We start from the raw sequence: 130,299 nt of genomic DNA, 5'->3' as shown, positions 1-130,299 counted from the left end.
TCACGTGACTATGGCTAATGGGTCCTGCACACTGTGCGACTTTTTTATAATCTTCTGACACTGCCAGAATTTCGTCCGAATTTGATCGCAGCGCTCATTAATCGGCTGCCGGTGAACATGTCAAACTAACGACCAAAGACGTCAGATTTTAGCCTAGGATCAGAGGAATCTTTTAGGATTTGCTAAATTTGTCTCAGACGGCCAAACCGTGGCTAAAATCGCACAGTGTGCACCTGGCTTAAATGAAGCGCCGAAGTGTTTCATCAGGTGAGCCTGTCGAAACTGCTTTGATTAAAAGGGTGGGAACAAACCACACAGTCACACATCTGAATGAAACTCACTCCCCACAGTTAAATGCTGCATTTACAATGCAGGTCTTGATGCACAATTCCGATTTGGTGACTATATCTGATTTTTTTGACGACCCGCTTACATCATCTTTTCAAAGGCGACCCGTATCCGATATTTGCATTTACACTGTAGGCCCTACACTGGGAAAACAGCCCAAGACGTTCTTAACCGGTGAAAAGAAGTAAAACAGCGCGATATGCAGTGGACGCAGACAAAATTGCACAATTTTTTGCTGTCTGCACTGTTCCACACATCTTTAAAGTTAGCAAAACATTTCTCTCTTAAGGCGGAGAAAAAGAGGAGAGCCCTTTACGGGGTTTTCACAATAAAACCCACTGTGTTAAAGTAGCTCAATTCCACATGAAAACCCCAGACTTGGCAACACTGGATCACAGTTTGTGTCCACCTGAGTTAACATTCACCTCCGTCCTTTTTTCAATGACGCACGACTCGCATTTACTGGGGAATATCCGATTTGACCGCTTACATGGCAGACGCTAATGCACGCATCCGAATCATATCGGATTTATTACCACATATGAGTGAGGCCTGAATCCGTTCTGAGGATATGATATCGGAATTAATGCGTTTTTTTTCTGCTTACACGTTCACATGTCATATCTGATCTGTGCCACATGAGAGGAAAAAATCAGAATTGGGTCTCTTGAACCATGCAGTGTTAGCCCCCATTTACATGAATAGTAAAAAAAACGCATGAATTCCGATATCCTCAGATCGGATTCAGGCCTCACTCATATGTGGTAATAAATCCGATATGATTCGGATGCGTGCATTAGCGTCTGCCATGTAAGCAGTCAAATCGGATATCGCCCAGTAAATGCGAGTCATGCGTCGTTGAAAAAAGGATGGAGGTAAATGACGTCAACTCAGGTGGACACAAACTGCGATCCAGTGTTGCCAAGTCCGGGGTTTTCATGCGGAATTTGGCTACTTTAACACGGTTCTGAGTTGCAATTGGACGGGTTTTGTTGTGAAAACCTGGCAACCCCGTCAAGGGCTCTCCTCTTTTTCTCCGGCTTAAAGGGGAGGTGAAACACTCAGTTTCAGTCAATCTCATGTCAATCTTGAGTACCTATAGAGTAGTATTGCATCCGTCATATCTCCGAAAAATCTTTAGTTTAATTATATGTATAAAATAAATATAGGCTGTACCGAGTCTTTCCGGAAAAACCGAGCGCCTGGAGGCGTATCGTGTGGGCGGAGCTAAAGAATGACGAGTGCGCAAAGCGGTGACGTCCTCAAGCGTGGAGAAACCCATGGCTATCGATCAGATTCAGCTAATACAGATATGATCCAGAATCAGATTCGGAGGCTGAAATAAATTGAACAGAAGAAACTGCAACAACAGCAGGACGTCCGTCTCTGTGGTATGTACTGTATTTAGTGGCCTGTCAACATTTGTGTTTACTCGCAGTTTATGAGGACATGATTCGGTTTATGGACTATTGTATGCGACTAAACCTTAGCAGTAGCAAGCAAAACGGTTTTGCATGTCAGACTAGTGTAACGTTATACAGAGAACAACAAATTGAGTAAGTTAACCGTTAGCTCATTTGAATGACAAAGCACGCGATCGTGTCGTTTACTGATGTTTACTCACGCGAGGATAGCCAACAGCACAGACATTTGAAGCAGTTTTACTCACCGGCTGCTTCCAAAGCAGGACCGAAACCTTTATCGCTGGGACCGCTCCGTCAAAAACCCACTTTGGTATGATTTGGTGAAGTCCTGTGACAGCAGTGACCGTGGAGATCCACTTTGCGGCGCGACTGAAGCAATGTTGTGAAGCTTCCCGTCATTTCTGAGTTCAAATCGGTTCAAATGCAGCGCTTCCAAGTCGCTTGATGTCACCCATAGGAATAAAGTGGAGCACGGCGCGGACTATAACGACATAAGTGTTCACGGACGAGTGGATCTGCAGCTGAGCGAGTGTTTATGGGCGTGCATTTCCTCTCTCGCTCTAGTCACGCGCGCACGCACACCCTACCGGGAGAAGAGCCCGTACGGCCCATACAAGGACCTTCCGCTCTATCAACGTCAAGCCGAGCCATACTCGAAAAAAACTCTCCGAAACTTGTGAGAAACCAGAAGGAGTATTTTTGACACAGAAATACTCCATCAAACGTCCAACATTATTTTTTGAAATTTTGTCTATGTTTAGGATGGGAATCCAAGTCTTTAACAGTGTAAAAAGCTCAGTACGCATCAAACAGCATTTCACCCCCCCTTTAAGAGAGAAATATTTTGCCAACTTTAAAGATGTGTGGAACAGTGCAGACAGCAAAACATTGAGCAATCATTTTGTCTGCGTCCACTGCATATCAAGCTGTTTTACTTCCTTTCCCCGGTTAAGAACGTCTTGGGCTGTTTGTACAGTGTAAATGCAAATATCGGATACGGGTCGCTTTTGAAAAAAGGATGTAAGCGGGTCGTCAAAAAAATCGGATATAGTCACCAGATCGGAATTGTGCATCAAGAACTGCAGTGTAAATGCAGCCTTTATGGGGCCTAAAAGTGACGTTAATCCATCTTTACCTCTTGGGTTTTGTGAGAGGAGATTTTGTGATATAAGTGAGATTTATAGTGCGCTTTGGTTAGTTACATTGAGGCTAAATTTAAATGAGATATATTGACTGATAGGTATAGACAACGACAGATAGTTAGGATAGATATAGGCTAGTGACACATTCATATAGGCTAAGTTAGAATCATAGTTATAGAATATATAGGCTATAGAATGATATAGATATAGAAGATATTCATAAGTGATAGCCTATAGATAGATATCTAATGGAGGCTCCACATAAGAGATGTCATGGCTACTACATGCGTAGCATTTCCATTTGGAAACACCACATAAAGTGAGATGTGTGTATTGTATTGGCCCAGAATGCATGATCCATTAACTTAATTTTCAGTAATTTTCCCTCATTTGTATGTAGGCCTATTTGCTAAAAAATATTTGTGCATCCCAGCAACAAGTGTCCCGCCATGTGAGAGAATTTTTTCAAAGGCTGAAGAAATTATAATTAAAAAAAATAAACAGGTTAGTAGTTGTCAGACAGATGTTAAAAACGTGTTTTTGTTGTATTTGTTTTACACACAGTAGATCACTGTCAAGGTTATTTCAGATCAATACACGCAAGTGTCCACTAGATGGCGTCATGGAGACTCTTGGAAGAAAAGGTTCTATACCTTAAAAGGTTCTATCGGTGCTACATATTTGGAACTCCTAAAAGGTTCTATAGAACCCCTTCTAAGTGCCAAAAGGTAGTGATGGGCAGACCGAGGCTTCGTGAATAACTGAAACAGTGTAAGCAAATGTGCCGAAGCTTCGAAACAACACCTGACACCTGGCTAAATATACATGTACTGTAGTATATTTACTATATGGTTAAAAGCACTATTGTAATAGTATCTACTAGAGTAATTTTACTATAGTACTTTTTTCCTGTGGGTATATTCACTGCCTGTTTTTCAATTTATGTTTATGCTGAAATATAGGGTAATTAAATAATTGTTCTTAGAAATATTTTTTTTTAATGTGTTATGTAGGCCTATTGAGTTGGTTTGCTATAGTCTATTTATGTTTCCGAATTTCAATTAAAGAGGACCTATATTATACCTCTTTTTACAAGATGTAAAATAAGTCTATAATGTCCCAGAGTGTGTATCTGAAGTTTTAGCCTATTACCCCACAGATATTTTGTTACAGCATGTTAAAAACTCCACTTTACAAATGCAAATGAGCTGGTTTGTGTTCCAGGTGTTAAAGTTTTCTCCTCATATTAATACAAAATTATGCATTTAAAAAAGTAAAACGGATCTTTATAAAAGTCCAGTTTCTTTGAAATATAACATGGATAATGTTTAATATATATATATATATATATATATATATATATATATATATATATATATATATATATATATATATATATATATATATATAAATCAAATAACCCAAATAGACCATTAGATCATGTGTTTTGTGGTTAGAGCCTACCTGGTGGCAGAAAATTACACCAGGTAGGCTCTAACCACAAAACACATGATCTAGTGGTCTATTTGAGTTTGTTGCCTTGTGTTTTTTCCTTTGTTTCTTACAGTCATTGTTCAGTTTTATTTGTGCTTGCTCTCGCTTTTCATTAGCCTACTGTGCTCTGATTGGTCAGATGGCCCAGCCTATTGTGATTAGTGTTCAATAGGCATTTACCAAATTTTCATATCTGCTTCTCAGACAGGTGCTTCTCATTTATAATGTATGCATCCTAGTTTTCTTTCCTTGTGTCTTAGCTCCACCCACTTAGGATGTGAGGGAAGAATATACCCCTTGTATCCTCGCTAATAACTCCTGAGGAAGTTTCGTCGCCCTTGTTCCTCACGGTGCAGTTAGAGAATTGTTCTTCAACATGGCTGAATTTAATCAGTTTCCAGGTCACAGGTTGGAGGACGAAGGAGCAATTAAATAAGGACATATTAAACGTATTGAGAAGCATCCTACATTTCATTACCACCACATAAATTGGGCATTTCTTGAGGTGTGTGCAAGACAGCCCCTCTCCGGTTTGTATTTCCACACCATGAGTGTTGTGACTGGGACATTTTACAACGAAGGAAAGATGGCATGATGGGTTAAGCAATGACTCTTGAATGACTCTCTCAATGTATAAATAAAGAGAGTGAAGGAGGCACTGATAGGTATCTGACAGTATGAATGTAAAAGGTATTTGGCATAAATCACCTGAGATCACTGATGGGTATCTGAAGTTCCTGTCTGTTGTCTTGACCCCACCCCCCTTGTTATCTGATCATTGGTTAATTTGCCCTACCTGTTCTTCCCCATTACCTGCCATATTTGCCCCCTACTTAATCTCCTTGTGTCTTCAATCCTGTGCTGGTTAGTTGTCGTTTGTATGTCTCCTGTTTTCATGCTTCTTGTTCCTAACACTGGTAAATTGTCTTTGTTATGTTTGATTTCCCCCCTCGCGAGTTTTGTTTTGTGTTAATTTTTATTTTGTATATATTGAACAAATACCCATTTCTTTGCACTTGATGGCTTGCTTGTGTGGCAGAAAGAACTAGCCCTTAGAGGACTCAGCTAAGGATGGGAATCTTCCTTTTTCCATCTCCCCCACTGAACCCTTCAGCTATCTGCGGCTTGTCAGATATGTTAACTCCCATTACATCCATCAGACAGGAGCTGACGTGAGGGACTTTGGCTGCAGTTTCCTCATAGAGGTGGATTACATGGTCTACACATAGGCGGAAATTTAGGAGGTATTAAATATCTGTTTGGACATGCCTCTCAGTCCAGGGGATGTGGAGAAGATGGGGCATCTGGGATTCTGGGACTTTGTCCACCACATCTACCATCTTGGCAAGCTAGAACATCCATGGCCAGTGGAGTCCCAACCCACTGACTGTTCCCTGCCATCTACAGTCAGTGGAGGCCCCATCCCTCCGATGACCTGGAAACGGAGGAGGAAGAACAGGCCGACTTCATTGGACATCTCTGCTGAGGAAGATCTGGTGGTCCAGATTCCAGTAACAGTCAGAGAGACTGCGTGCAAACGGGAGGTTGACCCGTCAGTCCTGACATGGCGAGGAGGGCTGTGGTGGGGTTTTATTTGGTGGTGGTCTTGTGTGCTACAAGGAGCACTGGGCTTCCTTCAGAACTTCGGAGGTTATTCCTGAGCAGCCCGCAGTTGTCCTAGAGGAGTTTCCAGAGCTGTCAAAGTGTATTTCCCTGCCATGGCTAGCCACTGACCAGCGTCCAGAGAGGGCTCCAGCCTGCGACCATGAATCCAGAGAGGAATCTTTCTCCTTTTGTCTCGAGTCAAGCTAAAGTTCCTTGTTGATGATAACTAAATTATCAGAAAGTGAGCATCTGATGTTGATTTTGGGGTTCTTGTTTGGCACAATAATAATTTGTTTATAGCAGCAATAATCTTGTGAAACTGCAGTATTGGCACCAATATCATTAACATGATCACTTATCCTGAAGGATGATACGTGCGGTGCACCCAATGCTTTGAGCAAATATTTCACAGTCACACACAGACATCAAGATTTGGCCTATGATCACAACATTCACAAGATTATAGAAGTTATAAACAAATTACTATTGTGCCAAACAAGAACACACAACACAACATCAGATGCTAACTTTCACATGTCACTTTAGCTTTGCTTTCTCAGCCACAACTATTGTATTTCACAGACACAGTTACAGGAGCCTAAGAAACGCTCACATACAGGGACCAAGAGCCCAACTAAAGCAAATGCTTCCCTCCACAATGGTGACTTAACTATAAATCATCAACATCTAAACCTCTATCATTTCTCAGTAAGAGCCTCTGTAGATGTCTGACTCTGAGATAAATAGTCAAAGTGTCTCTTATATCTGTGATATATCACCGGCTCCTCACAGCAAGAAGATCCTGAATTGAATCCTGAGCCAGAGAGTCTTTCCTTCAGGTCTAGTTTCTTTTATTTTCATGATTTTTTTGGACAAACACACATTGTCTATGAGTTGCTTTGCAATTACAAATAGAAAATATTTCCACAATGAGCACGTTTGAACTAGTTTTTAACCTTGAGGTTCATTAGCATCTATATCGGACGTCTAGGTCATGTCCAAAACAGACGTAAAAACTTTAATTCTGGCTCCTCAATGGACATCTTTTCAGCATACGCCTTTATTAGCAAAGACGTTGAAAAGCTTAGTGGGATATGACAGAGTTCCAAGAGAGGAGCTGTGGTACTGTATGAGGAGGTCTGGAGTGGCAGAGAAATATTTTAGAGAGAGTGGTGCAGGATATGTATGAGAGCAGTAGGTCAGTTGTAAGGTGTGCCGTAGGTGAGACAGAGGACTTCACGGTGAAGGTGGGACGGCTCTGAGCCCCTTCTTGTTTGCGGTGGTGATGGACAGGCTGACAGATAAGGTCAGACAGGAATCTCCATGGACTATGATGTTTGCGGATGACATTGTGATCTGTAGTGAGAGCAGGGAGCAGGTGGAGGAAAGTCTAGAGAGGTGGAGGTTTGCTCTGGAGAGGAGAGAAATGAAGGTTAGTCGCAGCCAGACAGAATACATGTGTGTGAATGAGAGGGAACCAAGTGGAACAGTGAGGTTACAGGGAGAAGAGGTAAAGCAGGTGCAGGATTTTAAGTACTTAAGGTCAACAGTCCAGAGCAATGAGGAGTGTGGAAAAGAGGTGATGAATTATGAAAATAGCTCTACCATAGCACTTCATTGATCTTTCATTTATTAAAATTGTATTTGTCAAAAGATTATGTATGCTGCTGTACTTTTTAATGTACTCAAGGAATTTATTTTGTAATGTATATGATATAGTACATTAAAGTTTTCTATATTTCAAAGTGTGTACGTGTCTTAACATTTAATATGTTTGCACTTTATTACTTTTTCAAAAGTTAAAAAAACAGCATTATAATATACCAGTAGTGTAATATTAATGCATTTCTAATGTACTGAAATGCTATTAAAATGCTTTATTCAAAATAATTATAAAAAATATATTTTAAATTCATTTTTAAAGGGGGGGTGAAACACTCAGTTTCAGTCAGTGTCATGTCAATCTTGAGTACCTATAGAGTAGCATTGCATCCTGCATATCTCCGAAAAGTCTTTATTTTTTTAATAATTATATAAGAAAGATGCGCTGTTCCGAGTCTTTCCGAAAAAAGCTGAGCGGGTGGGGGCGTGTCGTGTGAGCGGAGCTAAATAATGACGTGTGCAGCAGCGCGCTGTGTGTTGAGTCGAGTCCGTCATCCCTAACAGCGGGAAAAAAACTTTATTCAAAATAAAAATATGGCTTTTAATCAGATACAGCCATACATCTATGATCCGGAATCAGACCCAGAGGCTGCAGTTGAACAGGAGCAGCAGCAAAAACGACTAGAGCAGGACGTCTGTATGTGGTAAGTTACAAGTTATACACTAACTATATAATATGCTTAGCGGCTTGTGTTATTTACATATTTATACTTGAATTATATCGTCGTATTTTTGTCTTTGAAGGTGTACATGTGGGAAGTGCAGTTGTGCACGTGTGTTTGTGTGTTTACGCGTGGTTTGTGTAGACGGTAAGCGGACTAAAAAAAAACAGACATTTGAAGCAGTCTCACTCACCCTTCTAACGTTGGGACTGCTCCATCCTTCAGCATTAGGCGATTGGGAAAATGCGGCGTCGAGCTGGGCCTTGTTTATGAAACAGTCGGCACCGAAATGCAGCGAACAGATATAAACATTCGCGCAACTCAGTTGCTGATCCGGAAAAGCAAATTACATCCACTGTTGCCTTAACGAAGGGTTTTGGAGAATCTGTGCAGGACTGTCTTGGTCTGGCAACCAAAAACGCACTTTTTTGGTGACATTATGTGCTATGTGTAATTGTCACCTGTCCAGCATCCTACAAACCAGTGCTTTGATGGGCGTAGGCTGTTGCTTTCGCTCTCTCCCTCGCTCTCTCTCACGCGCTTCCGGTAGAATTGTCCGTAAGGCCCATACAAGGAAATTCCGCCCCCATTAACGTCAAAGACGCATGATCGCAAAAAACTTGCCGAAACTTATGACTAACCGGAAGTAGTATTTTTGACAAAGAAATACTCCCATCAAACGTCCACCTTAACTTTTGAAACTTTGTCTATGTTTAGTATGGGATTCCAAGTCTTTAACAGTGTAAAAAGATCAGTATGCATGAAACAGCATTTCACCCCCCCTTTAAAGAAATACATTTAAATTGCACTAATTGTACTTAAAGTTGTTCCATTTTAGCACAATTTATTATATTAAAATATATTGCAAATAGCTTAAAATTGATCTTAAGCATATCTTAAAATACACTTAATATACTTTATTTAATATAGTTTTTTATAAATACATTTAATATACATTTAGTATACACTGATAAAAACAACTTGTAGGATTTACTTGATAAAATCATTGTAACAATTTTCACTACATTTTTCTGAGTAAATTTTACTGCTGTGATATCAAGTACAACTTACTTGCCAGTATCAAGTAAAATGTACTATAAATATCTATAACTATAAATGTAACATTTGCGAAGACATTAAGTAAATGTTATTTAATTACATTTAACTTAGCAGGTTGTATTTATTAAAAGTAGTTAAGCAAATGTAATTTTAAAAGGAACATCACTGTTGTGAAAATAACAAGTACATTTTAAAAATCTGTAATGGGGGGGGGGGTCACTCTGGGTTCGGGCCAAAGTCCGAGCTCGAAGCCCTCCCACCCAGACAGCACGCCAAAAACGCAATTAATATTACTCTCTATAAATTCTATGTAAGTGTGAACTAGTGAAATGGGTACATTTACATGTACAATAACAGACAAAGACACATGGCAAACATGAGGGCTTAAATACACAAAGACTGAGGAAAAGAAAAGACCTGTGAACAATGATCATTCAATAAACCAATGACACATCAGAACACAAGACAAGAAAGCACATGGCAGGATCACATGACAAACCAGAAAGTGCATGACAAAACATGACGCTGAAAAAGAAAACCTAAAAACATGAAACATGAACTCAACAGCCAAACATCCTGTGACAACATGTGTGCCTCTGCACCTTTACAGTGCCAGGAAGGGGCCTACAGATTGTCACTGGGGCAGTACCCTTAAAAGAACAATGTTGTACCATTTTTACCACAAAAAGGTTCATAGTAGTAGCCTAATAGGCCTTCTTTTTTCTTGCTGAGGTAAGGCTGCGGATGACCTCTCATCTCAATGCTTTGGTTCGGTGAACAGATTGATAATGTGTTAATACTTTGTGGATTACAAGTAGGAGGAGTTGTCCTAAAAGCAGTTTTTTTAAAAAGACCATTTTATATATATACACCAATCCAATAGTTTTATGACCTCTCAAAAACACATTTAGTTTGTGACGAGTTTGGACCTGACAATTGCCATGGCAATGAGGCGGAGGGGCTTGCCGCCCATTGATTGCATTCGAAAGTTAACTGTTCCTGCTTCTGCTCCTGATGCACAGGGCTGAAGCTACTGGTGCTAACCTCACTTTAGCCTGTGAAGGCTGTGGTCTAACATTATGTTTTAAAAATATTACATTTTATTTTCATTTAAAAGGTGACCGGACCTTAATATCATTAGCTCACTAAAATAAAAGGGCTGACATCATACGGACACTTGCTGCTGACATTACACATCAATGTTTAATTTCTATCCAAGGTTACATATCATCTGATACTGCTTTTTACTGCTTTGGTGATTAGATTTGATCAATTAATTGCTGCGAAATTTTTAGAGGATATAAAAATGACTAGATGCTTTTAAATAACTGTACATTCACACCGCCGTTGGTGAGAGCGTCAAAATTCTCTCTCTGGCCGCCCTGCTACCCAGCCAACACACCCATGTGGGGCCCAAAGGGGTTGCTCATGGGCTGATATCTGGGGCCCACCTGGGCTACCCAACTGGGACCCAGCTAATTTTGTCCTCAGTTTCCATGGAGGCCCCACATGGGTTTGCCCAGAAGGGTTGATGGTGGGTATCTTGATGGGCTCATACCGGGCCCACATGGTTAACCCAGGTAGAACCCATTTGGGGCTTACATGGGTTTGCCCAGATGGGTTGAAGATGGGTCTCTTGATGGGCTCATACTAGGCCCATATGGGTAACTCAGGTAGCACCCATTTGGGGCCTACATGGGTCTGCCCATATGGGCTGATGACGGGACCCAGATAGGTGTAATGTTGGGCTCTTATGGGCCACAACGGGTATATATATGGGCTTGCACATTTTCTGTTTGGGTTACCTTATTTTACAGTAAACCCCGTAATACAAACATTACATGTAATCCACTAACTACATTCAAATGTTAAAGGTATTCAATGAACTGAAACCAGTTTATGATTTACGTTATTAATCAAGGTTTATTAGGGAACAATTCAAATATGACTATTATAACATTTATAACTTTATAACACAAAAATATCAACAATAAAAAATGTATACATTAAAATGAAGCTCCTGACAAACTTAATTTGACATAAATTGCATATCTGAACACTCAAAAATAATGTATTTCACAAACAAAATGGAAAAAGAAAACAGTGCAGCTCCTCACTCCTCTGTCGTCGGCCTCCCAACGACCCTTTGAAAAGACAAAATAAATTAAATCAACCATTGTTCCACTTTTTTTATTCCCCTTTTCACACTTAAAGCCTTTTGGTACCCCACATGAAGTTGGTCTAGATCAGAAGTTTGTACATCTGTCCTGAAATACCCTCAGCACTGAACATACTGGCTGCGCAAAACAGTACATTTTGACCAACTTTTACCACTTTTGAAGTAATTTTGATGAGAAATTAGTATTGTAGAAAATACATGCTGTTACCAATGCTCTTTCTGTTTTTTTGTAGATCATTAAACCATTGTGCTGCCTCATAAGTCTGTCTGAAATCAGTTTTGTGAGGTACCTTACTATCTAAGCGCTGCCTGTTAAGTCGTTGGCTGATAGGTCGGAGAGGCAACGAGTCAGCTGCATAAGTTGTCAGATGCAGCCTTTGTATGTCTTCCTCATCTAATACATCTGATTCATCTTATCAGCTTATTATAGAAGACCTGAGATTATGCAAGACCTGAAGTGGGTATGCAGAGCTGACAGATTCCAGGACAAGTCACTGTAACAAGTTACGGTCGCTCTACACTGCGTGCAGATTTTCAGGCACGTTGATTTTCTGATCATATTTTTTTATCAGGCATTCCAAATCACATCAATCTTAATAGCTACTATTCTTTTTGTATTTAATCATTTATGAGTGATATATGATTGAAAAAAAAAATCAGTAAAATCAACGTCCCTCATCTGCACTGTATGTAACAGCTCTCAAATGGTAAAACAATTTTGAATTTGTATTGATATGCACTATCATTCTTATCTTTTTATAGTTTTTATTACCATTTAAAACCAAGCAAGTCTTAAATTATTTACCCGTCTTGCTGTCCACCACGTGCCCTCACAGTGCGGTGTCCTCCCCTGTCCCTGGCACCGATTAGCCACTTTGACACTGCCTTTTCTGCGTCTCTTCTGGTAATAGAGTTTGTAAGCACATTTTTTTTCAAGCTTCCTGTAAAATATTTAAAGAGCATTAAAGTGAGATTCAATTCCAACAAAAAGGAGTTATCTGCACTTTGACATTTTTCAGGAAATAAAATAATGGTATCAGATATAATATCTGCTACACTCTAAAAAATAATTCAGTGGCTTAGTAAATATCACTGTAATAATTAACTTTATTAACTTAATAAAATCTCTCAATATCATTTACTTGATGGTTTTAGTTAAACATACCAAAATAATTGACTAAAAATCCAACAGTTAATTTTGTCTAAAATGTATAGTTATATTTAAGTTTTTTTCACTAAAATAATTTAGTATTCAAATAACCAATTATATATATTAAATATACTTAATACATTTGTGAAATTTATTTCAAAATATTTGAGAATGGAGAATTAAACCAATCTGTTTCAAGAACCACAAATATTACTTAATTAAAATCAAGATTATTAATATTTAACACACACTGAAGAAATTGAGTAAGTTTACTCGATTAAAACAATGCGCCCCTCCCCCGCCCTCTGACGTGACGACAGCTCGACGGTTGAGTGAGTGAGGATATTTGAATTCTCCTCAGTCACCAGAGCAGTTTCTTCTTCTCAGCGTCGCAGAATTGGGGCATTTCCTCTGTGAAATTCAGGTTTGTATGTTTTTTTTAAAATCTATATAATCATTACTGTGCTAAAAGGCATTTTATTTAATTCAAAACAACATACAGGGACAGTGTGAGTCACTTTAAGTTAACGTGTGGCATTGGTCTTTGAAACGCCTGCTGTGTTGCTCAAAACACACAACTTTATTCGTAAAGATAATGAATATAATGAATTTGGATGATACAATCTTATTAAAACTGGGCACTGTTTGTTTATTGTCAGGTTATGGAGTCTGGCGCGTCACAGCATCTTTCAGCTACGAATGAAACGCAGGACAGCGGTCTCAAGTTCAAAGTCCACCCGCAGACCGCTAACGTTAGTCCATCTCAGGCCCGAGGAACAGCGCTGATACGGTGGAAATGGGATAACAGACCGGTTGATTACACTTGAATTACTTTTAAATGTTTAATTTTTACTTCTAAAATGTTTGTTACATGCGTTAAGTGTTGTAAAATAACTGTTATTCTTTACATGTCGAAACAGTAGCCTAATATATGCTGTAACGTTATTGCTGTACTCATCGACAATAAAGGCCATGTCATGTATACGTGTGTTTGTGTGGACTGTGGAGTATTTTACAAAGGTTTAGAGGAAATTAAAGTTATACTATACAAGTTAGTAATACTCATAAATAAAAACAGTTCATATTAGTCATAAATATTGGTATTTAAAATGCTTTTTACCCAATTTTTTCTACTCAATTGAATTTGTTAATGTAAAAAATGCAGTTACTCAGATCTACTTAATTTTTTTACTTACATTTACTCAGTTCTTATGGTGTCTATAATTGATTTCACTGCTCTTAAATGTACTCAATTTTTTTAGTGTAAAAATGTTTCACCAAAAAAATTGAGTAAATCATAGTATTAGTTTTTAGAGTGTATACACAAATGGTTTCTGTGGATTTTTACAAAAGTGACAAGAGCAACATTTTTGCTCCAAAGGTTTATTATATACCAATCAAACACAGAAACAAGGGCACAGGGCAATATTTAAAGGGATGGTTTACCTAAAAACTAAATTTGTGTCATTTAATCATAAATAGTTATACCCATCAAGTTTTCTTGTAAACACAGTCGGTTATGTCTAAAGTAAATGTAAACAGTTGAGAAATTGGATTTCATTATTTTGGATAAAAGCATTATGTCTTATCTCTAAATGAAGAACTGGCACCTTGCAGAACTGTCCTGGTGCGGTCTGGAGTAACACCCGTTAAAGGAGTTGAAGGTGGAGGGGGCTGACACACCCATTTCAGGTTTTGCAGTCTCTGCTAATGAGCTCATGATTTGAATCAGGTGTGATAGATGAGGGAGACATACAAACTGTGCAGGGCTGGTGGTACTCAGGAGAAATTTGAGATTTATATTTGGGGGAAATATCCCTAATTTCTTACATAACCAATTACTTATTTCCTTTTTTTTCTACTGTTTTCAGTTCAATTAATTATTAGCTAATCAATGACAAAAAAATTCATACCTCTTTGAGAAGTACTACATTCAGATTAATAATTAGAATGATGCATATAGCCTAATTAATTATTAAGTGAAGATCCGAACTATTACTATGACTCAAGTATTACCAAATCCTTCAGAAGCCAATGTAAATTATTTGGAACAGTATTCTTGAGTGTTAAAAAACGAGATGACGTCGGACGCTTTGCTGCTTAGAGGTGTTTTTTTTTTTTTTTTTTGGTTTATGCGCTCATAGCGCTTCTTTATAAACGCATAAACAGCCCGCAAAACGCTCACTGCTATCAGAAAACCATTTTAAAAAGGCGCCTCTCACGGCAAAAATAAATAAATAACGCTTCTATATTGGTAATCTTTTGTGCATTTGTTATTTAAATTAACACTAAATAAAAAAGGAAAAGAAGCACATAGGCAGGCACGCTTGTCTCATAATTACATTGGAAATATAAATAAGTCCTGCTTTCATTCTGGGAGTTTGATGTGCACACTTTACACAAACTAAGAAATCACTACCATTGAGGGATTTATATCGGAAAACAGTGGTAGCCTACAATTTCAATGCTGAAGTCTCCAAAATATTTGTAATAATTCACAGTTTGTATACTACTAATTATAAGAAAATAAGATTATTTCTATAATAGGGTACAGTTATGCTTATCGTTTGGTCATGGCGCCGGAAAATGCCACGATTTAGCGAAGTCTAACTAAAATTTTAACTTAAAAAAATCTATGATTAACCTTATGCTTTGAAAACAATGTACTTTAATTAACATTTCAGTTTAGAAATTGTTTGTTCTTACCTTGAATCCACTGGCAGTCAGCAAGAAATCCTGTCTTTCAGCAAAGTGACAGAGGCTGTGACAATGTGCGCGCTTCGAAAGCCAAACCGGACGAGATACAGGGTTGCCAGGTCCACACAACAAAACCCCTCCAATTGCAAATAAAAAGTTGCGGAATCACGGCCAAAATGCGCCAAAACGCGGCGGATGGGAGATAGAAATATTGCTAGGGTAAAGCCAACTCAAACCTGTGGACTACAGGCAACAAACATTCCACAGCAATAATAGTGTAAAAGTAGCCAAATTTCAGACTTGGCAACACTGAACCAAGCGTCATTAAATGACCTATAGCAGGTGTGTGAAAACTGACAGCAGGTTTGTGAAGGGATTTTAAAAGGAGAAATGGAGGCAAAATAGTGTTTTTTTTAATAGATTTTTTTATTCGCTTTTTATGAATTTTGAGCGGATTTTAACATGCTTCAAAGCCTGCGACATCAGGAGACCAGACAATGACCAGGTTTAAAGCCTAACCTATGGTTTAGTTAACATATTATTTCTTATGTTAAATGTAACCGTCACAATACATTTTCACATTTATATATTTACGTCCAAGACTTTATTGAAGTAGCCCAGCCTACTTCTTTTTTTTTTTTTTTTTTTTTTTTTTGATTATTCAAATGCGTTGTACTTTTTATGACATGGCATCGACTGATTCAGTCCAGCAAACATGAAGACAGTGGACACAACTCGGATGATGTCCCTCTGGCTGAGCCAGGGTCTCTATTGTGCAGCCCATCCCGGACCAGCATGGTCTCCCACTCAGCTCAATGAAAGTGTAGCCTACATACAAATGTTGTCTTCTGTTTTATCTGTTAATTTAAATTTGTGTTCTTTCTGATGTTAAACCTAAATTATACTGTATAAATAGTTGTAAAAAGTAGCCTACTTTATGTAATGTATAGACCAAAGTATTTTAATTTACACATTTTAATTTGACCGGAAAATGTATGTATAGAAGAATTAGTTTAATGTACAAATTAGAAATTGCATTAACAAATAAACAATGTACAGAACAACCACTTCTCTTTTATTTTTTTTCACAAAAATAAAACACAGCAACATATTTCAAGTTACATATCAAAAATAAACAATGTATAGTATTACTCTGGTTAGTTTACAAATAGCTTGCTTTACAAAAATAACTAATGTAGGCTATAGAACTTTAACTATAGAATTTTTAACTTAGGCCTACAAATTACAATGGACAACAATGACTTGTTACATTAATCTACAAATAACTTGCATTTCAAAAAAAAAGAAAATGTATAGACTTATGTTTACAAAATAATATATAGAAAAAATGTTCTGTGGTTCCCGGCCACGAGTGCACATTTAGAGAGAACATTCAGCCTTTGGAGGAGACTTTCGGTAATAGGCCATCGTGACATTCATTCATGGTTGAAAATTAGGTAAAATTGCAATTGTGTTGGAATTTTTAGATTTTTATTAGATTGAAGTCACATTGTGTTAAAGTGTGAAAATAAAATAATTATTTCAAGGTTGCATATTTGTGTGCTATCTACCCATGTAATCAACCTTTGGAATTGACTGTGTTTGCACTTGTCTTTTTGGTAAAAATTAATTAGCTGTGTAGCCCATTTTCAACCCATGTACTCATTTCCCATTGGTGAACCAACTAGGTCCCACATGTGGAGCCCAGCTGGGTTTGCCCATGTGGGACCTACTTAGTTCACCCAAGTGGGCCCCAGATAAGATGCCCATTTTGAGCCCATGCCCACTCTGTACCCCTGTAACCCATGTTTAACCCATGTGGGCCCCACATACACGTGTTGGCTGGGTATCGACGGCGCTGTGGAAAGATTCGTGGACGCGCTGCCGCTCTGACGTAGATCAAAAAAAGATTTTCTTTTTAAACCGCAAACACTCATGTTGATCACCATTTGTGCAGACTGACCACAGGTAGGGTATAACCGTATAAGTTAATCTCATGAAATAATTTAAATGTGAAAGTTAACTTAATTATAGTTGCATGTTAGCTAACAACACATACAGGCAGCCAGCACCTAATCATGGCAGATGCCTCGAACCTGCACGGGAAATGAACGACCCCGCCCTCCACGAGTTTCCTGCGGCCTTGCAGATCGGCCTTGGATGGTCAAAGGTTATGGGAGGTAACCCAAATAGAAAACCCGGTATGAAGACCCGTAGGCAGTTGGCTGAGCTTTGTGATGCCTTCTGGCACCTCCTGCAGCTGCGCTGGCACCGGCCGTATCGGCTTGCCTTTCCGTCGGATTTTGCCAGCAAGGCCGAGAGGGAGATCCTGGCACTGGGCACTCTAGAATCTGCAAACTATTCGCCCAGGCCTGCACCTGGAGAGGTCACTCCAGCTTCGCTGTCTCAGCGTAGACTCAACACGGGGAGCAGCAGACACCAGTGATAATCCCAGGCTCGTTTGGCGTAGAGCCGGGCGCTAGGGGTTGCTCTCGACGGTGGGAGGAGTCTTCTGACTCCATTGGGAAGTTACCGCCCGCCTCAACCCGGGTGGCCCCCGGGCAATAAGGTACTACCTCGCCACAACTTGCTTGCTTCATCGGGTGCGTGACAAAATCGACAGGCTTGTTGTAAAACTGAGCACCAGGGAAACACAGAAAGAAAAATAAACCGCCAGCCTTGCGGCAGGCAACCTGGAACGTCAGAACAATGTTTCCTGGCCTTTCTGACGACCTCCAGCAAGTAGACGACGCCAGGAAAACCGCCATCATCGACCGCGAGCTAGCAAAGCGGAACATCGACATCGCCACCCTCCAGGAGACACGCCTCGCTTCCAGTGGCAGTCTCAAGGAGAAGGACTATACGTTCTTCTGGCAAGGTCTGGAGTCAGACGAGCGCAGACTCTATGGGGTTGGCTTCGCAGTTCGCAACTCCCTCCTGTTATCAGTCGAACCTCCTTCACAGGGAACTGAGCGCATCCTCTCACTCCGCCTCACTACCTCCTCAGGACCTACACACATCTTTAGCATCTACGCCCCCACACTCTGCTCTACAGCCGAGGCCAAAGATGCATTCTACGAGGAGCTTGAGACAAGGATTAGAGAGATCCCAGCGAAGGAAAACCTGTTCCTGCTCGGAGATTTTAACGCCTGGGTAGGTGCAGCCCACACCTCCTGGCCACGTTGCATCGGACACTTCGGCGTTGGCAAGCTCAACGAGAATGGACAGCGGCTACTTGAGCTCTGCTCCTTTCATGATTTCGCCATCACCAACACCTTCTATTCTACCAAGCCCCACCACAGAGTGTCTTGGCGACATCCCAGGTCGAAGCACTGGCACCAGCTGGACCTTGTCATCACTAGAAGACCCATGCTGTTCCACGTGCTCCTCACGCGCAGTTACCATAGTGCCGACTGTGACACCGATCACTCCCTGGTCGGCAGCATAGTGCGTCTCCGATCCAGACGGACCCACCGCTCTAGGCAAAAGGGCCTGTCTCGCATCGACACGGCCAGAACCTCAAAGCCTGAGCTGCGTGAACGCTTCGCAGAGGTCATTGACAAGACCCTAGAAGACTGCCCCACAGACAGCGCCACAGCACGCTGGGACTTTATCCGTGATGCCATATACCAGGCCGCTTTAGACACCTTCGGAATGAGAGCCAGGAAGAACGAGGACTGGTTCGAGGCTGGGATAGAAGAGATGGAGCCTGCCTTAGCCGCCAAGGGTGCTGCGTTTCTCAAGTACAAGAGGAAGCCCTGCGAGAAAACACTGGCCGCCTACAAGCTTTGCAGTGACATACAGACCTCTGCAGACTGCGGAAACACCCGTGCCATGTACGAGGAAATGAAGAAAGCACTTGGACCAAGTGTTATCAAGATCGCACCCCTCAAGTCCACCTCAGGCAACATCATCAAGGACCGTGGCGAGCAGATGGAGAGATGGGTTGAGCACTATGGGGAACTGTACTCTAGAGAGAATGTCGTCACTGTCACAGCCATGGAGAACACCACCCCACTGCCCACCATGGAAGAACTCGACTCGCCACCCACCATCGAAGAGCTCAGTAAGGCCATTGACTCGCTGTCCTGCGGGAAAGCACCAGGCAGTGACGGAATCCCACCAGAGGTTGTGAAGGCCCCAAAAGAGAGCTCCCTCATTCGACATCTCCATGAGCTTTTGCTACAGTGCTGGGAAGAGGGAATGATACCCCAAGACATGCGGGATGCGAGGATCATCACGCTCTACAAGAACAAGGGCGACTGCAGTGACTGTAACAACTATCGTGGGATCTCTCTCCTCAGCATCGTGGGAAAGGCCTTCGCCAGGGTTGTCCTCAATCGCCTACAGGTACTTGCTGACCGTGTGTATCCCAAGTCACAGTGTGGGTTCCAGGCCAAGCGTTCAACCATCAACATGGTGTTCTCCCTCAGGCAGCTGCAGGAAAAGTGCAGCGAACAGCAATGTCCCCTGTACCTTGCCTTCATCGACCTGACCAAGGCATTTGACTTGTCGAGTCATTCCACGACAACATGTCTGGCACTGTTCAGTACGACGGAGCATCATCAGACCCCTTCCCAATCAAGAGCGGCGTGAAACAGGGGTGTGTCCTGGCCCCGGCACTTTTCGGCATATTCTTCTCTCTGCTCCTGTGCTACGCATTCAGCGAGTCCGAAAATGGCATCTTCCTTCACACACGAACCGACGGGAACCTATTCAACCTTGCCCGCCTCAGAGCGAAGACCAAGGTGCGCAAGGTCCTCATTCGGGAGATGCTCTTTGCAGATGACGCCGCCCTCACTGCTCACACGGAAGCCGCCCTTCAGCGACTCATCACCCTCTTCGCGTAGGCATGCACAGAGTTTGGCCTCACCATCAGCCTCAAGAAGACCAACATCAAATGCTCAAAACCCGTCTTCGGCGCAATAATTCCGATCTTTCATGTATTCATACTCTTGTGTAATCGACGCCCCATCCTAAATAAATCTGTCTCTTCCGTGATACCCTGAAAATTTTAAATAATCCGATCTAATATGATTTCCGACCTGTAAGGTTGCCAGAATAATAATCTTACACGGTGTGCTAATAGGCCAGAGGAGAACTGGCACCCCGACTGTATAAATATAGTATACTTATGTTTAGAATATTTCTTAAAAGTTCAATTAAGCATATATTTATTACCAATGTACTTCTAGTATACTTTTTTAGAAATATATTAAAATGCAAATCAATATATTTTTAATGCACTTCAAATAATCATGTTGGAAATACAAATGTATTTGTGGCGGAAGGCACGTGGTTTTGCGAGGTCTGTAGCATGAGAGGGAGACGAGCCGAGTGGTGAGTAAGTAGGTATCGTTCTCTCTCTCCCCTCTTCCCCTAACCCCTCTCTCCCTAGACCGGTCCCCTTTCCCAGGTGACAGGGGGACTGCCACCCAAACCAGCCCCGAGATAGAGGACGGGCGGATATAGCGAGTCCCTGGCACCTCCCCGCCCGGCACCGAGGGGAGGGGCAATCGCGGCTGATCCATATCCCTCTCCTTCCACCCCCGCTCTCTCTCCACGCCAACCTCCCAACCTGCTTCCAGCCACTAGGGCGGTGGGGAAGCCTGGGTCCGGCTTGTTGGCGCTGCAGGGATCCGAGGCATTTCATGGACCGCTGTCCAGTTATGGAGGTCGGCACACTGGTCTGGGTCCCCGACGCTCCACAAGCCGCCCCTGATCAAAATGGACTGTACCTAATAACTGTGATCATCAAGGGGGGTACTTATCAGGCCTTGTATTCCGTTTGTAACCAGACCTCCATCCACCAAATCCTGATTCAAACTAAGGCATTGGGTAACAGCTGCACGGTTACAGTGAGATGTGTGCACAGGAAGCGGTGAACTATCCATTGGTGCCTGTGGATATTCAATTTTGGGGGCAAAAACATAGTGTTGAGGTTGCAATTAATTTGCCGCTGATTCTGGGTTCCAATTGGCCAGCGTTCAATAAATTGTTAGAGCACTTATGTGCGGATGCCTTTTGGGGAAAACGTGTGCAACAGAAAAAAAACAGTTGCTCAGTTGGGAGAGCTGAATTCGGGACCTTGGGGAACTGTTCCAGGGGAACAGAGCGATCTGGAGATGCCCGTTCTTCTCAGATCATGATGACTTTCCCCTGGAACAGTCCCAGGATGAATCGCTTAAACATTCATTTAGTCAGGTCCGTTCCATCAATGGCCACCTCCTCCTCCCAGACCAGCCGCTCTCTTATCCTTATTTTGCAGTCATAAAGGATAGGTTGTATCGGGTGACCCAAGACACCCAGACAAAAGAAGATACAACCCTTATGTTGTTGGTGCCTAAAAGCAGCGGGAAATGCTATTTCAGGCGGCTCATTCGAATCCTATGGCCGGGCATTTAGGACAACAGGCTACACTTAACCGTCTCATGGCCCGGTTCTTCTGGCTGGGCATTCACAAGAATGTGTGCAGGTGGTGCGCATCTTGTCGTGTATGTCAGTTGGTGAATCCACCGGCCACCCCAAAAGCACCTTTGTGCCCACTTCCACACTTCCTGCACTTGTGGTGCAGGTCCCCTTCGAAATAATTGGTATGGAACTCATCTGGCCATTAGAACGGTCTGCACGCGGACATCGCTTTGCATTGGTTCTGGTAGACTATGCAACGCGATACCTGGAAGCAGTGCCGCTCCGCACTATTTCACTGTTTTCCCTAATCTCCCGAAACAGATTCTCACCGACCAAGGCACGGCGTTCATGTCACGGACGGTCCGCGAACAATACGAATTGTTGGGCATTAAATCGATTCGACCCAGTGTCTATCACCCACAAAAAGATGGTCTGGTGGAACGTTTTAATCGCACGTTGAAGACCATGATTCGTAAGCTTGTTCTTGAGGACACCAAAAATTGGGATAAGTGGCTAGAACCTCTGTTGTTTGCTGTACGCGAGGTCTCGCAAGCCTCCACGGGGTTTTCCCCCTTCGAGCTTCTCTATGGGTGCCAGCCTCGGGGGGTGCTGGATGTCCTTAGAGAGGCTTGGGAGGACGGACCTTCCGCAGGCAAAAATGAAATTCAGTATGTCCTGGACCTGAGAACAAAACTCCACACCTTGGGATGGCTATCAATGGAGAATTTGTTACAGGCTTAGGACAGACAAAGACAGCTGTAGAACAGAGGGGCTAGACTTCGTGAATTTTCACCAGGAGATAAAGTGCTCATATTACTCCCCACTTCCAGTTCGAAATAACTCGCTAAGTGGCAAGGGCCTTTTGAGGTCACACGAGGAGTGGGCAACCTCAACTATGAGGTGGTACGATCAGATAGGGACAGAGCACGTCAAATCTAGCACCTCAACCTCCTAAAAATAAATGGTCAGAGGTGCTGGCGACGGTGGTGAGCGGAGAGGAGGATCTAGGGCCAGAAGTGATTCACAAGCCTTAATCCCTCGCTCTGGCCCCAGGGGGGTATCACCTCTCACCCTCGCAGCTCACTGACATGAGATCGGTACAGGCAGAATTTGCGGCCGTGTTCTTGCCCCTATACCGGGTCGTACAGACCTCATTCAGCACCACGTTGAGACGGAGCCAGGCGTGGTTATTCACAGCCTGCCGTACCATTTGCCAGAACACAAGAAAAAAAGTTCAGGCTGAATTAGAGGCTATGATGGACATGGGGGTGATAGAAGAGTCCAACAGTGATTGGGCGAGCCCGATCGTTTTGGTCCCGTGTACCCAATGCCAAGGATTGACGAACTGCTTGATCGGCTAGGGACCGTTCGTTTTTATTCGACACTGGGCTTAACAAAGGGATATTGGCAGATTCCCTTGTCTCCAATGTCCAAAGAAAAAAATGCTTTCACCACGCTGTTTGGATTACACCAATTTGACACCCTTACTTTCGGCTTGTTCGGGACTCCCGCAGCGGCATGGACAGAATTCTCCGGCCACATGCTGCGTATGCCGCTTCGTACTTTGATGATATCATCATATACAGTGCGGACTGGCAGCGGCATATGCAGCACTTGCGGGCTGTCCTAAAGTCGCTGAGAAGTGTGGGACTCACGACAAACCCAAAGAAGTGTGCGATTGGGCAGGTGGAAGTAAGATATCTAGGGTTCCACTTGGGTCATGGACAGGTAAGTCCCCAAATTGACAAGAGGGCAGCTATTGCGACATGTCCACGGCCCAAGACCAAAAAGGAGGTTAGACAGTTCCTGGGACTAGCTGGATATTACAGAAAATGTGTGCCTAATTATTCTGACCTCGCTAGCCCACTAAAAAGGATGCACCAGATAAAGTTCAGTGGACGGAGCGGTGCCAGCAGGCTTTTACCCAGATAAAGGCTGCTCTGTGTGGTGGGCTGCTCCTACAGGCTCCTAACTTCTCTCTCCCATTTTCCCTACAGACTGACGCCTCGGACAGGGGGTTGGGCACGGTCCTGTCCCAGGAGGTGGAGGGTGAAGAGCGGCTGGTGCTGTACATCAGTCGAAAGCTCTCTAAGAGAAAGACAATGTACAGCACCATAGAGAAGGAGTGTTTGGCCATCAGGTGGGCCATTCTCACCCTTCCCTACTACCTCCTGGGGCGGGAGTTCACCCTCTGTTCGGACCACACCCCCTTGCAATGGCTCCACCGCATGAAATATACCAACGCGCGGATCACCCGTTGGTATCTAGCTTTACAGCCTTTTAATTTCAAGGTGATCCACAGGCCGGATGGCTCCCCAGCCTGAGTCGGGCGGTGGGGGTATGTGGTGGAAGGGGCGGGGTTTATCGAGGTCTGTAGCAGGAGAGAGGAAGCAGAGCCAAGCAGTGAGTACACAACATAATGGGAAAAACCAAATCAGGTCAGACAGGAACTAGTGCTTCAAAACCAGCTTAAATGTATAAACTACATTGCACACACACACACACACACACACACACACACACACACACACACACACACACACACACACACACACACACAAACAATGCAGGAGATTTCTTTTGTGTGCATTACAGAGTGAAAGTACACACCCTTTTGTGCAATATAAAGGTTATGTGGCCAATAAAGTACTTTTATTTTTAAAAGTGTATGTGACAGAACCATGTATCATTGAATGCAATGACTTTGCAAATATTTCTGCTGAAATTTACCTAAATAGTTAGTGGGAAATAAACAGATGAAAAATAAACCTAAAACATAAATAAAAAATAAAACCTGTTCATTGCACATTCCTTCACTGAAGCGCCGCCCAGATATGCAAGTATAAATGATACCTGAAACCATTAGCTTGTCCAAGCAGAGAAAACGTTTTGCATTGTTATCCAACTTCGAGGATTGAGGTATAATAGCCATTTCATAATATTAATCTTATTTGCCTTAAAATTTGTTATAATGCATATGTTGTATTTTTTTTTTTTCAGATTAAGTCATAATGATTCAAAGTAGACTCTATGTGATTATCATCCTATTAGTCAATCTGCACAGTAAAGAAAGGTCCCTGGCCTTCAAGATTATGTTCACCAGTTCTATTACTCACCAAGAAATAACACAAATAGCAATTTTACAAACGACAGCAGAAGTCTGTAGGGCCCAGGCACTTCAACAAGGACAACTTTTTGTGCAGGTGAGCAAAGAAAGAAATATTTGTTTTTGATGTGGCTACAGCATATAGATTTTTTTTTCTTCCCAAAACTGATATTTTATCAATTTGAGGACATATATATATCCACATTATAAATACACAAAAAAATTATATATTTAAAACATTTTAAGCTTTTAAACATGTGAAAGATGATATTTGAAGATACATGAGCCCTATATTAGCTGTCATTGTTTCTTGTGTGGTCATAAGGTATTTTATTCATTCACAGGATTTTATTACCGCCCAAAACCAGAATGTCATTGTATCCGCTTAAAAATATTCCGTTTTTTGACAAACCAAGGTCTTGTAGTAATTTAATTGGGTAACACTTTACAATATGGGTGCACTAATATGCATTAATTCGTGCTTAATGCACAGATAATCATGAGTTAATGTATTACTAATGGTGAACTAACCCATTTATTAATGATTACTGCATCAGCAACTAATGAAGATTCATTAAATTGTTATTAGTTAAATGTCATATAATGTATTAATTCCTTAATAACATATTATATTAACTAATAATTTAAATGAACATGTTAATTACAACAACGGGTCAAAGCCATGCATTTCACCTTCCAGTTGTCTGCTTTAATTAATCATTAGCTAATAATTTATAAAAGGTATCATTATGTTAAGACTTTACTTGTTGGGGCACATGACTATTAACTAATTAAGTAATATGTAATTGTGGTCATGGGTTTTGAAGTAATTTTGAATTAGTTAATAGTCGTGGGCCTCAGCAATTAAAGTCATAACATAATGATACCTTTATAAATCATTACTCCCTTAAAAATGTTGGGCGGATTTAGAAAATTATTTATGGGGTGGCAAGGGGGTGGCATGAGAACTATGAGGGGTGGCAACACTGAAGCAAGCATCCTTGCATAGTTATTGTGGATTCAAGTAATTATATACATACATTTCAGTGTATATACACGGGGGCATACATTTTTTAATGGTCTATAAAGATTAAAGATTTTGCCTGAACCTGATAGCTGGACTGGAAACTTAAAGTGAGTAAAAGTTCATATCAATATTAATTTACAAAGCCTGACAAACAATACAGATTATATATGAATATAAACCTCAATGCATCAAAGTACTGGTTTATTTAATCACCACCAGATAGCAAATACCTATAAACCATAAGTTGAAGTGAATCTAGATTAAGATATGGGGCATTCAATCACCAACAAATATTTACACACACACAATTTTTTTTATATAATAAATTACAGGTTTTAATGCAACAGGAGAAACAAAATCTAAAAATCTAAAGTCATCAAATATCTTGTCTCATCAGTATTTAATATTAAAGGTGAAATATATTGACATATGGTCCTTGAAATCATAACTTATAGGTTATAAATAGGTTTTGACTATTTTATGTTAATGTAAAAGATATTTAAAAAGGCACACTGGACAACATACGGCACCTGACACAGAGGGTGCTGGCTCTCTCTCCTCTTTTAATGTCTTCCTCCCTTCGCCCTCTCTCTTCTACCTCTTCACTTCATTAAAAAAATGTTCTGTCTCATCATCTCCATCTAGCTGTTTGTCATCCATTTCTATATTTCTTTCTTTCACCACACCATCTCCTCTGCTGCCTTCCACAACTTAATTTTTGTACATATACCTTTTTCTGTCTAATCTGCACCTTCCACTCCCACATTATCCGACTCTGATTTCCCTTTTCTTTTTTGGTTTAATCCTTTTGTACCATAGTATCCCGCAAGACGTAAAATAAGTACAACATTTAGACTTTCTAGCTTTCTAAATGTAAACTACACTAAATAGTTTTAAAGTTAAAGTTTTTAAATAGTTAGTAAAACATTACGCCTGTTTCACACATATACAGTCCTTATGAGGTGAGTGTTGTGGTGCGTATGCGCTGCAGGAGCCGCGCGCTGTTGCACTTTCACATATGACGCGTTTGCAGTGCATAACTGGTCCGCGGTTGTATTCCACAAACACAACATTTATTCATTATTTTTATTTCAATTCCAAACTTTGTAACGGAACATGATGGCTTGTATCATTGCAATACACTCTTTCGTAAATATCACATTTAAACACACTAGGCCTACAAAAGTTTTATACAATTACTTTATATTTATAGAGCCTTTATATTTATATATTACTTTGCTCATGCAAGTGACAAAACATGTAAACATAGGCCTATGTTAAAGCTTCACTGTGTAACTCTTTTAGTTTATTCTTAGTTAAAAACACTTAGTTCTTTCAAAAATATATGTACTCATTAATGTAAATTTACTTATTTCAAGTAATAAAGTATTCTCGTAAGTTTATAATATGCCATTGAAAATACATATGGGTGAGGGGTTCGAATGCTGGTCGCCATGTTGCCTCTCCATATTGAAAGTACATTTAGACACCCCATGCCACTCCGGTAGATCCGCCCCTTAAAAATAACCCAACAAGTAACCCAACTGTGGGTTGGTATAGCACCTTCCCAACGTTATGTTAATATAATATGTTATTAAGGAATTAATACATTATGACACATTTAACTAATAACATTTTAATGATTACTTAATCTATTAATAATGTAAAATCTTCATTAGTTGCTGATGCAGTAATCATTAAACAATGGGTTAGTTCACCATTACATTAACTCATGATTATCTGTGCATTAGTTAAGCATGAATTAATGCATATTAATGCTCCCGTATTGTAAAGTGTTACCTTTTATGGTTTTCAATGAAATACGAGTTTTTAAAAATAGGCCTATCACTTTTGACCACTGCAGAGTAGCCTACCGAATGGTTGCGCTTCTAATTTCAATGCATTTTAAAGATATTTTATTACTGAAATGCAGTATTTACAAGAGCAATATATTTCATCACCTTTATCAAAAAACAACTTTACTAAAAAAAAAGATATTAATCATCACTGGCACGGGGCACATAACCACGCACACCTGAAATAGCCTTCATCACTTTCATTCTGCACAGAGAACTCCCTTTGTGATCAAGGAACAATTAAGTCTCACTTTCTTTGAAGTCACGTGAATGCTTCACTTTGCGTGTCAGAGGCTGCTTCTGAAAACCGCAGCTGACTCGTTGCCAATCAGACAATGGGTGCGTCTCAATCAGTTAGTTCAGTATCAGGGCACTGATCAAGGAGTCATCGCATTGACGTAGCCAGGCCTATGTCCTGATCAGTGCCCTGACTACTGAACTAGGCAGCTGATTGACACGCACGCAATGGCCTTAAGGCAGTGTTTGTTGTGCATGAGTTGGCACCGTACAAAACTAAAATCCGATGGACTGGTATAGGCCTACCAGTTTTATGACAAAATAGAGAGACTTTGGTGAGAACTAATCAAAAGGCTATTTAATTATTACATTATATTTTTTCGCTAGGAAGTAGCCTAGATCAGAAGTTAAAAAGGTTTGGTTACACATTAAAGTAGTAAAAACAAAATAAAAATAAAACAACAGTGGCCTACATTTACACAAACTGACCAGCAAACGCAACTTTCAGACGCCACCTTTCCCGCTCAATTGTCACAGAACAGAACGATTGTGGGATATCAAAGTCAGAAGGGTGGCCCTTTCCCAATATGGCACGCTGTCATGTGCGTGCGCGTGTCCGTTAAGTCCACGAGACCGCGGAGTGTCCCATTTGTAATTTTAGGTCTCAGAAGGGTGCTCGCGAGCGCCCCCTTTGTGGCCGTTATGCGCCCTGGATCCGCACTTCTGCCGAGTGCGCACTGGTGTGTTAATGTGATTAGTTTGCTATAATAGCAATAGCGTTCAGTATGATAAATTATTGTATATAGCCTATTGGTAAGAAATATGAATTATGGCCTATCTAAAGATGTGTAGCAGCCTATAATTAATTTCAGTGATAATGTGTAACTAAAACTATTGCATTTTGTACATTTCTTTGTAGCAAAATCACATGCATATACATAACACTCTTTTCAAACAGCAGATTGTATGGTAACACTTTACAATAACAGGACATGAATAACCATGTATTAATACTTTAATTAATAGTTAATTCAACATGAGCTCATGATTAGTTAAGATATTAACTAATCATGAAAAAATGAGGAGCTATTCTGAACTAAGATGGGTAAACTAAATCAAACAGGTTCCTTAAAATAAATTAATAGAACTCTTACTTTTAATTAAACATGTGATTTAATACTGTGATAATTTAAACTGTAAACTGTAACTAAAATTTGCCATCTGCAGCTTTGTGACAAAGCAGAGCCGGCCCAAGCCTTCATGGGGCCCTAAGCAGAATTTTATTTGGGGGCCCCTCGGTACCGATTGACTATTGTCAATTCTTGATAACAATCGCACACCCATTATCAATTTTATTAGTTCTAGCTGTGTTGCTTACATCATATCTGTCTGTCATGTTTTTACACTTTATACAGTTTTTAATTGAAAAAGTAGCAAACCCAAAAGAGTGCTCAGGTGTTCATTTGCACTTTAATATTCAAAGTCTTACAGTACGGTTCAGACTGGGATATGTACGATTATATATATATATATATATATATATATATATATATATATACACACTGTAAAAAATTATTTAGAAAAAAAGTTACCTGGTTGCCTTAAAATTTTGAGTTCATTGAAATTAAAATGTTGAGTAAATACAATGAACATTTTTTGAGATTTGACAATCTTTATTAAAATATTATTAAAATATTTTGTATGCATATTGGGGAATTGTGTGTGTTTTATTTCTGATGACGCAGTGAAACATGCAAAATAGTGCTATTTTCATGATTTATCACATTTTTTATGTGGTTCAGATACAATAATATTTTGAGTTTCTATTTATTAAACAAATTTCCTTCATTGTATCAACTCAAATTTTTAATTTCAATAAACTCACAATTTTAAGGCAACCAGGTTACTTACTTTTTTAAGTTAAACCAACAAAAAACAACAATATTTTTTTACAGTGTATATATATATATATATATATATATATATAGAAGTCTCATGCTAAATATGCTCACAATTCTTTACCCCAGGATTCTTTGATGAATAGAAAGTTCAAAAGAACAGCATTTAGGTATCTAAAATAGAAAGCTTTCAAAGAATCATAAAAAAAGATGTTTACACAACTGTTTTCAACATGATAATAAAAAATAAATGTTTCTTGAGCAGCCAATCATCATGAGAATAATCTGTGAAGGATCACGTGACAGTGAAGGCTGGTGTAATGATGCTGAAAATTCAGCTTTGATCACAGCAACACATTACAATTTACTTGATACATATCACATATTCATATCACATATGACTATCTCTCTATCTATCTATCTATCTCTCTATCTCTCTATCTCTCTATCTCTCTATCTATCTATCTATCTATCTATCTATCTATCTATCTATATATATATATATATATATATATATATATATATATATATATATAGAAAACAGCAATTTTATATTGCAACATATTTATAAATGATTCTCTTTACGAAGTTGGCAAGGTTTTTTGGGGAAGAACGAATTTGCAACCCCCCCAAAAAATAAAGATCATGTTGAGCGACTCAAACTACAGCACTTGCAGAGAAGCATTTAAAGATGCTTCTCTAGAAACTTGAAGCTATGCTGTACTCCGTCCAAAACATACAGCATGTCAAATATATTTGCACTAAACCAAAGCGCATTCTCAAATCCAGCCATTCATAAAAAGGTTACCGGGCAACTGACGAGTAGCTCGTTTCAGCGATTTTTTTTCCGCACTGTGGACTTTGAACCCTGCCGAACAAGCTAGTCCAGTCAATGGCACCGCGAGCTCGTGCAGCGCTGTCTAAATCAATCAGTGCATATATTAGAAAACGTAACATTTTGCAGTTTATTTAGTAATTGTTTAAAGGCCATTTTGCGATATCAAACATAAAGGATAGCTGCAGCAAGAAGTCATTTTAAGTGCTCTTTGGGGCCCCCCGGTGGCCAAGGGTGCCCTAAGCAGCCGCTTAGTTCGCTTATGCCTCGGCCCTGTGACAAATAACATGATTATTTTAGCCATCAATTTCACAGATTTGTCTAATAAAGCATGGAAAATAATGTAACGACCACTAATCATTTTCATTGATATAAACAGTTTTCTGATTTTTATATTTAAATTATGTTTAGTCATAGCTAGTTTTCTTCACGGAACTGCAGTATGTAGGGTTTGTTTCTGGTGGGACATTCATTAGATGCACTCTCAGTGCTCCTTGCGCGTTAAGCCCATAGACAGTAAAAGAAATGGACAGAGCGACCCTATTGACGTCAACGGCGAAATAATGAAGTCAACCTAGGGGCACTCACTTCCTGATGGCTGAGCGAACTGCGCAGGCTCAGACTGAGCTTGAGGACGTAGATGTGACGTGAGCCTCCTGTCTGACAGCTGTAGGTCTTCTAGTAGTTGTGGAAAGTGAAAGCTGAATCACGTTGTTTAAATATTTTCTCCCGTTGCTTTTGGCTCACTATGGGCTTCTCCCCATTCTTCTCCCTTGACTTTAGCAGACTTTATGTCTCCACGTCCCCCAGACTGTCTCATAGACAGTAAAAGATTGCCTGCGAGCGTCTCCTCAGGTCTATACGGTAATTTCTCAACTGTGCGACAGAGTCGCGTTGGTTATGACGCAATCGTTAGCCTATTTTTACAAAAACAGCTTCTGCGGGGCGATAGTGTACAAGGTAACGGAGCCTTTTATGCATTGTCGTGTTTCTTTAGAAATAAAAAATGGACAAATGGAGTCTTTAAACATCTCAGATGTAAAGTTATTCACTGTCAAAGTGACTCAAAAATGAATGGGAGTCAATGGGATGCTAACAGCAGGTGATGGCTTGGTTAGCAATGGCAGCCCCTAGGGGTGGAACGCTTTCCGAGTGCTAGATTACCCCCTTGGTTAAGCCCAAGCCTGCAGTCTCCCTCTCATTTACTGAAGCTTTCGAGCCTCGATCGCCCCCCGGTGACCGGTCCCAGTATAGCCGCCCCTCTGTGTTTTCAAATGGACGCGAGACAAACTGAACAATAAAATTACACTTCAAATATTTTTTCCCCAAAGTTAGTTTATGTCATTGAAGGCAGTTATCATCACGATGATTTCATTTCAAGTGTTCGTTTTTAAAATAAGTATAGTTTTAGTTAGTTATTTGATGCTTTAAAAACGGGGGCTGTGACGTCATGATTGACAGCGGAGACTGACATCTTCCCTGAGTGAAGTTGTCACTGAGGCACTAATGGACTTTTTTCAGAATTTTTGGGAGCAGATTGGTGCTTTAGCTTTAATTTCTACATTTCCATAACTGTTTATTTCACACCAACATAATTCATTGTTCTGCATCTGCGAGAGTGTGGGCGGCCTTTTGATAACGCAGCTGTCCTTCCTGCTCTACTTCCTGCGCTCTACTGCGCAACTCCGGTCCCGAAATCGCTACTGCGCAGACTCGGTCCCAAGATGTCAGCGCCGTGCACCCCCGCCTGAAAGCTTCAAATATGGCAAGCGGAAACAGATGATGTCGAGTCGTCCATATTTTTTTACGGTCTATGGTTAAGCCTAGTTCACACTGCCCAAATTTTTGCCCCAATTTTGAGTCGCCGACAGGTTTTGCGAAATCGCAGACAAATGCCTGAGATCACAGGCAAATCGGTGCCGGTGCACACGAGTCGCAGACGCCCGCGAGATATTTGAAAAACTACAAACGGTGCTAATATACACACACAATGTGGTGTAATACTACAAAAAAAGTTATAATAACCTTTTTCTCCATACCAAAATTCCAGATGGCCAGACAGCTGTGGTTCATCTTTTATAAATCGTTAAAATATTGATGTCTGTAACGATGTGACCATTGTTGTGTAGACAGTAAGTATTTAAAATGTTTAACTTTTTTAAATGTTTGATGTTTAATATGAAAAAATAGCGCTCATAAACAGGCGTCAATGGCATTCACAACAAGTTAAACGAGTTGAGGCGTGGACCCGGGAACGGCGCTCCTTACGTCACACCTCAACAAGAGGAAAGAGCAGAATATCAGTATTTTAATAGAAATACAATTCTATCAAACAGAAACAAAGGCCAAACATTTGCACATCCAGCTGCAGCAGCAGCACATTGCACAATTATTTATTTACCTCAAACTCTCTTTGCAGAACACAATCCTGGCTCCCTCTGTCTCCAACAATTTTCTCCACCATAATCTTTTTTCTTTTTCTTCACAAATCAGAGCACACACAATTTGAAGCAAACTTTGTGCAGTTGATCATTTTAATAACAATTCCAAGTCTGACGCGAGAACTGCGGTCTGACGTGTGATCTCGCGTTGTTTACTTGTCACATCGCACGTGTAGTTGGGAAACTTGCGCACCGGAGAGAGAGAGAGAGTTGTCGCGATTCTTCCTCTTGTTCAGTCATGCAGTGTGAACTCCTCTGTCGTCAAACCATCGTACAGTATGAACAGCAGTGACTGAATGATACCCCAAATAGTCATGCAGTGTGAAAAGAGCAGTGATCCGACAAGTTTTGAGAATCGTGCAGTCTGAACTAGGCTTTAGGCCCTGTCCCAAATGACATCCTAAATCCTCACGGTCTTCCTCTGAGTCCGCACTTTACACGGACTGCTTCCTCAGAAACGGTTATAAGTCACAGTAGGTTTAGTTTGATGGGAAAGAGATCACAAAACACACCTGAACATGCTAATCAATGTCTTCAGGATCATTAGAAAATCACTGTCTATCACAGGTGAATCTAAAAATCACAGGTGGGTGTGTTTCATCAGGGTTGGAGTGAAGCTGCACCGCATTGGCCCTCCAGTGTAAGATTTGAATAGCCCTGATTTAGATGATTGGTGAAAGTAATGAAAAACTTATCCTCTGGCTTTCAGTAATATTTATGATGAAGCTTCAGATAAAAATGGTTTAAATGATGACAATAATTCATTGTTATTCCTTCTTAGAAAGCCTGTTTAATTTAGTTTACCCATACTTGTTAATTAAGGTATTAATTATCAAACATGTACTAACATTAATGCTTCTGTATTCATGCATTAATCCTTATGACTCATGTCTCCGAATCGAAACTCTGAATGATTTTTAGAATAGTTGCAGAATAATCTGTTATCCTTCTGAAGGTGCTATTCACAGCTAGACAAATGACACTTAAAGGTGAACTATGTAGTATTTTTGCAGTAAAATATCCAAAAACCACTAGGCCAGTGTTATATATTTTGTTCAGTTGAGTACCTACAATATCCCAGATGTTTCCAACTATTTGTAAATTGTGAGAAAATTGCTATTTTAACTAAGGACAGGGACGTTGCAGCATTGCATTTGAGAGAGTCGCCTGTCAATTGCGTCATATCTGAAAGATCGTTGTTACAATGACTGTATTTACATGAACAGCATATTCCCGTCCTAGCCGAAAGACTAACTGCTTTCAAGTACTCCACAGTACATGTGAGCTCATTTACATTATGTCCGTCGGAAATACTAAGAGGTGTAGTAGTATAACAGCCGACTAAGTTCGGAATTCCAGCTGTCCGCTTATGTTGTTCAGATATACCGCCCAAACGCTTGACATCTGCAGAAGCAGAACATGCGGACACCTAGGTCTAAAAGCAGTTACTGATTAAACATCAGCTAGCAATTTCTACAAAATTGCACGATAAACTATGTTGTGTAGAAATGCACAGAATTTCTATCCCTAATCCAGACTAGCTGACCGTCACAGATGTAAGCTATAGCCTACATCCTACAACATTCATTGAAAATCTGGGATCTAAATTAATTATTTTAAGACACATGTTGCTGGCATAGAGCGTGACAATCTACATGGATGCTTGAAAAACAACAAAGTCGACAGCAATATTGCTAAATATGATTTATTAAAGATAATACAATGTGATAAACATGGAAACAATGTTAGCCACAATTAGCTATACCCTGCAGCCACTCACCAAGACACCTGCCCAATTCTCAACCGATTCTCTTTTTCTGCAGTCTTTGCACACTGAGGCCGATATTTTCGCATGCGTTTTTCGTATTAGTGATCCGAAAAATGTGTCACCCAGAGACCTTGCACACTGAGTCTGATGCGGATATTGTTCATCCACTCCTGCGATCGCATAGAGAGGAGAGTTTCCCCTCCTTATCAAGCAGGATCCAGACCGACCGATTCAAAGTTTCAGCGGCTCAGTTCGATGCTTTGCTAGCGATACTGGAGCCACGTACACTGTAAAAAGTGCTACACCCTCAAAGTAGGGTTTATATATTTAAAATAGTTATACTCTAGTTTATTTTATTTGTTTTATACTAAAGAGAATCAAAATACTTCCTCTTTACTTAAAATTTATCAGCTTTTATATAACAAAATATTTTAAATAAAACCATTGCAATTTATTTGGGTAGTTATTTGTATGTGGTTATTGTGTACAAGAAATGTTATAAAAGTGAGTTGACATACACAATTTATTTGAGCTGCATTGTCGATGTGGCAGGGGTGTTCATCAAACGTAAATATTTTAAATTTTATAAGTTGGCATTATCCCTTTTTCTCTGGCGCGAGGGGACTTGCCCAGGCAGATGCAGTATCTCCCTCTGCACTTCAACTGATCGTTCGATGCAGCGGATCTGAGTTTCAGGAACTGATTAACACGGTAAGTTGAACAAATTTAGCCAAGTGACTGGTAATGTAAAGTCACGCGAAATCGCTTACTCCAGGGAGCTGAGATTAGGTTTGCAAATTGTAGGCTACTGTGTAGCTAGCTATCCTGCACACATGGCAAGCTAAGATAGCTGCACAGTGCGGTCGATCGGCAGACAACAGTTAATAAGTTAATATGAAATTAATAAGTGCTGTAGTCATGCCTACTATGTGTTTTACATCATTGCCTGTTATCATCGCCACTGTAACAACATTCAAGAGGGACGTGTTTAAAAATGCAGATAGGTAGGTAATAATTCATTGCACAAATGCCCTCAGTTATATTTTTATATTGCACAGATTCAATTTCGGGATAATATGCGATCGAAACAGTAGCAATTTCAAGACAATAGTTCAATAGTTGTGCAGGCAAATAAGTGAAAGTAAAACGCAGGACTCTGGAATCAGTGATTATGTTAGTATACTTTTGCATTACTAAATCAGATGAAAAGTTTAGATTTTATAGATGTATGCTTAGTAGACTGTCTGTTTTTAGAGATTTTATCCACTTTTTTAATGCTGTGTAGTCGATTATTGACAGATTTGTGGTTGAAAAACCCTACAACTTCTAACCCATAAATAAGTTGCATTTAACACTGATTTTTAACCTTATTCTAACATGCATTTTCCTGGTCTTTAGATACCCAAGCGCTTTTGTTACATGGAGTCTTCAAGCTTCACATCCAGGTAAGAAACACTTCAAAATAGATACACGGCTATAACTCATCACACGGCTAAAGAATACAGTGCAGTATGAACTAAGTCAACAACAGTATCTTTTTCGTGCTGCGCCACAATCAGAAAAATTATGAGAAAAATTCTGGAATGTTTTCATTAAAAAGCTTAATTTCTTTTTGACTTAAGATAGAAGGACATGGACATCTTGGATGACATGGGGGTGAGTAAAATTATCAGGAATTTTTTATTTGAAAGTAGACTATTCCTTTATTAAGGGGATGACCAATCAGGTACATGCAAATACAATTGCATTGTTTTATTGTAATGGATCATTTGAACCAATGGCATTGTCATGATAGACTTCACTCTGGTCTAATGCTCTAGTCACAGTATCCATCTAGTATCCACCACTTTTACCAACAAAAATTAAATTTTGACTTTGTGTCTTATCTGTCTTCTACCTGTCTGCTATATGCATGTAATTTACAGTTTGTCTGACCAAAATCTTTATCTTTTTTTTGTCTCCACCAATAGAGTCGTGATGAAACCGAGGTGCATATTGAGCTTGGCAGTTTTAGCCCACTGAAAATGTACATGTGCCATCAACCCGATACAATTTGGATGATCATAGAAGGACAGCCCGTGGTCAGAGGTGTGCCAAACCTGTCGAAAGCATGCTGCCTCCTGTTTGGACTTACCTATGCCCTTGACCTTAAGTATCCCTAAAAACTGATGTATACATTTGAGATATATCAGTGGCTCTTTGTGGGACTGATACTTAATGTGGACTTTGGACTGTGTTCTGTTTTCTCATTACCTCATGAGGTATATAATCAACACCGTTGTGTACAATGTGATGTTATGGCTTAAATTTACCTTTATCTAAACATTGCAGATTGGGCAGTTTGGATATTTTACTTTACTCTTCAGAACAGGTGAAAATACACATATACAGTGTTTGTTTTATATTATTGTGTACATGTGCAGCCACATTTATTGGCTGTTTTGTAGTCACTGTTAAAAGTGACACTGGTTGACATTAAATAAATATTATTGTCTTCAGTCTATCTTCCCATCTTTTTTTTCTTCAATTGAATGTGTAATTGTTATTAACAAAGTCTGATTATGCAAAGTTAATCACTGTAGTGCTTAGAATATAGACATTTAGATTTATTTTCTGAGATTATAGCTAGGGCTCAATTAAAATGTTTATTCACGTGTGATTAGGTTAATTTTACTAAGAAAATACATTTCATAAAACCTAATTAAAATGAGTACAGGTTACTTGTAACAACCCACAAATAAGTTACATGTACTAAGAAAAGCAGGTTTATCTAACTGATTAATACTAGTATTATTAGTTAACTCAACTTGATTTTGTTGCGTTTGTATTATGTAATGTTACAGTGTTTATTATACTTAAAAAATGCTGCAAGTTGACTCAACTTAAAACATCCAATGCAGCCACTTGCCTCACTTTTTATGAGTTATATATAGGTAGTACTTTTTACAGTGTATTAAAAAGAAGACCACTAATTTCCATGAATCAATTGATCCCGACCACCTGGCAGTATGTCTATGGATCCGATCCACACACACAATGTGCTATAATTATAGCTGTGATATAATAATATTTGTGGTATTTTTGCTAGAATAATGTGTATGGGGGTTCTGAGTTGTCAAAACGTCTCTCAAAATGCGTTTTTACGGATGCGAAAACGCAGAAAATCGAACCTGTTCCGAATTATTTTTTTGATGGACGAAAGTTTCGGAGGCAGTGTGCAAGCGTGATTGACATAACGTGAGGTCGAATTTATTTTTTGACATGCGTAAATTTCACATACGAATTACGGACTCAGTGTGCAAAGGCCTTAAGAGTTGACATTTATCCCAACTGCAACCTCTTCACTGTCTGACTCCATTACGAAAAAACGATGTTTACCGGCCATTGCGTCACTTCCGATCAGAGTGTTTTTCACAACGAAAGTCATTTTACTCATAATTTCTTTTAAAAAACTGTTTTAATGCACATTTATGATCAATTTCTTCACGCAAGTCGAGTTCCTACACTATTTATCTACAAGTTCATTCACAGGGATCTTCAACTTGAAAGATGGGCTTTAAACTCCGAGGACCCTGTACAGGGTCGGAAATGACATTGTCATGTATTTACTTTCCATTTTTAATGTCTGTGGAGGAGCTATGATGTCATATGTGGTACCATATGAAAGCTTAGAGTCTATACTTTCTGGAGATATGCATCACTTTGGCATTTGTTTTACACAAAGTAATGCATTTACACTAAATTACTCTGATGTCATTTCCGCCTGGATTTGGCCTACCCAAATTGAAAAGCCTCCTATACACACATACCAGTGGTCTAGGTTCAAAATGTTGGTGTCATTTTACAGGAAACCCTTTAAAGTTACATAAAACACTGCTGAAAGTGATAACAGCCCAAACTGTCTGCAGGTTCCTAGAGCACACAGGGCCTGAGTTACACACTTTCAAAAATGAATTTATGAAAAAAAAAAAAAAAAGTGCCTACTTTTTTGGGGGGTTATGTAGTGTAGTAAATATGAAACTGAATACGCCACCTCCTTATTTAAGGCAGGAGGAGCCTTCCAAAAGTAATGGGATTGTAAACAACAAATGTAGTTTGTCAATAATCACAATTTTATTAGTACAACACAGCCATATCAAAAGGTTAAAAACCAATTAAAAATGCGTCAGCAATAGGATTCATAGAATCGGGAAATGGCGCTCCTCGAGAATGCAAGAAGGGTCGGGCCTGCTCTATTACACCGCCTACCACCTGAAAGAGACGGGGGAAGAAAACAAAAGAAACCCACAGCATACAGTCCCTGACAAAAGTCTTGTCGCTTGTGTACAAATTGACCTAAAGTGCCGCTGAAATATATTTCTAATCAAGATTTTTTTTACAAGAAATGGCTCATTTTAATCCCACCAGATTTTGTGATAATGTTTCAGTGAAAAACTAAACTTTCAAAAAGTATTCTAATATTCATAGCTTGGTAAAGCCCATTGAGTCAATTTTTGCAAAGACATAAGTGTTGTCACCTTGTCATATGAGCTTCCCCTGTGACTAATATTGGATCAATTAGGTCTCAAGTGTGTATAAAAAGAACCCCAGTACGCTAGACCTTCACATCCACTGCAACTAGACCTCTGCAAACATGCCTAAGATTCACCCTGAGACTAAAGTTGAGATTATCGAGAGGCTAAAGACCAGATCCACTGCTGATGTGGCAGACACGTTCAATGTGTCTCAGCGTCAAGTACAGAGGATAAAAAAAAAGATTTGAAGAGACTGGAGACGTTTTTGACAAGCCCAGGTCAGGCAGACCCCGCAAGACAACTGCTCGAGAGGACCGTTTGTTGGCTCGAAAATCCAAGGCCAGCCCATTTTCCACTGCAGCAGAGCTCCACGAGACCTGGTCACCTGAAGTCAACCAGAACAGTTTGTCGGATTCTGTCTCGAAATGGCCTCCATGGTCGAATCAGTGCCTGGAAGCCAGCACTAAACAAAAGACAATTGAAAAACCGTGTGGCATTTGCCAAGGCCCACAGCCTGCTAAAAGGATGGACGCAGGAAAAGTGGCAGAAGGTGGATTTTTTAGATGAATCTTCTGTTGAATTACACCACAGTCGCCGCAAATATTGCAGGAGACCTACTGAAGCCAGAATGGATCCGAGATTCACCCAGAAAACAGTGAAGTTTGGTGGCGGAAAAATGATGGTCTGGTGGTTACATCCAGTATGGGGTTGTGCGAGAGATCTGCAGGGTGGAAGGCAACATCAATAGTCTAAAATACCAAGAAATCTTAGCTACCTCTTATTCCCAACCATAAAAGAGGCGAAATTCTGCAGCAGGACGGTGCTCCATCGCATACTTCCATCTCCACATCAAAGTTCCTCAAGGCGAAGAAGATCAAGATGCTCCAGGATTGGCCAGCCCAGTCACCAGACATGAACATCATTGAGCATATGTGAGGTAGGATGAAAGAGGACGCATGGAAGACGAAACCAAAGAATATTGATGAACTCTGGGAGGCATGCAAGACTGCTTTCTTAGCTATTCCTGATGACTTCATCAATAAATTGTATGAATCCTTGCCAAACCGCATGGATGCAGTCCTTCAAGCTCATGGAAATCATACGAGATATTAAATTTGGATCTCACAGCACCACAACTTAATTTGCTGACATATTTTTGTATTTGCAGTAAATTTGTTCCATTTCTGTATAGGCGACAAAACTTTTGTCTTGCCAAAATTTGACCTTTCTGTCTTGATTAAATGATAAATATTTTTTCTATGAAAATTATTTATTTCAGTGCATTTAACATAATTTGGGAGGGTTTTAGCTTTTCATATGAGCTATTTCTAACACCAATGAATGAATTAAAAGTCAGGTTAATATCAAGTATTTCTAGAAAATAGATAAGCGACAAGACTTTTGTCAGGGACTGTATACTTAAATAATCAGTTTGTTTAGTTACTAGAGTGTTAATATTGTGTTACTCATTTGTTCCTGTGTAGTTTTTATTGCACTCTGTCATACAAAAGCCATGCAATTCGCTCCTTTATGGAAAGTTATGATATGGTTTAAGATATTGACAGTACATGTAGATTAATTGCATGTGTTTTCTGTTTCAGTCAGCTGTATGGACAGTTGAGTCTCTGACAGAGGCTTGCTCATCTCCTGAATCAGCCAAAGGTTTCTACCAAGCCATTAAAAAAGTCTGCACTAGTAATGAACAGGTTGATAAATACCACATAAGGGATGCAGAATACCACTTTGATGACGAGAGTTTTTTAAAGGGCTGGAACCTCATCAAAAAAAGTGTCAAAGCTGCTAAAGATGCTGCGAATGAGAAGAACTATGACACAGCAAGAGAGTGGTTGGGTGAGGCTCTGCATCCTCTACAGGTGTGTTGTTAGAAAGAACATTGTATAACTTTTGTGGACAGGACATCAATACATTCTTCTTACATTCTGTTGCAATAATCTGATTCATTGTTGTTATTATTAAAATATAAAAAATATCATATGTCTATTAAAATTTCAATGCAGGTGTAACCCAGGATTGTGAAATAATGGGGTGAAGAAGGGTCAAATCGAAATGTGAAAGTATAAGTATGAAAATATGATATTTGATGTATTTAAAGTTGAAATTATATACCAGGGGCATGCAGTCCATAAAAGGTCAACTCTGCATACCTCGAGTTTGATACTGGGAAATTAATAATAACATTAGCCACCTATAAATTCCCATTTTCATTTTAAATTTAACATATATCTTACATAATGAAATGTTGTTATCTGAACCCAAGCTTAAATGGAACACTTCACCATAGCACATAAAATCACCCACATTCCAACAAGCCAATGAGAACACAGAACAGTAACGGCGCTTCAATCGATCCGCTCTCCCAAATTCCTCTGTAACTGAGATTTGTAGAAAGTTGTTTGAAAGAAATGGTTGTTAAGTAGATAAGTGATTTATCTAATTTTTCAAGAGCAGAGTTGATAGAGAAGGATATTTTATATATATATATATCCTTCTCTATCAACTCTGCTCTTGAAAGGTTAAAATCAAGTAATTTATGTGTACAGTGTACAGTCAAAGTTATAATATCTTGGACAGAATAAACCAGTATGTGAGCAAACTCTTAAGTCTTTTTCCATAAGCAACAACTTTATAGAGAGAGCGAGAGAAAGAGAGAATGTTTTGTTGATAGATTAAACATTGGGCGTATCTGGTCGACTAAGAATAACTTCAGTGCCGTTCTTTGTTCTTTTCTCAGAGAAAAGCTTAACTCCAAGTCTTCCAGAGTCATAGCTGATTCGAAAGATCGCCGTTCGCCAGTTTCTGTGTTTACTAGAAGCACACAAGCGCAACTCTGCCGTCATTATGGCCCCGCCCACCGACTCTATACACGATGTGATTGGCCCGGCAAGAGTGGCGAATACAGCTCAGAAGGGTATTGAGAGTTGCTAGACGACACTCACGGCAGATTAGATTTGCTGCCGCTAGGGTGCGTCTAGATTTCTAGGCTAGTGTCCTACAGGTTTGGGACAACCAATGAGGGTGAACAAAAATAGCAGAATCCTGATTTTGGTTCTTTATTCTTTTAAACACAGTAATATGAAAATGTACAATATTCAGATCAAATTATACCATTCGTCAGGAGAAAACAGTAGCTTTGCATGGCTGTGCTAAACGTTTGTAACCTCTTACTATGTGCTAGTAAAAAAAACACCCAAGCCTGTGGCATACAGTCAGAACATTTTTGTGTACACACTGCACAGCATGCAGAAACCAATCAGCTTATAGCTAGGACCCAACAATGAAATCCTATATTACCTGTACAGGTGAGGGGACTCGTGACCCATTTATTTTCAGTTTCACAAAGACAGAGAGATGCCAAATTAATATTCCTGGCAAAATTCTTGAATTTTGACCTGTCTTTGTTATTGATAAATGGATTCAAAGAATCGATTCTAACAACCCAGAAGGCTGGAGTTCACTAAAACCAGGAAATTCCATTGACCAAAATACTGGGCATACCCAGTTAAAGAAGTCACTGCTCATCACTATATAGCCTACTATAAATGTGTAATCAAAACCATGTCACTGTCCTCCTTAAAGGATTTCTACAGTCACAGCAACTGGATAGAACTGGGGAACATGTTTCCATACTCAAACCTCATCAGACCTGATCGCCCTATAGATAATATTGCAGGTATAACACACACACGCACGCACGCACACACACACGCACGCACACACACACACACACTTTTTATTTATTATCGTTTATTTTTTTATTCTGGTCCATGTCGGGAATTTAAACTGTGCATAAAAAAGTTTTAAAAACAGTTCTGAAGACAAACAAAGGGACAGCCATCTGAAATGACACTTGTCAATTTGTGTTTAATTTGTATATACTTCTTTATACAAATAATAAGCAAATGTTTGTGTTTTGTATACCTTATTGGGTTTATATATTAAAGAAGGGGACCGACCCACTTGTAGAAGCTGTGATAATGATATATGTAAAGGCAACATCTTGGAAGATATCATACAAGAGAGAAAACTGACATCAGGATACTTTGGATCTTCCAAAAAACCTGGTAATGGATTATTGTTATCACTAATATCCTATACAAAAAAATCAGTGTACACCAATTAATCCATATTGAATATTGCAGGAAAATGTAGCCACGGAGATATATTTGACTTTTCAAGTCGGCTTGAACCTAAAGGTGGAATCAACAAAGATACACGATCATCCAGCCACGGTTACCTTCATGACGACGCTGCACAAGTGGCCATTGCTGCGACCAGACAGCTACTGGAAGACATTAGAGGTTCCTTGGGAGACTCTAACTTTTTGAGGTAGTACTACTATGAGGTTTTTTTCATACCATGCTGTATTTAAATGAAACATTACATCTATTATTTAATCAAATGCCATGATCACTTTATTGGCCCACTGGAGAAGTTCAAGCTTACAGTACAATTGGGGAGGTAATAAGGGGTTCCCATCATATATTTTAAGTTATGAGTACTGATAAATGGTTACAATAAGTATTAATGTTAATGTAAAATGTAAATGGAGTCAGACACGATTTACATGTAAATGCAATGTTTTTATATGAATTCAGGACAATTTCTTTTCTCTTTTTGGGCCACTCTCTCTTAGATTGATGGGATTCTCTCAGAGTTCAGTACTGTGCTTTGTGATCGATACAACAGGCAGCATGGGAGATGACATTAATGAAGTACGACGAGTTACTTCTAGCATCACAGACAGTATGAAAGGCACTGTAGCAGAGTACATTCTGGTGCCATTCAATGACCCTGGTTAGAGACATTTTTTTTTATTACCTGTTTGTTGTAATGTTGTTTCCTTATATCACAGAGAAAATGTATGTACCTCTGAAGAAATGATACACATCTGAACTCAAGATTACATACAACTAGTAATTATGTGTGCTAAGCCTGGAAACATGATTTCATTATCTGAATAACTGACCCTTTTACACTCCCAAAGACTTTGGACCACTAATAAGAACAACGGATCCTGATGAATTTAAAGTACAAATTAATGCCCTTCAACCGCATGATGGAGGAGACACACCAGAGCTTTGCCTCTCGGGACTCCGGGTATGGAAACACCAAAATAAATGGTGCTAAAATTTATTTCAGAAGCATTTGTTTATGCATTTAATTTGAATTATCTTTTATAGCATAGGCCTGGGGGCATTTACACAAAATATCAACTAAATATAGTATATCAACACCTGCTGTATTATTTCTCTTTCTTAAAGAAAACACTATTTCTTTTTTCCAGCTGGCTCTGACTGGCTCACCTCCCCAGACTAAGATATTTGTTTTCACGGATGCTGATGCAAAGGACAAAGAGTTAAAAAGTACTGTGTTGGCATTAATTGAAAGCACAAAGTCTGTGGTATGTATTATAAGTTTTGTTTAAAGGTGTTATGATCTGTTTTTTTCATACTGTTGTCTGAGGTCAACTTATGACTTTCGTGTGGTTTTTACATTCAAAAACATCATAACTAATAAGTAATAGACTATTTTTTACACTGGTTTTGAGGCTTTCTCCTGAACGCTGGGTTTTGATGGGGGCGTAACGCACTGAAGACTTGGAAGTAAACGCCCACGGCTAGGATTGGACAAGATTTGCATATTTAATTAGCTTCTGCTCCCCTGTCAGTTCACGTGAGAGAGGGATTGTTTTCAAAGTGGCAACCGGATTGATCACAGGGTTCGCAAAACGTCTTTATCAAACAAACACAATAATTTATTTCTCATCCACCCGAGATTGATTGGAATATTATATTTTTAGTTCTTGGCCCGCCCGAACAGTGGATATAAGCACGAACCGCACGCAAGCATACGCCCTTCAAATATCAAGTCAAAAGAGTGAACAATGTTATTTCACTATTTAAGATTCACCGGCCTGCCGACGGGTTTACCTTTTGGTAGCCCGTCTGGAAAACGCATAGCCTCGGGACATTTGCGAGTCCTGCCCCATACATCCTAGTCTGATCCCAAATCGCAATGAACCAACAAATAAAGGATTCTCCAGCCTGCAACAGTGTGCTAAGGTATGTTCTGTTAGACACGTACACATAATCAATACAATTATGTAGCAAAACAATACTATGACATATTAAAAAAAGTTTTTAACTCACATAAGTGTGTTGCACCATTCCTGTTGGATCCAATATAGGAGGCACATCATTATGTTTTAATCTCAATGTGTCTGCAAATCCAGTCTCGATGTGTGATTCTGTGGTGAAATGCAAACGTGCAATGTCATAAATATGTGATCTGGAGATTCATTAAAGTTCAACCACTCATTCCTAATATTAGAATCCGAAGGAAGGACTATGTTCTTCCGCAACCAGACACAGCACAATATCTTGCTATCTTCGGCATTTTTATTGCTCGGTAGCGAGATCCATTTAGCTCCACAAGTCAGGGAGCGGGGCTATTTATGCAGGTGTACATATTTATCCGTTGAGGTGCCGTTTCTGCAATCTTTGATGTCAATGGTCGACATATTCTGAGATCGATCGTTTGCTGGCTCTGGTGTCAATAAAAGCTTCTTTTTTTTTTTGACTAACAAGGAAGTTTTCAGCTCCGAAACTTGCAGGATATCAAAGGCTCAAGGGAAAGATAATTTCTCAATTCATGAACCCTTTAATATTATTGTTCTGTCAATAGACAGATATAGACATTTTGCCAATTTAACAAGCTGAATGCCTGCATCAGAATCTCCTGTCCATGATATAATATGGATATTGAGTAAAAAATAGTGCTTCTACTTTTTATAGGTGAACTTCATGCTGACTAATGGTCTCACTGCTCGTCGGAGACGCAGTGAAGATCCGAATCAAGGGCAGAATCAGCATTACTCCACCAGGATCTCCAATTCCTTAAATCAGGTCTACGAGGATTTAGCTGTGGCTTCTGGAGGGCAGGCGATTGAAGTTACCAAAGCAACACTTAATCAAGCCACCAGCATTATAGTGGATGCCTCCACATCTGCTCTAGTAATAAAATCAATATCTCAAACTTTCCCACATTAAAGTAGTTGTATTACAGTATATATATATATATATATATATATATATATATATATATATATATATATATATATATATATATATATATATATATATATATATATATATATAATCTCTGTATTATTAGGTAACTGTTTTCCAAATTGTAAGGAACCCAGGAAAAGCAGAAGCCTTCTCTTTCCTTGTGGACTCCTCAATGAAAAATATGACAATCTATATTACAGGCAGTTCTCTAGTGTTCAACATCACAAGCCCATCAGGTATGCAGACAAAAGCTTGGTATTGCATATAAATTATCATATTTATTATCAATGATCAGCTATCTTTGATGGCATTATTTACCTCCATAGGTGATTCTCAGACCAGTGAAGAATTGAGAGGAAAACTGGGCTTGGTTGAGCATGTGGGCAACTTTTACACAGTGCGCTTGACTATACTTGATCAAGCAGGCCTTTGGAAGATTAACATTAGCTCATTACAGGCCTATACCATCAAAGTCCTTGGTAACCTTTTCTTTCTCCTACATTTGCAACTGTACGAAAGGCGCTAGAGTTAGTTCACCCAAAGATGATTATCATTTACTCACCCTTGTGTCATTCCAAATCTGTATGACTTGTTTTCTTCAGCAGGCTACAAAAGAATGTCAACTCTTTTTCTTTGTGTGCATACAATGAAAGCCAATGGGGGTCGAAAACCAGACCGTACCTGTGGCAATGATATCACCAAAATCATGTTTCTTCTTGCGTGTTTCATTTGACATTTCACAGTGGTAAAAGTGCTTTCCGTTTTATTCAAACCAGATCATTATCACAGTAGAACATTATTACATTGGTTGCTGTATGTATCGTGGCAGTTTGGTAGTGAAATGTCTAAGTATTGATAAAAGGATAATGCTCTATCGCATTTGAAAATAACTTACCAACACTGTCCTAAACCCAAACAATGATAATAATAACAAAAGCAAATGTGTGATAAAAATACATTTGCTCAAGTATTCATTTCCTTTTAGCTTTCTTTTAAAAATTGTTTAAATCTTGTGACTGCTCCATGTCTGAGCCAGTTTTTAGCATTGCAAATGCAATTCTGTATCAGGTGCAAAGAAATAAGCTAAGAGGCAAACTTTTCCAACAAGCTTACATTCGCCTTTAAGGTTCAGATTTACATGAGGGTAAATAAAAAGACAGAATTATTTTTTTTGTATGAACTGTGCTTCCTCTTTAAGCACTATCTACTTGTTGAATTGGCAGGCCAAAGTGACATTGACTTCCTATTCAACTTTGTGGAGCTAAGTGAAGGTGCTCATTCAGGCTACAGTGTATTAAGCGGCAGACCACCAGCAAGTGAGTGATACCCTATATGAACAATAAGCAACTTGTGCAACAACTAGTATTTCAACTCTCTGTATTTCTCTTTCTCCAGACAGTAACATCACACTATTGCTTACCATCATGGGCGCAGGCTCCGTTACCCCCACAGAGGTGTCCCTTGTGGAATCATCAGGATCCCAGACTATTATTGGAAACCTACAAAAGATTGCAGATAGGGATTTCTTAGTCACAATGAACACTGTCCCAACAGGACAATTTATTGTCCGTGTGATAGGGGAGATTAGTTCTTCTTCACGTTCATCAAATAGTCTCTTTCAAAGGCAATCTGTCACTCAAAATAGAGCTTCCAGTGTGGTTATTACTGTAAGTTCAGTCTTTTTAAATAAACATTATTAACTGCATGTATTTTTTTTCATATTCACTAATCATTCTCAAATTATACACTTAGGCTCAAACCAATGAGATATGGGGGCCCGGGAAGTCACTGATCATTCCTTTCACAGTGGTGTACAACGGCTCTGTCACACTCTTCAACATTAATGCCAGGAATGACCGTGGGTTTGCCACAGTATTTCCTAGCACCATGTCCGTTGGAGGTGGGAGTAGTGGAAATAGTACAGTAAATCTCACCGCACCATCAGACACTCCTTCAGGCACGGAAGTGACTCTCACCATTGAGGCCGAGACATCGGGGAAAAGTGATTTCAACTATGCTGTGCTGAAGCTTATAGTTGTTTCACCGGTAACTATTTTACTTTATTTTATTTGGCTCAAATTTATATTTAAATTAAATTAATGAAAAAAAGGAAGTAAAAACATAAAAATAATAAGACAATAAATCCAAGATTTAAATGTGATATCCATGAAATTTTGGGGTAAACATGTTTTTTTTTTCTTTCTAAAACAATTAGACATATTAAATTGATCAAACGTGGCCATAAAGACAAATCACGTTACAAAGATTTATATTTGAAATAAATGCTGTTCTTTTGAACTTTCAATTTAACCAAATAAATAAAATTCCCCAAAAAATTACTCAGCAGCACAACTGTGATCATTATTGATAACAAATGCTGTTTCAATACCAAATGTAACGCTAAAGAGTGCATGCCATTCAGAGAAATATAATATATAAAAATATAAAACATTTTGTAATATCTCAATTGTCATATGTACAGTATATCTGACCAATTAAAAGCATCATTGATGAGCATGAAAGACTTCAAAATCATTAAAAAAGTCTTATCGTAAACTTTGAATGGTTACACATAATCAACATACTTGGTTACTTTTTATTATATATATACACACACACACACACACACAGGTCCTTCTCAAAATATTTGCATATTGTGATAAAGTTCATTATTTTCCATAATGTAATGATAAAAATTAAACTTTCATATATTTTAGATTCATTGACACAAACTGGAATATGTCAGGTCTTATATTGTTTTAATACTGATTATTTTGGCATACAGCTCATGAAAACCCAAAATTCCTATCTCACAAAATTAGCATATTTCATCCGACCAATAAAAGAAAAGTGTTTTTAATACAAAAAAGTCAACCTTCAAATAATTATGTTCAGTTATGCACTCAATACTTGGTCGGGAATCCTTTTGCATCCTTATCCAGAGTGTTGGGTCTTGCGTCTCTAAACTTTGTCTTCACAGTATCCCACAGATTCTCTATGGGGTTCAGGTCAGGAGAGTTGGCAGGCCAATTGAGCACAGTAATACCATGGTCAGTAAACCATTTACCAGTGGTTTTGGCACTGTGAGCAGGTGCCAAGTCGTGCTGAAAAACTAAATCTTCATCTCCATAAAGCTTTTCAGCAGATGGAAGCATGAAGTGTTTCAAAATCTCCTGATAGCTAGCTGCATTGACCTTGCCCTTGATAAAACACAGTGGACCAACACCAGCAGCTGACATGGCACCCCAGACCATCACTGACTGTGGGTACTTGACACTGGACTTCAGGCATTTTGGCATTTCCTTCTCCCCAGTCTTCCTCCAGACTCTGGCACCTTGATTTCCGAATGACATGCAAAATTTGCTTTCATCTGAAAAAAGTACTTTGGACCACTGAGCAACAGTCCAGTGCTGCTTCTCTGTAGCCCAAAGTGTCTTGACCTGGGGAATGCGGCACCTGTAGCCCATTTCCTGCACACGCCTGTGCACGGTGTATCTGGATGTTTCTACTCCAGACTCAGTCCACTGCTTCCGCAGGTTCCCCAAGGTCTGGAATCGGTCCTTCTCCACAATCTTCCTCAGGGTCCGGTCACCTCTTCTCGTTGTGCAGCGTTTTTTGCCACACTTTTTCCTTCCCACAGACTTCACTGAGGTGCCTTGATACAGCACTCTGGGAACAGCCTATTCGTTCAGAAATTTCTTTCTGTGTCTTACCCTCTCACTTGAGGGTGTCAATGATGGTCTTTCTGGACAGCAGTCAGGTCGGCAGTTTTAACCATGATTGTGGTTTTGAGTAATGAACCAGGCTGGGAGTTTTTAATAGCCTCAGGAATCTTTTGCAGGTGTTCAGAGTTAGTTAGTTGATTCAGATGATTACGTTAATAGCTCGTTTAGAGAACCTTTTCATGATATGCTAATTTTGAGACAGGAATTTTGGGTTTTCATGAGCTGTACGCCAAAATCTTCAGTATTAAAACAATAAAAGACCTGAAATATTTCAGTTGGTGTGCAATGAATCTAAAAATATATGAAAGTTTAATTTTTATCATTACATTATGGAAAATAATGAACGTTATCACAATATGCTAATTTTTTGAGAAGGACCTGTGTGTGTGTGTGTGTGTGTGTGTGTGTGTATATTAGGGCTGTGCAATATATTGGAATTATCGAAATATCGCAAATGTACATATCGCAATATGCACATCGCAATGTCAATGTCTGAATGATTTTAATAGGCTACGTCAACATTGTGAAAAGTGTCAGTTTTAGGTCGATACATTGCAGAGAATAGACTGGACACACGACTGTTACTAATGGGACTTGCTTGATGTTAAAAAGAGTTATTAAATGCAATAATTTGCGGGAAAAATTACTTGCAGTTTTTTTTTTCACACACACACACACAGACAGAAAAGTGAACGACACTGCTGGTAACTTTAAGAAGTTGTAGCGATGCTTTTTTTCCCCCAGAAAGAATGTGAGAAACAAATGGTTTCATTCTCAGTTTAATTTTTATTTTATTTTATATAATTTAAATAGATTTTATACACTTATTGCAATATCGTATCGCATATTGAATATCGCATTATTTAACAAAATATTGCATATCGCATTTTTCTTCAATATCGCACAGCCCTAATTATATATTAATATATATATATATATATATATATATATATATATATATATATATATATATATATATATATATATATATATATATATATATATATATATATATATATGTGTGTTAAATTCATTGAATAACATAGTATCTGAAATTATTTCCCCCAAAGATTACAGATGTTACCTCTCCAGTCTGTGAGATCACCAGCGTAAATGCTAACTGCTCAAGCAACTGTAGCCTGTCCTCATGGGAGCTCTCAGCCAACCTTACTGATGGAAATGGAACTGGTATTGTGTCTGTGACTCTGCGTCAGGGCCTTGGGACCCTCAACACAAGCACCATAGTCAGGGACGGAGGTGTGAACGTCACTCTTGCATTCTACAGTGCTTCTTGTTGCTCTAAAGTAATGGAACTGGTTGCTGTAGACAGAGCTGGTAATGTTGGGATATGCTCAAGATCAATAACATCTTCTGTTAGCACCACTTCCAGCACACCAAACACCTCAACAATCAGCATGGCGACAACAGCAATGACAACGGCAGTGACAACAGCAGTGACAACAGCTAGAGGAACTTTCTCTCCCTCTATAAATGCCACAGACAACAGTTCTGGGCACTCTTTCTATTCACCAATCAATATTTGGGTTAGTGTGGGAGCCATTTTGCTATTCTATGTGTTGCACATCTAATCTTTTTATACTTAGCTTTGGCTTTATACTAACATTCCAGCCAACCCATTTGCATTGTCTGTCGCTGTTTTTTCTTTGATCACCAGTCAAACATTTTAGAAACGATTAACACTGTGTGGTTTTACTTTTCCTATTGCAGATGATTTATGCACTGACTAAATACATTATGTACAGTTGTATGTATAACCCATATAATTGTATTTATAGATATGACTTTAACAGGTTAACTGATTTGATAATGGTATTAGTACTGGCATTTCATATTAGATCATAGTCTGGACAATGGAGTGATACAAACTTGAAAGATGATTTTTTTTTTTTTTAAATGGTTGTTTTATAATCATCTTTATAAAATCAAAACAGGCCATTTTAGATTTATATATGCATCTGTTTTTCTGTTTATAAACCTTACCATGTATGGCAATTATAGTAAATAAACAATGTCTAATGTGCATTTTTGGTTTGGTGAAAAAAAATACAAACTTCAATGTAACTACTAATGCTAAATAATACTATTACAAATGGAGATAACTTTTAATTAAATCATTAAAACCACACTGACATTTGGGTTGAACATATACTAGAACTTACACTACAACAACCAGCCTTAACCAATCACAGCATCTGTAATATTTTGGAATTCAAAAGACCATTATTTACCATAAACAGACAACTTTAAAATAAGAAATGATACGGCAGTTAATTCAGACTAAGTTACCTGCACTAGAATAGATTTAAGAACGACGTGCAACGATCAGAGATCCATTGCTTGAAGGTGTATAAATTTATTACCACTAAAGTTGCTGATACTGCATAACAGCTTAAACTGTATACAAAAACTTTCACATTTCTTACAATTAATGTTGAGATAATATTTCAAAACAGTTTTTAAAGGGTAATCTACTTCACACAGCATCACTTGATATATGGCTACATGACATCAACATCTGATAACCCAGCTTACTTAAGAAATTGGAGGCATTTATCCATGGAACAGGATATTCAATAAAAAATTAAATGTAGAGACTTGATTTTATCCTTCAGAAATTGTTTGGATTATCAAAAGTGTCAGTATAAGAATGTAGCCAGGCCGTGTTGTAAATAGCAAAAAGGAAATTATTTCAGAACGTCTCCAAAATCGCTTGCTCTCGAGTAAGTCATTATTAGGGGACAAGCACCGAAGGTGCGGAGCCCCTCTTGAAAGATTTCTTCTTATTATTATTATTCCGCCATTGAAGCCTATGGCAGCCCATAGAACCATTTGTGGGAAAGTTATGAAATTTGCTACACTGATAGAGGTCAGTAGTACCAATAGTAACCACACCAAATTTGGAGTCTCTAAATCCTTCCCTCTAGCACCACCAACTATCCAAAATAACTTTTGAACCACAAGGTCTAGAAACAAAATTCCATTTCCCGTAGATTCTTTGGCTACAAGTCAATTCAATTGCACCCTACGCAATTTGCTGTCATGTAAATTTTCCCGCCATTTTTAATTAACCGAAAACCAACTTTTTTGAACTCCTCCTAGGCCGTTGGTACGATTTACACGAAAATTGAACCAGATCATCTTATGACCACGCAGACAAAAAGTTATGGAATTCAAGTTGATTCATCAAATTATTTTTAATAAACGAAATTTAATAAACAAATGTTACGTGGCGGTTGCAAAAACACACTAACGGCTATTGAACGCTTTATCATATTCAAACCAAACTTGGTACATGCATCACAAGCATGACCTGAGGTAACATGCGTTTCGCCACAACGCCACCTACTAGTGCAGAGATACAAAACATTTTTATTTTGACTTATAACTTCTGAACCGTTTGTCCAAAAAACATAAAATTGGTCTCGTTAGATTCGGCATGAGTCGACTGCGATCCAATTTTTCCACGTCTGCCTTTTTGAATTATGGGCTAAAATGATGTATTTTATGAATGCATGAACGGATTGTTACAAAACTTGGTATGGGTTATCACCACGATGCAATGAGGTAGCCTAAGAATGTTTTTGAAACAGCGCCACCTAGTGGAGATCACCTAGTGGAAAATTCACACACACATCTATGGACTCACTTCGAGGATACACAAAAAAATGGGTATGATTGTGCCTTTTGGTGGCGCTATAATTAAACAAAATATGAAATTGACTCTATACAACTACGTATTAACGTGGGGTTCCAAAATTGGTTTTGCTTAAAACTGTCTCCAAATGTCTTTACTTTTGCAGTTGGTCTGCTGCTAGCTTCCTTGTTTGCCTATTCATACAAGTAATTCATGACTGCGCAAAAAATCATTTAAAAAATGATGAATGTAATCCAGACGTACTACATTTGCCATGTTGTCATTGTCACGTGACCTACCAGCATCAGTTCCGTCGCTTCACTACCATTCACAAATCCTTTCCAGTAGCCTCATGGGACAGTTAAGTGTCCATAATACGATTCACTGGAAGTAGGTGGTCATCTGGCTACATTTGAATACAGACATACTTTTTTTGTTCCACCTACTACATAGTAGGGAAGTATGCCATCTCAGATACAGCAAACAAAAATGTATCTATTAGTATAGAGGTTGTTAGAATATTGGCACATTTTATGAGCTCTTTGAGAGTTCTCAGCTGGTAAAAATAAAAACATATGTACACCCATAAAATGATCACTTTTAATCCAGCACACAGTATTGTTTTGAACGTTCGCCAAGCAAGCTCCTTCGGGAAATATATGTCATAAAAGCAGACCAATCAGGTTATAACCGTATCCCTATGCCTTTGGTTCGTAACCAAGTTCGCTGTTAAAAATGCCAGTGTGAACGCTAAGCAGACCAGGACTATATGTTTTGTTTTTGGATCCGGTCCAAACGAACTGAACTACAAGTGTGAACGCACCCTTAGTTGACATGTAGTTGTGACTTATAGTCGTTACTTACGGTCAACAGAATGTGTTACCATCAAAATATTTACCAATAAATACCATTTTCTGCTCTTTGTTATTCTTCTTGTTATTTCCTTATAGCGGCTAATGAGTTTGAAGCCTCACAGAGAAAATAGTTTACTTCCGCATTGAAAAATAAGGTGGAAGACTTGTCTACATTGGTCCACTAGACACACAGTCTCTCTGTTGGTGTTTCACCAGAATGTACTTGTGTGCAAACATCCGCCCACATCGATCGCAACTGAAAGGCTTCTCACGTGTGTGGATCTTCATATGCGTTTTAAGGTTTGAAGACTGGTTGAACATTTTTCCACAAAGGTTACAACCATAAGGCTTTTCACCAGTGTGAACCGTCACATGCTTTTTAAGGTTACTTTGATCTGAGAACTGCTTGCCACAGTGCAGGCATCTGAATGGTTTTTCTCCTCTATGGATGCTGTGGTGTCTTTTGAGACTAGACGCCTGACTGAATCTTTTACCGCAGAGTGTACAGCTGTGGAGCCTCTCCCTGGTATGAATTTTTTGATGCAAGAGGAGAGTGCTGGGTTGAGAGAATGCTTTTCCACAATGTTTGCACATGAACTTGTCTTTTCTTTGCATCTGAGGAGAATATGACTGTTTGAAAGAAAAGCTGGGGTTGAAAGGGGACCTCTCAGATTGAGATATGTTTCCGTCATTGCTGTGTGTTAAATGGCCTTCCGTATTAGACACGGACAAGCCTTCGGAGTCTATCGGAGTTACGTAGGAACACAAAGGATCTGTGCTCCCACTGTACATCAAGTACTGATTCACAGAAGGCCCTCCATTGCATTCAGATTCAGAGTAGGATGGATGGCTTGTGGTTGTGTCAAATCGTCTGGAAACCCATGAGGCATAGGAAGGGACAGGCTGTGGGTTCGTCTCTGCTTCTCCATCATAATGTTTCCTCATTGAGGGTTCGCCTATTGTGAAATACAACATGATTAAATGGAAATTACACAATAAAAGTTACAGAAAAGTTAAATTAAGTAATTATGTCTCTTAAAATGTTAGTTCACCCAAAAATTAAAATTATGTCATCAATTACTCACCCCCATGTCATTCCAAACCCGTTAGACCTTCATCTTCAGAACACAAATTGACATTTTTTATGAAATCCAATAGCTCTCTGACCCCTCCATAGGCAGGAATTTTACTTTCAAGGCCCAGAAAGGTAGGAAAAACATAATCAAAATAGTCTATGTGACTCAAGTGGTTCAGCCTTAATTTTATGAAGCGACGAGAAAGCGTTTTGTGCGTAAAAAACAAACAATTCAACAATTTGTTCTAGCTTGTCTCAGACTCTTACGATGTTGACATAATGCAAACAGCTTTTGAACAGCATCGGCCAAAGGTAAGCTGGGTAATCTTTCGTACCTTGCGCAATACATCTGAGATTATTTGACAGATCCAAGATCTTCAAATCCTGATAAATGATCTCTGGCTAATTTGGTTCTTCAAACGAATTTGCAGATTGGACTAAAATATCTGGATTAATTTATCTAAGATCGTGATGTGATCCCAGAAGAGGGCAGATGCATCGATACTCGAAACCAAGATCAGCAAGGCAGCGATTGGCTGGCGTCAAGACAACGTAATGACATCATATTATTAAAAGAGCCAACTGGCAAAAATCTTGACAAAGAAAAAAAAAAACTATTTTCTGGACGTTTATAAGGAAACGACGCAACCAGCAAAAAAGTAAAATTAAATGTGCACTTTTTTGATGAACATGATTCCCAATTATTTATATTCAGGATTTTATAGTATTTGTACACCCTTTACATTTTTCTTTCAATGTTGTAATTAAAATTTTAATTCAATTTGAAGCAGATTTGTTGAGTGAGTATTAATTAAAGTTTCTTAACAGTCAAGATCAAATTATCTGCATCTCTTGCGCTGCATCCAGCCATCCCATAATATTCGTCATCTTTCAAATTAATGCACAACCACTGAACATAGATCAGTGTGCACGACGCAGATTAACTGCACAATGTGTGTAAACCTCCAATACAACTATAAAGTAATTATTCCATCACAAATAAATCTCTCCATCAAGTGATTGTGTATATAGTATTATACACACCTTTTACACATCATAATATTTTCAAATAAACATATATTATTATTGCTCCTGGTTAAGTAAGGAACTCTTATAATAAAGTAGCAGTTGCTGGGACAGACTTTAAGTATCACCTCAAGATGCTATCTAATCCTGTTTACATTAAAGCTGTAGTTTTCCTCTTTGTCGCCATCTCTGTTCGAAAACTGCTATTGCATTTATTTGCGGAACAATCAAATCTACGCGAGTAGTGCCCCGGTCGGCACAGCGCGGAGGAATCAAATGTACAGCTGTCAGGAGAAGCGCTGTCAGTCACCCGGTGTGGATTTTCGTCGGTTCATAACAAGGTTGAACCACTGGAATATTTTAATGATGTTTTCACTACCTTTCTGGGCCTTGAAAGTGGCAATTACATTGCTGTCTATTGCGGGGTAAGACCGCTCTCGGATTTCAGCAAAAATATCTTAATTTGTGTTCTGAAGATGAACGGAGGTCTTACGGTTTGGAGTGACAGGAGGGTGAGTCATTTATGACAGAATTTTCCTTTTTGGGTGAATTAACCCTTTAAATATAGGTTCACAGCAAGAGTGTTCATTTGTAAAAGATGCTTCACATCAGGTGATCTCTGAAATAAGCCACTGAATAAATAAAACTATTTTCTAATTACCATAGAGTAAAAGTGTACATTTACCTCCATCAAACATTTCAGGGTTTTCATCCTCCAGAAGATCAGGTTGCATTCCATTGGACTGCCAGAGGAACAAATCATCGTCAGCAAATTGCCATTTTGAATTTAAAAAGCAATTTTAGGCAAAAAAATAAGTTGTTTGCATTTGTGACATACTATCTCTATACTGTGAAATCTGAAACTTGATTTGTTGGTAACACTTTACAATAATTAGCTAGTGTTAGTTAATACACTACAACTTAAGAATGATTCATAAGCCATTGGCTCCTTGTCAATTTTCATTTATACTTCTGCGTTGTTGTCCGTATCGGCGTGCAGTTACACAAGCAGAGGCAGCATTTGTACCCATGAGTGGCAGACCAATCACAGCGCTTGTGGTCTGAGTAGAATTGATGAGGTTTTAAATTTTTGGAGAGGTACGCACCAGGTTAAGCCGTAGGCTACACATGCCACATAGCCTATGACATAGCTACAGCGTACACACGATGCAGTAGTTTAAATTGGGTTTAACTAACAAACTAAATAGGAGCAATACATTTGTAACAGCATTTGTTTGATCTTTGTTAACAGTAGTTAATCAAATACAACTGCATTGTTAGTTCATGCTAGTTCATCATTGTTAAGTCTGATGTAATGTGCCACTTTTCCCGGGTGCAAACGCTAACCTTTATCTACTCGGAGACTGTAGACTGGCTTAAATGTGTGCTATAAATAAATGGTGCGCTTATAAATGACTGTTAAAATTCTCAGCTGAAATGCAATGGGGGGGGGGTCACAGCTGTAGAAAATCAGTTGTTGCGTCATGAGCCTGATTTTTAAACAAGGGCAGGCATTAACAGGTACTAACCTCTTGATGGCAGTGCTGGACTGTGTCCTGGTCTATGAAGTTCTCTCTATGAACAGCTACAAAGCTTCCTGCACTTCTGTACTGCGTGTCATCTTACCAGCAAAACAAAAATGAATAATAATAATAATTAAGGGTAAACCAACATGACTTCTCATTTTAAATCTCAATATCCATTCAAAAGTTTGTCATATTTTAGTTTATCTTATTTTCTTGAAAAACAAAAATACAATAAACAATAGATAAAATAACACTATTAATAGTAACATTTCTTTGCATCATTTACATTTTATTAACCAATTCCACTATACATGAGTGTAATAACTCATTGGGTTATACACTTTATCCCTTAAGTTACAAATAACAGACACCCACGGTACTCACGATTTCCGCCAGTCTTTGTTTCTCCGTCTGGCTGGTCACACCTCGTGTTGTCAGGTCTCTCCTCTTTAATAATGAGAACATCTGGCTCATTATCCTCTACAGTCTGATAAAAAGCACAATGCCATCATGATTCCAGATATATTATTAGTGGTCAACTGAGCTCACTGATGGAGGCATGCAGTTTCCTACCTCTTGGTGGGAGTGCTGGACTGCATTCTGATCAATGTTGCTTTCGCCAAGGACTGTTACAAAGACTTCTGCACTCTGATACTGGGCATCATCTGCAATGGAGATACATTTTACATTTGCAAAAAACTGTTCACTAACAAAAATGATTTACTGTGTCTTATTGAAAACATTACATTTCGACAATTAAGTGCTTGCCAAAAACAAGTTACTTCCTTTTTGTTTCTTTTAACAGAAAAAAAAAAAAAACATCTTTATAGTATTGTTTGTCAACTATGTTACTTGTCATTTCGGTAAAGCTAAACTATGTAACTTTTCCGTCCACTAGAGGGCGCCTAATCAAAAAGGCTTAGTCTGATGATGCCAGGTTTGAGCGTATAATCTTTGGACAGCCGGTGGAAAAGAATAGGGGTACGACTCGTTCATGGACGAGATTATTAACGTTACTCTAATTTGAAGCAGAGCAGGACCGAGTGTTGAGGAGCTGAACAAGGCTGCTGGAGCGATTGTTACACAAACACACCTCGCCAGCAGCAGGACTTTTATTATGACGGACACAGCCGTCGGCGCCATTTCTGCTTTTCTAGTCATAAGTAACGCAGCTCTGTTTATCATATCAAACACATTTAAGTATGTTTAATATAATATAACATATGACGTTACTCTGTGTTCGCTCAGCGGCTGCTGTGACATTTATTGCACACTGCTAAAAAGTAAAGCGTTTCTGCAGAAAAAAAGCGGAAACCGAGAAACACTGGCCTGGTAGTTTTTGGATATTTTATTAAAAAAATACTACATAGTGCGAGTCAATGATTGGATCATTATTGCAGTGATTATGATTTTTCTAGCATAATACATGTTTCACAACACTTCTTCCAACCCTAATTGATGAGAGTGTATAGCTTTTCATTTCTTAAATAACCACGTAGGCAGACATATCATGGCCATATCCCAGCATGACAATTCATCAGGCTCAAAGTGTGATAGGATGGGTGGGAGTGAGGATAAAAAAATCATTTTCACACATGAATTGGCACCTCTGAGTCTAAACCTTAAATTCATTGAAAGAGACTTTACAGAGTGCTGGAGCCTTGCATTGTCAATGCATGATCTTGACCAAAAATGAATACACCTCTTGTATTTATAAATTTTCACACTTATTATATTCACACTTTATGAATATAAATTGATATGTTATTTCCATCAATTCATGTGTAAAAATTATTATGCTCACGCCTGTTCTTTCACAGTTTGAGCCTGATGAATCTTGACTGTCATCTATCTTAAAAAAATTGTAAACGTTATATTTTAAATTGCAGCTTATGCTTTATTTCATATGAATATTGGACACACCGGTGTGGGTGTGCACATGTGCAATATTTATGTAATAAAATGCAGCTTTCATATATTTGTGAACTGCATTACATTATTATTCGATTTGATCATTTCTCCTTACAAACTTGAATGACATGATCTGAGACCTGACCTCTAAGTTATACATTTAACCCTTCAATAAGTAACAAAGGAAAAAACATTTAAACAAATACATGAAAGACGCTATACTCACGATTTTCAGTAGTCTCTCTTTCTCTTTCTGGCTGTTCACACCTCGTGTTGCTGTCAGGTCTCTCCTCTTTAATGATGAGAACATCTGGCTCATCACCCCCTACAGACTGATAAAAATGTTGCCATGATTAATGAAAAGAATGTGTATAGGAAAGAAAATTGAATCTGAATAGAATATTAGTGGTGATACTATCATCTGATATGGGCTAGATATACTGTCTTGATATCTAGAGATGGGTGGACAATGGGTTATAAACTAGTGTTAAAAAGTGACAGGTGGATAGCCATATATCCGATGTCTGTTGGTCGTCACCTCAGCTCCTCCCAAGTCCCGCCTCTTTGTCCATTTTCTGTTATCCGGGCATGGCGCGCTGGCTAGATGGCAACAGCCAGCTCATCTCTAATTTACGCTTCAGAACGGCTCTTCAGAATCCTATGGGACACTACGTCCATATTTTTTTTACAGTCTACGGATCAAACTCAAGCTCCTCAATTTATTTATTTTTTAAATTCTCATTTTACACTTCTAATTCATGGCAGGTTTTATGTTTTGCTCTATCCTCTATATTTCCACATTCGTTATTACATCATGCATCAGGTCAGAGGTCACTCTTCCGCCGGAACTAGACTTGTGTACGGTCGTTACCGGAAGCCATTAATTATAGTTAATATAAAGTTATAAATATGATAGTTTTTCTTACAGAATGCATCGTTTCGCTTAAGAGGGCCTTAATTAACACTATGAAGCCATATGGATTACTGTTATAATGTATGCACTTTTTGAGCTTCAAAATCGAAGGTACCATTCCATCCCATTATAAAGAGCCATTTTCTTTTTTAAATATAACTCCCAGTGTGTTTTTGGCTGAAAGTCATTTAGGCTACTGGCTACACCTGGGATGGCTTGAGTAAATTATGCAGTGATTTGTACTCGAGACTGTCTCGGGACCATATTTTAATGGTCTCGGTCTCATCATGGACTCGTGTGCCTTTAAACTCGGAATTGACTCGTACTCTAACTCGTTAGGACTCTGACTTATTTCCGAGTCCACTCGAGTCCCATTCAAAATATTCATGATTATTACTCTGTTAATATTTCTAGTTAATAACTGTTTATAACTGAATCGTTATAAACACACAATACTTCTAGTTAATAACTGAATTGTTCCTAATCAAATATGAGTTTGTCATAATAAATCGGACAAAAAATACTCCCCCTCCATTGAACCGATGGTAACGCCCAACCAATGAGTCGCACTTTCACCAAAAAAATGCGAGTGGTGTTTGAATGGGAGAGCAAACGTTAGCGCCAAAATGAAGAGAAGTGCTGCACAGCGGACTATATTTAACTGATGGTCAGATAGGGATGCAAAAAATAAATAAAGCATGTACTGAAAATGAGGTATGAGAATATTGTGTAACAGCTAAGTACATATAGTTAGCTAGCTAATCCATTGCAATGTATTAAAATAAAAAAATAAAAAGTGTATGTATATATATATATATATATATATATATATATATATATATATATATATATATATATATATATATATATTTTAAGACTCTGCGGTGTGTAAATTCTGCTGTACATCATTTACTGAAGCAAAAGGGTTTTGGACAGACATTTTTGAACTCTCTCTGAACTCGGACTCTACCCTCTCTGAACTCGGACTCGACCCGGACTCGAATGAGCTGGTCTCGACTACAACACTGAAATTATGGGTTATTATTCATTTCTGTGTGAACTAACTCTTTACCTGACGATTGTCAGGCAGTGTGGAAAAAAATACACGGACAAAAAATAAATACAATGTATCTTGATAATATGAAGGCAATGAGATGTATGCAGACCTGGATTAGTCTGTCGGGCTGAAGAAGCGAGTCGTCATGGTGAACTGATTCCTCTTCATCACAACCATCATTACACAGCGAAGCGACTTTCACGCTGATTCGCCCTGGAAATAAACATAGTAACGTTACCTTAACCGTGAACATCGAAGTTACAATGGTGGCGTGTAATATAACGGAGCTAACGTTAGTCTGAGAGCACTTAATGAATGACCCGCAATTAATTTCAGTCACCCTTACCTGACACTTTTCCGTGAACACTGGTTCTGGTCATAGCAGTTGATTTATTCATCAGTTTATGCGCTCTTCGATAAAACGAATCCCGTATTTCTATCGACTTTAATTTATTTTTAAGGAGGTTATTCTCCTTTTTTGTTTGTGATATTTCTAGCTGTATCTCGGCACAGCTGTCCTCAACAAGTTTGCAGATTTCAGCCACAGCAGCGTTTGCTAGTACTTCCATAACGGAAGCGATTTGCGTTTGAAACGTTAACATATTTGCCATGACGTTGAAATGTAATTTGATGAAGCTTCACTAACATACATAAGTTAGTGAGGCAGATCAAATGAGTTTCTGTGCACTGGTCAGGGGATCTCTCTCGAAACGCGAAGCTGTCCAAGACGACGTCAACATCCGCTTGGGATTTTTCAAAATAAAAGCTTCTTCTTCCGCCTCTCCCTCTTCTTCCTCCCTTCTTTATTTGGCGATTCGCATCGATTTTGTGCATTACCGCCACCTACTGTAAATCTAATCCATAGACTCTGACTACTCACTCGCCCATCCTAAGTAAAAGGAACACTCCACTTTTTTTGAAAATAGGCTCATTGTCCAAGTCCTTTAGAGTTAAACAGTTGAGTTGTATCGTTTTTTGAATCCGATCTCTCTATCTGGCTCTAGCACTTTTAGCATAGCATAGCATAGCATGCATTAAATCATCTATTAGCATCAGTGCTCAAAAAAATGACCAAAGACTTTCAATTTTTTTCCTATTTAAAACTTGACTCTTCTATAGTTACATTGTGTATAAGACCAACGAAAAATAAAAAGTTTTAATTTTTTTAGACCGTTATAGCTAGGAACTACTTTCTCATTGCTGCGTAGGAACTTTGCGGCTGTCATGGGTGCAATGGTGCAATGATTTTACACAGTGCCTGATAATAGGCTAACTTCCATCAGCATAACCATGACAATCTGCTTGCACAGAGTAGCCTACTTGCCTTGTAACGTGGAGACGTTTGTGAGAGACGATTCAGAGGATTACTTTGGTGCAGATCAAGAACCATATTTGAACCAGAATAACAGTTAATTACACTGAAGATGAGCTTTTGAAATGTGAAAGAGAAAGTGTAGCTGAACAGACTGGGGCAGAAGGGACGAGGAGGGCAGATTCAAACTGTGAGTCAGAGTCAAAATTCAAGGAAAAATGGTCCGACATGGATTCGGTCTTCCGACTTTTTGATTTTGACGTAATATGTTAATGAAATATGATGGTGTTGCTTATTATAAAGACAGAGAGAGTGTGCGTGCTCAGTTGTTTCTCTCTGTCACTCAGCTAACATGTGCCCTAGGGCACATTTGTCATCTATATCACTCATAAATCACAAAAAAAACTGATCAAATAAGGCTTTGACGGGACAACATTTTTTTTGCCGGTCGCCAAATAATTTTCAATGCAGGAGACACGCTCCGAAGCCTCAGGACAGAATGTAACATCATCACTAACATAGTATTTTGTACCATAGAAACTGTGATAAACAATATCAGCAATTCCACATTCTATTTTAACACTACCTCACCAGAATGCTACAACAAGTAGCTAAGTTACTAATGCAATATACTGTATATATATATATAATATATATATATATATGGACGCCACGACTTCATCAGTTTCCGCTGAACAGAGTTGAAGCTTTCGGATGGCCTGCACGGCACTGACATCTTGGGACCGAGTCTGCGCAGCAGTGATTTCGGGACCGGAGTTGCGCAGTAGAGAGCAGGAAGTAGAGCAGGAAGTACAGTCGTGATATCAAAAGCCCGCCCACACTCTCGCAGATGCAAAACAATTAATTATGTTGGTGTGAAATAAACAGTTATGGAAATGTAAAAATTACAGCTAAAGCTCCAATCTGCTCCCAAAAATCTCGAAAAAAAAGTCTGTTAGTGCCTCAGTGACAACTTCACTCAGAGAAGACGTCGATCTCAGCTGTCAATCATGACGTCACACACCTGTTTTTATCGCATCAACTGACTAAATCTAAACTTATTTAAAAAACGAACACTTGAAATGAAATCATTGTGATAACTGCCTACAATGACATAAACTAACTTCGGTGAAAAAATATTTGAAGTGTAATTTGATTGTTTAGTTTGCCTCGCATCCAACCGTCATGGTTGGGTTTATGTTGAGAAGCACTTCTTTTTTCGTAGTGTTTTTCATGCACAAGATTTACATAAGAAGTAGGAGGCAATGGTGTTTGAAACTCACAGTATGTGATGTCCATGTACTGAACACTTATTATTTCACTATGGCAAGGTTAATTCAATTTATCATTCTAGGGCACCTTTAATATTGATATATTAGGTTATTTATTACCCTATCCAATCACCAATGTGTCTTGCCTTAAAAGAAAACCATATTAACCACTCATAAAATGCATATTATAAATGCAACAAAGAAAATGGGTTGACAGTCAATGCTGGCAAAATAGTGGTTCATGCAGCCTTATGTGCAATATATGTAGTGTCAGTCTATCTCAAGAGGTCCAATAGAGGTTGCTTAACAATTTTTAATCTCCCTACTTTTCAGAGTGCTTATCACTCAATATTGCATAACAGACCACAGTGGCCTACTGCCTGCTATGTTGTTGCACATCTGACATAAAACATGATTTGAGCAATGATGTTACGAATAACCTCCACAAATCTCAAAGCAACAAATTCATTAGTTTAGAACATTTAAGTTAAATGGAGCTTGAATAAGTTGTAAGATACATTTTGTTTCACCTATTTGGACAACTGAGAAACACTGAGAAGTTAGGATAAAATTGTCTACAGTTTAAACTGATGGACAACACTAACACCAATGCATTGCAGAGAGAGAAAAAAACAAACCTTTGTATTGATACATCTAGTATTTTTATTCGTTTTTGCAGTTTAAAATGTTCATGCCAATGACTTGCAGAACCTGCATTTGCTTTACATATATAAAGTGCACAGTGTATGAATTCATAAGCAACTGTAATTCAAACGCTCTATCTTTGTCCCTTTAAATTAAATATGTAATGTTAAGTAAAGAAGATTTGCACAAGATTATTAATTAACTATTGAAATATTATAAATAAATACAAATAAATAAAAACAATACAATTTCATTATACACTAAAGAGAAAGCATGAAGAAATTAAATCACATTTAGCAATTGACTGTTTGTCTAGCAATACAGGCATACTAAAATAAATACTTTATAAAATACACATTTAGTACATTCATGACTACAAAGGAGGCAGTATTGAATTTCCCATTGAATATCCAAAATCCAAAGCTTAAATAATATTTTCATTCGTGTTCAGTCCTGTTTTTGCTCTCTAAATATCTTTAGAAGAGGCTGTTTCGAGTGGAGTACTGTACGTTGTATGACTGTCTTCTGTGCCATCGTCTTCTGATTGCTGCACAGCATCCACAGAGCAAACACTAAAGACACAAAACAGACAAAGTTAACTTTAACATCCTTGGAGTGAATTTCATATACTTAAAAAAAAAAACTTTTAATCATTTGTATAGAAAAGGCCGATCTAAGTCCATTTGTACTAAAAGGATAACACATGACTGCTGTTATGAATCACTATATTTGACATTGAGTCATCTTAATACTTACACAAAGGAGAATCCAGCAAGGAATAAGCCCTAGGACAATAGCCACAGGGACAATGATAGCCACAATCCATGCTACATTTGTACCGTTGGTTGGAGCGATTGTAGTGTTAATGATGGTTGGAGCTAGTGTGGTGAAAGAGTTGAAAAGTAGTGCGACCAATTGACCAAAAGCTGCAAAATCACCATTACGTTCTGAGAAAACATAGGCAACATCGGCCACAATCACAGAGGAATTTGCCGACTCACTGTGGGGAGATAAAAACATAAAATTAGAAACATTATCTTGTCATCCATCCATCAAAAACATCCCACTGGCTCAAGCAGATTTCTTAAAATCATTTAGACATTTCTGCTCAACAAATTAAAAACAGTAGTGGATCAGAACTCACGTGAAATTGGCTGGAATCAGTAATAGACTAGTTGAGTTGGTCTTTAGGATCTGCTTCACCTGAAGAGTGCAACAGTACATAAAGACAATAGTAGTTAATGTGATTATAATAAAGCCATTTTAATTTCAGGGATTTTGTGAAAGACCACAATATTCATGGCTCTACAACTCACCAAAAAATTGATCTTGTTTTGTATTTCTGTATAGGCTTGTTCCTTTTGTGCATCATTCACGAATAAATTGTTGATTTCAAATTCAAAGTTGAGAGCGTAGGCAGTGTCATTAATACCTGAAAGACATATAACATTTCATTTATTCCATTATCCATTCTCATTGACCATTATCCAAAAGCCATTTTCTTCAAAGGAAGACAAAAAATTACTACAGGTCTACATCATGTTCATTCAAATGTTATATTCCCAAAACAAAAAAATAAACATAAAGAAGAGAGGAAAAGCTCACCCGAATAGGTGACATCTGTTTTGGTCACAGGGTCCCTTGAGATTACTGCTGCTCTGGTGATTTGTTTAGTCGTGAGGTTTGAGGCCAGCAGAGATTTAACTACCTCCAGAACGCTACTCTCACTTGGTCTTGGGCCCAGTGTGACAAACACAAGGCGGATCTTAATAAGCACTGTATTAATACTAAAACAAAAAGAGATGATTAATAATTAGAAATGTAAACATCGAAAATGAAAACAACTGGCTTTATTAGACTCATTGGACTTACATTTTTGAAATAGTCGTGGTTGTCAAAGGGCTCGCTGTTGTCGAAGTGCTCACTGTAAAAGAAAATAACAAATATAGGAGGAATATCAGACTTCCAATTACAGCATTTGGGGGTTTTGGTGACATAAAAAACATAAAAAACATAAAATACGAAAACTTTTCAGACTGTTAGGTGGATATGGTAATACCTCCGTTAATCTGGAGAAGTTCCTTGATAAAGTTGTTGGGTTGCAAGAGACTACTCTCTGAGAAAACATACGTAACATTGGCCTCAATCGTGGTGGAATTACCCCTGTTGGGAAATTAAAATGTACAATTAGAAAAGAAAGAAAGTCAATAACTGAAACGTAATAAGCAGGTTTTTTTAAAATCATTAGAACATATTTGCTCAAAACTCAGAACTTACAAGAAATTGGTGAAATCGCTTGGTTTGAAATTAATTACAGGAGCTGAGGAATCAGTTAGCATCTTGTTGAGCTGAAAAGTGCAGCAAAATAATGAAAAAAATAATGTGATTAATTTTTAGATTAAGTGGGTAAAATAATGACTTTTTGTAATAAAAAAAAAAAAAAAAATTTTTTAAATGTCTCCAACTCACCAATGAATTTATAGAGTCTTGTATTGCCAGGTAGGTTTCATTCCGGAATTCAAGTTTCTCAGACATGGAAACATTGCTGATTTCAAATCCAAAGTTGAGAGCATAGGAGGTCTCATTCATTTCTTAAAAATACATCATACGATAATTAGTTGTGTGGGTGTATATGTGGATGGTATACAATTTCCCTTATGCATTCTTTAAAGTTATTAAATGATAGAATTGACGATTTTCCTTAAAAATCAGTACAGATCTACATGATTTGCACCATAAGCATTCAAAAATGAGGTATTCACAAAAACAAGAAATCCACAAAAGGAAAAGAAAAACTCACTTGTATATGTGATATTCACAAAGCTTACAGGATCACTCAAGCTTCCTGTTCTGGTGACTAGTTTAGTAGCAAGACGTGTGTAAAGCAGATTGTTGGCCACCTGAATAATGTCCTTTTCATTTGGCAGGGCGCCACGTACGACAAACACAAGGCGGATATATATAATCACTCTGCCAAGCCTACAAATAAGAGAAATCATACACATTAATATAGGAAATGCAAATGTAAATTTAAAGATCAGATTGGAATTATTCCTCTTACAAAGTCGGTGGAGAGGTTGGCCTTGTTGTCAGAGTGCTGGCTGTCGTTAAGACTGTAAAATAAATTATTATTAGTGGAGGATGCTTGTGGTTTATAGTGTCTGTAGAGCAATTAATTGTCCATTTTGACAAACCTGTTGTTGAAAGAAGCTTCAGGAAGCTAACTGGTTTTATGACATCTCCATCCTGGAAGGTGTATGCCATACTGCCATCAATCTGGTTTGAAGAGCTCCTGTGGGAAAACAGAAGACATTGTTTAAGTACTTCAATTCACAAATATTGCAAACAATGTATGAGAATTACCTAGAGAAACAATTTTTCCTTTTGGATGGCTTTATAAATCTAAAATGTGCAAAGTCAACCTAAATATTTCAAAGTCAGATTGCATCTTACGTGAAGTTAGATGATTTGGGTTGAAAAGTTGGACTGCTAGGTTCATTCAGAAGAGTGTTCAGCTGCAGAAGAAAATCAAACCATTCATTAAACTCTGAAGAAGCTTTATATTTGTCCCATTAATGTGTTCATTTAATAATGAATGTTTACCGCATTATTGACGACATCCTGCACTTGCTTGTAGGTGTTGTTTCTGAGCTCAGGGACTTCAGACATGTTTATGTTACTCAGACTAAACTTAATGATGACGGCATAGGAGGTTTCAGAGATTTCTGTTGGCAAAGAATCACACATTTTTATTCAGTCAAACCTTGACATTATATCACTGGTTAAAAATTTTTTATTTGAAATATTTTTAAATTCAAGATAACGAAACTTACTCTGATAGGTGACATTCAGGACCTTCACTGAATCATTGAACTTTGATTCCCTGCTTTGCCGGAGAGTGTTGATGGCACTGAGGACCAGAGCTTCACTGGGGACTGGAGATGAAGAGTTGAACAACAGCACGCTTGTGACCACTGCTGGACCAGATCTGTAAAGAGCACAGCATTTGTTTAATATATTTCTCATTTTGCAATAAAATTACTCCATGACTGACTGCTAGATCTCAAAATAGAAAATCAACACTTACATTAGATTTGGAGGAGCCACAGAGGAACCGGTTGTTGATTCTGGAAACACTGTTGTAGTGATCAGTTCTGCAATCAAGGTCAAAAGAAAAACAATTAGTCTTTTGTGATTTACAGCAAAAGTCTTTTTTTTGTACTTTTATAATATTGTATAGCCATATTTCACAATTATTGACATACCCAATTGTGAGTGAAGTAGATTCAGGAAGCTGACTGGTTTTATGATATCTTCATCCTGGACGGTGTATGCCATACTGCCATCAATCTGGTTTGAAGAGCTCCTGTGGGAAAAACAGAAGACATTGTTTAAAGGGGGGGTGAAATGCTGTTTCATGCATACTGATCTTTTTACACTGTTAAAGACTTGGAATCCCATGCTAAACATAGACAAAGTTTCAAAAGTTAAGGTGGACGTTTGATGGGAGTATTTCTTTGTCAAAAATACTACTTCCGGTTAGTCATAAGTTTCGGCAAGTTTTTTGAGATCATGCGTCCCCTTTGACGTTAATGGGGGCGGAATTTCCTTGTATAGGCCTTACGGACAATTCTACCGGAAGCGCGTGAGAGAGAGCGAAGGAGAGAGCGAAAGCAACAGCCTACGCCCATCAAAGCGCTGGCTTGTAGGATGCTTGTAGGACGCTTGTAGGACAGGTGATGTGCACATAACAATGTCACCAAAAAAGTGCGTTTTTGGTTGCCAGACCAAGACAGTCCTGCACAGATTCCCCAAAACCCCGCGTTAAGGCAACAGTGGATGTAATTTGCTTTTCCGGATCAGCAACTGAGTTGCGCGAATGTTTATATCTGTTCGCTGCATTTCGGTGCCGACTGTTTCATAAACAAGGCCCAGCTCGACGCCGGATTTTCCCAATCGCCTAATGCTGAATGATGGAGCAGTCCCAACGTTAGAAGGGTGAGTGAGACTGCTTCAAATGTCTGTGTTTTTTTTAGTCCGCTTACTGTCTACACAAACCACGCGTAAACACACAAACACACGTGCACAACTGCACTTCCCACATGTACACCTTCAAAGACAAAAATACGACGATATAATTCAAGTATAAATATGTAAATAACACAAGCCGCTAAGCATATTATATAGTTAGTGTATAACTTGTACCACATACAGACGTCCTGCTCTAGTCGTTTTTGCTGCTGCTCCTGTTCAACTGCAGCCTCTGGGTCTGATTCCGGATCATAGATGTATGGCTGTATCTGATTAAAAGCCATATTTTTATTTTGAATAAAGTTTTTTTCCCGCTGTTAGGGATGACACAGCTCGACTCAACATAGCAGCAGCGAGCACACGTCATTATTTAGCTCCGCTCACACGACACGCCCCCACCCGCTCGGCTTTTTTCGGAAAGACTCGGAACAGCGCATCTTTCTTATATAATTATTAAAAAAATAAAGACTTCGGAGATATGCAGGATGCAATGCTACTCTATAGGTACTCAAGATTGACATGACACTGACTGAAACTGAGTGTTTCACCCCCCCTTTAAGTACTTCAATTCATAAATATTACAAAACAATGTCTGAGAATTACCTAGAAAAAGTATGTTTAATATTGGATGGCTTCATAAATCTAAAATGTGCAAAGACAACCTGAATATTTCAAAGTCAGATTGTATCTTACGTGAAGTTAGATGATTTGGGTTGTAAAGTTTGATCGCTTGTTTGATTCAGAAGAGTGTTCAGCTGCAGAAGAAAATCAAACCATTCATTAAACTCTGAAGAAGCTTTATATTTGTCCCATTAATGTGTTCATTTTATGATGAATGTTTACCGCATTATTGACGACATCCTGCACTTGCTTGTAGGTGTTGTTTCTGAGCTCAGGAACTTCAGACATGCTGATGTTACTCAGACTAAACTTAATGATGACGGCATAGGAGGTTTCAGAGATTTCTGTTGGCAAAGAATCAAACATTTTTATTCAGTCAAACCTTGACATTACATCACTGGTTGAAACATTTTTATTTGAAATATTTTTAAATTCAAGATAACGAAACTTACTCTGATAGGTGACATTCAGCACCTTCACTGAGTCATTAAACTTTGATTCCCTGCTTTGCCGGAGAGTGTTGATGGCACTGAGGACCAGAGCTTCACTGGGGACTGGAGATGAAGAGTTGAACAACAGCACGCTTGTGACCACTGCTGAACCAGATCTGTAAAGAGCACAGCATTTGTTTAAAATATTTCTCATTTTGCAATAAAATTACTCCATGACTGACTGATAGTTCTCAAAATAGAAAATCAACACCTACATTAGATTTGGAGGAGCCACAGAGGAACCGGTTGTTGATTCTGGAAACACTGTTGTAGTGATCAGTTCTGCAATCAAGGTCAAAAGAAAAACAATTAGTCTTTTGTGATTTACAGCAAAAGTCTTTTTTTTTTTGTACTTTTATAATATTGTATAGCCATATTTCACAATTATTGACATACCCAATTGTGAGTGAAGTAGATTCAGGAAGCTGACTGGTTTTATGGTATCTCCATCCTGGACGGTGTATGCCATACTGCCATCAATCTGGTTTGAAGAGCTCCTGTGGGAAAAACAGAAGACATTGTTTAAGTACTTCAATTCATAAATATTACAAAACAATGTCTGAGAATTACCTAGAAAAAGTATGTTTAATATTGGATGGCTTCATAAATCTAAAATGTGCAAGGACAACCTGAATATTTCAAAGTCAGATTGTATCTTACGTGAAGTTAGATGATTTGGGTTGTAAAGTTTGATCGCTTGTTTGATTCAGAAGAGTGTTCAGCTGCAGAAGAAAATCAAACCATTCATTAATCTTTGAAGAAGTTTTATATCACATTCAGACTTCCATTTTTTTAATGAAGAATGTTTACCGCATTATTGACGACATCCTGCACTTGCTTGTAGGTGTTGTTTCTGAGCTCAGGGACTTCAGACATGCTGATGTTACTTAGACTAAACTTAATGATGACGGCATAGGAGGTTTCAGAGATTTCTGTTGGCAAAGAATCACAATTTTTTATTGAATCAACCTTGACATTACATCACTGGTTGAAACATTTTTACTTGAAATATTTTTAAATTCAAGATAACGAAACTTACTCTGATAGGTGACATTCAGGACCTTCACTGAATCATTGAGCTTTGATTCCCTGCTTTGCCGGAGAGTGTTGATGGCACTGAGGACCAGAGCTTCACTGGGAACTGGAGATGAAGAGTTGAACAACAGCACGCTTGTGACCACTGCTGAACCAGATCTGCAAAGAGCACAGCATTTGTTTAATATATTTCTCATTTTGCAATAAAATTACTCCATGACTGACTGATAGTTCTCAAAATAGAAAATCAACACCTACATTAGATTTGGAGGAGCCACAGAGGAACCGGTTGTTGATTCTGGAAACACTGTTGTAGTGATCAGTTCTGCAATCAAGGTCAAAAGAAAAACAATTAGTCTTTTGTGATTTACAGCAAAAGTCTTTTTTTTTTGTACTTTTATAATATTGTATAGCCATATTTCACAATTATTGACATACCCAATTGTGAGTGAAGTAGATTCAGGAAGCTGACTGGTTTTATGGTATCTCCATCCTGGACGGTGTATGCCATACTGCCATCAATCTGGTTTGAAGAGCTCCTGTGGGAAAAACAGAAGACATTGTTTAAGTACTTCAATTCATAAATATTACAAAACAATGTCTGAGAATTACCTAGAAAAAGTATGTTTAATATTGGATGGCTTCATAAATCTAAAATGTGCAAGGACAACCTGAATATTTCAAAGTCAGATTGTATCTTACGTGAAGTTAGATGATTTGGGTTGTAAAGTTTGATCGCTTGTTTGATTCAGAAGAGTGTTCAGCTGCAGAAGAAAATCAAACCATTCATTAATCTTTGAAGAAGTTTTATATCACATTCAGACTTCCATTTTTTTAATGAAGAATGTTTACCGCATTATTGACGACATCCTGCACTTGCTTGTAGGTGTTGTTTCTGAGCTCAGGGACTTCAGACATGCTGATGTTACTTAGACTAAACTTAATGATGACGGCATAGGAGGTTTCAGAGATTTCTGTTGGCAAAGAATCACAATTTTTTATTGAATCAACCTTGACATTACATCACTGGTTGAAACATTTTTACTTGAAATATTTTTAAATTCAAGATAACGAAACTTACTCTGATAGGTGACATTCAGGACCTTCACTGAATCATTGAGCTTTGATTCCCTGCTTTGCCGGAGAGTGTTGATGGCACTGAGGACCAGAGCTTCACTGGGAACTGGAGATGAAGAGTTGAACAACAGCACGCTTGTGACCACTGCTGAACCAGATCTGCAAAGAGCACAGCATTTGTTTAATATATTTCTCATTTTGCAATAAAATTACTCCATGACTGACTGCTAGATCTCAAAATAGAAAATCAACACCTACATTAGATTTGGAGGAGCCACAGAGGAACCGGTTGTTGATTCTGGAAACACTGTTGTAGTGGTCAGATCTGCAATCAAGGTCAAAAGAAAAACAATTAGTCTTTTGTGATTTACAGCAAAAGTCTTTTTTTTGTACTTTTATAATATTGTATAGCCATATTTCATAATTATTGACATACCCATTTGTGAGTGAAGTAGATTCAGGAAGCTGACTGGTTTTATGACATCTCCATCCTGGACGGTGTATGCCATACTGCCATCAATCTGGTTTGAAGAGCTCCTGTGGGAAAAACAGAAGACATTGTTTAAGTACTTCAATTCATAAATATTACAAAACAATGTCTGAGAATTACCTAGGAAAAGTATGTTTAATATTGGATGGCTTCATAAATCTAAAATGTGCAAAGACAACCTGAATATTTCAAAGTCAGATTGTATCTTACGTGAAGTTAGATGATTTGGGTTGTAAAGTTTGATCGCTTGTTTGATTCAGAAGAGTGTTCAGCTGCAGAAGAAAATCAAGCCATTCATTAAACTCTGAAGAAGCTTTATATTTGTCCCATTAATGTGTTCATTTAATGATGAATGTTTACCGCATTATTGACGACATCCTGCACTTGCTTGTAGGTGTTGTTTCTGAGCTCAGGAACTTCAGACATGCTGATGTTACTCAGACTAAACTTAATGATGACGGCATAGGAGGTTTCAGAGATTTCTGTTGGCAAAGAATCACACATTTTTATTCAGTCAAACCTTGACATTACATCACTGGTTGAAACATTTTTATTTGAAATATTTTTAAATTCAAGATAACGAAACTTACTCTGATAGGTGACATTCAGCACCTTCACTGAGTCATTAAACTTTGATTCCCTGCTTTGCCGGAGAGTGTTGATGGCACTGAGGACCAGAGCTTCACTGGGGACTGGAGATGAAGAGTTGAACAACAGCACGCTTGTGACCACTGCTGAACCAGATCTGTAAAGAGCACAGCATTTGTTTAATATATTTCTCATTTTGCAATAAAATTACTCCATGACTGACTGATAGTTCTCAAAATAGAAAATCAACACCTACATTAGATTTGGAGGAGCCACAGAGGAACCGGTTGTTGATTCTGGAAACACTGTTGTAGTGATCAGTTCTGCAATCAAGGTCAAAAGAAAAACAATTAGTCTTTTGTGATTTACAGCAAAAGTCTTTTTTTTTGTACTTTTATAATATTGTATAGCCATATTTCACAATTATTGACATACCCAATTGTGAGTGAAGTAGATTCAGGAAGCTGACTGGTTTTATGACATCTCCATCCTGGACGGTGTATGCCATACTGCCATCAATCTGGTTTGAAGAGCTCCTGTGGGAAAAACAGAAGACATTGTTTAAGTACTTCAATTCATAAATATTACAAAACAATGTCTGAGAATTACCTAGAAAAAGTATGTTTAATATTGGATGGCTTCATAAATCTAAAATGTGCAAGGACAACCTGAATATTTCAAAGTCAGATTGTATCTTACGTGAAGTTAGATGATTTGGGTTGTAAAGTTTGATCGCTTGTTTGATTCAGAAGAGTGTTCAGCTGCAGAAGAAAATCAAACCATTCATTAATCTTTGAAGAAGTTTTATATCACATTCAGACTTCCATTTTTTTAATGATGAATGTTTACCGCATTATTGACGACATCCTGCACTTGCTTGTAGGTGTTGTTTCTGAGCTCAGGGACTTCAGACATGTTGATGTTACTCAGACTAAACTTAATGATGACGGCATAGGAGGTTTCAGAGATTTCTGTTGGCAAAGAATCACAATTTTTTATTGAATCAACCTTGACATTACATCACTGGTTGAAACATTTTTATTTGAAATGTTTTTAAATTCAAGATAACGAAACTTACTCTGATAGGTGACATTCAGGACCTTCACTGAATCATTGAACTTTGATTCGCTGCTTTGCCGGAGAGTGTTGATGGCACTGAGGACCAGAGCTTCACTGGGGACTGGAGATGAAGAGTTGAACAACAGCACGCTTGTGACCACTGCTGGACTAGATCTGCAAAGAGCACAGCATTTGTTTAATATATTTCTCATTTTGCAATAAAATTACTCCATGACTGACTGCTAGTTCTCAAAATAGAAAATCAACACCTACATTAGATTTGGAGGAGCCACAGAGGAACCGGTTGTTGATTCTGGAAACACTGTTGTAGTGGTCAGACCTGCAATCATTGTCAAAAGAAAAACAATGAGTCTTTTATGATTTACAGCAAAAGTCTTTTTTTTTTGTACTTTTATAATATTTTATAGCAATATTTCATAATTATTGACATACCCAGTTGTGAGTGAAGTAGATTCAGGAAGCTGACTGGTTTTATGGTATCTCCATCCTGGAAGGTGTATGCCATACTGCCATCAATCTGGTTTGAAGAGCTCCTGTGGGAAAAACAGAAGACATTGTTTAAGTACTTCAATTCATAAATATTACAAACAATGTAAGATAATTACCTACAATAAGTATTTTTTTTGCTTTGGATGGCTTTATAAATCTAAAATGTGCAAAGACAACCTGAATATTTCAAAGTCAGATTGCATCTTACGTGAAGTTAGATGATTTGGGTTGAAAAGTTGGACTGCTAGGTTCATTCAGAAGAGTGTTCAGCTGCAGAAGAAAATCAAACCATTCATTAAACTCTGAAGAAGCTTTATATTTGTCCCATTAATGTGTTCATTTAATAATGAATGTTTACCGCATTATTGACGACATCCTGCACTTGCTTGTAGGTGTTGTTTCTGAGCTCAGGGACTTCAGACATGCTGATGTTACTCAGACTAAACTTAATGATGACGGCATAGGAGGTTTCAGAGATTTCTGTTGGCAAAGAATCACAATTTTTTATTGAATCAACCTTGACATTACATCACTGGTTGAAACATTTTTACTTGAAATATTTTTAAATTCAAGATAACGAAACTTACTCTGATAGGTGACATTCAGGACCTTCACTGAATCATTGAGCTTTGATTCCCTGCTTTGCCGGAGAGTGTTGATGGCACTGAGGACCAGAGCTTCACTGGGAACTGGAGATGAAGAGTTGAACAACAGCACGCTTGTGACCACTGCTGAACCAGATCTGCAAAGAGCACAGCATTTGTTTAATATATTTCTCATTTTGCAATAAAATTACTCCATGACTGACTGCTAGATCTCAAAATAGAAAATCAACACCTACATTAGATTTGGAGGAGCCACAGAGGAACCGGTTGTTGATTCTGGAAACACTGTTGTAGTGGTCAGATCTGCAATCAAGGTCAAAAGAAAAACAATTAGTCTTTTGTGATTTACAGCAAAAGTCTTTTTTTTGTACTTTTATAATATTGTATAGCCATATTTCATAATTATTGACATACCCATTTGTGAGTGAAGTAGATTCAGGAAGCTGACTGGTTTTATGACATCTCCATCCTGGACGGTATATGCCATACTGCCATCAATCTGGTTTGAAGAGCTCCTGTGGGAAAAACAGAAGACATTGTTTAAGTACTTCAATTCATAAATATTACAAAACAATGTCTGAGAATTACCTAGGAAAAGTATGTTTAATATTGGATGGCTTCATAAATCTAAAATGTGCAAAGACAACCTGAATATTTCAAAGTCAGATTGTATCTTACGTGAAGTTAGATGATTTGGGTTGTAAAGTTTGATCGCTTGTTTGATTCAGAAGAGTGTTCAGCTGCAGAAGAAAATCAAGCCATTCATTAAACTCTGAAGAAGCTTTATATTTGTCCCATTAATGTGTTCATTTAATGATGAATGTTTACCGCATTATTGACGACATCCTGCACTTGCTTGTAGGTGTTGTTTCTGAGCTCAGGAACTTCAGACATGCTGATGTTACTCAGACTAAACTTAATGATGACGGCATAGGAGGTTTCAGAGATTTCTGTTGGCAAAGAATCAAACATTTTTATTCAGTCAAACCTTGACATTACATCACTGGTTGAAACATTTTTATTTGAAATATTTTTAAATTCAAGATAACGAAACTTACTCTGATAGGTGACATTCAGGACCTTCACTGAATCATTGAACTTTGATTCCCTGCTTTGCCGGAGAGTGTTGATGGCACTGAGGACCAGAGCTTCACTGGGGACTGGAGATGAAGAGTTGAACAACAGCACGCTTGTGACCACTGCTGAACCAGATCTGTAAAGAGCACAGCATTTGTTTAATATATTTCTCATTTTGCAATAAAATTACTCCATGACTGACTGATAGTTCTCAAAATAGAAAATCAACACCTACATTAGATTTGGAGGAGCCACAGAGGAACCGGTTGTTGATTCTGGAAACACTGTTGTAGTGATCAGTTCTGCAATCAAGGTCAAAAGAAAAACAATTAGTCTTTTGTGATTTACAGCAAAAGTCTTTTTTTTTTGTACTTTTATAATATTGTATAGCCATATTTCACAATTATTGACATACCCAATTGTGAGTGAAGTAGATTCAGGAAGCTGACTGGTTTTATGATATCTCCATCCTGGACGGTGTATGCCATACTGCCATCAATCTGGTTTGAAGAGCTCCTGTGGGAAAAACAGAAGACATTGTTTAAGTACTTCAATTCATAAATATTACAAAACAATGTCTGAGAATTACCTAGAAAAAGTATGTTTAATATTGGATGGCTTCATAAATCTAAAATGTGCAAGGACAACCTGAATATTTCAAAGTCAGATTGTATCTTACGTGAAGTTAGATGATTTGGGTTGTAAAGTTTGATCGCTTGTTTGATTCAGAAGAGTGTTCAGCTGCAGAAGAAAATCAAACCATTCATTAATCTTTGAAGAAGTTTTATATCACATTCAGACTTCCATTTTTTTAATGATGAATGTTTACCGCATTATTGACGACATCCTGCACTTGCTTGTAGGTGTTGTTTCTGAGCTCAGGGACTTCAGACATGTTGATGTTACTCAGACTAAACTTAATGATGACGGCATAGGAGGTTTCAGAGATTTCTGTTGGCAAAGAATCACAATTTTTTATTGAATCAACCTTGACATTACATCACTGGTTGAAACATTTTTATTTGAAATGTTTTTAAATTCAAGATAACGAAACTTACTCTGATAGGTGACATTCAGGACCTTCACTGAATCATTGAACTTTGATTCGCTGCTTTGCCGGAGAGTGTTGATGGCACTGAGGACCAGAGCTTCACTGGGGACTGGAGATGAAGAGTTGAACAACAGCACGCTTGTGACCACTGCTGGACTAGATCTGCAAAGAGCACAGCATTTGTTTAATATATTTCTCATTTTGCAATAAAATTACTCCATGACTGACTGCTAGTTCTCAAAATAGAAAATCAACACCTACATTAGATTTGGAGGAGCCACAGAGGAACCGGTTGTTGATTCTGGAAACACTGTTGTAGTGGTCAGACCTGCAATCATTGTCAAAAGAAAAACAATGAGTCTTTTATGATTTACAGCAAAAGTCTTTTTTTTTGTACTTTTATAATATTTTATAGCAATATTTCATAATTATTGACATACCCAGTTGTGAGTGAAGTAGATTCAGGAAGCTGACTGGTTTTATGGTATCTCCATCCTGGAAGGTGTATGCCATACTGCCATCAATCTGGTTTGAAGAGCTCCTGTGGGAAAAACAGAAGACATTGTTTAAGTACTTCAATTCATAAATATTACAAACAATGTAAGATAATTACCTACAATAAGTATTTTTTTTGCTTTGGATGGCTTTATAAATCTAAAATGTGCAAAGACAACCTGAATATTTCAAAGTCAGATTGCATCTTACGTGAAGTTAGATGATTTGGGTTGAAAAGTTGGACTGCTAGGTTTATTCAGAAGAGTGTTCAGCTGCAGAAGAAAATCAAACCATTCATTAAACTCTGAAGAAGCTTTATATTTGTCCCATTAATGTGTTCATTTAATAATGAATGTTTACCGCATTATTGACGACATCCTGCACTTGCTTGTAGGTGTTGTTTCTGAGCTCAGGGACTTCAGACATGCTGATGTTACTCAGACTAAACTTAATGATGACGGCATAGGAGGTTTCAGAGATTTCTGTTGGCAAAGAATCACAATTTTTTATTGAATCAACCTTGACATTACATCACTGGTTGAAACATTTTTACTTGAAATATTTTTAAATTCAAGATAACGAAACTTACTCTGATAGGTGACATCCACCAACTTCACTGAATCATTGAGCTTTGATTCGCTGCTTTGCCGGAGAGTGTTGATGGCACTGAGGACCAGAGCTTCACTGGGGACTGGAGATGAAGAGTTGAACAACAGCGTGCTTGTGACCACTGCTGAACCAGATCTGTAAAGAACACAGCATTTGTTTAATATATTTCTCATTTTGCAATAAAATTACTCCATGACTGACTGCTAGATCTCAAAATAGAAAATCAACACCTACATTAGATTTGGAGGAGCCACAGAGGAACCGGTTGTTGATTCTGGAAACACTGTTGTAGTGGTCAGATCTGCAATCATTGTCAAAAGAAAAACAATTAGTCTTTTGTGATTTACAGCAAAAGTGTTTTTTTGTACTTTTATAATATTGTATAGCCATATTTCATAATTATTGACATACCCATTTGTGAGTGAAGTAGATTCAGGAAGCTGACTGGTTTTATGATATCTCCATCCTGGACGGTGTATGCCATACTGCCATCAATCTGGTTTGAAGAGCTCCTGTGGGAAAAACAGAAGACATTGTTTAAGTACTTCAATTCATAAATATTACAAAACAATGTCTGAGAATTACCTAGAAAAAGTATGTTTAATATTGGATGGCTTCATAAATCTAAAATGTGCAAAGACAACCTGAATATTTCAAAGTCAGATTGTATCTTACGTGAAGTTAGATGATTTGGGTTGTAAAGTTTGATCGCTTGTTTGATTCAGAAGAGTGTTCAGCTGCAGAAGAAAATCAAGCCATTCATTAAACTCTGAAGAAGCTTTATATTTGTCCCATTAATGTGTTCATTTTATGATGAATGTTTACCGCATTATTGACGACATCCTGCACTTGCTTGTAGGTGTTGTTTCTGAGCTCAGGAACTTCAGACATGCTGATGTTACTCAGACTAAACTTAATGATGACGGCATAGGAGGTTTCAGAGATTTCTGTTGGCAAAGAATCAAACATTTTTATTCAGTCAAACCTTGACATTACATCACTGGTTGAAACATTTTTAATTGAAATATTTTTAAATTCAAGATAACGAAACTTACTCTGATAGGTGACATTCAGGACCTTCACTGAGTCATTAAACTTTGATTCCCTGCTTTGCCGGAGAGTGTTGATGGCACTGAGGACCAGAGCTTCACTGGGGACTGGAGATGAAGAGTTGAACAACAGCACGCTTGTGACCACTGCTGAACCAGATCTGTAAAGAGCACAGCATTTGTTTAATATATTTCTCATTTTGCAATAAAATTACTCCATGACTGACTGATAGTTCTCAAAATAGAAAATCAACACCTACATTAGATTTGGAGGAGCCACAGAGGAACCGGTTGTTGATTCTGGAAACACTGTTGTAGTGATCAGTTCTGCAATCAAGGTCAAAAGAAAAACAATTAGTCTTTTGTGATTTACAGCAAAAGTCTTTTTTTTTTGTACTTTTATAATATTGTATAGCCATATTTCACAATTATTGACATACCCAATTGTGAGTGAAGTAGATTCAGGAAGCTGACTGGTTTTATGGTATCTCCATCCTGGACGGTGTATGCCATACTGCCATCAATCTGGTTTGAAGAGCTCCTGTGGGAAAAACAGAAGACATTGTTTAAGTACTTCAATTCATAAATATTACAAAACAATGTCTGAGAATTACCTAGAAAAAGTATGTTTAATATTGGATGGCTTCATAAATCTAAAATGTGCAAGGACAACCTGAATATTTCAAAGTCAGATTGTATCTTACGTGAAGTTAGATGATTTGGGTTGTAAAGTTTGATCGCTTGTTTGATTCAGAAGAGTGTTCAGCTGCAGAAGAAAATCAAACCATTCATTAAACTCTGAAGAAGCTTTATATTTGTCCCATTAATGTGTTCATTTAATGATGAATGTTTACCGCATTATTGACGACATCCTGCACTTGCTTGTAGGTGTTGTTTCTGAGCTCAGGGACTTCAGACATGCTGATGTTACTCAGACTAAACTTAATGATGACGGCATAGGAGGTTTCAGAGATTTCTGTTGGCAAAGAATCACAATTTTTTATTGAATCAACCTTGACATTACATCACTGGTTGAAACATTTTTATTTGAAATGTTTTTAAATTCAAGATAACGAAACTTACTCTGATAGGTGACATCCACCACCTTCACTGAATCATTGAGCTTTGATTCCCTGCTTTGCCGGAGAGTGTTGATGGCACTGAGGACCAGAGCTTCACTGGGGACTGGAGATGAAGAGTTGAACAACAGCACGCTTGTGACCACTGCTGAACCAGATCTGCAAAGAGCACAGCATTTGTTTAATATATTTCTCATTTTGCAATAAAATTACTCCATGACTGACTGCTAGTTCTCAAAATAGAAAATCAACACCTACATTAGATTTGGAGGAGCCACAGAGGAACCGGTTGTTGATTCTGGAAACACTGTTGTAGTGGTCAGACCTGCAATCATTGTCAAAAGAAAAACAATGAGTCTTTTATGATTTACAGCAAAAGTCTTTTTTTTTGTACTTTTATAATATTTTATAGCAATATTTCATAATTATTGACATACCCAGTTGTGAGTGAAGTAGATTCAGGAAGCTGACTGGTTTTATGATATCTCCATCCTGGACGGTGTATGCCATACTGCCATCAATCTGGTTTGAAGAGCTCCTGTGGGAAAAACAGAAGACATTGTTTAAGTACTTCAATTCATAAATATTACAAACAATGTAAGATAATTACCTACAATAAGTTTTTTTTTTTGCTTTGGATGGCTTTATAAATCTAAAATGTGCAAAGACAACCTGAATATTTCAAAGTCAGATTGCATCTTACGTGAAGTTAGATGATTTGGGTTGAAAAGTTGGACTGCTAGGTTCATTCAGAAGAGTGTTCAGCTGCAGAAGAAAATCAAACCATTCATTAAACTCTGAAGAAGCTTTATATTTGTCCCATTAATGTGTTCATTTAATAATGAATGTTTACCGCATTATTGACGACATCCTGCACTTGCTTGTAGGTGTTGTTTCTGAGCTCAGGGACTTCAGACATGCTGATGTTACTCAGACTAAACTTAATGATGACGGCATAGGAGGTTTCAGAGATTTCTGTTGGCAAAGAATCACAATTTTTTATTGAATCAACCTTGACATTACATCACTGGTTGAAACATTTTTACTTGAAATATTTTTAAATTCAAGATAACGAAACTTACTCTGATAGGTGACATCCACCAACTTCACTGAATCATTGAGCTTTGATTCCCTGCTTTGCCGGAGAGTGTTGATGGCACTGAGGACCAGAGCTTCACTGGGGACTGGAGATGAAGAGTTGAACAACAGCACGCTTGTGACCACTGCTGAACCAGATCTGCAAAGAGCACAGCATTTGTTTAATATATTTCTCATTTTGCAATAAAATTACTCCATGACTGACTGCTAGATCTCAAAATAGAAAATCAACACCTACATTAGATTTGGAGGAGCCACAGAGGAACCGGTTGTTGATTCTGGAAACACTGTTGTAGTGATCAGTTCTGCAATCATTGTCAAAAGAAAAACAATTAGTCTTTTATGATTTACAGCAAAAGTCTTTTTTTGTACTTTTATAATATTGTATAGCCATATTTCATAATTATTGACATACCCAATTGTGAGTGAAGTAGATTCAGGAAGCTGACTGGTTTTATGGTATCTCCATCCTGGACGGTGTATGCCATACTGCCATCAATCTGGTTTGAAGAGCTCCTGTGGGAAAAACAGAAAGCATTGTTTAAGTACTTCAATTCATAAAAATTACAAAACAATATATGAGAATTACCTAGAAAAAGTATGTTTAATATTGGATGGCTTTATAAAACTAAAATGTGCAAAGACAACCTGAATATTTCAAAGTCAGATTGTATCTTACGTGAAGTTAGATGATTTGGGTTGAAAAGTTGGACTGCTAGGTTCATTCAGAAGAGTGTTCAGCTGCAGAAGAAAATCAAACCATTCATTAAACTCTGAAGAAGCTTTATATTTGTCCCATTAATGTGTTCATTTAATGATGAATGTTTACCGCATTATTGACGACATCCTGCATTTGCTTGTAGGTGTTGTTTCTGAGCTCAGGGACTTCAGACATGCTGATGTTACTCAGACTAAACTTAATGATGACGGCATAGGAGGTTTCAGAGATTTCTGTTGGCAAAGAATCAAACATTTTTATTCAGTCAAACTTTGACATTACATCACTGGTTGAAACATTTTTATTTGAAATATTTCTAAATTCAAGATAACGAAACTTACTCTGATAGGTGACATCCACCAACTTCACTGAATCATTAAACTTTGATTCCCTGCTTTGCCGGAGAGTGTTGATGGCACTGAGGACCAGAGCTTCACTGGGGACTGGAGATGAAGAGTTGAACAACAGCACGCTTGTGACCACTGCTGGACCAGATCTGTAAAGAACACAGCATTTGTTTAATATATTTCTCATTTTGCAATAAAATTACTCCATGACTGACTGCTAGATCTCAAAATAGAAAATCAACACCTACATTAGATTTGGAGGAGCCACAGAGGAACCGGTTGTTGATTCTGGAAACACTGTTGTAGTGGTCAGATCTGCAATCATTGTCAAAAGAAAAACAATTAGTCTTTTATGATTCACAGCAAAAGTCTTTTTTTGTACTTTTATAATATTGTATAGCCATATTTCATAATTATTGACATACCCAGTTGTGAGTGAAGTAGATTCAGGAAGCTGACTGGTTTTATGGTATCTCCATCCTGGACGGTGTATGCCATACTGCCATCAATCTGGTTTGAAGAGCTCCTGTGAGAAAAACAGAAGACATTGTTTAAGTACTTCAATTCATAAATATTACAAAACAATATATGAGAATTACCTACAAAAATTATGTTTAATATTGGATGGCTTTATAAATCTAAAATGTGCAAAGACAACATGAATATTTCAAAGTCAGATTGTATCTTACGTGAAGTTAGATGATTTGGGTTGTAAAGTTTGATCGCTTGTTTGATTCAGAAGAGTGTTCAGCTGCAGAAGAAAATCAAGCCATTCATTAATCTTTGAAGAAGTTTTATATCACATTCAGACTAATTTTTTTTAATGATGAATGTTTACCGCATTATTGACTACATCCTGCATTTGCTTGTAGGTGTTGTTTCTGAGCTCAGGGACTTCAGACATGCTGATGTTACTCAGACTAAACGTAATGATGATGGCATAGGAGGTTTCAGAGATTTCTGTTGGCAAAGAATTACACATTTTTATTCAGTCAAACCTTGACATTATATCACTGGTTGAAACATTTTTATTTGAAATATTTTTAAATTCAAGATAACGAAACTTACTCTGATAGGTGACATCCACCACCTTCACTGAGTCATTAAACTTTGATTCCCTGCTTTGCCGGAGAGTGTTGATGGCACTGAGGACCAGAGCTTCACTGGGGACTGGAGATGAAGAGTTGAACAACAGTGTGCTTGTGACCACTGCTGAACCAGATCTGTAAAGAGCACAGCATTTGTTTAATATATTTCTCATTTTGCAATAAAATTACTCCATGACTGACTGCTAGATCTCAAAATAGAAAATCAACACCTACATTAGATTTGGAGGAGCCACAGAGGAACCGGTTGTTGATTCTGGAAACACTGTTGTAGTGGTCAGATCTGCAATCATTGTCAAAAGAAAAACAATTAGTCTTTTGTGATTTACAGCAAAAGTGTTTTTTTGTACTTTTATAATATTGTATAGCCATATTTCATAATTATTGACATACCCATTTGTGAGTGAAGTAGATTCAGGAAGCTGACTGGTTTTATGACATCTCCATCCTGGACGGTGTATGCCATACTGCCATCAATCTGGTTTGAAGAGCTCCTGTGGGAAAAACAGAAGACATTGTTTAAGTACTTCAATTCATAAATATTACAAAACAATGTCTGAGAATTACCTAGAAAAAGTATGTTTAATATTGGATGGCTTCATAAATCTAAAATGTGCAAAGACAACCTGAATATTTCAAAGTCAGATTGTATCTTACGTGAAGTTAGATGATTTGGGTTGTAAAGTTTGATCGCTTGTTTGATTCAGAAGAGTGTTCAGCTGCAGAAGAAAATCAAGCCATTCATTAAACTCTGAAGAAGCTTTATATTTGTCCCATTAATGTGTTCATTTTATGATGAATGTTTACCGCATTATTGACGACATCCTGCACTTGCTTGTAGGTGTTGTTTCTGAGCTCAGGGACTTCAGACATGCTGATGTTACTCAGACTAAACTTAATGATGACGGCATAGGAGGTTTCAGAGATTTCTGTTGGCAAAGAATCAAACATTTTTATTGAATCAACCTTGACATTACATCACTGGTTGAAACATTTTTATTTGAAATATTTTTAAATTCAAGATAACGAAACTTACTCTGATAGGTGACATTCAGGACCTTCACTGAATCATTGAGCTTTGATTCCCTGCTTTGCCGGAGAGTGTTGATGGCACTGAGGACCAGAGCTTCACTGGGGACTGGAGATGAAGAGTTGAACAACAGCACGCTTGTGACCACTGCTGGACTAGATCTGCAAAGAGCACAGCATTTGTTTAATATATTTCTCATTTTGCAATAAAATTACTCCATGACTGACTGCTAGTTCTCAAAATAGAAAATCAACACCTACATTAGATTTGGAGGAGCCACAGAGGAACCGGTTGTTGATTCTGGAAACACTGTTGTAGTGGTCAGATCTGCAATCATTGTCAAAAGAAAAACAATGAGTCTTTTATGATTTACAGCAAAAGTCTTTTTTTTTGTACTTTTATAATATTTTATAGCAATATTTCATAATTATTGACATACCCAGTTGTGAGTGAAGTAGATTCAGGAAGCTGACTGGTTTTATGGTATCTCCATCCTGGAAGGTGTATGCCATACTGCCATCAATCTGGTTTGAAGAGCTCCTGTGGGAAAAACAGAAGACATTGTTTAAGTTCTTCAATTCATAAATATTACAAACAATGTAAGATAATTACCTACAATAAGTATTTTTTTTTGCTTTGGATGGCTTTATAAATCTAAAATGTGCAAAGACAACCTGAATATTTCAAAGTCAGATTGCATCTTACGTGAAGTTAGATGATTTGGGTTGAAAAGTTGGACTGCTAGGTTCATTCAGAAGAGTGTTCAGCTGCAGAAGAAAATCAAACCATTCATTAAACTCTGAAGAAGCTTTATATTTGTCCCATTAATGTGTTCATTTAATAATGAATGTTTACCGCATTATTGACGACATCCTGCACTTGCTTGTAGGTGTTGTTTCTGAGCTCAGGGACTTCAGACATGCTGATGTTACTCAGACTAAACTTAATGATGACGGCATAGGAGGTTTCAGAGATTTCTGTTGGCAAAGAATCACAATTTTTTATTGAATCAACCTTGACATTACATCACTGGTTGAAACATTTTTACTTGAAATATTTTTAAATTCAAGATAACGAAACTTACTCTGATAGGTGACATCCACCAACTTCACTGAATCATTGAGCTTTGATTCCCTGCTTTGCCGGAGAGTGTTGATGGCACTGAGGACCAGAGCTTCACTGGGGACTGGAGATGAAGAGTTGAACAACAGCACGCTTGTGACCACTGCTGAACCAGATCTGTAAAGAGCACAGCATTTGTTTAATATATTTCTCATTTTGCAATAAAATTACTACATGACTGACTGCTAGTTCTCAAAATAGAAAATCAACACCTACATTAGATTTGGAGGAGCCACAGAGGAACCGGTTGTTGATTCTGGAAACACTGTTGTAGTGGTCAGATCTGCAATCATTGTCAAAAGAAAAACAATGAGTCTTTTATGATTTACAGCAAAAGTCTTTTTTTTTGTACTTTTATAATATTTTATAGCAATATTTCATAATTATTGACATACCCAGTTGTGAGTGAAGTAGATTCAGGAAGCTGACTGGTTTTATGGTATCTCCATCCTGGAAGGTGTATGCCATACTGCCATCAATCTGGTTTGAAGAGCTCCTGTGGGAAAAACAGAAGACATTGTTTAAGTACTTCAATTCATAAATATTACAAACAATGTAAGATAATTACCTACAATAAGTTTTTTTTTTTGCTTTGGATGGCTTTATAAATCTAAAATGTGCAAAGACAACCTGAATATTTCAAAGTCAGATTGCATCTTACGTGAAGTTAGATGATTTGGGTTGAAAAGTTGGACTGCTAGGTTCATTCAGAAGAGTGTTCAGCTGCAGAAGAAAATCAAACCATTCATTAAACTCTGAAGAAGCTTTATATTTGTCCCATTAATGTGTTCATTTAATAATGAATGTTTACCGCATTATTGACGACATCCTGCACTTGCTTGTAGGTGTTGTTTCTGAGCTCAGGGACTTCAGACATGCTGATGTTACTCAGACTAAACTTAATGATGACGGCATAGGAGGTTTCAGAGATTTCTGTTGGCAAAGAATCACAATTTTTTATTGAATCAACCTTGACATTACATCACTGGTTGAAACATTTTTACTTGAAATATTTTTAAATTCAAGATAACGAAACTTACTCTGATAGGTGACATCCACCAACTTCACTGAATCATTGAGCTTTGATTCCCTGCTTTGCCGGAGAGTGTTGATGGCACTGAGGACCAGAGCTTCACCGGGGACTGGAGATGAAGAGTTGAACAACAGCACGCTTGTGACCACTGCTGAACCAGATCTGCAAAGAGCACAGCATTTGTTTAATATATTTCTCATTTTGCAATAAAATTACTACATGACTGACTGCTAGTTCTCAAAATAGAAAATCAACACCTACATTAGATTTGGAGGAGCCACAGAGGAACCGGTTGTTGATTCTGGAAACACTGTTGTAGTGGTCAGATCTGCAATCATTGTCAAAAGAAAAACAATTAGTCTTTTATGATTTACAGCAAAAGTCTTTTTTTGTACTTTTATAATATTGTATAGCCATATTTCATAATTATTGACATACCCAATTGTGAGTGAAGTAGATTCAGGAAGCTGACTGGTTTTATGGTATCTCCATCCTGGACGGTATATGCCATACTGCCATCAATCTGGTTTGAAGAGCTCCTGTGGGAAAAACAGAAAGCATTGTTTAAGTACTTCAATTCATAAAAATTACAAAACAATATATGAGAATTACCTAGAAAAAGTATGTTTAATATTGGATGGCTTTATAAAACTAAAATGTGCAAAGACAACCTGAATATTTCAAAGTCAGATTGTATCTTACGTGAAGTTAGATGATTTGGGTTGAAAAGTTGGACTGCTAGGTTCATTCAGAAGAGTGTTCAGCTGCAGAAGAAAATCAAACCATTCATTAAACTCTGAAGAAGCTTTATATTTGTCCCATTAATGTGTTCATTTAATGATGAATGTTTACCGCATTATTGACGACATCCTGCATTTGCTTGTAGGTGTTGTTTCTGAGCTCAGGGACTTCAGACATGCTGATGTTACTCAGACTAAACTTAATGATGACGGCATAGGAGGTTTCAGAGATTTCTGTTGGCAAAGAATCACACATTTTTATTCAGTCAAACTTTGACATTACATCACTGGTTGAAACATTTTTATTTGAAATATTTCTAAATTCAAGATAACGAAACTTACTCTGATAGGTGACATCCACCAACTTCACTGAATCATTAAACTTTGATTCCCTGCTTTGCCGGAGAGTGTTGATGGCACTGAGGACCAGAGCTTCACTGGGGACTGGAGATGAAGAGTTGAACAACAGCACGCTTGTGACCACTGCTGGACCAGATCTGTAAAGAACAGCATTTGTTTAATATATTTCTCATTTTGCAATAAAATTACTCCATGACTGACTGCTAGATCTCAAAATAGAAAATCAACACCTACATTAGATTTGGAGGAGCCACAGAGGAACCGGTTGTTGATTCTGGAAACACTGTTGTAGTGGTCAGATCTGCAATCATTGTCAAAAGAAAAACAATTAGTCTTTTATGATTTACAGCAAAAGTCTTCTTTTGTACTTTTATAATGTTGTATAGCCATATTTCATAATTATTGACATACCTAGTTGTGAGTGAAGTAGATTCAGGAAGCTGACTGGTTTTATGATATCTCCATCCTGGACGGTGTATGCCATACTGCCATCAATCTGGTTTGAAGAGCTCCTGTGAGAAAAACAGAAGACATTGTTTAAGTACTTCAATTCATAAATATTACAAAACAATGTATGAGAATTACCTAGAAAAAGAGATTTTTTTAAAAAAAATGTCTTTATTCATCTAAAATGTGCAAAGAAAACATGAATATTTCAAAGTCAGATTGCATCTTACGTGAAGTTGGATGATTTGGGTTGAAAAGTTGGACTGCTAGGTTCATTTAGAAGAGTGTTCAGCTGCAGAAGAAAATAAAAAAATTAATTAAACTCAGAAGAAGCTTTATATTTCTCACATAAATATGTCCATTAATGAAGAATGTTTACCGCATAATTGACGACATCCTGCACTTGCTTGTAGGTGTTGTTTCTGAGCTCAGGGACTTCAGACATGCTGATGTTACTCAGACTAAATTTAATGACGACGGCATAGGAGGTTTCAGAGATTTCTGTTGGCAACAAATATTTATTCAGTTAAAGTTTATTATAAATCACATATTAACATTTAGTTTTTAAATACTTTTTAATTCAATGATAAAACTTACTCTCATAAGTGTAATTCACCACCTTCAGTGATTCATTGAGCTGTGACTGATTGGATTTCATAAGAATGTTGATAGCACCAAGGACAAGAGACTCAGTCGGCACGGATGACATGGATGAGAATACCAGTTTGGTTGTGACTATTGCATTGCCCGTCATATTAGTTGCCGATGCTGATGATGTTGTTTCTATTGATGTTTGAACTGAAATTGTGGGTGATGGTTTCTGGATTTCTAGACCTGGTAATGTCACTGGAATCACTAATGGAAATTCTGTAGTTGTGAGACCTGTAATAATTCCAGTTGTAGTTGTTGATGTAGTTTCTGAATTCAAGTTTGCCCAAGACACAGTGTTGGTTGTTGGGATTGAACTTGAAGTTGTTGAAAGTGCCAGTGTGGATAGAGCAGGAGATGTGCTGGTAAAAGCTACAGTTGTGCTAAACAGACCTGTAGTTTCTTTAAATGTAGTTGTTGTTTGAGTTGCTGTTGTACTTGGAAACGTAGTTGAGATATCAGCTGGAATTGTAGTGGTGGGAAGAGCAGTCATGGTTGTCATGGATGCAGTTGATCTTGGAGGTTCAGTTGTTTTTGTTGGAGTTGAAGTTAGGGATATAGTTACATGCGTTGTGGAGATAGGCATAATTGTTACAGCAACAGTTATGTTTTCTGGAGAAACAGTTGTGATTATTGGAGGTGCAGGTGTGGTAAGTGTTGTTTGGCTTATAGCTGGAGCTGTATTAGTAAAAGCAGCAGTTGTGCTTGATAAAGGTGCAGTTGTTATTTGGAATGCAGTTGTTGTTGTGAATGTGTTTGTGCTTTGAGCTGAAGTTGGAGTTTGAAGTTCAGTTGTAGGATTGTTACTTGTTGTTGGAGCTTCAGATGAGGTTGCAGCTGATGTAGTAGTGGCAGGCTCTATTGCTGTTGTGGAAGCTGCAGTTGTGGTTGTAGGTGTTGGTGCATGTGCAGTGGTACTTTCTGATGTTACAGATGTTGATGGTGAAGTAAAAATTGTGGTTTCTGTGGTCACAACTGTGGTTGTGAAAGGTTCAGTACTTGTTGTTGTAGGAGCCATTGTTGTTTGAGCCAGGCTTGTAATTGCAGATTCAGATGATGTTACAGCTGATGTTGTAGTGGGAAGAAAGTACATGGTTGTAGAAGCAGAACTTGTAGGAACTGATGTTGATGCAAGACTTGAAGTTGTAGAAATTGTTGTTGAAGCAACAGTTGGGGATGTGGATGCAATTGTTGTTTTTGAAGTTGTAGGCATTGTTGTTAAAGCAGGTGTTGTAGTTTCTGAAGTTATATCTGCTGTTTCAGTTGTTGGAGCTGTAGATATAGTTTCAGCTGTTGTACTTTCTGAAGTTTTTGGCAGCGATGTTGAAATAAGAGGTGTTGTTTCTGTACGTACAACTGTGGTTATGGAAGCCTGAGTTGTTGGGAGGTCAATTGATGTTGTGGGTTCAGCTGTAGTCATGGTTGTTAGAGGTGCAGTTGAAGTTTCTGGAGTGGTAGGAATTGTTGTTGAAACAACAGTTGTGGTTGGTGTATTTGTTGTTTCAGTTGAAGTTGTTGTTTCTAAAGTTGTAGGCATTGTTGTTGAGGCAAGTGTTGTAGTTTCTGAAGTTATAACTGTTGTTGCAGTTGTTGAAGCTGTGGATGTAATTTCTGCTGTTGTACTTTCTGAAGTTGTTGGCAGTGATGTTGTACTAAGAGGTGTTGTTTCTGTACTCACTACTGTGGTTGTGGAAGCCTGAGTTGTTGTAAGGCCAATTGATGTTGTGGGTTCAGCTGTAGTCATGGTTGTTAGAGGTGCAGTTGAAGTTTCTGGAGTGGTAGGAATTGTTGTTGAAACAACAGTTGTGGTTGGTGTATTTGTTGTTTCAGTTGCAGTTGTTGGTTCTAAAGTTGTAGGCATTGTTGTTGAGGCAAGTGTTGTAGTTTCTGAAGTTATAACTGTTGTTGCAGTTGTTGAAGCTGTGGGTGTGAGTTCTGTTGTTGTACTTTCTGAAGTTGTTGGCAGTGATGTTGTACTAAGAGGTGTTGTTTCTGTACTCACTACTCTGGTTGTGGAAGCCTGAGTTGTTGTAAGGCCAATTGATGTTGTGGGTTCAGCTGTAGTCATGGTTGTCAGAGGTGCAGTTGAAGTTTCTGGAGTGGTAGGAATTGTTGTTGAAACAACAGTTGTGGTTGGTGTATTTGTTGTTTCAGTTGCAGTTGTTGTTTCTAAAGTTGTAGGCATTGTTGTTGAGGCAAGTGTTGTAGTTTCTGAAGTTATAACTGTTGTTGCAGTTGTTGAAGCTTTGGATGTGATTTCTGCTGTTGTACTTTCTGAAGTTGTTGGCAGTGATGTTGTACTAAGAGGTGTTGTTTCTGTACTCACTACTGTGGTTGTGGAAGCCTGAGTTGTTGTAAGGCCAATTGATGTTGTGGGTTCAGCTGTAGTCATGGTTGTTAGAGGTGCAGTTGAAGTTTCTGGAGTGGTAGGAATTGTTGTTGAAACAACAGTTGTGGTTGGTGTATTTGTTGTTTCAGTTGCAGTTGTTGGTTCTAAAGTTGTAGGCATTGTTGTTGAGGCAAGTGTTGTAGTTTCTGAAGTTATAACTGTTGTTGCAGTTGTTGAAGCTGTGGATGTCATTTCTGCTGTTGTACTTTCTGAAGTTGTTGGCAGTGATGTTGTACTAAGAGGTGTTGTTTCTGTACTCACTACTGTGGTTGTGGAAGCCTGAGTTATTGTAAGGCCTATTGATGTTGTGGGTTCAGCTGTAGTCATGGTTGTTAGAGGTGCAGTTGAAGTTTCTGGAGTGGTAGGAATTGTTGTTGAAACAACAGTTGTGGTTGGTGTATTTGTTGTTTCAGTTGCAGTTGTTGGTTCTAAAATTGTAGGCATTGTTGTTGAGGCAAGTGTTGTAGTTTCTGAAGTTATAACTGTTGTTGCAGTTGTTGAAACTGTGGATGTAATTTCTGCTGTTGTACTTTCTGAAGTTGTTGGCAGTGATGTTGTACTAAGAGGTGTTGTTTCTGTACTCACTACTGTGGTTGTGGAAGCCTGAGCTGTTGGGAGGCCAATTGATGTTGTGAGTTCAGCTGTAGTCATGGTTGTTAGAGGTGCAGTTGAAGTTTCTGGAGTGGTAGGAATTGTTGTTGAAACAACAGTTGTGGTTGGTGTATTTGTTGTTTCAGTTGCAGTTGTTGTTTCTAAAGTTGTAGGCATTGTTGTTGAGGCAAGTGTTGTAGTTTCTGAAGTTATAACTGTTGTTGCAGTTGTTGAAGCTGTGGATGTAATTTCTGCTGTTGTACTTTCTGAAGTTGTTGGCAGTGATGTTGTACTAAGAGGTGTTGTTTCTGTACTCACTACTGTGGTTGTGGAAGCCTGAGTTGTTGTAAGGCCAATTGATGTTGTGGGTTCAGCTGTAGTCATGGTTGTTAGAGGTGCAGTTGAAGTTTCTGGAGTGGTAGGAATTGTTGTTGAAACAACAGTTGTGTTTGGTGTATTTGTTGTTTCAGTTGCAGTTGTTGGTTCTAAAGTTGTAGGCATTGTTGTTGAGGCAAGTGTTGTAGTTTCTGAAGTTATAACCGTTGTTGCAGTTGTTGAAGCTGTGGATGTGATTTCTGCTGTTGTACTTTCTGAAGTTGTTGGCAGTGATGTTGTACTAAGAGGGGTTGTTTCTGTACTCACTACTGTGGTTATGGAAGCCTGAGCTGTTGGGAGGCCAATTGATGTTGTGGGTTCAGCTGTAGTCATGGTTGTTAGAGGTGCAGTTGAAGTTTCTGGAGTGGTAGGAATTGTTGTTGAAACAACAGTTGTGGTTGGTGTATTTGTTGTTTCAGTTGCAGTTGTTGTTTCTAAAGTTGTAGGCATTGTTGTTGAGGCAAGTGTTGTAGTTTCTGAAGTTATAACTGTTGTTGCAGTTGTTGAAGCTGTGGATGTGATTTCTGCTGTTGTACTTTCTGAAGTTGTTGGCAGTGATGTTGTACTAAGAGGTGTTGTTTCTGTACTCACTACTGTGGTTGTGGAAGCCTGAGTTGTTGTAAGGCCAATTGATGTTGTGGGTTCAGCTGTAGTCATGGTTGTTAGAGGTGCAGTTGAAGTTTCTGGAGTGGTAGGAATTGTTGTTGAAACAACAGTTGTGGTTGGTGTATTTGTTGTTTCAGTTGCAGTTGTTGGTTCTAAAGTTGTAGGCATTGTTGTTGAGGCAAGTGTTGTAGTTTCTGAAGTTATAACTGTTGTTGCAGTTGTTGAAGCTGTGGATGTGATTTCTGCTGTTGTACTTACTGAAGTTGTTGGCAGTGATGTTGTACTAAGAGGTGTTGTTTCTGTACTCACTACTGTGGTTGTGGAAGCCTGAGTTGTTGTAAGGCCAATTGATGTTGTGGGTTCAGCTGTAGTCATGGTTGTTAGAGGTGCAGTTGAAGTTTCTGGAGTGGTAGGAATTGTTGTTGAAACAACAGTTGTGGTTGGTGTATTTGTTGTTTCAGTTGCAGTTGTTGTTTCTAAAGTTGTAGGCATTGTTGTTGAGGCAAGTGTTGTAGTTTCTGAAGTTATAACTGTTGTTGCAGTTGTTGAAGCTGTGGATGTGATTTCTGCTGTTGTACTTTCTGAAGTTGTTGGCAGTGATGTTGTACTAAGAGGTGTTGTTTCTGTACTCACTACTGTGGTTGTGGAAGCCTGAGTTGTTGTAAGGCCAATTGATGTTGTGGGTTCAGCTGTAGTCATGGTTGTTAGAGGTGCAGTTGAAGTTTCTGGAGTGGTAGGAATTGTTGTTGAAACAACAGTTGTGGTTGGTGTATTTGTTGTTTCAGTTGCAGTTGTTGGTTCTAAAGTTGTAGGCATTGTTGTTGAGGCAAGTGTTGTAGTTTCTGAAGTTATAACTGTTGTTGCAGTTGTTGAAGCTGTGGATGTGATTTCTGCTGTTGTACTTTCTGAAGTTGTTGGCAGTGATGTTGTACTAAGAGGTGTTGTTTCTGTACTCACTACTGTGGTTGTGGAAGCCTGAGTTGTTGTAAGGCCAATTGATGTTGTGGGTTCAGCTGTAGTCATGGTTGTTAGAGGTGCAGTTGAAGTTTCTGGAGTGGTAGGAATTGTTGTTGAAACAACAGTTGTGGTTGGTGTATTTGTTGTTTCAGTTGCAGTTGTTGTTTCTAAAGTTGTAGGCATTGTTGTTGAGGCAAGTGTTGTAGTTTCTGAAGTTATAACTGTTGTTGCAGTTGTTGAAGCTGTGGATGTGATTTCTGCTGTTGTACTTTCTGAAGTTGTTGGCAGTGATGTTGTACTAAGAGGGGTTGTTTCTGTACTCACTACTGTGGTTGTGGAAGCCTGAGTTGTTGTAAGGCCAATTGATGTTGTGGGTTCAGCTGTAGTCATGGTTGTTAGAGGTGCAGTTGAAGTTTCTGGAGTGGTAGGAATTGTTGTTGAAACAACAGTTGTGGTTGGTGTATTTGTTGTTTCAGTTGCAGTTGTTGGTTCTAAAGTTGTAGGCATTGTTGTTGAGGCAAGTGTTGTAGTTTCTGAAGTTATAACTGTTGTTGCAGTTGTTGAAGCTTTGGATGTGATTTCTGCTGTTGTACTTTCTGAAGTTGTTGGCAGTGATGTTGTACTAAGAGGTGTTGTTTCTGTACTCACTACTGTGGTTGTGGAAGCCTGAGTTGTTGTAAGGCCAATTGATGTTGTGGGTTCAGCTGTAGTCATGGTTGTTAGAGGTGCAGTTGAAGTTTCTGGAGTGGTAGGAATTGTTGTTGAAACAACAGTTGTGGTTGGTGTATTTGTGGGTTCAGCTGTAGTCATGGTTGTTAGAGGTGCAGTTGAAGTTTCTGGAGTGGTAGGAATTGTTGTTGAAACAACAGTTGTGGTTGGTGTATTTGTTGTTTCAGTTGCACTTGTTGTTTCTAAAGTTGTAGGCATTGTTGTTGAGGCAAGTGTTGTAGTTTCTGAAGTTATAACTGTTGTTGCAGTTGTTGAAGCTGTGGATGTGATTTCTGCTGTTGTACTTTCTGAAGTTGTTGGCAGTGATGTTGTACTAAGAGGTGTTGTTTCTGTACTCACTACTGTGGTTGTGGAAGCCTGAGTTGTTGTAAGGCCAATTGATGTTGTGGGTTCAGCTGTAGTCATGGTTGTTAGAGGTGCAGTTGAAGTTTCTGGAGTGGTAGGAATTGTTGTTGAAACAACAGTTGTGGTTGGTGTATTTGTTGTTTCAGTTGCAGTTGTTGGTTCTAAAGTTGTAGGCATTGTTGTTGAGGCAAGTGTTGTAGTTTCTGAAGTTATAACTGTTGTTGCAGTTGTTGAAGCTGTGGATGTGATTTCTGCTGTTGTACTTTCTGAAGTTGTTGGCAGTGATGTTGTACTAAGAGGTGTTGTTTCTGTACTCACTACTGTGGTTGTGGAAGCCTGAGTTGTTGTAAGGCCAATTGATGTTGTGGGTTCAGCTGTAGTCATGGTTGTTAGAGGTGCAGTTGAAGTTTCTGGAGTGGTAGGAATTGTTGTTGAAACAACAGTTGTGGTTGGTGTATTTGTTGTTTCAGTTGCAGTTGTTGTTTCTAAAGTTGTAGGCATTGTTGTTGAGGCAAGTGTTGTAGTTTCTGAAGTTATAACTGTTGTTGCAGTTGTTGAAGCTGTGGATGTGATTTCTGCTGTTGTACTTTCTGAAGTTGTTGGCAGTGATGTTGTACTAAGAGGGGTTGTTTCTGTACTCACTACTGTGGTTGTGGAAGCCTGAGTTGTTGTAAGGCCAATTGATGTTGTGGGTTCAGCTGTAGTCATGGTTGTTAGAGGTGCAGTTGAAGTTTCTGGAGTGGTAGGAATTGTTGTTGAAACAACAGTTGTGGTTGGTGTATTTGTTGTTTCAGTTGCAGTTGTTGGTTCTAAAGTTGTAGGCATTGTTGTTGAGGCAAGTGTTGTAGTTTCTGAAGTTATAACTGTTGTTGCAGTTGTTGAAGCTTTGGATGTGATTTCTGCTGTTGTACTTTCTGAAGTTGTTGGCAGTGATGTTGTACTAAGAGGTGTTGTTTCTGTACTCACTACTGTGGTTGTGGAAGCCTGAGTTGTTGTAAGGCCAATTGATGTTGTGGGTTCAGCTGTAGTCATGGTTGTTAGAGGTGCAGTTGAAGTTTCTGGAGTGGTAGGAATTGTTGTTGAAACAACAGTTGTGGTTGGTGTATTTGTTGTTTCAGTTGAAGTTGTTGTTTCTAAAGTTGTAGGCATTGTTGTTGAGGCAAGTGTTGTAGTTTCTGAAGTTATAACTGTTGTTGCAGTTGTTGAAGCTGTGGATGTAATTTCTGCTGTTGTACTTTCTGAAGTTGTTGGCAGTGATGTTGTACTAAGAGGTGTTGTTTCTGTACTCACTACTGTGGTTGTGGAAGCCTGAGTTGTTGTAAGGCCAATTGATGTTGTGGGTTCAGCTGTAGTTATGGTTGTTAGAGGTGCAGTTGAAGTTTCTGGAGTGGTAGGAATTGTTGTTGAAATAACAGTTGTGGTTGGTGTATTTGTTGTTTCAGTTGCAGTTGTTGGTTCTAAAGTTGTAGGCATTGTTGTTGAGGCAAGTGTTGTAGTTTCTGAAGTTATAACTGTTGTTGCAGTTGTTGAAGCTGTGGATGTGATTTCTGCTGTTGTACTTTCTGAAGTTGTTGGCAGTGATGTTGTACTAAGAGGGGTTGTTTCTGTACTCACTACTGTGGTTGTGGAAGCCTGAGTTGTTGTAAGGCCAATTGATGTTGTGGGTTCAGCTGTAGTCATGGTTGTTAGAGGTGCAGTTGAAGTTTCTGGAGTGGTAGGAATTGTTGTTGAAACAACAGTTGTGGTTGGTGTATTTGTTGTTTCAGTTGAAGTTGTTGTTTCTAAAGTTGTAGGCATTGTTGTTGAGGCAAGTGTTGTAGTTTCTGAAGTTATAACTGTTGTTGCAGTTGTTGAAGCTGTGGATGTAATTTCTGCTGTTGTACTTTCTGAAGTTGTTGGCAGTGATGTTGTACTAAGAGGTGTTGTTTCTGTACTCACTACTGTGGTTGTGGAAGCCTGAGTTGTTGTAAGGCCAATTGATGTTGTGGGTTCAGCTGTAGTCATGGTTGTTAGAGGTGCAGTTGAAGTTTCTGGAGTGGTAGGAATTGTTGTTGAAATAACAGTTGTGGTTGGTGTATTTGTTGTTTCAGTTGCAGTTGTTGTTTCTAAAGTTGTAGGCATTGTTGTTGAGGCAAGTGTTGTAGTTTCTGAAGTTATAACTGTTGTTGCAGTTGTTGAAGCTGTGGATGTGATTTCTGCTGTTGTACTTTCTGAAGTTGTTGGCAGTGATGTTGTACTAAGAGGTGTTGTTTCTGTACTCACTACTGTGGTTGTGGAAGCCTGAGTTGTTGTAAGGCCAATTGATGTTGTGGGTTCAGCTGTAGTCATGGTTGTTAGAGGTGCAGTTGAAGTTTCTGGAGTGGTAGGAATTGTTGTTGAAACAACAGTTGTGGTTGGTGTATTTGTTGTTTCAGTTGCAGTTGTTGTTTCTAAAGTTGTAGGCATTGTTGTTGAGGCAAGTGTTGTAGTTTCTGAAGTTATAACTGTTGTTGCAGTTGTTGAAGCTGTGGATGTGATTTCTGCTGTTGTACTTTCTGAAGTTGTTGGCAGTGATGTTGTACTAAGAGGTGTTGTTTCTGTACTCACTACTGTGGTTGTGGAAGCCTGAGTTGTTGTAAGGCCAATTGATGTTGTGGGTTCAGCTGTAGTCATGGTTGTTAGAGGTGCAGTTGAAGTTTCTGGAGTGGTAGGAATTGTTGTTGAAACAACAGTTGTGGTTGGTGTATTTGTTGTTTCAGTTGCAGTTGTTGGTTCTAAAGTTGTAGGCATTGTTGTTGAGGCAAGTGTTGTAGTTTCTGAAGTTATAACTGTTGTTGCAGTTGTTGAAGCTGTGGATGTCATTTCTGCTGTTGTACTTTCTGAAGTTGTTGGCAGTGATGTTGTACTAAGAGGTGTTGTTTCTGTACTCACTACTGTGGTTGTGGAAGCCTGAGTTGTTGTAAGGCCAATTGATGTTGTGGGTTCAGCTGTAGTCATGGTTGTTAGAGGTGCAGTTGGAGTTTCTGGAGTGGTAGGAATTGTTGTTGAAACAACAGTTGTGGTTGGTGTATTTGTTGTTTCAGTTGCAGTTGTTGGTTCTAAAGTTGTAGGCATTGTTGTGGAGGCAAGTGTTGTAGTTTCTGAAGTTATAACTGTTGTTGCAGTTGTTGAAGCTGTGGATGTGATTTCTGCTGTTGTACTTTCTGAAGTTGTTGGCAGTGATGTTGTACTAAGAGGTGTTGTTTCTGTACTCACTACTGTGGTTGTGGAAGCCTGAGTTGTTGTAAGGCCAATTGATGTTGTGGGTTCAGCTGTAGTCATGGTTGTTAGAGGTGCAGTTGAAGTTTCTGGAGTGGTAGGAATTGTTGTTGAAACAACAGTTGTGGTTGGTGTATTTGTTGTTTCAGTTGCAGTTGTGGGTTCTAAAGTTGTAGGCATTGTTGTTGAGGCAAGTGTTGTAGTTTCTGAAGTTATAACTGTTGTTGCAGTTGTTGAAGCTGTGGATGTGATTTCTGCTGTTGTACTTTCTGAAGTTGTTGGCAGTGATGTTGTACTAAGAGGTGTTTTTTCTGTACTCACTGCTGTGGTTGTGGAAGCCTGAGTTGTTGTAAGGCCAATTGATGTTGTGGGTTCAGCTGTAGTCATGGTTGTTAGAGGTGCAGTTGAAGTTTCTGGAGTGGTAGGAATTGTTGTTGAAACAACAGTTGTGGTTGGTGTATTTGTTGTTTCAGTTGCAGTTGTTGTTTCTAAAGTTGTAGGCATTGTTGTTGAGGCAAGTGTTGTAGTTTCTGAAGTTATAACTGTTGTTGCAGTTGTTGAAGCTGTGGATGTGATTTCTGCTGTTGTACTTTCTGAAGTTGTTGGCAGTGATGTTGTACTAAGAGGTGTTGTTTCTGTACTCACTACTGTGGTTGTGGAAGCCTGAGTTGTTGTAAGGCCAATTGATGTTGTGGGTTCAGCTGTAGTCATGGTTGTTAGAGGTGCTGTTGAAGTTTCTGGAGTGGTAGGAATTGTTGTTGAAACAACAGTTGTGGTTGGTGTATTTGTTGTTTCAGTTGCAGTTGTTTCTAAAGTTGTAGGCATTGTTGTTGAGGCAAGTGTTGTAGTTTCTGAAGTTATAACTGTTGTTGCAGTTGTTGAAGCTGTGGATGTGATTTCTGCTGTTGTACTTTCTGAAGTTGTTGGCAGTGATGTTGTACTAAGAGGTGTTGTTTCTGTACTCACTACTGTGGTTATGGAAGCCTGAGTTGTTGGGAGGTCAATTGATGTTGTGGGTTCAGCTGTAGTCATGGTTGTTAGAGGTGCAGTTGAAGTTTCTGGAGTGGTAGGAATTGTTGTTGAAACAACAGTTGTGGTTGGGGTATTTGTTGTTTCAGTTGCAGTTGTTGGTTCTAAAGTTGTAGGCATTGTTGTTGAGGCAAGTGTTGTAGTTTCTGAAGTTATAACTGTTGTTGCAGTTGTTGAAGCTGTGGATGTGATTTCTGCTGTTGTACTTTCTGAAGTTGTTGGCAGTGATGTTGTACTAAGAGGTGTTGTTTCTGTACTCACTACTGTGGTTGTGGAAGCCTGAGTTGTTGTAAGGCCAATTGATGTTGTGGGTTCAGCTGTAGTCATGGTTGTTAGAGGTGCAGTTGAAGTTTCTGGAGTGGTAGGAATTGTTGTTGAAACAACAGTTGTGGTTGGTGTATTTGTTGTTTCAGTTGCAGTTGTTGTTTCTAAAGTTGTAGGCATTGTTGTTGAGGCAAGTGTTGTAGTTTCTGAAGTTATAACTGTTGTTGCAGTTGTTGAAGCTGTGGATGTGATTTCTGCTGTTGTACTTTCTGAAGTTGTTGGCAGTGATGTTGTACTAAGAGGTGTTGTTTCTGTACTCACTACTGTGGTTGTGGAAGCCTGAGTTGTTGTGAGGTCAATTGATGTTGTGGGTTCAGCTGTAGTCATGGTTGTTAGAGGTGCAGTTGAAGTTTCTGGAGTGGTAGGAATTGTTGTTGAAACAACAGCTGTGGTTGGTGTATTTGTTGTTTCAGTTGCAGTTGTTGTTTCTAAAGTTGTAGGCATTGTTGTTGAGGCAAGTGTTGTAGTTTCTGAAGTTATAACTGTTGTTGCAGTTGTTGAAGCTGTGGATGTAATTTCTGCTGTTGTACTTTCTGAAGTTGTTGGCAGTGATGTTGTACTAAGAGGTGTTGTTTCTGTACTCATTACTGTAGTTGTGGAAGCCTGAGTTGTTGTGAGGTCAGTTGATGTTGTGGGTTCAGCTGTAGTCGTGGTTGTTGGAGGTGCAGTTGAAGTTTCTGGAGTGGTAGGAATTGTTGTTGAAACAACAGTTGTGGTTGGTGTATTTGTGGTTTCAGTTGCAGTTGTTGTTTCTAAAGTTGTAGGCATTGTTGTTGATGCAAGTGTTGTAGTTTCTGAAGTTATAACTGTTGTTGCAGTTGTTGAAGCTGTGGATGTGATTTCTGCTGTTGTACTTTCTGAAGTTGTTGGCAATGATGTTGTACTAAGAGGGGTTGTTTCTGTACTCACTACTGTGGTTGTGGAAGCCTGAGTTGTTGTGAGGTCAGTTGATGTTGTGGGTTCAGCTGTAGTCATGGTTGTTAGAGGTGCTGTTGAAGTTTCTGGAGTGGTAGGAATTGTTGTTGAAACAACAGTTGTGGTTGGTGTATTTGTTGTTGCAGTTGCAGTTGTTTCTAAAGTTGTAGGCATTGTTGTTGAGGCAAGTGTTGTAGTTTCTGAAGTTATAACTGTTGTTGCAGTTGTTGAAGCTGTGGATGTGATTTCTGCTGTTGTACTTTCTGAAGTTGTTGGCAGTGATGTTGTACTAAGAGGTGTTGTTTCTGTACTCACTACTGTGGTTGTGGAAGCCTGAGTTGTTGTGAGGTCAATTGATGTTGTGGGTTCAGCTGTAGTCATGGTTGTTAGAGGTGCAGTTGAAGTTTCTGGAGTGGTAGGAATTGTTGTTGAAACAACAGCTGTGGTTGGTGTATTTGTTGTTTCAGTTGCAGTTGTTGTTTCTAAAGTTGTAGGCATTGTTGTTGAGGCAAGTGTTGTAGTTTCTGAAGTTATAACTGTTGTTGCAGTTGTTGAAGCTGTGGATGTAATTTCTGCTGTTGTACTTTCTGAAGTTGTTGGCAGTGATGTTGTACTAAGAGGTGTTGTTTCTGTACTCATTACTGTAATTGTGGAAGCCTGAGTTGTTGTGAGGTCAGTTGATGTTGTGGGTTCAGCTGTAGTCGTGGTTGTTGGAGGTGCAGTTGAAGTTTCTGGAGTGGTAGGAATTGTTGTTGAAACAACAGTTGTGGTTGGTGTATTTGTGGTTTCAGTTGCAGTTGTTGTTTCTAAAGTTGTAGGCATTGTTGTTGAGGCAAGTGTTGTAGTTTCTGAAGTTATAACTGTTGTTGCAGTTGTTGAAGCTGTGGATGTAATTTCTGCTGTTGTACTTTCTGAAGTTGTTGGCAGTGATGTTGTACTAAGAGGTGTTGTTTCTGTACTCACTACTGTGGTTATGGAAGCCTGAGTTGTTGTGAGGTCAATTGATGTTGTGGGTTCAGCTGTAGTCATGGTTGTTAGAGGTGCTGTTGAAGTTTCTGGAGTGGTAGGAATTGTTGTTGAAACAACAGTTGTGGTTGGTGTATTTGTTGTTTCAGTTGCAGTTGTTGTTTCTAAAGTTGTAGGCATTGTTGTTGAGGCAAGTGTTGTAGTTTCTGAAGTTATAACTGTTGTTGCAGTTGTTGAAGCTGTGGATGTAATTTCTGCTGTTGTACTTTCTGAAGTTGTTGGCAGTGATGTTGTACTAAGAGGTGTTGTTTCTGTACTCATTACTGTGGTTGTGGAAGCCTGAGTTGTTGTGAGGTCAGTTGATGTTGTGGGTTCAGCTGTAGTCGTGGTTGTTGGAGGTGCAGTTGAAGTTTCTGGAGTGGTAGGAATTGTTGTTGAAACAACAGTTGTGGTTGGTGTATTTGTGGTTTCAGTTGCAGTTGTTGTTTCTAAAGTTGTAATCATTGTTGTTGATGCAAGTGTTGTAGTTTCTGAAGTTATAACTGTTGTTGCAGTTGTTGAAGCTGTGGATGTGATTTCTGCTGTTGTACTTTCTGAAGTTGTTGGCAGTGATGTTGTACTAAGAGGGGTTGTTTCTGTACTCACTACTGTGGTTGTGGAAGCCTGAGTTGTTGTGAGGTCAGTTGATGTTGTGGGTTCAGCTGTAGTCATGGTTGTTAGAGGTGCTGTTGAAGTTTCTGGAGTGGTAGGAATTGTTGTTGAAACAACAGTTGTGGTTGGTGTATTTGTTGTTTCAGTTGCAGTTGTTTCTAAAGTTGTAGGCATTGTTGTTGAGGCAAGTGTTGTAGTTTCTGAAGTTATAACTGTTGTTGCAGTTGTTGAAGCTGTGGATGTCATTTCTGCTGTTGTACTTTCTGAAGTTGTTGGCAGTGATGTTGTACTAAGAGGTGTTGTTTCTGTACTCACTACTGTGGTTGTGGAAGCCTGAGTTGTTGTAAGGTCAATTGATGTTGTGGGTTCAGCTGTAGTCATGGTTGTTAGAGGTGCTGTTGAAGTTTCTGGAGTGGTAGGAATTGTTGTTGAAACAACAGTTGTGGTTGGTGTATTTGTTGTTTCAGTTGCAGTTGTTTCTAAAGTTGTAGGCATTGTTGTTGAGGCAAGTGTTGTAGTTTCTGAAGTTATAACTGTTGTTGCAGTTGTTGAAGCTGTGGATGTAATTTCTTCTGTTGTACTTTCTGAAGTTGTTGGCAGTGAGGTTGTACTAAGAGGTGTTGTTTCTGTACTCACTACTGTGGTTGTGGAAGCCTGAGTTGTTGTGAGGTCAATTGATGTTGTGGGTTCAGCTGTAGTCATGGTAGGAATTGTTGCTGAATCAACAGTTGGGGTTGTGGATGCTGTATTTGTTGTTTCAGTTGCAATTGTAGATTCTGAAGTTATAACTGTTGTTGCAGTTGTTGAAGCTGTAGACATAGTTTCTGCTGTAGTACTTTCTGAAATAGTTGGCAGCAGTGTTGAAATAAGAAGTGTTGTTTCTGTTGGAGCTGATGTTGTAGTAGTTGGCAATGAAGTTGTGGTTGTTGAATCTGTAGTCGTGGTTTCTGCAGTTGTATTGTAAGTTGTAGGCTCAGTTGTCCTGATTAAAAAACACATACATAATTGCATAACTTGGATATATATACATAATTATGAATGCCTGAATTGGTTTGGTTTTAAAGCTTTCTAAGCCTGCAGTTTATTAAGGAAAACTTAAGTAGCTCCAGGCAAAACATTGTATTAATTTTTGTTTGTTTGTTTTTGTTTTTTTACAAAATTGCACAAATTTAAACTTTTAGTGTTCTCGTTCATAAATGACCAGCCTACAAAAAAATGTAGCTAATCAGTTATTTGTCACATTATTGCTGTGAAATATAAAAAAAAATTGTTCACATGAATGTGTGTGTCTCTGTATTCGCACGGATACACGAGGATGCATGTATCCACACATGCACAGGTCTGAGGCCTTTAGTTTTGCAAGCACACTCATTTTCAATAGACGGTCATTTTTGTCAAGTATAAGCTCAGATCAATCAGTTTACTATCAAATAAGTAAAACATTTAATATAAAATATGTCCTAATTTAAAGAAAACTATTTGACAAAAAGATTGACTCTAACATTTGTTAATAAAATACCATATTTTTACTGTGATTTTTAAGTCTTTTTTGTATTTTTGAACGGGAGTGCCACAAGTGTAACTTTGTGCTATTTTATACATGATCGACCAATTCCAAAAATAAATATAAAACCTGTACTTACTTACTGAAAGAAAATAATTTGACAAAATATTGAATCCACTAGCTATTTATTCCTTAATACACCTCTAATAACTGCAATAATAACTGCATTTGTCTTCTATCAAAGGCTCAACAGAGGCTTGGGATTAGATGCAAAATAATTTAGTCCTACACACAAGAGTGTTTAAGGGACAGAAACCTGACATAATATACAATAATACATCTTATGAACAATGTTTGAGGAGTGGTAACTGTATTGTGAGCGGATTAATTGACTCCAGGCTATTGAATGATTGAAAAATATCCGTGGAGTGGCCATTATGCCTCGGGTGTGCATTGATTCTGTAATAATTCAAAGGCCTGTTTTCAATTAATTCCTTACATATTATTTATATATATATATATATATATATATATATATATATATATATATATATATATATATATATATATATATATATATATATATATATATATATATATATTGTTGTTGTTGTTAAACAAGTTGTTGTTAAACTATTTTACTGGTAACATCATCAGAAAAAAACATTTTTATTTAATTTAAAAAAAAGTATACATCATTGAGAATATGAACAATTAATTATTTATAATTCCACTTACTGAGCTTCATTTGTATGAATAGCACACCACAAACACACTGTAAAGAGAAACACAGTACTGTTTAATTTTTCATTATTTTTCTATATATCTAGCAAAAATAGAACAATTCCAGAACAATCTGTAGAGAACACAGCATAAATTATATAGATATACAAGTTGATTACTTACGTAAGGTGAATAAAACTTTCCTAGTGCCATTCTGCTTTGAAAGAAACAAAATGCTGAAAAAGCAAAAAAGATAATCAGTTAGTTATTTTAATTGTTCTACCTCACTTCAATATTTTGTTGGTTTAACTTAAAAACGTAAGTAACCTGGTTGCCTTAAAATTTTGAGTTTACATAAAACGTGATACATCATGAAAATAGCACAATTTGGCATGTTTCACTGCATCATCAGAAATAAAACACAATTACCCAATATGCTTACAAAATATTTTAATAATATTTGAATTAAGGTTGTCAATCCTCAAAAATGTCCATTGTATTAACTAAAAGTTTTAATTTCAATGAACTCAAAATTTTGGCATTTAAGTAGTATTCTGTCTGATTAGGACAGACAACAGCTTGTAGTTAAATCATGTAAAGAGTCAAGGACAGTGATTTTAATTTAGTTTTCTCTCTTTTTTGATATCAAATTTGAACTCTTTGTGATATGCATGTATTCAAAAATCAACATATTTGGTGCAGCCACTATTAAATAGTAACATATATACATATATGTAATCACATTAAGCACCAAGACCAAGATCATATTATAAATCGCTATAGCCCCCATCTGACCTTTATTGTATCCCCTCAACACACTTACACATTTATATACAATCTGATTTTCAGTCCAGGCACTGTGCTATAGCTATCTGTGACTAATTATAGACTGGAGGAGATTAGAATAGCATACATTTACCATAACAGTTTTGGCAAGTAGGCTACACATTGGAAATTGAAAATATTTGAAGATTTAAATAATGTATGTATATTATGCTATAAAGCGCTAATACAAAAATTACGGTTTGGTCATTTGTAAATTTGTGTTTTCTAAATGTAATCAATAATATACTTTTCATGTATCATGTATTAATATGTCTATAACTGGGACTCTCCTTAAGTGATGTCCGGTGTAATTAACTTGCTTTAAGGAGACCTGGGTTAACAGAATGCAGATTAGCAATCTTAACAGTCATCTTTGGGGTAACTTTACAATAAAACACTGCCATGCGAAAGGGGGACAGCTAATTCAGATTAGATAAGCTAATTCAAATAGTACACTGTAAAAAAAAAAAAAAAGAAGAAGAAAAAGAAGAAGAAACAAGTAATTGGTAAAAAAAAACAAAAAAAAAAAAACATTCCCAGAATTCTCTGCATGACACTTCACATTGGATGCATTTTTTTTAAATAACTTTTTCAACTTTATTTATTTATTTATTTATTTATTTATTTATTTATTTATTTATTTATTTATTTATTTATTTATTTATTTATTTATTCATTCATAATCAGTTATGTACATTAGGGTTTGGTGGTTGTCAGTATTAAAGGTACAGATCAGATATTAGTATATCAATACATTGGTAATTTCACATTATTCGAATAAATTAAAATATATTACTGTAAATTTAACTTAAATCTGTAAAACCTAAAATATTGCTACTGTATTTTTACTGTAAATTTCTTGCAACCACAGCTGTCAGTTTTTTATTATTATTTATTTATTTTTTATTGTAACTTTAATGGAGTTGTCTTACAGTGTACATGATAATTCATGTACCTTTATTGTAAAGTGTTACCATATTGGGTACACTCTAAAAAAAAGACCTCATCATCTACAGAAATTAACTGCCACTAAAAATAAGTTTTATGGTAAACCCAAGGGGGTCACAAGATATTATAAGATCAGCAGCTAGAAGTAAAAACAATACTAACAGTATATAAGAAATAATATTAATAATACTAATATTAATAAAATAAAGATACTAATATACTAATATTTATGAAAATAAACTAATGATAAAAAGGTTATTTATAGCACTATTAAGGTCCTATAACACTTCCAAAGCATATGGAACTTTACAAAAAAGGGTTCTATTTAGCACCAAAAAGGGTTACAAGCTGAAGAACAGCAATGTGATACTGTTTAGAATATTTTTTCCCCTTAAGATTGTACATATAGCCTAAGCCTATATTAAACAAAAATATGTATTTATCTCTAATGAATATACATTAAAGCACATATATAGGATTATATTATAGCATTACATGTTAAAGTGACATATCAGGGATGAGCTTAAATGCCATACAAAAACCGCTTAATGGAACGCAGATAAAATCAATTTATTGAAATGTTAATTTATTCAGTTTTTTTTTTTTAAATTAATGTTTCAATCATCCAGTGTCCTACCTTCTCCCGTGCTTCAAATTCATAACCATTAAAAATGAACAGTACTCCTTTCGATAGTCCTTTGCTGTGCTCTGCGCTTCGTGTTTCAGTTTAAAGTTTAAACTCACTAACTGACTAGAAAAAAGTTGAGGCACAGTATTTGAGGCAGGTGTGTGTTGTCGTCTAAGGTGTGGTAGCCTACCAATTATAATTGATGAAGTGCAGTGCGTAATAGCATCACATTTTTTTCTGTTTTTTTTTTTCGCAATAAAGGGTGTAGCAAGCACAACTATTCCGAAACCATTCTTTGGGTCATGACCCAGACTATTTCAGTTAGCCTACCATTAAATTTAGGAAACAAATGAGATCACAAAGGCTGATTTAGAACAGGTAGACTTTGTTAACTTTTAAGTTGTGAACTACAAAGTTCAAATTACGCAAAACGTGCCTTGTTGATTAGTATGGCATTTCAATATCTAGCCTCATAAAAAATATCCACAATAAATAAATAAATAACCTTATAATAAAAATAAATGATATATTTTTTCCTTTTTCCCCATTATCAACATTCCAATCTAATGCTAAAACTATATACGAATAGTCAGAGTTTAGGTTGGGGAGTTGGGTTAGTGAGTTTGTCTGCGCTATGAATAAATAAATTATAATAATAATATAGACCTAGTTATTTTATTATAGTTTTAGTATACAATAAAATGTAAAAAATTTAAATAAAAATGCTGCTCTGCCTCAACTCCAGCGCTCGTCACCGAGATGGCCAACCAAATGAAAGAACGTGGGTCTTACTGTCAGTGTCCACAACACCGCGAGAGTTTGTGGAAAGATGTGCACTAAGTGTTAAACTGCTGTTTACAATTACAATGCTGTTTTGAACTGTGAAAATACGCGATCATGATTAATGTAATTCATAAATGATTTTTATGACTACTAATAGCCTAATTGCATGTGAGCACATCTTAAAATAAACGTTATTTGCAAACGTTGATTAGGCTACTTTATAACTTTTATTACCCCAGAGAAAGAAGGAACTGTTTTAGTTAGAAAGTTAAACAGAGTAAATGTTCAATTCATTAAGTGTTGCCAAAAACATTTAGTGAGTATTTGTCTGGTCCAATTTAAAATGTAATTAATAGGTCTATCAATTTAACAATTTACAAAAACAAAACAAAAAACAAAACATGGAAGACAGCAATGATAACACTTATTTTTAAAGCATGATATTTATTAGAGCTTTACAGTTGCAGGCCCAAAGGTATATAACCAGTTATGCCAAATATCATTAAAAGGCATTTGACAGAACAGCTTATAGCACCCTTTTAGATAACACCCCAAGCAATTTGGCTTTAGACACAAGATAACTGAGTGCACTAGACAGAGGTGGAGCTGTTGAAGTCATATTTTAGACCACACTAAAGCCTTTCGCATAGTTGATCATTGTGTTTCTATTAATCTGCACTGTTTATCAATTTTGATCCATTATTCAAAGAAATTGCAAAACCCTAACCTTTGGATGAGGTAAAAGAATGGAAAGTCAGGGGAAAATCACATTATGAAATAATGTTTTTTTTTTCTTCTCCAAAACACGTTGGCCTCAATTATTGGCACCCTTAGAATTGTTTTATGAGTAAAATATCTCTGAATTATATTCCCATTAATATTTACATTTTTTAGCACACCAGGGTGACTAGGAACATGAATTGTCTACGACGTCTTGTTTCACAGGAGTATAAATTTGAGTTAACACAAAGACTATATTCCCCTATTTGTTCATCACAATGAGTAAAACCAAGGAAGAGAGTTCTGCTGTGCAGCAAAAGATAGGTTCTGTAGAAATATGAAACTATAAAAAGCGCTTTTTGGCAGCAAACCAACCAGATAGATTTGGTACAAACGGATAAAAAGTACCCCATGCCCACACAGCTGAATCTTTAATGTTGAGGGCCTATTTTTTGCTGGAGGTCCTAGAAATTTTGTTCAGAGACATGATGGATTCTAGCAAATACCAACAGATAAACAATCTAAACCTGACAGCATCTGCTAGAAATCTAATAATGGGCCGTGGTTGGATCTTCCATCAGGACAACAATACAAAACAAACATCAAAATCAACACACGGATGTGTCACTGACACAAAATGAAGCTTCTGCCATCACCATCCAATGTTCCCTGACCTGAACCCTATAGAAAATGAGCTGGGAATCTGAAGGATGTGGAGAGGTTCTGTATGTAGGAATGGTCTCTGATCTCTGGTCAGGTGTTCTCCAAACTCATCAGGCATTATAGAAGAAGACTCAGAGCTGTTATCTTGGGGAAAGGAGGTTACAAAAAGTATTTCATAAAAGGGTGCCAATAATTATGGCCAGTGTGTTTTGGAGAAAAGCATTTATTTCATAATGTGATTTACACCCCTCTTTCAATTATTTTACTTTATAAAAGTATTGAAGTAAAATATTTTTGTGAATTGTTTAAAACAAAAGATAAAAAGAATAAATGATGCAGATTTATTTTTTACAGCCATCTTTGATTATATTTACCAGGGGCGCCAATAATTCTGACCAAACTGTAAATAAAGACTAGTTGTGATATAAAGAGTCTAGTTGTGAGTGGTTCTTTTTTTTGGGTCCTGTCACAGTACTTTTTTTTGGGTGCTCGTAGCGCATACACTTCAATTGCACGGGCAAATGCTGAGGCATGCGCTTCATTTCATACAGAGCAAAACAAAATATGAGCATGCAAAATTATGTTGTCAATTATTAAAGACCCAATGAAGTTTCTTAAAAAATGCAGGATTATTCAATGTGTTGATGTGATTTTCTACTGAAACATGAAGACAGGGTGGGACATATTGAACAGCTCCTCCCCTTTGTTTATATAGCCAATATCATATTGTTTACTTCAAAATTAGTCCAGCAGTTATGCTTGGTAAAGTCGCAGTTTCCTCCTAATATCAAACCTTTTTTCCTCCTGCTCCAACACGATCACATGGTAATGCGTATCAGTAGTACGAGTGTGAAATCTCGAGGAATATATACGCCAAAATGAGTTTTGGCATGCATATGATACACAGTTTTTTGTGTGCATATGATATGCACTTTATGGCTTGCATATGACACGCTCTTGGGTAGGGTGGGGTGGGTGGTTTGTACGTATAATACACTGTAAAATGTAATAAGTTGACTTTACTTAGAAAAAGTGAGGAAACTGACTGCGTACAAATTTTCAAGTAAAGTAGCGTATTATATTTTTTAAGTAGGCAAAACATAACAAAATTTGTGCAGAACACTTGTTAATGAAGTATACTTAACTCAAATTATTAGTTGTGTTAACTTGTTATTAGTGTTCACATTACTAGGAAAATATTAGGAAACCGACTGCCTTAAAATTCTCAAATAAGCTGAACTTAACACTCAATTAAGTAAGGTTAATTGCATCAAGTTTTTCTTACTTAAACTATTCAAGTTGTGTCGACTTAATTTATCTGTGAGATGAGGAAGTGTACTCCCAGAATGCATTGCAGCACTAATAATTGTAGCATTATTTGACCATTTTATTTGCTCTCTTTTGTCAGTATAACCCCAATAATAACAGCAAATGAACTTGTAATGGTCTTATTAACTGTAAAAAATAAATAAAAAATAGTTGTGTTTTGCATGCTGATTGTTGAAGTCTGTGTGTGACTCAAGCATGGTCAATTGTTGGATATTTTCACAATTATAGAGGCATTATATCAACATAAAATCATATTGGCCTTACATTTATACATATATATGTGTAGATGTATTTATATACGCGTATGTATGTGTGTGTGTGTGTGTGTGTGTGTGTGTGTGTGTGTGTGTGTGTGTGTGTGTGTGTGTGTGTGTGTGTGTGTGTGTGTGTGTGTATATAACTTCCCTTTCTTTGAAATCAGATAACTGTGATTTCGTGTTGCATTGCTGCATCAATAGGAAGAGACTTACAAAGTAAATTCCAAGTGCCCAACCAAAGGGAACACTGATCACCATAATGGTGAGAAATTTTCAGTGAAAAGTCAGTGTGACGCTTTCCCAAAGTATTTAGTTGCATTTTCAATAACATTCAAGATGACTGGAAAAAGAGTGAATGCAACTAAGAAGAACGATAACTGCAGAATTTAGGAGGAAATTAGTGAAAAGTCTATTAAAAATTGCCCCGCCTCAACCTTTTGCCCACCCACCTGTTTTTTTTTCCTTTGGCAAAATGGTACTCAAACCAGTCAAGTAATGTTTACTTGGGTTTTCTAAGTAACAAAGGCATAGCATGCAAACATTTCAGATTACTAAATTGTTTTAAGTAAGTTCAACAAATTATTGGATATTAAGTAAAGTTTACTAAAAATGTCTTAGTAAGAACAGCTGTTGGATTTTATAGTGTACACCATAAAGCGTATATATCATATACTATCATATAGTGCAAGTATCATATGCACACGAAAAACCGTGTGCCATTTGCACTCCAAAACTCATTTTGGCATATACATTTCACGAGATTGCACATTCGTACTAGTTTGGCGATTACAGCTCAGAAGGGTATTGAGAGTTGCTAGACGACACTCGCGGGCAGATTAGATTTGCTGCCGCTAGGGTGCGTCTAGATTTCTGGGCTACATTCGTGCTATTTTTACATTTAGAATTCAAATGGGTCTGATATGTTTTCTGGTATGCGCCGACTCACGCATGCAATCCGTTCTGTGCTATAAAGTGTCTCGACCCGGCCTCTGGTGGTTTGCATGACACTAATATTAAACAAACCTTTTTCTCCCCATTGAAAACATATTCATATTGGTCTAAATTGTTCCTTTTACCCAATATAGTACACTAAGGGCCATTCACCATGTAGAAAATAGTAAATGTGTGAACAATCGACCAATTTTAGCTGCAGCTAAATAGGGGGCGGGATTCAGATTCTAGTGAGCTTTTGATTGGGCTTTTGATTGATAGGTGAGCTATTGAGGCGCAGAGTGATAAAGTTGAGGTGCAGAGTAAGTTTTAAATGCTTATATATATCATATATCACTGATCAGGATCAGTGTCCATACTGTATGTTTCATTAACAGTTCATATTATGTTACTATTGTGCATTCACCATGGTAACTGCAGTTTTTGGGAATTAAGAGCAAATTCAAAATTACATTTAGTCATTCTGAATGGAACGTTCTCAAGTCACGTCACAGATGGCACACCTAAACAGAAATATTTGTAATAAGGACAAAATTATACAATTAAGGTATAACATATGACACATAATATTTGATGTGTCATGTAAAAGTTGTAAAACTACATTTCTGGTGGCCTAAAGACAGGAAATGTTTGACGCAAATAATTATACCAAGTAGGCTACATACTTAAAGTGATCTTTAAAAGTGCAATTTGTTGTCCAGATTCTTATTTTGGATTCTGTCTCTCTCATTCTTTCAGTTTGTTCTAGGGTGTGAGCACATTCAGAACCTGTGCTCACACACAAATAAACATTACATCAAAGTCACAAACTGTCCCTCTTTCACAATCTTATTGTATTGAATTGTTTTCTCTTGGTTGTGGAATTTTACAAACACGCACAAACATGCGCAAATTATTATCACAACAACATATCTGTCGCATTGATAGACGTACAGACACACCTGCAGCTTTATCTATCAAACAATGCATGGGTACATCCCGACATATGTATTTTTTTGTGGATCATTTCCTCATGACCCTAAAAATACATAAACACTGATACTTTACTATGTCAAAACAGATGTAATCTAAAAATATAAAAGCTAAACTAAAACATAAGTTAAATTGATAGCATATATCTGACACACATTTTTTAATGTCAGCAAAGCAAGATAAAGTAATATTATAATATAATTATAAATCTATTATACCTTCGGAAACTTCATGTGCATTAGAGAAATTAAGATGTTCTTAAGTTTGTTATGTATTGGTGCAAGATGACAAACATAGACTTAAGATTTGATCTGTCAGTCATAAAAACTTATGTGATAAATCTAGCAGGTGAAACTAAATGAATCATTACAAAAGCCGATAATTTGACTGTCAAACCACATCTATTCAACTGACTGTTTTGATGATACTTTATAGCTCTTTAGTTGGAAGTCTTATAAAACTCCACCCTTTACTTTTACAGTTTGTTTAATGACAAATGGCATCAAACCTGGTGCCCCTTGGTTTGTTTTTTGTTGTTTTGTTTTTTTAGAGACTTCTTGTTCCTCTTCCTTTTTGTTATTTCCACTGATGGATCTTAAGAAGAATCCCATGTCTTATGATATTTTATGTCATTATTATTAAAAGAAAAAGTACACCATGCAGGAAATTTTATTTTATAATTCACTAATATTTTCGCATCCGACCAACTGTTACCAGTGCATGTGAGTAAAGAAAAAACGTTCTTGTACAAGTTTAATCTGAAACACATGCGAGAACAGGCGTGTCTTCTGGATTCTCATTGCTATTATCATAAATTATGTTATTGTTTGTATACTGTTGTGAGCATTAAAACATAAAGACAGCGTCTGACAGCGGCATGACCAGAGTTTCTCGGCGCACTCAGGTCACGCTTCAAGTTACTCATCCGTCTCATTCACGCAGAAGACTGCTGTTCGGAAGCGATAGTCTACCATTTATTTGTTTTTTAAATATTGTTATTTTTTCTACAAACACTTATTGTTTTACCTTAATAAGACATTGATTCATCCATTGGGATTATATGTATTACTGTAGTTCTGTTGTATGTGTCGTTTGATGCTTCAGCATTTAGGAACCCAAAGTTTTCATTAGCAGAGATTATTATTTTTCTGTGTTCATCTGAAGAAAGAAAGTCATATACATCATAAAAGACGAGTAAACAGTGAGGACATTTCTGCGTGCACTGTATTTTTTGTGTAACAGTTACATAATACAGAATACAGCTATAGACATTGGATTCCTTCTTAAGATTCATCTGTCGCAAGGTCGAAAAAGAAGAGGAACAAGAGGAGGGGAAGCCAAGCAAGAAAAACGAATAAGTGTTGTAAATCTTTTTTTTAAATAAAGGTTTCCGAATTATATCAGGTTGTTGCCTTAATTCCCCCAATAGGCTATAACATATTGTTCCCTTTTGCCTACACATTCTTACTTTATAGTTAGACCATAATTACTGAAAGCTATGCAAAAAATTCACTTTGCTTACGCAGTAGGCTACTTTTTAGACTTTACCAAAATATGCACTGCATACGCACTTTAAACAGAGTATGCGTGAAACGGGCGTAACCGTTAGAGTACTAATAACAGTAGCCTACCTTAGTCTGAATTCTTGGTATACCACAAACCAGCTTCAAGTTTCAGCTATTATTTTGCAGAGATATGACCAGATTGCATTCTCTGGCCAAATATTTCGCATTAAAGTTTACTTCAAAATGAAAATTTCCTGATAATTTACTCATTCTGATCTAATTCAATATGTTCGTGTATTTCTTTCTCCAGTCGAAAATAAATTACGTTTTTGAGGAAAACATTCCAGGATTTTTCTCCACATAATGGCAACCAACGGCTGAAGGTCCAAATCAATGCAGTTTAAAAAAGGCTTCGAAGGGCTCTGCACAATCCCAGATAAGGAATAGGGTCTTATCTAGTGAAACCATGTATATGCAATTAATTAACCATTTTCACACACACACAAAAAAAAAATTATACCTTTAACCTCAATTGTCAAAGGAATCCGGAGATTTATTTATTTATTTATGAATGAATGAATGAATGAATGAATGAATGAATGAATGAATGAATGAATGAATGAATGAATGAATGAATGAATGAATGAATGAATGAATGAATGAATGAAGTAGGCATCTATATAGCGCTTTCATATGTACTACTGTACACCCAAAGCGCTTCACAGTCATGTCCGGGGTCTCTCCTCAACCACCACCAGTGTACAGCATCCACTTGGATGATGCGACGGCAGCCACAGTACAACCAGTGCGCTCACCACACACCAGCGAAAGGTGGAGAGGAGAGAGGGTGATAGAGCCAATTCAGTTATTTATTTGTTTGTTTGTTTGATTAATGACTGATGGTTTCACTAGATAAGACCCTATTCCTTGTCTGGGATCATGCAGAGGCCTCTGAAGCCCTTCAAAACTGCCTTGATTTGGACCTTCAGTTGGTTGCCGTTGAAGTCCATTGTATGGCGAAAAATCCTGGAATGTTTTCCTCAAAAAACATAGTTTCTTTTCGACTGAAGAAAGAAAGACATGATCATCTTGGATGAGATGATTTTGAAATTATTAGGACATTTTCAAGTGAACCAATCCTTTAATTCAACGCGCCATGCTTATGTGACACCACAGCCACAATAGTGCTGTATGATAGATGTAGCCTATCACTTTTGTCTTTTTTTTCATTATTATTAAAATGTTTACAAACATGTTGACTATGTCATGAAATATCAAATATGTCTGAGTGAATGTGTTTTGTGATTTAAAACCCTTGATGGCGATGGGCAGAGGTGGAAAGTAACGAATTGCATTTACTCGGGTTACTGTAATTGAGTAGTTTTTCTGTGTACTGCTACTTTTTTAAGTAGTTTTAAAAATCTGTAATTTTACTTTTACTTAACATTTTGATTGAAGTATTGTACTTCGCTACATTTTAAACCACATCCGTTACTGAGTAAAAATAAATAATTAATGCAAAGGGGAGGGAAAAAAACGTGAACCGGAATCGACTATATTGAACAGAGGGTGCGGGGCGCGGGACGCGGGACGCGGGAGAGAAAGAGCGCGCAAATAGTGAGAATTGCTAACAGATACTGTAATTTAGGTAAGATTGGCAGTAAGAGGAGGCAACTGGATGGTACTCAACGCTGGCCGAGAAGTTCGCACAGAGCAGGTCGAAATGCCATGTCCATCTCCCCCACAATACAAACAAAGTTGTTGCACAAATCTGCATTGACGTTCATTGGCGGTTAAATGGTGCGTATCGATCTGCATGGGTTCAGGTGCTGGAGGGGCAACAGGTAGATGGATGGGCAGAGGATTAACAGCGGGTGTGGTGATGCCACAGGACGACAGCCGTTGAGAAACTCTGATACTTTTCTGAATGAGGGATTCCAAGGCCTCCTCATAAACTATAATCAATTGTTTGACTTCACTGAGGAGGCCATGGCGAAAGGCGGTGATGAGGGCAGATTCATTCCATCCGCTCATGCAGCGTGCGGAATTGTAAGGCATACAAACTTGTAGTTTCTCTCCTACTCTGACGAATCGTGAAGAGTTGGTCATGTACGGATAACTCAGCAGCTTGCTCACCGAAGACTTCTTTAAGATGTGTACAGAAAGCAGAGACCGAGCCAATGACGGGGGCATTAGACTCCCACAATTCTCTCTAGCTGTGTCTCATTTCAGAAGCCTGCGTCCTCCGGAGGTCGCATTTGAAGGGTGCATACGTCATAAGGCCGTCTCATTTCAAAAAAGTGAGTAGGACACTCCAAACGCGACCTCGAATGCGTCCTTCTTTCACAGGAATTCGGAGTGTGCATGAGGTGTATCCTTCACGGCTGGAGATAACCCACAATTCTTTGTGTCTCCGTTAACAACCGTCTTTTTTTAAAAAAATATTATATGAACAAACGGCACCACCGCCAGATATACATGCGAGGTGTGGTGTTTAAATTAAGTAGTTCAAGCTTTTTTTGTTGTTGTTTTAAGCTCTATTACCTCAAACAGATAGTTGTGGTAAACAAGATTACAACGCTTTAGTGCATTTTAAACATTTAGAACAGTACATTGCTGTCAAGACAAGAAACATTTCATAGTCATTTTCAAGTTATAAATAATTTTCATTCATATAACTGGTGTGAGAGCACAACGAGGCTCAACGTGTTGGCATAGCAACGTGATACTTCCTGCCTGTGTGTCCTACGAAGGACGTCTCGTATAATTCTGATTGAGGACACTCCGTATACTGCATCCTACACAGGATGTGTCCTCCGGAGGATGCAGCCTTCGAAATTTTACGAAATGAGACACAGCTTCTGCCTGAGAGAATGGAGATGTTGAACGCCACCCGGCCTCTCTCGGGATGTAATAGATGGGAATTCCCTTCCAAATAGAGAGAGCATTGGAGCATGAACCCGCTGAAATCCTCTGCCGCACCACTGTATGTCACTGATCGGGCCATGGGACTCGTGCAGGCGGCTGAGGAAGTGATGGGTGACGTAGATGCAGGTGACGGTGAGCTAGCTGGATTAGCTGCTGGAGTGACTGTGGAGGTGTCTTGACTCAGTGAGGACCATACAGCATGAACCAGAGTGGTGAAGTGGTAGGCGGTGCGGTCCCCTCCTGTGTCTGGAGAGCTCTGCATATGGTCTGGTCTACTGTCAGACACAGACGGGGACACAGAAGGTTAGTGCAGTGTGCAGTGTTTATTAAACAGAGGTAACGGACACAGATAGAATTCAAAGGTGAATTTTGACATGTAGAATGGTAATACAATGACAACAGACTTTCCTTTGTGAATACAGAAGACAAGGACGGTGAGTAAGCAGGTAAGCAGACGGTTGTAGTGGTGTTGATCAGTGCTAGATCAGATGAGGAGTGTTTATGTAGGGCACTGGTGATGGTGCACAGGTGTTCAGAATGCAGGTGTTTGGGAATGAGTGGGTGTGGGGTGAGTATGTGTGTCCGAAGGTGGTGGCTGTGCGGTTGTGGCAGTAACATTGTTATTGCCTATTTTTGTAGTAACGTTTTCGGGTTTTGAAGTTTACTGACGGTTTCTTCAAACTTGTCTCTCAGGGGCCTGCTTATACAGAGTATGAGGTTATTCATCCGGGAAGTGTGAATCTGTGAATATATTGAAAACTTTATTGAACTGACTGTATTTCAATGACAGCCCGAGTTCAAAATAACAAATAGCCAAAAATAGCCCATATTCCTTCCATATTCGTCTGTTTATGTATTTTACTTATGTATATTTAAATGTCTGAAACCTAAAATAAACGCTGAAAACACTGACAGGGCGAATTTTAGGCCACGCCATTGACTTTATATTGTGTGAAGCGGTCGCCTTGTCATTTCTTACTTATAACCAGTGTTAGGCAAGTTACTGAAAATTTTTAATTAGTTACAGTTAGACTACTAGTCATATGACTACTTCATATCAAGTAATATACCAATTACTGTATATCAGAAAATATGAAACGTGTGAATTATAGTAGTGAGGTGCTGATAGTAGGCTAAATGTTTAAACTAAATTTGTGATGCTTTAGGAACTTGATATCTATGAATTTTATTAAAGGCAAGATAGGTCAAGTGTTGATTTGAGAGGTTAAAGCATTGGGTTAACCTACTCTTGGGCACTTGGCGCTTGGACCTCACTTTAAAAAAATTAAAAATTGAAGTTAACAAACAAAACAAAATCCGAGCCCGGAGCCCTCCCCTGGACAGCACGCCAAATACGCATAATCTTTACTCTATTTAATTTGATGTAAGTGTGAACTTGTGAATTGTCTTTTAAAGTGAATGTTTTGTGTAGGCCTAATTATGCTGTGTGTGAATGTCTTTTGTTTGGAAATTGTTTCTTTTCTTTTGTGTCTTGAGTGCTGTGGTGTACCATAATTGGGAATGACACTTTGCAGGCCGACACTTTTGCAGGCTGACCACATTCAATGAACATCAGTCAGTGAACGGTTGCCATGTATTGTGTGACAGGCTGGTTCATTCTGCCACCATGTGATACGTGATTTACTCGACGTACCAGAACGTGGAATGTGTAGGTGTTTGTTTTTTGTACCTATGGATGTCACGGTAACAAAATTCCAGTAGTCGGTACAATACCATAAAAATGTTACAGTTCTCTTTACCAATTTTGGTACCACAGTTTTTTTAATCTATTTAAAAAACAATAATTAAATTCAATGAGTTTATTTTTTATGATGATAATAATTATAAGTAAATAATATAATATTTACATAAACATTTAAAGGCTGTGTAAAAGTAACATTGTTTATAAAAAAAAAGATTAAGTGAAAATTAAAGGGGGGGTGAAATGCTGTTTGATGCATACTGAGCTTTTTACACTGTTAAAGACTTGGATTCCCATCCTAAACATAGACAAAGTTTCAAAAACTAATGTTGGACGTTTGATGGAGTATTTCTGTGTCAAAAATACTCCTTCCGGTTTCTCACAAGTTTCGGCGAGTTTTTTTCGAGTATGGGTCTACTTGACGTTAATAAGAGCGGAAGGTCCTTGTATGGGCCGTACGGGCTCTTCTCCCGGTAGGGTGCGCGCTCGCGCGACTAGAGCACGCCGTAAACAGTCCCTCAGATGCAGATCCAGTCGTCCGTGAACACTTATGTGGCGCCGCGCTTCTCTTTATTCCTATGGGTGACGTCGAGCGACTTCAACGCTTCAGCACAGCATTCCGGGAAGGCAGCGCTGCATTTGAACCGATTTGAACGCAGAAATGACGGGAAGCTTCACAACATCGTTTCAGTTGCGTCTCAAAATGGATTTACACGCCACTGCTGTCAGGACTTTACCAAATCATACCAAAGAAGTGTGTTTTTGACGGAGCAGTCCCAGCGATAAAGGTTCGGTCCTGCTTTGGAAGCAGCCGGTGAGTTAATCTCCTCTTCTCTGCTGCACACTAGGCATAATTATTATTATTATCAGTAGTAGCCTATTATTACATAGAGACATAGTTAAATCTATTGTACAACAGAAGCCTAATATATTTGTCAATTTCTTCAAGTTAAACCAAACTTTTATTTTGATGGGTTGCCTTGAAGACCTTTGAGTGTCTATGTTCATGATATGACAATATCATGTTTTCTCAAATTAGACAGTACATTTACTTGAGGTGAAGGTTTATGCGATCATATCCTCATCATAAAGTGACACGGCAGAGGCTAAAAACGCAGCGAATGTCGTGTGTGGGCATATATCTGTGTGGGGGTGTGCGCGCAAGCTGCAAATGAAACAGAGCATCTGCGCCCGCCATTCACACAGAGAACATTCAGTAATATTTAAATAGTATTTTGCAGTTGAATATTCATAGACATTAGTATACACTCACCTAAAGGATTATGAGGAACAGCATACTAATACTGTGTTTGACCCCCTTTCGCCTTCAGAACTGCCTTAATTCTACGTGGCATTGAGTCAACAAGGTGCTGAAAGCATTCTTTAGAAATGTTGGCCCATATGGATAGGATAGCATCTTGCAGTTGATGGAGATTTGTGGGATGCACATCCAGGACATGAAGCTCCCGTTCCACCACATCCCAAAGATGCTCTATTGGGTTGAGATCTGGTTACTGTGGGGGCCATTTTAGTACAGTGAACTCATTGTCATGTTCAAGAAACCAATTTGAAATTATTCAAGCTTTCTGACATGGTGCATTATCCTGCTGGAAGTAGCCATGCCATCAGAGGATGGGTACATGGAGGTCATAAAGGGATGGACATGGTCATGTAAGAACTGGTTTTACTTCTAAGACAAAAGCTGAGATCCAACACCCTGCAATAAAGCAATAAAACTCACTAATCTGGAGAGAAGATCTCACAGAAAGAGTGTGACTGCCCTGTCCTTCTCTCATTCCCCTGTCCCTCTCCCCTTTCTCTGATTCAAGTCACAGAGTGCAAATATACTACAGATGATATATTTTGTGAATCTAATTTTTTATTCCTTTCATGTTTGGTGTCTTTTTAAAGGTATCAGTGCGATGGGTAAATTGGTCTCAACTTTACTATAGTCAATAGTAGGATGAGAAAGATTGAAACGTTTGAGAATTCTGGGCTTCTCCTTCTCAGGCCTCTTCAAAGATAAGACCTCTCCCCCAAAACCAGGTGTTGTGTTTGCAAATATTTACAATCCTTTGTTCTGGTCAAGGTATTTAAGGAAGGATAGCAGAGCTGCCAGGGGGAACATTCTGCAGCCAGAACCCCCATGCCATGTTGTGTTCGTGTCCTAGTGGCACTCACACACATGGTATGTATTGTGCCAGATATCATGACTCTTTGAAACTATTTTCATATTACTTTGTATGCATATTATATGCTGACAGTTGTGTACTATGGATTCGTGGTTAATTGTGTTATTTAAGTTCCGTCTGGCCAAAATAAATGTTAATCGTGATTTACCTTGTTGATGCTGAAACCATTCTTTTAGTATGGATCAATGTGGAGTCCTTTATTACCTGGCATCTTAAATCTAAAACTAAAAGACTAAAATAATGATCAGCTGTTAAGATACAAACGTAACAAACTTAACGAAACCACATACAATTGGAGTCAGATCAAAATTATTCAGAATTATTAATGGAGTCAGATTTGAAATTCGATGTCAATAATTAAGTGAATTTAACAGAAATGCTGAAAAGTCTTACACGCAGAAGTCCTTCAACCAGGCCATTAGATTCCGTCCTTGGGCTAACGGATGGACCTTACAGTCAGAAACAATGCTCAGGTAGGCCGTGGCATTTAAAAGATGACCAATTGGCACTGAGGGGCCTAAAGTGTGCCAAGAAAACATCCCCCACACCATTACACCACCACCACCACAATGGTAACAAGGCATGATGGATCCATGTTATCATTCTGTTTACGCCAAATTCTGACTCGACCATCTGAATGTCTAAACAGAAATCGAGACTCATCAGACCAGGCAACATTTTTCCATTCTTCAACTGTCCAATTTTGGTGAGCTTGTGCAAATTGTAGCCTCTTTTTCCTATTAGTTGTGGAGATGAGTGGTACCCGGTGGGGTCTTCTGCTGTTGTAGCTTATCTGCCTTAAGGTTGTGCGTGTTGTGGCTTCACAAATGCTTTGCTGCATACCTCAGTTGTAATGAGTAGTTATTTCAGTCAAAGTTGCTCTTCTATCAGCTTAAAACAGTCGGCCCATTCTCCTCTGACGTCTAGCATCAACAAGGCATTTTCGGCCACAGGACTGCTGCATACTGGATGTTATTCCCTTTTCACACCATTCTTTGTAAACCCTAGAAATAGTTGTGCGTGAAAATTTGACATCCCTAGTTGTGCTCATATTTTGTTTCTCTTCCCTTCAGAATTTGACATACCAGTACTAGTCCGCTGGATGTGGGGGTGGTTGGATTGACAGTCTGTAGAGTGCTTTCCTGCTCACTCAGAGGGACATGTTCTATTGCTCCTTTTGTGCACAGACTGTAAATTTCCTGTCTTAGAATCAGGGCGTTTTTGTGTAGCGTTATTGACAGAAAAAGACAGTTGAAACATGTTGGTCTGCATCTGATCTGAAGGAAATATCTGTGTTGGATTATATCCAGAATCCAGCGCAATATGCTGCTGATTGGAATGGCTGCCCATGCGTTGAGAAAAAGAGACAGCAGTAAAAGACAGCTGCTGGTGGCGGCAGTGTAGCGAAAGCTAGATCTAACCCCGGTGAGACAGAGCGCTGGACGAAACACGGCTCGCACTGGCTGTCTATGCTGTGGTTCTGTACTGCTTTGAGTCAGGGCGAGAGACGTAGTGTAAGGAGGATAAGGAGGAAAAAGCTCTTTTTGTGAAGGGATATGCATCTTTATTGTGGAATTTACCAAAGGAGTTTTGCACATTAAAACATTGGGGACAGAGGGGGGCATCTTGGGAAATATGTCTCTTTCTCTGGTGGTGGGACCATTCACAAGCTCTCTTCTCCTCTTGACTTGCCTGTCAGTAAAGCGGCTTGGCAGCCGCAGACAATCTGCCATTGCGGCGAGGGTTCTTCCTCGGTCAGTGACGCGTCTTAGACACCATCCAGTTTGGCTTGCGTCGGACATCCGGCCTGGGGTGGGCAGCTGTGATGGACAGCCCCAGGTGCTTGGAAGGTCTCTGCTCGGGGTGACACGCTGATGAAGAGTGGGATCTAGGCTGCGCTTGGAAAGAGTGAAGAGGCATCACATGGATCATAGCTTTCGCAAGCTTTCGTGACTCCACGGCATCACCAAAGAGGCCCGAGGGAGTGGTAGGAGCATTGATGAAGGTCTTACAGTCCCTGTCCTTCAGGTCAGTTACAGTTGCCTGTGGAGGACTACCATGAAACCCATAGCACGGCCAATGGCTTGGGTGGAGCACTTGGTTGCCATCAGGGTGTAGTCCATCACCGTGCAGGTCTCTGATGACATCTGTGTTGACACTCCCTTCATCCATGGACTGCAATAGCTTGCCTGCAAAACCTGCAGCCCTGCCATGGAATGCAGTGCAGATGCTGCTTCTCCCACAGAGGCATAGGCCTTATCTGCCAGATGGGCCGTGAACCCTCATGGTTTGGAAGGCAGGTTGAACTCCGACTGGTTCGTCAGGAGCGTTCAAGAGAAGTCCAACTCTCTGACTGCTCTCTGAGTCTGTGGCCAAGACCCCTCGACCCCCATGTTAAAATGCCCAACTTTACAACTGAATTTTTTTTGTTGTATTACTTATTTGTTTACATTATATAAAGCCTTAAAGTTCTGCATAATTAAGGGTGTGGCCATTTTGAGTTACAGGTGGATTGTCATTTGTCTGTTGTCTGATAGTCTTCACGTCACCTCAGCTCCAGCACGTTACGCCTCTTTGCCCTTTGTCAGTTATCCGGAAGTGATACGATGATGACGCGCTGCCAAGATGGCAACAACCAGCTTGATCCTATTTTACACTTCAAAACTGCTCTTCAGAATCCTGTGGGTGACGTCACGGAAACTACATTCATATTTTTTACAGTCTATGTTTTTTCGTGGCATTCATGCTGTAAACCATTGCTACCTCTTTTGCTACTCAGTGGGGCGTAACAGCGGTCACTCAACCTGACGTCACGTGCATTCCCTCTATTCATTATCCTTGTGGAGTTCTTGTATATAGATAATATGGTTCCAGGCAAAATGGCATGTATCTTTCTATTATTGTTGTTTTTGTTAAAGGGATAGTTCACCAAAATGTTTTGTCATTATTCCTTCTCCCTCCTCATGTTTTCTGAACCTGTATGACTTTCTTTCTTCAGTGGAACACTAAAACTAAATTAACAAAACTTTTCAGTTACCATTACAAACATTCTACATCATTACCATAGGTTTGTTTTTAAATTGTATAAAATGTGTTAATTAAATATTGTTAATTTTCTAGTTTAGCTGAATTTGATTTATTTTGATATATGACATTAGTCCCTTTACATAAGATAGTGTCTATTTTATTACGTCCATATCCCACAAATCCCATATATATTTTTCAGTGGAGGCACAGATGAATTAGACATTGTTATATCAGAGTACATCTAGTAACGCAACTCTGTAATGTCTTTTTAGATTGCTACTCTTTTTTATGGTCAATGGGTTGGTCTCCTTCGTGCATCTTTTTCCACCTTTTTTACTATAAGGAAGTAAGCCTTTGATGATACCAGTTGTTACGCACTACATGCCAAATGAACAACATATAATATAATATAATATAATATAATATAATATATAATAATATAATAAATAATTAGAAACACAGTGATTTTTTTCACTTAAATGTCTTACATGGGAGATTTATCAGATATAAAGAAACAAGATCTAAATCAGAACCATTTGTTTTATGGGCTGGAGGCTTTAGGCCAAGTGGGTGTTGGTTTTACAACAATATGATTATAATAACAGATTAATGTGTAAAGAATGAGGTGGACCAAGATTCCTTTTATGAAGACATAACATACTATTATAATGCAGGTGGGGCTGCATGATCAGTCTCAAAATAATAAATTTGATCTCCTAAAAAGCCTGCTGTATAATTATATGCAAATAAAGTAATTGGATATATTTAAAGCTGGGTTATATTTAGCTGGTTCATTGATTGTTTGACCTGAATCGTATATGACAAGCTGTGGGTCAAAATGGCAACGTGTTTTAAAAACATTGCTGTCTATGAATAAGAAACAAAACGGTTATCCCAAAATATAGATACATATTTTAACTATAGATTGTCTGGATTGTTGTCAAGAAACAAAGTTTGTATTGCTTGTATTGTTTGTATTGTTTGTATTGTTTTGATTGTTCACTACTGGGAGACTCCAAAAAGACCAAATATTGTATTGCAAGAACTGAATTTATTCATTAAAGGGGGGGTGAAATGCTGTTTGATGCATACTGAGCTTTTTACACTGTTAAAGACTTGGATTCCCATCCTAAACATAGACAAAGTTTCAAAAACTAATGTTGGACGTTTGATGGAGTATTTCTGTGTCAAAAATACTCCTTCCGGTTTCTCACAAGTTTCGGAGAGTTTTTTTCGAGTATGGCTCGGCTTGACGTTGATAGAGCGGAAGGTCCTTGTATGGGCCGTACGGGCTCTTCTCCCGGAAGGGTGCACGCGTGCGTGACTAGAGCGAGAGAGGAAATGCACGCCCATAAACACTCTCAGCTGCAGATCCACTCATCCGTGAACACTTATGTCGTTATAGTCCGCGCCGCGCTCCACTTTATTCCTATGGGTGACATCAAGCGACTTCAATGCTTTAGCACAGCATTCCGGGAAGGCAGCCGATTTGAACGCAGAAATGACGGGAAGTTTCACAACATCGCGGATCTCTACGGTCACTGCTGTCACAGGACTTCGCCAAATCATACCAAAAGAAGTGTGTTTTTGACGGAGAGGTCCCAGCGATAAAGGTTCGGTCCTGCTTTGGAAGCAGCCGGTGAGTAAAACTGCTTCAAATGTCTGTGCTGTTGGCTATCGTCGCGTGAGTAAACATCAGTAAACGACACGATCGCGTGCAGTTGCGTGTCATTCAAATGCGCTAATGGTTACTCCATTGTTGTTCTATGTATAACGTTACACTAGTCTGACGTGCAAAACCGTTCTGCTTGCTACTGCTAAGGTTTAGTCGCATACAATAGTCCATAAACCGAATCATGTCCTCATAAACTGCGAGTAAACAAACGCAAATGTTGACAGACCACTAAATACAGTACATAACACAGAGACTGAAGTCCTGCTACTGCTGTTTCTTCTGTTCAATTTATTTCAGCCTCTGAATGATTCTGGATCATTATCTGTTTTAGCTGAGAATCGATAGCCATGGGTTTCTCCACGCTTGAGGACGTCACCGCTTTGCGCACTCGTCATTCTTTAGCTCCGCCCACACGATACGCCTCCAGGCGCTCGTTTTTTTCCGGAAAGACTCGGTTCAGCCCATATTTCTTTTATAAAGATAATAAAACTAAAGACTTTTCGGAGATATGAAGGATGCAATACTACTCTATAGGTACTCAAGATTGACATGAGATTGACTGAAACTGAGTGTTTCACCCCCCCTTTAAAGCTCTTTTCATCAAAGTTTTTTGTGTCTGGCCAGAGAAATCCCTCAACATCACACAAGATGCTTTCTCAATCGTTATGTCTAATGAATTTTAAGAATCTTAATCTTCTCTACAAGAGTTCTTTTGGTTGGAAGGTTTTTTTTTTTTTTTTTTTTTTTTTTTTTTTTTTTTTTTTACAGTTTGCGGAAAAACAATAGCAACTACACATTCACTGTATTCAAAATATGTTATTGTGGTAAAAAAATGTTAAAACCATGGGTTATTTTCAGACTGCTCCTGCATTAGTATTCAGATAGTTGAATTTTAACAGAGCTCATTTTCTTTTATTTTGCTTTATCATCTATAATGTGGTTACATTCACGCAGATTTACACAGTCGTGTTTTTATATATATATATGTGTGTGTGTGTGCCTGTTTATGTGGTTTATGAGGATACAAATTTGTATAACTACATGTATTACACTGGTATTACACAATAAATGTGGTTTATGAGGACATATCAAATGTCCTCATAATTCAAATGGCCTTAAAAAATACTTATATTTTATAAAAAATAAAAAATACTAAATTATGTTTTTTTGAGAAAGTAAAATGCAGAATGTTTCCTGTGATGGGTAGGTTTAGGGGCAGGGGCAGTGTAGGGGGATAGAAAATACGGTTTGTACGGTATAAAAACCATAACGCCTATGGAGAGTCCCTGTAAACCACATAGACCAACGTGTGTGTGTGTGTGTGTGTGTGTGTGTGTGTGTGTGTGTGTGTGTGTGTGTGTGTGTGTGTGTGTGTGTGTGTGTGTGTGTGTGTGTGTGTGTGTGTGTGTGTGTATAAAAACATAATCAGTTGAAGTGGATCCCACTATTCTCTTCCACTATTCTGCCTGTTTTTTTTTTTCTACACACACCTCTTGCAACATCTCCTCTACCTCTTTCAATAGCAACCACACTATCCGTATCCCATTTCTTTCCCTTTATCTCTTTCACCATGATCCAAACAATACCCAGCTGCAGTGGCAGGTATGCGTGTAACAGATCAATTAGGACAAAGGAGATTATTATAAAATAAATACACGTAATGGTCCATATGGTCTGTGAGAAGGATTACAGAGACAAAGAGATAAAAGGAGATAGCTCCTTTACTGACAGACTCTTTCATTATCTTTAGTGTTTTCCATGTATTCAAAACATAGTAAATGATATAGTCAATATCCTTAAATATAAAACTAACAGATTTAATATAATAATATAATAAACAGAAGGGTGAATGTAATCAGAAATGTGGTATTGAGTTTTGTGATGTGTGTACATGATGAAAATCAGTTTATCGATAAAAAATTTGAGTAACTTTTTGAACCATCTGTTGTCTGTTTTGCAGTTGCACAGATCTGTTGCTGTACAGTCACAGACTGCAGAACCAGTATGACCAGTTGGGCTATGGCCCAACCTTCAAATGCCTTAACTATGAGTCATTATGAGAAAAAAAATAATAACAACTATCAATAAAATTGTATTATATATATTTATTTTTGGCTTGTCAATATTTATTATTTTTTATTTTTTAATGAATAAAAACAAGCCAAGCTTTTGTGTTGTTTTAAATAATTTTAAGTAATTCACAAGATAATTCAGCCAGATTGATTTCCTGTTTCAACAGTTAAAATATAATTTATCTAACTGATAAAATACTACTATAAGACAATAAACATGATACCTAGTAAAAGGTCAGAACGCAACGTTCAGCTCGGTTTCAGAGGAGCAAAGTGATTTTGTACCATATTCAGCACTTTGGCTCATATATTGAAACTCTCAGTTGTTTACTGTAGTCAGGCCTACTTTTATTCACGATAATGACTTTGTTCATTTAGATTTGTTTTTATGATCTCTTTATGAGTTTTTTGGAACATCATAGTGGTAGTTGCATAGATTGTCAATGGAGGGACAAAAAGCTCTTAGATTTCAATATCTTAATTTGTGTTCTGAAAATGAACAAAAGTCTTACCGGTTTGAAACAATATGAGAGAGAGTAAATTATGATAGAATTTTCATTTTTGGGTGAACCATGCCTTTAAATCACTTGCTGGCTGTTCTAAATGAGTGTCCCTGCTCCTGTTAGGACATCTCTCTGTTGCCATCCTGCCCCAAAGGCTATACACCTCCTTACACACATTCTAACAAA

The 130,299-nt window shown here is 38.1% G+C and overlaps 4 protein-coding genes and 2 long non-coding RNA genes across 7 annotated transcripts; 2 read left to right on the top strand and 4 right to left on the bottom strand.

Moving 5' to 3' along the window:
• Positions 1-10,791: 10,791 nt before the first annotated feature.
• Positions 10,792-15,896, bottom strand: LOC137073026 (uncharacterized). Its single transcript, XR_010904720.1, has 3 exons — positions 15,432-15,896; positions 12,381-12,516; positions 10,792-11,540 (listed from the first exon to the last, which is right to left on the bottom strand). It is a non-coding gene; the product is annotated as an uncharacterized lncRNA (long non-coding RNA).
• An 8,817-nt stretch (positions 15,897-24,713) lies between these two features.
• On the top strand, positions 24,714-54,359 carry LOC137073025 (von Willebrand factor A domain-containing protein 7-like). The gene is made up of 16 exons (XM_067441150.1): positions 24,714-24,752; positions 24,834-25,036; positions 41,117-41,389; positions 43,113-43,206; positions 43,478-43,597; positions 43,676-43,862; positions 44,170-44,330; positions 44,521-44,633; positions 44,821-44,937; positions 46,331-46,549; positions 46,710-46,842; positions 46,933-47,085; positions 47,830-47,922; positions 48,002-48,273; positions 48,359-48,652; positions 51,402-54,359. Exons 2-16 carry the CDS (start codon positions 24,845-24,847, stop codon positions 51,918-51,920), a joined length of 2,940 nt encoding a protein of 979 aa, XP_067297251.1. The 5' UTR covers positions 24,714-24,752; positions 24,834-24,844; the 3' UTR covers positions 51,921-54,359.
• Positions 36,254-37,364, top strand: LOC137073028 (uncharacterized). Its single transcript, XR_010904721.1, has 3 exons — positions 36,254-36,446; positions 36,624-36,657; positions 36,972-37,364. It is a non-coding gene; the product is annotated as an uncharacterized lncRNA (long non-coding RNA).
• si:dkey-56e3.3 (uncharacterized) lies at positions 54,352-63,086 on the bottom strand. 2 transcript variants are annotated; one of them, XM_067441146.1, is made up of 8 exons: positions 62,695-63,086; positions 62,458-62,561; positions 60,605-60,710; positions 59,041-59,132; positions 58,843-58,954; positions 58,471-58,562; positions 57,627-57,684; positions 54,352-55,796 (listed from the first exon to the last, which is right to left on the bottom strand). In XM_067441146.1, the coding sequence occupies exons 1-8, from the start codon at positions 62,957-62,959 to the stop codon at positions 55,009-55,011; spliced, it is 1,617 nt and encodes a 538-aa protein (XP_067297247.1). In that variant the 5' UTR covers positions 62,960-63,086; the 3' UTR covers positions 54,352-55,008. The 2 variants fall into 2 exon arrangements, with proteins under 2 accessions (XP_067297247.1, XP_067297249.1); XM_067441148.1 differs by having other exon boundaries at positions 58,852-58,954.
• Positions 63,087-65,959: 2,873 nt separating this feature from the next.
• LOC137073780 (uncharacterized) lies at positions 65,960-69,914 on the bottom strand. The gene is made up of 17 exons (XM_067442488.1): positions 69,842-69,914; positions 69,664-69,730; positions 69,410-69,564; positions 69,180-69,301; positions 69,030-69,091; positions 68,771-68,868; positions 68,638-68,689; positions 68,377-68,555; positions 68,046-68,167; positions 67,854-67,924; positions 67,636-67,739; positions 67,449-67,500; positions 67,182-67,363; positions 66,893-67,008; positions 66,721-66,779; positions 66,333-66,576; positions 65,960-66,148 (listed from the first exon to the last, which is right to left on the bottom strand). Exons 1-17 carry the CDS (start codon positions 69,912-69,914, stop codon positions 66,053-66,055), a joined length of 1,854 nt encoding a protein of 617 aa, XP_067298589.1. The 3' UTR covers positions 65,960-66,052.
• A 7-nt stretch (positions 69,915-69,921) lies between these two features.
• Positions 69,922-118,207, bottom strand: LOC137073779 (uncharacterized). The gene is made up of 80 exons (XM_067442487.1): positions 117,796-118,207; positions 97,672-97,818; positions 91,042-92,364; positions 90,824-90,945; positions 90,675-90,736; positions 90,409-90,509; positions 90,232-90,298; positions 89,980-90,134; positions 89,750-89,871; positions 89,600-89,661; positions 89,336-89,436; positions 89,159-89,225; positions 88,905-89,059; positions 88,676-88,797; positions 88,526-88,587; positions 88,260-88,360; positions 88,081-88,147; positions 87,827-87,981; positions 87,598-87,719; positions 87,448-87,509; positions 87,182-87,282; positions 87,003-87,069; positions 86,749-86,903; positions 86,520-86,641; positions 86,370-86,431; positions 86,106-86,206; positions 85,929-85,995; positions 85,675-85,829; positions 85,445-85,566; positions 84,221-84,282; positions 83,957-84,057; positions 83,780-83,846; positions 83,526-83,680; positions 83,297-83,418; positions 83,147-83,208; positions 82,881-82,981; positions 82,702-82,768; positions 82,448-82,602; positions 82,219-82,340; positions 79,917-79,978; positions 79,652-79,752; positions 79,473-79,539; positions 79,219-79,373; positions 78,990-79,111; positions 78,840-78,901; positions 78,576-78,676; positions 78,396-78,462; positions 78,142-78,296; positions 77,912-78,033; positions 77,762-77,823; positions 77,498-77,598; positions 77,320-77,386; positions 77,066-77,220; positions 76,837-76,958; positions 76,687-76,748; positions 76,422-76,522; positions 76,242-76,308; positions 75,988-76,142; positions 75,759-75,880; positions 75,609-75,670; positions 75,345-75,445; positions 75,166-75,232; positions 74,912-75,066; positions 74,682-74,803; positions 74,532-74,593; positions 74,268-74,368; positions 74,090-74,156; positions 73,836-73,990; positions 73,607-73,728; positions 73,457-73,518; positions 73,193-73,293; positions 73,013-73,079; positions 72,759-72,913; positions 72,530-72,651; positions 72,380-72,441; positions 72,116-72,216; positions 71,935-72,001; positions 71,681-71,835; positions 71,451-71,572; positions 69,922-69,942 (listed from the first exon to the last, which is right to left on the bottom strand). The coding sequence occupies exons 1-80, from the start codon at positions 118,205-118,207 to the stop codon at positions 69,922-69,924; spliced, it is 9,630 nt and encodes a 3,209-aa protein (XP_067298588.1).
• Positions 118,208-130,299: the final 12,092 nt, after the last annotated feature.

Source organism: Pseudorasbora parva, chromosome 4, assembly GCF_024679245.1.
Source record: "Pseudorasbora parva isolate DD20220531a chromosome 4, ASM2467924v1, whole genome shotgun sequence".
NCBI lineage: Eukaryota > Metazoa > Chordata > Actinopteri > Cypriniformes > Gobionidae > Pseudorasbora > Pseudorasbora parva.
This window is presented reverse-complemented; position numbering and strand designations above follow the sequence as displayed.

What these genes read in the sequence shown, in the direction of transcription:
- LOC137073025 (XM_067441150.1), top strand. Translation starts at nt 24,845, where the DNA reads ATGATTCAAAGTAGACTCTATGTGATTATCATCCTATTAGTCAATCTG. An exon ending in CAACATCACAAGCCCATCAG is followed by an intron (nt 46,843 to 46,932) that starts GTATGCAGACAA and finishes TTACCTCCATAG; the next exon opens with GTGATTCTCAGACCAGTGAA. An exon ending in CTTCCAGTGTGGTTATTACT is followed by an intron (nt 48,274 to 48,358) that starts GTAAGTTCAGTC and finishes TTATACACTTAG; the next exon opens with GCTCAAACCAATGAGATATG.
- si:dkey-56e3.3 (XM_067441146.1), bottom strand. Translation starts at nt 62,959, where the DNA reads ATGGCAAATATGTTAACGTTTCAAACGCAAATCGCTTCCGTTATGGAA. An exon ending in AGCCCGACAGACTAATCCAG is followed by an intron (nt 60,711 to 62,457) that starts GTCTGCATACAT and finishes CATTTTTATCAG; the next exon opens with TCTGTAGGGGGTGATGAGCC. An exon ending in TCCAGCACTCCCACCAAGAG is followed by an intron (nt 58,955 to 59,040) that starts GTAGGAAACTGC and finishes GCTTTTTATCAG; the next exon opens with ACTGTAGAGGATAATGAGCC.
- LOC137073780 (XM_067442488.1), bottom strand. Translation starts at nt 69,914, where the DNA reads ATGGCATACACCGTCCAGGATGAAGATATCATAAAACCAGTCAGCTTC. An exon ending in CCAACCTCTCCACCGACTTT is followed by an intron (nt 68,556 to 68,637) that starts GTAAGAGGAATA and finishes TCTTATTTGTAG; the next exon opens with GCTTGGCAGAGTGATTATAT. An exon ending in ACCACGACTATTTCAAAAAT is followed by an intron (nt 67,364 to 67,448) that starts GTAAGTCCAATG and finishes TTTTTGTTTTAG; the next exon opens with TATTAATACAGTGCTTATTA.
- LOC137073779 (XM_067442487.1), bottom strand. Translation starts at nt 118,207, where the DNA reads ATGCCCCCGTCATTGGCTCGGTCTCTGCTTTCTGTACACATCTTAAAG. An exon ending in GGTGGATGTCACCTATCAGA is followed by an intron (nt 87,720 to 87,826) that starts GTAAGTTTCGTT and finishes CTTTGCCAACAG; the next exon opens with AAATCTCTGAAACCTCCTAT. An exon ending in TCTACTTCACTCACAACTGG is followed by an intron (nt 87,070 to 87,181) that starts GTATGTCAATAA and finishes CAATGATTGCAG; the next exon opens with ATCTGACCACTACAACAGTG.